At 36.5% G+C, this 124,542-nt stretch overlaps 4 protein-coding genes across 4 annotated transcripts; 3 read left to right on the top strand and 1 right to left on the bottom strand.

The window, feature by feature from the left end:
* Positions 1 to 4,129: 4,129 nt before the first annotated feature.
* LOC120333320 (DNA replication factor Cdt1-like) lies at positions 4,130 to 14,166 on the top strand. The gene is made up of 13 exons (XM_078119186.1): positions 4,130 to 4,423; positions 5,217 to 5,404; positions 5,601 to 5,790; positions 6,256 to 6,473; positions 6,655 to 6,909; positions 9,404 to 9,516; positions 9,881 to 10,029; positions 10,235 to 10,344; positions 10,716 to 10,910; positions 11,418 to 11,588; positions 11,849 to 11,961; positions 12,496 to 12,584; positions 12,889 to 14,166. Exons 1-13 carry the CDS (start codon positions 4,156 to 4,158, stop codon positions 13,050 to 13,052), a joined length of 2,223 nt encoding a protein of 740 aa, XP_077975312.1. The 5' UTR covers positions 4,130 to 4,155; the 3' UTR covers positions 13,053 to 14,166.
* Positions 14,167 to 17,137: 2,971 nt separating this feature from the next.
* On the top strand, positions 17,138 to 22,165 carry LOC120333319 (HBS1-like protein). The gene is made up of 3 exons (XM_039400716.2): positions 17,138 to 18,585; positions 19,066 to 19,286; positions 20,259 to 22,165. Exons 1-3 carry the CDS (start codon positions 17,316 to 17,318, stop codon positions 21,021 to 21,023), a joined length of 2,256 nt encoding a protein of 751 aa, XP_039256650.2. The 5' UTR covers positions 17,138 to 17,315; the 3' UTR covers positions 21,024 to 22,165.
* A 1,895-nt stretch (positions 22,166 to 24,060) lies between these two features.
* LOC120333330 (transmembrane protein 203-like) lies at positions 24,061 to 26,288 on the bottom strand. The gene is made up of 3 exons (XM_039400733.2): positions 26,087 to 26,288; positions 24,897 to 25,085; positions 24,061 to 24,575 (listed from the first exon to the last, which is right to left on the bottom strand). The coding sequence occupies exons 1-3, from the start codon at positions 26,192 to 26,194 to the stop codon at positions 24,462 to 24,464; spliced, it is 411 nt and encodes a 136-aa protein (XP_039256667.1). The 5' UTR covers positions 26,195 to 26,288; the 3' UTR covers positions 24,061 to 24,461.
* Positions 26,289 to 27,318: 1,030 nt separating this feature from the next.
* Positions 27,319 to 112,753, top strand: LOC120333316 (dynein axonemal heavy chain 8-like). Its single transcript, XM_078119155.1, has 95 exons — positions 27,319 to 27,597; positions 29,524 to 29,658; positions 30,789 to 30,876; positions 31,163 to 31,305; positions 31,591 to 31,786; positions 32,392 to 32,555; positions 32,803 to 32,979; positions 33,947 to 34,060; positions 34,740 to 34,847; positions 35,467 to 35,568; positions 36,064 to 36,207; positions 36,613 to 36,752; positions 37,432 to 37,597; positions 37,961 to 38,173; positions 38,815 to 38,937; positions 39,573 to 39,740; positions 40,876 to 41,028; positions 43,240 to 43,409; positions 44,744 to 44,863; positions 45,527 to 45,700; positions 46,383 to 46,562; positions 47,135 to 47,315; positions 47,893 to 48,041; positions 49,200 to 49,368; positions 49,678 to 49,858; positions 50,701 to 50,822; positions 51,554 to 51,729; positions 52,671 to 52,904; positions 53,345 to 53,517; positions 54,057 to 54,233; positions 55,853 to 55,943; positions 56,464 to 56,534; positions 56,715 to 56,797; positions 57,007 to 57,170; positions 58,017 to 58,119; positions 58,647 to 58,751; positions 59,356 to 59,517; positions 60,113 to 60,199; positions 60,863 to 61,000; positions 61,556 to 61,728; positions 62,759 to 62,937; positions 63,405 to 63,592; positions 64,244 to 64,330; positions 64,645 to 64,752; positions 65,135 to 65,269; positions 65,789 to 65,941; positions 66,411 to 66,538; positions 67,580 to 67,707; positions 69,956 to 70,101; positions 70,566 to 70,661; positions 71,398 to 71,538; positions 72,444 to 72,574; positions 73,117 to 73,223; positions 74,169 to 74,311; positions 75,071 to 75,205; positions 76,322 to 76,444; positions 77,354 to 77,567; positions 78,116 to 78,225; positions 78,535 to 78,698; positions 79,144 to 79,339; positions 79,564 to 79,686; positions 80,236 to 80,366; positions 80,891 to 81,044; positions 81,721 to 81,885; positions 82,330 to 82,491; positions 83,799 to 83,863; positions 84,359 to 84,477; positions 84,988 to 85,091; positions 85,963 to 86,139; positions 86,825 to 86,992; positions 87,760 to 87,888; positions 93,718 to 93,860; positions 94,665 to 94,810; positions 95,357 to 95,489; positions 95,807 to 95,913; positions 96,147 to 96,254; positions 97,088 to 97,193; positions 97,751 to 97,844; positions 98,181 to 98,315; positions 98,801 to 98,953; positions 99,434 to 99,608; positions 100,449 to 100,599; positions 101,084 to 101,163; positions 101,411 to 101,571; positions 102,361 to 102,545; positions 103,383 to 103,546; positions 103,947 to 104,158; positions 107,486 to 107,629; positions 107,887 to 108,037; positions 108,981 to 109,132; positions 109,677 to 109,910; positions 110,373 to 110,525; positions 110,891 to 111,080; positions 111,327 to 111,448; positions 112,316 to 112,753. The coding sequence occupies exons 1-95, from the start codon at positions 27,445 to 27,447 to the stop codon at positions 112,601 to 112,603; spliced, it is 13,866 nt and encodes a 4,621-aa protein (XP_077975281.1). The 5' UTR covers positions 27,319 to 27,444; the 3' UTR covers positions 112,604 to 112,753.
* Positions 112,754 to 124,542: the final 11,789 nt, after the last annotated feature.

Raw genomic sequence — 124,542 nt, 5'->3', positions numbered from 1 at the left:
TTAACCGTGTCTGTTTAAAGTGAACGGTAACCGAGATTTTTTTATTTATTTCTTTATTAAAATGATAATTGAGTTTCTCATGCTTTTCTATGGTGTTCGTGTTATTTTAGTATTAGATAGATAAACCTAGAAAATTTACGATTGTGTGAATCCTGAATGTTGATAAATAGCGATTAAATAAATTGGAAATGAAGGCATTTCTAGGCCGTTGTGCCTAATAGAGGGTCAGATGCTAATTATACCTAATTCCTTCAAGTTTTGAAAACAACACCCTGATGGTTATTATAGCTAAAATACTTACTGAGTAGCCTAATGCTCAATTTTCTCTACGGAATTTGCAAATTCAGCACTTCACTCAATAATTTTGATTATGTCATGCCTTAAGGCTTAACTATTACTGCCGAAATGCTTCAAAATTTAACAATCATAATCATTTTCGATGATAATAGACGCAACAATTCGTGAACGAGCCAGTGTGCATTGTAACAACGAAATTCACAATTGATTTTACGTTCTACTCTTGGCTCAACGGCCATGCATGGTCGGGTAAAATGTTTACATATTTGAAACAATACATGGCCAAGGATGGAAGGGATCACTAAAGAGCTAATACAAAGTGCTTCAAAGCAAAGTGACTATAAACCAAGTGGAGACACCGAGTGCAAAGATGCATATCGGACGCCATTTTGTATCCAGGGAATCGGGAAAATGCCGCAGCGTCGGCTTGTTTTAGCTTCATCAGTAGGTCTCGTTCGTCAATTTGTTTGAATATTTTTTACTGTTTTGCATTTTATTCGGGTAATTTCAATATTTTTCTTTTGCTATTTGCCTCGTGGAATCATACTGGTATCGTGCGATTTTGTGAAATTTGTGATAGTTATTTCATCATCCCGTGTGAGTTACGCAACTTTGGAACCTCATATCTCACGAACCTTATATTATATGCAGATAAGTTTTATATTGTTTAAGAGACAATCTAAGAGACTAATTATAATTATGGAGGAGAGATAAAATGTCGCGATTATCATACAAAAACCAACCAAATTGAAAAGCGTGGATTTTTTTGAAAAGCGTTTGAATTAAATAACAAAAACTTCGATTTGTTCTCGTTTTAACCTAATATGACATCGTTCCCTAATCACTTCGTTACGCAATTACGTCGCAACGTTCCGTATGAAAAACACATATCGCTTTCCTTCGCAAGTGTGAAACGTCATTAACCTAATGCATACGTTTGAATCAGGTACTATTTGAACTGGTATTAGGATACATGTTCACACCATGCCGAAAGTTTAAAGCCTGCGTTTTACATTAACTATTCCAGAAGCTGATGAATGAATTTTCGGGATTTCTCGGGATTTTTCTTAATTTAACGAGCTGTTGCAACAGTTGCTCCTAAAATTATAGAATGTAAACGATCTCATGGCTAGCACATTATGCGGCCTAATGAATTTTATCGAAGCATGTACATTATAAGGTACAAAATTTAAACACCAGCTGCGCGACTGGTGTTGCAGCTTTTATCAACCTATTATTGGCAGGATATTTCGATTTTTTTGCCTCGGAAAATGTAAAATATTTACTAGGTGACCAAGCGACGCCATCATGTCTTCTACGTTCTCGTTGATAAAACTTAATTGTAATTTTATCGATATCCAACAGTGAAAAATTAGCCTTGATGTTTCCGGGGAACCCTATAAAGACACGGGGTTCAAATTGTTTGTTTGTTTCTATGGAAAGTGTCAATCCCGATGAATGCCCACAATTGTTACTAACTCTTTTTAGGTCTTACACACATGATAAATATTTGAAAATTGATAGTTTTACCCAATATTTATGCCACCCATCCAAAAAGTATAAACTAAATTTCGCGCAAATATTAATGCTTTTCATAATATATATTCGCCTGTTACTTTTCTGACAGATGAAGTTGTTTGAAATATAATTTCCCATCTTGCCACAATATCGCTTTTAAAATTTTGAAACGTTTTCTCAATTTAAAGTTAAATATTCACGCAAAAGAGGCGACAAATAAAAACGGTATGCTAGTAGACCTGCGGTCTGCGGTTCTGTCAGTTTGTTAGGATAGGATAGGATTTACATATTTATCCCGGGGGAGAGGAAAACCGATAAGACTGCTTATCCATATGGCGAACCACGGTCTCTCGTCCGGTTACCATTCCAAGTAGGGTATGGGATTAGTTTTACTGTATATTGTTTGTTTTCGGAAGCATGGACTTGGTGGTGGAGGAAGCCGTAACCGACCAGCGGTTACGTGAACCACCCAACGACGGCGAGGAGTCCCGAAATCCTCTCGCACATAACCATCCCTGCATGGGATTCGAACCTGCGAACCCACGCAGAGTAATTAGAGGTGCGGTGGCGAGCGTATTCCTAACGCTTAGCCCGTTGAGCCACACCGCCGCGTGCAAGTAGCGATACTTACATCAGGAATTTTATAATAAAATGTGTATCTTTTTGTTTCATATTCTTATTGGGTGTTGATTTATCGAGTGAAGTTGGATGACTTTAACCTTAACTTCGTATATGCTGACCATACCACCGAGCCGAGTTATCCGAGAAACATCTAATATTAATTTTTCGAAAGAATGTTCATTCGTTTTGCCGCTGCGAAAGTTTGATCCGAATTATTCAGCTGTTTAACGATCGCAGGTTTAAATCACTTAGTTGGGAGCATACAGCGATAGAACTCTGGACACAAAATGGCTGGTGTGACGTCACACGAGCGCTTATAACTTTACCAATGCATGTCCTCACTTGGTTTATAGTCACTTTGCTTTAAAGGAAGTAGGACATGACATTTCTTATCTGGTTACAACTTAATGAGTGTTTTCTCATACAAGTAACTCATACCAGCTTTTGAAAAAACTTTTGGCAGATTTTAAAACCATTTATATAACTCGGGTTTTCTAACGACCTAAAATCGCCTTTTTCACAATGAAACGCCGAAAAGTCGTTTTAGCATTTAACTGTAATTAACTCTATGTTCGGTAATGCAAGAAATGGCAAATTACATGTCACCAAGCATGCGGAGTTTAAATCTGGGAAATTTATTGTAAATACCTAATCTGGTTTGACGTTTCTAAATTTACTGAACGGTCGGTACGTTTTTTTGCAAAATATGGAATTGAAACGAAACGTAAAGTGCAAAGATAAGCATATAACATCATAACGCAAAGACAACGACTTTTCAATTTTTTTTTTCTGATAGCAGGCGCCGTTGGGAAATCTCTCACAATTCAAGATTGAGTTGGAGACGCGCGAGTTCGGTGTCCAAACAGAGCGGAGCAGGCACGTGGAACCGGATATCCGAATAGTGAAATAACATTCGAATATTTCATTTTTACTCTGTCTTCTTAGGAGTTTTAATTTTATTGCAGTAATACAAATTAGTGTAGAAATAGCTGTGATGGACTAGCCTGAAATTCTTTATCAGTACTTTTAAAAAACAGATTGTTGCATGCAATGAATCACAATGATGGTTTGAAGCACATACCCCATTTTACAGGCGCCAACTCGCAAAAGCACTCTTAATTAAAATAGCCCCGAAAAATTTTGCTACGGTAAAGTATAGGAAGAATTTTCCGGGGTTCAAAGGTCGGGGAAAGGTCCATACTGAAACAACTCTGTGGGCTACAAATAGAACAAATACAGGTGGGGTCAAAGGTCGAAAAACATAAGCGGGAAATTATTCAAGCATATGAGGTAATTTGCTTTATCGACGCCTTGACGGCAGGCGCTTACTATGCCCCGTTTTATTAGGTTGGCAGACCGTGCGTTACTCGGGTTTACTTTATTATTGTTCGCATTTCTATGTACCGGTACTCTTGGTTATTTTTTATTTCATAATCTCACTAAAAAAGAGACGGTACTTGAATAGACTGATAACAGCTTCAGATAAAATGCAAAAAAAAAATTGTTTTTGCCTTGACATTCTGAAATGACTGTATGCTGGTATGAGGTCTTGCTGTCTTGTGATGGCCTCTTCTCTGCTTTTGTTTAAGCCGAGCTACCTAAACGTGACCAAGAGCTTTTTAGAAGACTGGCAGATGTCAGTCTTTAGGTCATCGCTGTCTGTTTTATTTAATTTACTGAACTTTAACTTACCGAATTTTTAGAATCATATTTATAAAAATGTCACAAGGTGTTGTAACAAATTATTTTTCTAAAAAACGTCGGGGAGGATATATCCAACCATCGAAGCGTTTAAAACTATCAAACGATACTCCAGCTCATGAAAAAGTGCAGACAGATCGTCCAATAATTATTCAACCTGAAAAATTTGTGCAAGAGATTCGACAAACAAGGCGGCTAAGCACTAGAAAAAAATCTACTGCTTCATCCCAGCCTCGTCGTAGCACAAGGAATTCAGTGAAAGAAAAGCCAGTGCTCTCGCTGGATGGTAGGTTGACAACAATCAAATTTTTTGCGGGAAAATAATTATTTGAGTTTCTGAAATAGAACTTCATAAGTTATTTGGTTTTACTTGAATTATTATAATAAATCTTTTAAATTAATTATATTCATCGTATTGAACTCCCGGATTTTGGATAAACTACTGAACATCGTCATTCAAATCACAAAGTCTAGTTTTTGGTAATTATTTCTGTATGTATTCTGTTGAACAAATACACAATATGATATAATCCATTTTCGAATTAATATCGCAAAATGTTTTTGGGCGTTTTAGGTTATTACTAGGCATAAAGTGTTCACACAGATAGTTTCGCTAAATTGTGTTTTTTTTGCTATTGTTGTTGGGAACGTTAGCTTTTATCAGCAATTAATAAATTTAAATTTTATCTAAAATAATTTTTAGTACCTAAAGATGGCTAAAGCTAAGTCACATGGGTTGGATATTTTAGCCCAAATTGTTTGTTTTTGCATAAAATTTAGCTGCTACTTGGCATTCCATCGAGTTGTTTTTTCAGCTAATATAGTGCTCAGCTAAGACTTTGGTTTAATCTGTGTGTCTATATATTCGAGCATTACTCCTATGCAGTATGTTATCTTTCTTCAAATTCATATTTTTATGCACATTGTGTCACACCATGATGTTCTGTCAGACTTGTTTTCATGAAACATGGTGCCAGCTGAGGCCTTGCCGAAACTGTTTTACCTTCATCTATTCATATATTTGAGCATTGCTCTCTTGTTCATTTGGATTTGATTAAAATCTCTTTCAATATAATCAGATTACTTCAATGACATTCCTGACACAGAAGAAACAAATGAGAACTTATCGCTTAGACTTTCACCTACATCATCTGAGAGTGGCAGCTCGATATGCAGTGGGATATCGACACAAAGTTCGTTAAAAGAAATTGTCACTGCGGCTAACGATGATCATGATATGCCAGTGACTCCATCAAAACGACAAAAGGTTGGAGCAGTATTCAGTTGGATATTCAATACCGAGTATTGCTTGTGTGAAAATTACTGCTTATGTCCTATCCCACTCAATAATATCCAATTCAAAATTTTTTTTTAATAATTAATGTAAATTCCACTGTTTGTTTAACTAAAATTTGGTTCAAATTTACTGAAAACTTAAATCTAATTACTGCATATTTTCACAGACGAAAGATAATGGAGAGGAATTAACTCAGAGAGAGAAACGAGGTCGTGCATCACCGAAGAAAGCCGTGTTCGATTTCAAAGTTTTAGACAAATCAAAATTGGAAGAATTAAAGCCAGAGACGGATTTCTCAACCACACGATCAAGACGGAAGAGTGCTCGAAAGAAATTACTTTCTGATGAAGCTGAAGGTTTCCTATTGAACTTTTTTCTCATCTCAGTAATTTTTCTCAATGAATGTGTGGGGCTAATTGGATCTTTAAATACAGCAAAATTTAGTGAAATTAGATATTTTAAGAGTGATGTGAAATATTCTTCTGACTATTCATCACATTGAATAAAACACGCTTTAACTAGGTGGTTCCCAACCTTTTCCATATATATCCCCTTTTTTCAAATTCTCATTATAGTTCACTAAGCATAAATACTCATGTCTGTTTATGCTTATTATTTTACATCATTAGCTAGTGTCAAGCGCAGCCTGGTTTTTGTAGCACAGAATTTTTTTCTTGAAAACCAATAAAATTCCATCCTTAGGAGAAAAAAAAAGTTGAACTGAAATGTTTTAGCGTCTAGAGTTATATGTGGTTGCAAATATTGATAAGTTTCGAATTTCAGTGAGCAGTACTTCAAGTAAGCCTTTTAAACATTTGTAGATTCAGCTCAGCCAACAAAAGGACAGTCAAAACAGTCTGATGGTCCAGAAAAAACACTGGAGAAAAATGGAACGAAATCAAAACCTAAACCGACTGAAAACATTGAAAATGTGAAAAAAACAAGGTCACGGAAAAATGCAACCTCTGAAGTTGCTGAAAAGACAAATTCAATGAAGAAAACAAAGAAATTGGCCGAAAAGCTTCTGGCAAAGAAAAAAGTGAGTTGAAACAAAATTCGATAAAGTTTAATTAGAGAAAAATTATTTCATACTGTAAATAATAAATGGGTTGATATTCCTGGGCTTCGACCCCAAACGTTTTCTAAACCAGATGATGATTTTTTAATTCAATTTGAATTTCCATGAATTTCATACTTTAAATTACATACTTGTTTTGCAGGACACGCCAGATACATTAAAGGAAACACTGAAAAACTCCAGTAATTTGAAAGATTTGCAAGAAACATTACTGAAAATACGGGAACAAAAGAAAAAACAACAAGAAAAAGAAAAGGCGAAAAAAATTCAGAAGAAAAAGGAAAAGGAGCCGCGGAAAGAAGTTGTCATTTCACAAAAGCGTGAATTCGCGTATGAAACATTACACAGCCTTGCTCAAGAAGTTCCCAAAGGATTGCCTTTACCTTTCAAATATAAGGTACGTGTAGCTTATTATTTTTAGCAGTTAACTCTTACACACACTGAAATGTTACTATTTTGGTTCATCAGACAAAGACAAAAAAATGTATAAATAAAATCAATTTAATACTAAATGATAATAAGAACTTGTTTACTTTTCCTCGTTCAGTCTCCCCTGTATAGTGTGTATATGATACATTCTGAGATATTATTTTCGGTACTCCCGTAGTATGTGAAGCAAGATGGTGAACACAGAAACGTAGTAGTCTATGTGTACCAGGTTAGGGTCAGGCCAAAATTTAGTCCTATTTTTCTTACAAGTTTGGGAACTAACTAAGTGACTCCCATAGTATTTGTACCTGAAATCAGGGTTGTCCAAAACGAATCGAATATTCGAATGTATTCGAATATCAAAGTATTCGAATACCTTTTCGGCTGATTTTCGAATAATTCCGAATAGTAGCCACTTTTCGCCGTAAACGTGGTGTTTCGTTTTACGGGAATCTTCAAACGACTTTTTACGCTGTCTCACGTATTGTAATGACGATGAAATAGAATCGGCATTTTGATTGTTTATATCCTGTGCGACCGTACGTCGCATAGTGTTGCGACATATTTGCACGTTTGCGCGGGTGGACATTGCCGACATTCGTCTACGAGGCTTTTAATTTACAAATTCATTTCCATTACGTCAAAAATTCGTCTAATGAGTCGCTTTTCTAGGCGGGGTGGGGGCGTCTAATTGTGAAAGTATGTTTATTTTATTTTTATGTGGCCTGCTTATTAGTCTTCTCAAGCATGATTTGTGTAACCTTATATTTGGGTCTTAGGGTCTGCCAATCATGATATTTAATCGCAGGCCGGTTATCGTTACTTTAAAAGAGAAACACGGCCACCGAGATAAAGGGATTTGTGACCCTTTCGTTTTGCCGATTCAGCAGAACACGACAGGGACAGGAAAACACAGCTGTGAAATTACCCGTGGACATACAGTGTAGTACTTATCACATTTCAAAATTATTTCAACATTCGTGTTAATAGGTTGTCCAAAATGATTGCCGCTTTACAACTTAAATTTACCGCTCAATTGTTAAATATAGTTAAATGATCTGGTTCTAAACATATAAAATTATGAGCGCATATTAGGATAACTGAACAACAGGGACACAATTTTTTCACCCGTCTTATTGGAGGCCTATATGGAAAAACCCCTTTTTTGAGTGCTAAAAATAGACATCGTCCTGTTTGCCATGTGGACTTACGGAAATACGGTATTTATAGCCGTAATTGTTACGTATCCAATAAATTGTCACAAGTTGGAAAAACAAGTCGATTTATTAGAAAATAATTTCTGGCAAATATTTTTGATAACGATAGTTAAAAGTATCGATCCTTTACCAAGATGATTTTTGTTGCGCAAAATAATCCAATCCATGACTGGTAACAGCATTTATTAAAATGTCATGCTGTATTAATTTAATTCTGTTCAACGTAACTCATGGTTGTATCGACAATCTGTGGACATAAAATGTGTGGTGAACTGACCGATTTACCAACATTTGAGTTATGATAATAGAATTAAATTAACACGGTAAGGCATTTCAAATAGAGGTAAACTCGCGATTAATATTAATTTTTGATTCCTATTTTCGTATTTACAAAATACGACGGCGATCTGTGAACTTAGAATGTGTGATAAACTACCCGATTATAAATAGTTTTTGATTCCTATTTATAAAATAATAAAATTATTATTACTCAAACATAGAACGGCGATCTGCGGACTTAAAATGTGTGGTAAAGTTCCCGAATCACAAAAAAAATTTTCACAAGTCAGAAAAATAACTCATACTTTATCCCGCTTATCGGCAAATAGTTTGGATAATGGTTGGTGTTTAATTAAAAGTATGGGCGTTTTACTAGGATGATTTTGTGTTGCGCAAATATTCAAATCCATCACCGATACCACTATTGTCGTATTAATTTATTTTAATTCTGTTAACATGACTCATGGTATATGAAATATATACTGCAATGGTCTGCAAATATGAAATGCCTGGTAATATAGCTGGGTTGTAACTTCTAGATAGCAGTTATTCCATTGCTTATTGTATGGAAATTCCTACATACATTTAGATAAGCTTCAATTAGTGGATTTTATTTTCGAAGTATTCGAAATTTCATATTCGAAAAAAATAATTTCGAATGTATTCGAAATAGTGAACTATTCGGTATTGGCCATCCCTGCGCTGAAATTATGGCCTAACCTCAACCTGGTAGTATACCTGGTATATAGTTCCGGTGTCCACCATCTTGGTTCACATACTACGGGAGTACCTCGTTTTCTGATATAGGTTATTATTAGTCTTAATAGCTTTCTACTTTTATGCTTCGTAGGAATTTTATTAAGGCTTTTTAATTGCTCAAAATAAAACTTGAATGATTTCTGAAATTTGATAATTTAAAATATTGAATAAAAACTTTTTTCAAGCCTTTTCTGCCCATGTTTTTAGATTCTCGCTGAAATGTTCAGATGTGCTGATACAGTAGTGGGGATGTTGTTCAATCGTCAGCAAGTCACTACGTGGGCAACATTGCAGAAGTCAGTCAAGGACATGATTAGAAAGTAAGTCGAGAATTCTTCATAGGGTCAAAAAAACTGATCAAATAGCTTAAACACATGGTTTAGGAACATTTATTCTTAGAGAAAAGCCTAATTATATAGGGGACCGTCTTCTCTTGTCCGGGTTCCAGACCATGTATGCCAGTTATATGTTTTATATGCATAGACCTGCTGGTAGGAGCCGTAAAAGACCAGCTGGTACATGAACCAAATATATAAAACAGCAATAAAGCTTATTATTCCAACATTACATATTGGTGAAGTTAAAGCAGTAAATATGCCATATATCTTTTGTGCATGTCTTTAGATAGTTATCATCTTTTTTTTGATGTCACTTGACTCTAAACATAATTTTTATTTATTTCAGGAATTTTGAGCTGGAAAATCTTAGCCAGATAAAATCAGTGTTCCCATCCGCATATGAGTATCGTCAGGAGAAGGGGATCATGAGCTACAACGACCACATCAAACCGTCTGATTATCAGCTGACCCTTGAACCTATATTAGATGAAAGAGGTTAGCGTGTTTCCATTTTATTTAATATGACACTCATTCGTGGCTTTGGGCCAGCCGAGACCCTGTACAAGCAGTCCTGATATCTAAACTGTGGAGTTACTAAATTGGAACGAAGCAGCCATGAGACAAATTTTCCGTTCTGTGCTTTATAAGATTATTGGAATGAGGAGATGTTTTCAATTTTCCTGACATTTTCTTGTTCTAGAATGTGATCAGTACGGAACTGATTCACGTAAGCTAACCAGTGGGATGATGGTGAAACGACGACATCACTTTCTGGTTCAACTTGTCAACATTGTGAAAGATCATCATAAGGTAAGCAGGGTTTTAACTCCTGTTTGCATTTTGCATCATTTTTAGACATTTGTTTCAAGGTTTTGCTCACTAAAATTCTCTGGACAAGCAGAAACTTTTAATACCTAAGGCCTTGTTTCGACGTTGCGCATCTTATTTTATTATATCCTAGTTTGAGGGGCGGTGGTTTTATCAAAATTTCGAAGATATAGAAATCTTGGAATCATTCGATTTCGATTCAGAGTCGTCTCTAATTTATCATGATGACATTCTAGAATTAGAATGAGTTTCCTATTGACGCACATCGGAGTCATAATGGGTCGTTACTTTTACCTTGGTGCGCTACTTTACAGCTGCCCTATAGTACATCTAATGTTTTTATTTTTGTTCAGAAATTTTTATCAACTCTTGATCCACCGATAGAAGTTGAAAGCGACAAGATATTGCGTTGGCATCCACAATTTCCGCTTGACGGAGTCCCTGATGTGAGCCAATCAGATCTTCCGAAACCACCAGACCATGAAAAGGAAAGGTGCCACAGTGCAAAAGATGTTTTGGAGAAAGCAAGGAATAAATTCACTAAAAAGGTGAAGTTATTATGAGACTATGTAGTAAATCTTTGGCTGTGGAATCTTGAAAATTCACACCTAGCTTCAAATTTCAAACTCAGCGATCAACTAAAATAAAAAAGCAGTCTCGATTTTTGAATCTGAGACTTTGAAATTAGGACTCTACCTCTCACTATACTGTCAGAAAAAACAAGCCAAATTCTGACTGCACAGCGCTTGCGACAAAAGCTCAATTTTCACTGATATCTCATTTAATGTTACAATCGCAGAAAACATGCATGACAGAATAATTAAATTTTGCCAACAACAAAGGATGTGATGAATTAAATAGAAAACACCATTTTAGACAGATTAATATTGGTAGTATATATTTTTGTGCGAAGTCACTTATCTAGCTCTAAATAAGGCCAAGATACCCAAGATTTTACTCTGTATCAGTATTTGCCTTTCGGAGTCAAAATGTGTTAGGTTGACTTTTAGACCACGAAGATCAGAAAAATAAAAATTTAGCATTTATTTTTCCAGGCTGTCGACGCTCTCAAAAAAGTTGCAGAAAAAGCATCTTTAACGCCAGAGAAATCTCGCCACAATGCTGTGATCATAGAAGAAAACAACAATATAACGCCAAAGAAACCTCAAACTCCAGTGAAATCTGCACCCGCTTTGAAAGGAGTCTCATCATCATTGTTAGCAAAGGTTCGTCAGATTTTATTCATCCTTAATTCATTCGCTCGGTGCTCCAGAAGTATGTGTACCAATATGGAGGTAACTAATTTTGTTCGCCTACTTTACATCAAGTTGTGTAAAGGGACTGAAACCTATGAACAGGGGGTATATTCACTTGGCTAATACAAACAGTCCTCGAACTTGTAATAGAACTGAAATAAGGAAAATCGGAATAAACAACAGGGCAGAACCCCACCCACTTTTTTCAACATCAAATTTTCCTATTTTAGATTCGAGCGAAGGAAGCTGAAAAGAAGTTGAAATCTATGGTACGATCGGACAATGATTCCAGAAAGCTTCAACAACTGATCAAGTTGCCTGATGTTGCAAGAGCTCTGAGAATGTATCCTTTGCACAATCAGATATGTGATTTGTACAAATTTGCTCGAAGCAAGGTCCTCAGCAAAGAGATCACTTATATATTGTGAAATCCTCTAGTTGAACTTTAGACACAGCATCCCTGCAGCTGAAATTTCAAATTCAACCAAAGTTCGAATTTTAATATAACGTCAAAATTCATTTAAAGTAAACTAATAAGTAAATAAAAAAGTTGTTCAGTTTCATGGATAATTTTTGGCATATATCTAGGCGTTTTTCACAAACCCTTTATTGGTCAAATTTGATACAATGGACTCCTAATGAGTTGGGCCACACTATGTCAGTGTCATAAGGTAAATATCTATCTCTCCAATCGGAATGCCATCTACTCATTTATAGTATGATAAAATCAATTAGGTGTTATACAAAAACTAGCAATAATCAGTGTGTGCAAGAGCATAGTAGCTTGTTACTTCAAGCTGCCTTGTTTGGGTGGGATACCACAATTTCAGACTAACAAATAATCTGACACTAGGATTCCTTAACCAAACGTTTCCAGGTTATTTGTGACAGAAAAAAAGGCAGCTTTACCATTGGAATACATCGCTGATAAGCTTGTTAAATGTTGCACTGGGATTCTGACACCGGGTAAGGTTTTCTCTGGAGGAGATGAAAGCTGACTACTAAAGATCTTAATCATATGATGAACCATGCTTTTAAATTAATCACCACTAAATTCTAGTAAATTAACAGTTGTTTAATAAGTAAATGAATACCTCGCTGAGTCATTAAGTTTCTTTAACAGACCCATGGGACTCTTGATGTAATATTTTGAGGACCTATGGTGTAGCTAAGTGATCGTGAGTGATTGAAGTGACCCCCATTCTAAGCTAAATATAGCAGCTCTGCTTGTGTGTACAAAACGTGATCTAAAAATTTTCTTTTTTTAAAGCTGTTGTGCAAGAGCATGTCGTATTGTTAATCGAACATCAACCAACATGGATATCTCGAACGACTGTTCGGAACATTTGTTACGTGAGGATGGATAAGGGAAAAGAAATGTCTGATATTATCACTGCTTTACAAAACAAAGTAAAAGAAGCTGAACGAGCTTGATTCCGCAGAATATTTACAATGGTAATATTATGTGAATAATTCTGCCTGATTTTATCAAAAGTGAAGAATTGTGTTGAATGAGACTGGCAGAACTTTAGTAATAATGTGCTTATGTGTTTCATTCTGCCAGTGTTTTTATCAGTTTAATTATGTGGACTGTACGATACTTGTCGGTTGTTTTTATCAATATCATACTATTATGACATTTGGTTTGTGAAAAAATAGATGGGCTATTTAAAGTTTTCTGTGGCTACTTTTGAGTGAGTAGAAGTGACATTGCTACTTCTGAGTGAGTGTCCATAACTCTGCTCATCGATGGCTCTCCATTACTTTTGAGTGAGTGCCATAACTCTGCTTTCTACAAATCATCTCCAAAAATAAATCTTATCTCAATAGAACAATAAGTTTTATTATCCTTCCACCTACAAAAGACTTGTATGAGGCCCATTCCTAGACCAAATAATGATTGATTCGACTGTTGAAATAACTATGACCATCTGTGTGTCATTTATAGGCTAGGATAAATTCAATACTTCTGACATTAGGATATACTATTTGGGTGGTATCTAATTTGGTATGTGGAACCAGGCATACCAATCTTTTTTTTATCGCACTGTAGTAGCATTTATTCTGAGCATACTGCCACTCATAGCGTAGTGTTGGTATTTGTATTACAAAAATCTAGCGAATCTGTCAAAAGCGCAATTTTGCAATAAATGCTCGATCTTTCATACTAAACTGCCAACACACGTCAATATGCCTTTTTGTGCCTACAAGACCTTAATATGCAGTCCTGTTAGTTTTCAATATCCTTTTCTGATCTCACTTCATCCACCATCCTTAAACTTGACGAGTCCAGAAGTTACAGTATTTTTATCATACGAGAGATAACAAAACTGCTCAGGTGCACGTATAGTTTATGGCAGAGCATAGAGACCATTTTTATTAAAAAAACTCACTGGTAATTCATTTAGTCTTTTTGCTGCTGCTATTTGTGGGTTCGTTTGATTATGATTTACTTTCTATTTTCGCCAATTCTTTTATTTCATTTTTTTCGATGTCGTGCTATGTTGTTTTTCAAACCATGGGAATAAAACTGTGAAACAAGGTTAGACTTCTTCTCTGGGTCGTTTCTTGAATCAGTAAAGTTCAGGCTGATATAGTTGCATGTCTGGGGGTAAGGGAATATTGGGTTTACAGCTCACTGTTTGTTGGCTTGAAGGCATGAATACTCGTGGAATATTATTTATGCTAAGTGTTGTAGCTGCTCAATGAGTTTGTAATGGAAGAGAGGGTGGGATTGAAATATTTGGTGTCATGTGGTAAAGATGGTTCCATTACATTTGAACCTATGACAATTGCACCTGCATACTATTTCATCCATGGAAATTTTTTTTGCTTTACGGATATTTGAACCTATACTAACCCTAAATCATAGATTGAACCCGCGGATATACACATGGGTTCAATGGTACGTCACCGTTGAAAATCTATCGCTCAACACCCAAGTATTTCCATAAATAGGATCCTCTAAAATCTCCCTATTTGCTTGTTTTGAGTAAAAGTTCGGGATACACTTCATAAAAAATAGAACAATGTTAAAGCTAATTGTTTTTGCACAAATATTTTTGCCGATTCTATCTTCCCGCAAAACTACATCCTCCCATATTCTCTTATTGAACAGCTACAATCACTGCAATACGTCCGTTCCACTGAGTCCGTTCCCACAAAACTCAATTTTCACACAAAGGTCGATTATATCAGACAAAACTTCCATTCATTTCAGTCAAATAACATTCGCGTAAATGTTCATTCTCTCAAATTGAACCGAGAAAAAGCTCGTCACGTAAAGAGCTTCAATGCGAGTTCATCTTATCAAATCAGTTTTGCGCAAGCAACCGTAGGCGCCAGCAAATGTATTTTCACGCAATGGGTCATTGATATAAATATACAACCTGAAATTAAGATTCTGTTTTATTATGATCCGATCGTATGTTAGTCGTTGGATCCGATCGACCAAAAAGAAATCAAATGAAGAAATTTCATAACTTACTGGCGTCATCTCGCGGTTCCACTAAACCTCAAAGTATTGCAACAGATGGATTTAATCACAACGCCTACGTCATGCCGTCTACGCGTGTTTGACGTTTGTCTGTCTTCTGAGCGTTTTTAAACCGCTATCATTTTTGAGACAAGCGCCGGAAGACATGGTTAAATATAAATTGTATTATTTTCTTTCACGCGGAAGAGCCGAAATGATCGGGTTTATTTTTGCCTACGTTGGAGTTGATTATGAAGATATCAGAATACCCGACAGCGAGTGGCCGAAACGCAAAGATGGAATGCCACTTCAAGAGATGCCAGTTTTGGAAATGGACGGAGAAAGATTGTGCCAATCAACCGCTATATACAGGCACCTTGCTCGCGAGTACTTACTATATGGATCGACTACTAAAGAAGCGTTTTATATTGACATGTATTGTGCATGTTTTGATGAAATTGGACAAAAATATCCTTTCAGAGAGCAAGACAAATCTCGTAAGGAGTTATTAATCAAAGACTTTGAAAAATCTGCGCCGAAATCTCTTCTGAGGGTAGAAAATTTAATGATGAAGTATGGACATGGTAGTAAGTTTATTTTGAATAAAATCAGCCTGGCCGACTTTTATTTGTTGTCATTTGGCGACTTCTTGTTGCCATTATGTAGTGAAATATTTTCTGGAGTGCCAAAAATTGCGGATGTCTATGAAAATATACGAAACCACCCTAATACAGTAATACATGGTTTCGTGGATCAAAAAAAGGCCGGTAACACAACTTTAATTTGATAGTTATTTTTGTTAAACCTTTTTTTTGCTTTTAGTATCTTAAGCATACGGGTATATTCAATATTTTGTATAGTAGACTACAGTAGTCTGGTGGCAAGTTCTGAAGTTTGTTCAAAATAGGGTTCAGTCCCCAAAGATTGTGAAGAATACTAATAGACTTAATCTGAATAGAGGAGTTGGAAGTGACTACACTAAGAGCTATTTATTGAACCCGAGACAGGGATGTCAGTGGCACATTGCTTTTAACTATCAATGTCATCACTGTCCAGCTGTCTGTCAGAGGCGCAGTTCTTACCACTTCATGGCAGCTCCAGCCACGAACGAACCGAGAGAGATTTATTTCCACAAACAATGAAAAAACAATATTAAATAAATCGTGGCAGCTCTTGCCATGTTTTTATAGCGCTACTCAGTATTCAGTAATCAGTATTAACGGTATATTCACAAATTAATGTACCAGATTTTAATTGATCATGTGGAATTATATCTACTTCAGTACTTAAACCCTAACCTTAACCCCAAATCAATCAAATCTGTATCCATAAGAAAAACGTTCCAACTTACCCAATATTTTTCATCATAATAGACAGCCCTGTCTTTACGGCCCACCTGCCGCGGTTACGGCAGCAAGATTTTACCTGCCATTGGTTTTCAATTTGCTGCCGCGGTAACGGCAGCTCGACATTGGTTTGTGGCAGCTAAATAGTCAAGTTGCCATGAGTTTGGCCACAGCGGCCATGGTATGGAAATACCGCCATGGTTTTGCGGCAGCTGCAGATGCCACAGCATACTTATAACTGCACTTGGTCTGTCAGACACAAGTGGAAGTCTTGGGATAAAATTTGAGAATCATATCATAATAATCACTTATTATTGTAGTAATAACTAATGCATATGGCAAACCTTTTGTCTAGTTACCGTACCGGTCCTTGTAGAGTAGTTAGCCAGTTTTTGAAAGTACTGTATGGACTCAATGATGGAGGAAGACGTAACCGACCAACAGTTACTTGAACCACCCTGCGGCGACGAGGAATCCAGTAATCCTTTTGCACATAACTATTTTTGCATGTCATTCGAACCTGCAAACACAAACATCTGTACATGGTAATCAGAGGTGCGGTGGCGAGCTTATTCCTAACCCTTAGCATGATGTGCCACACTGCCAAGCTATTAAATCTCATTCATACGTAGGCAAAAGACCAGTCAGACTGTAATTGAATTTAAAATGGGGTTGGCTGATAATTGATTGTGTTTATGTTTCAGATGTTTCTATAATTAAAATTATATTCTTTATTATTTTTTTTATAAATCAATGAGAAGAATGCGATATTGAAAAATTCCTCTTGTTTCAAGAACTTTACAAACTGAAAGTCTATGTCATGGAAAATAATAAACATTTCTGACAAAAATTAAATATTTTTAAATAAAATTGACCATGGCTCGACATCGGAATATTCGTAACGCAAAAAGTTACGACTACGACTATGATGACGATGATATTTTCGGGCAATCATACGAAGATGATTACGGTGTTTCTCCAGGCACTATGGCGCAATACTCTTACTCAAGATCGAGACGGGATGATTTTTCTACTTTTATGCCATCGGAGTCGACTGTACAAGAAGCAGATGAGGATGCTTTTGATGAAATGGATAGAGGAGGGATGCAGGAATCAATGAATACTGAACAGAAATCACAAACCGGTAATGAGATTCTTATCCAATCTTGTATAGAGATGATGCATGACGTTGTAGGAGAAAGCTATTCAGATCAAGCAATGAAGGAGGCAGCAATTAAAGCTGATTTTGATGTTGAACGCGCCATAAACTTTCTCCTCTCATCTCCAAAGACAGAAAACTGTCCAATTGTAACTCAAAGTAGTGGGTTAGAGTTTTCCATGAATCAGCCCCCTTTGGAACAAAGACAACGCAGAAACCGAAGGAATAATAATGATTCGGATATTTCAGCACCGAGTACGGAAAAACGAAAATCGAATCCTAATATTTTAGCTAATCAAGGTCATGTAACCAAAGTAGTTTCATCAACTACTCCTGGAAAAACTGGTTTTGCCATGAACAACGCTAATCAAAAAGACAAGGGAAGCTATAGAAATACAAACGGAGTTTCGAGTCAGCCAAAAAAATCAAAACCCAACTCAGGAATTACTTCTGTCGATTCAAGTTTTAAAAATTTGCAAATTGAAAATGGTGAAGTTAAAAAAGCAACAATACCAAAACCGTCTATCCCGCTGCAAACACTAATGGTTGAAAAAAGTGAAAGCGCCTCGTTATCACCAAATGTGAAACAAAAATCTGAGGAACCTCAACCTTCTATTGTGGAATATAAGAACACAAAACACGCTGCTGATATTATTGCAAAATACGAAGAGCGCATGAAACTAGCAAAACCTCTTATAAGCATGGTCGTTATTGGTCATGTTGACGCTGGAAAATCAACATTAATGGGACATATTCTATATCAGTCTGGTGAAGTATCTAAACGTGCTATGCATAAGTACGAGCAGGAGTCACGGAAGCTCGGGAAAGCATCGTTTGCTTATGCCTGGGTTTTGGACGAAACCGGGGAGGAAAGGTCTCGTGGTGTAACAATGGATGTTGGTCTCACTCGATTCGAGACAAAAAACCGAGTCATCACACTCATGGATGCTCCCGGTCACAAGGATTTCATACCTAATATGATAACAGGTAAATATTCAGCATTTTTGCTCCTGCACTATGTTGGGAAGGAATGTACAAAATATAGGATGAAATTCTATACCCATCGCCTCACCCAGGTTGTAATAAATTGGGTAGGCCAGGACAAAGCTGAAAGATTCTGGCTCTTAGCAACTCTTTACATATGCTTGCTTGCATAGAGCTTTGCTCAGAGTGAAAGGCTTATAATATGTTGTATAATAAGCGGTAATTCGTATGCCTACTGATTAATTTGAGAGATATAGCAAGCTCTTTCAAGTTCATCATGAGTTCGGATAAAAGTGAAATTTATTAAAAACAAATTTTTTAGTCATATTCATGGCAAGCCCCTCGGCCCCCTGGCTACACCTATGGCCATTCATTTATCGGTGGCAGAGTCTTATTTGTAAAAAACACCTCAAGCAAAAACTATTAATAAGTTAAAAGCATAAGTTTCGTTCATATAAACTAATTATAAAATTTATTTTGTAGGCGCCTCACAGGCAGATGTGGCAGTTCTTGTCATTAATGCAACGACCGGAGAATTTGAAGCTGGTTTTGATCTGGGAGGACAAACCAGAGAACATTCATTGCTGGTTCGATCTCTCGGGATCGCTCAACTTGCCGTCGCCATAAACAAATTGGACACAGTCGGATGGTCACAAAAAAGATTCAATGATATTGTTTCAAAGTTGTCTTCATTTCTGAAACAGGTTGGTTTGGAATTCTATGGTTTTTGCTCTGAATTGAATTCCCATTGAGACTTGAAGATCTCCACAAGAATGGTTATTTGCTATTATTACCAATGCTCGCGTTTCAAGTTCAAGCTGGTCATTTTTTGTCTTTCTGAATCGGCTAGCTTTATTCGGTGGAATGGGGAAACGCTACAACTAGCTTATTAAACTCTTCATTTGGGGTTTACATAAATTTTGACTCTTGACTTAGAAGAAAACCAATTTCGATATCACAAACTTTAGCATATGCGATGCTTGTTTGCTTGGTGAAAAGGCTTAAAAAACTTAATGCTTCTTGAGTTTTAGTCGGTACGTTTTACTTTGATAATACCCAATGAAAGTCTATCATTTTGAGTCTTGAAGGATTCAATTTTTGATTCAATTCAATTTTTGGGCCCAAACTTAAGATAGTTTGAAAATGAATCAGGCCATAATATTAACAAAATCAACGAAAACCTATGTAACTCTTACTCCATAGCCCAGTGGTCGGGAACCCATTGCTCGCGAGCCATATATGGCTCTTTTGGTGACGGCATAATGGCTCCATATTCTAAGGCTAAGCTTACTATTGTTACGAGATTTCAAACTCTTTTATAGCCAAATTTGGCAGAAAATCTGCCAATACGTTTGAGAACGTGTGCCCAGCCGGGTCGTAGTTTGCTGACCCCTGGCCTAAACAAAAAAAGTGTGATCCGTTCAAGGCCCGCAGCGACAACACGCAGAATCAGAATATACATTAAATGTATATTGACATTGTAGGCTATGTGTTGACTTTTGGGTAAAAATTTCAAACCTGGTTAAGTTAAGAAATGCTTGCTATATGGCTCGCACGGAAATGCATTTGAAAATATGTACATTTTATGACTTTCTTGACCAAAAAAGCTCCTGACCCCTGCCATGGCCCTTGCAAATACCAAATAAAAAACTTAAAACTTTTGCTTTTATATTTAGGCAGGATTCAAGGACTCTGATGTTACTTTTGTACCAGTCAGTGGATTACTGGGACAGAATCTGACAAAACTAGGAACAGACGAGAAATTGACATCTTGGTATAAGGGACCTTGTCTCGTTGATGTGATTGACAAATTCAAACCTCCACAAAGACCTGTGGACTACCCTCTACGTTTCTGCGTAACTGACGTAGTACGCGGACAAGGCACTGGCATCAATGTCAGTGGTAAAGTTGAAACTGGAGGGGTAAAGGTCGGATCAAAAGTCGTGGTATTACCAGCTGGTGAACAATCTTTAGTAAAGGGAATAGAATTTCATGACGGCGCCCGTGCCGAAGTCGTACTTGCGGGAGACCACGCCACACTAACATGCCACGGAGTTGACATCATGAAAATACATACAGGGAATGTTTTAAGCGACATTAAAAATCCGATTCCAGTCGTTTCACGATTCCAAGCCCGAATAATAATCTTCAATATTGCGGTCCCGATAACTCGTGGGTTTCCTGTAGAATTACATTACAAAGCTGCATCTGAACCTGCAGTCATCAAACGGTTGTTGAGTGTTTTACATAAAAGCACGGGCGAAGTTGTCGCTAAAAAACCCAAAGTAATTTTGAAAGGACAGAATGTGATGGTACAAATGATGACCCATAGACCTATATGTATTGAGGAATACCATAAAGTTAAAGAAATGGGAAGATTCACGTTAAGGTACGGAGGGTCAACCATAGCTGCTGGTGTAGTTACAGATGTTTTAAAATAAATGCTGCAATTTTGTGTTACTGTACAGATGGGTGAATCAAGTTCATGCAACGAAATCAATTACGTTAACTTCCCCATACCCAACATGGACTGGTAACTGCACAACAGGCCATGCTCGCATTACGAATAAAACAGTCTTGTCTCACTCCAGAGATAAATAAAAAATCTATATAAACAATCCGTGAATAAATTGAAGGTCTTTCTGCGTACCTTCTTATTTTTAGGTGTTTTCACTTAAATCAAGGCTCTTTTCAGTTGGCCGCTAAGTATTTCAAAAGCTAATATCATTGAAGTGCTGGGCAGTGGCGTATCTACGTAAAATGGCGCCCATGGCAAAGTCCAAAAATGTCCAACTTAATAGTTGTTTGACAATTCATAATGACTATTTTTGAATTAAGATACTTGTACGTTATTAATTGGGTGAAAATACGAGTTTCTGTTATTCCCAATTTAAAATTAGTTCATTGAAACTTTTCATGACTAATACTTTTCGCACTTTTTTGCGCCCCTGTTCAAGCGCCGCCCATGGCACGAGCCATGGCTGCCACACCCTAGATACGCCACTGGTGCTGGGATCTTTTCAGTTCAGCCTCGGAAACCCAGTTTTTTACCACCCTGGGCAAGATGTGTGTCTTGGTCATTTGTCTTCTGTAACAGAAGGTATAATAAACGTCCTAACTTTTCATTTATTTCTTTTGAAATTGCTTGGCTGATTATCATGAGCTGCATGCTTTACTGCAAAGTATTTGGTAACTGGATGAAATGTGTGCATCGATTCGGGCCCTTTTCTTTATAATTTTAGCAATAATTCTATTTTCACACTAATTCGGGGTGGTTTTTGCGTGTAACTGTGAGAAGCATTGTGTCTATTAGATACCACTTGTACATAACGGTACTGACTGGTTTTAAATATAGGTTTCCATGTTCAGACAAATCATAGAAAGGGTCCGTAGCCCTGAAGTGTTGCCTGTTATAGTACAATTTGATTGAGATTTCTTAAATAGTCTTGCATTCTTCAAATTGTAAAGTCATATTTCCTGGTTCAATATTTAATTCTTTGCCATCCATAAGCTTACTGTTATATTTATTGTATTTTAACTTAATTTTTTGTTGTAAATAATATAGAAAATGTGGTTCTGGTCACGCTTGTGATATACGGCTGCAATGCCATTTAGAGGGTGTCGATTCTGCAAGTTTCAGTTCGCTGGTTTCAACTTGTACCTATGATTCCTCTTTAGTGGTGTAGTAGTTGGTGTGCTTGCCCAGTAAAGGATGACCAAGTTGAGTAAGCAAAATTATATTCCTGAGTCTTATAAATACTGAACTTTGTTTATCTTCACCCATGACTGGCAAATAAGAAAAGAAAAACAGATTCGAAAGCTAATGGAATCTCCAATGCCTTTTCCCTTTGTGAATACTCCTAATTTGAGTCAGGCGTTGAAATTTCTTGGCTTGGGTGCTTAGATAATATTGGGCTTCTTAACAGCTTTGACCATTATACAATATGTATTTGTGAATGATAAGACTTTGGCAATAAAATTAGTTTATTAGATGGGTTACAATCCGAATAGGCATATAGAATTAAGATCAGATATAATTGCATCAAGAGTAATATTAATCTTGGATTCTCAAAATATCATTTGATTGCGCAAGTGATTTTTCTAATAATAGTTTTATCATACTACCCTTTGAACAACTACATATTTGGAAAAATTCGTCATCAATATTGCAATTTTAGGTTCTCGAAGTGAACACTCATTTATGCTGTAACTTTATATAGAACTCTATTTTATGAGTCTCTGCTATTCCATGACTAGCGATGCTGTATGAACATGTATATTTCAAAAAAATATGGCTTAATGCTCATTCAATGTTTGTGTATGTCCCTGTCAGTGGTGAGGTTACAGGCATGCTGGTTAGTTGGGGGTAAAATTCGATCTTGTGAGTATGTTCGATCACGAATAATGTAGTACCCAGTCCACAGATTTTTCGATACTCCCGTAGTATGTGTACCATGTTAGGATTGGGCCATAATTTTATTATGATTTTCCTTATTTTAGATTTATTACAAGTTCGGTGACTGCGTTAATATACTCTAGATCAGTGCTCTTCAACCGGGTATACATCTGATAAAGGGTATACTAAGGGTGTACAGCCTAAGTCAGGGATTCTAAACTGTAATATAATGAATTATAAAAGATTGAAGCGGAGACAACAATGCAAACGAGACGCACATAAAATATAAAATGGTATTTACGCAAATAACCGACTCAAGCACATTGTTACGTCACAAATTATATAGATAATGCGGGCATGTGTCTGGGTAAAATGGTATTTACGCAAATAACCGACTCAAGCACATTGTTACGTCACAAATTATATAGATAATGCGGGCATGTGTCTGGGTTGATGATTTTGGCTGCCATGCATGTTGCATGATTTACATGGAGCATTATTCCCGTTCACGCTAAGGCAAGGCAGTCAAATCACAACGTTTATAACTAGCCTGTTAGATTGAATGATGATATTGCAATACAATCTGTGCTTGAAATTTAATGTCTACTTAGGAATTGAATGAACATAGGTGTTTGTAAGGTATACAAAGTTCTTGAAAAATTGTAAAAGGTATACCACGATAAAAAAGGTTGAAGAACACTGCTCTAGATATATATAATATCCCCCCCCCCCCCCCACCCCCCCATAGGCTGCAGCCCCTTTACACAACTTGATGTAAAGTAAGCAAACAAAATTAGTTGGTCATCTATATTTGTAAAATTCCTTGCTAAATTTTAAGCATATGACAGCGAACTGACACATCCAATAAACTTTACCAAAGCAGTTTGCAACACAGACATCATATATATAAAACAAAGTTGGATTGGATATTTTTCTTTGCAGCATGTTAATTACGGTAGATTGTAATAAATCCTGTAGTTTTTGTGCATGATAGCCCTTCACCTATTGTAGGTATAGAATAATTTGTATAGCCAATTCATGGGCTGTAGATTGTAAGTTAGTTTATTTTATCCAACCAGTAAAAAACAATCACATACAGTATTCAAAATAGAGGTAATAATACAATTTTACTGTGTTAGGGAAGCCGCGGAGAACCAAATCTGGTTATCGAGCAGCGACACCCAAGGTTTTTAATATCTAGTTAAAAGATCTGATAATTTGATTATAGAAATAGATAATTATCAGAGATTAGATACAAGAGCCATCATATCGCAGAAATGGGGGTTGCCCCACTTAAATTAAATGTGAAGTCCTGAATACAATTTTGTAAATCATTTGGCCAATTGACAGCAGTCAGTGTTATTCGATTATTCCATTTGAAGAAACTGGGCGCCAAACCAAGGCCATATTGAAGCAGAGTATTGTGGCCCCTTTGCCTGAACTGATCGCATTTCGGGTCACAGAATTCTCGTAGTATAGCGTTTCAAGTCACTTTACAAGCTCTTATTATGAGCAGACCCCAAAGAACGAATAAAGGTGACATGACGCCGGCTGCTGATGTCTTTTTTGCACCTTCTAATAGCTGGCAGAGTAGCATCTGTAAATATAAAAAATAATTCAAGCATCTGTAAAAATAATTTTGTATTGTTAAATTTGCTTCACATGGGGTTCCGAAAGGTCATGATCGGAAATAGAGGATTGCTTGTAATCACTTAATAACAAGACCAATCACTCCTCAACCAAACTTTTATTTAGATTTATATTGCTTTGTTCAATTTATTTTGTGGCAAAAACGTTATATAAATCTGAATGTAGATATAATTGGACCCAGAAATCGATTAATCATGACTGTTACTTATTAAAACTGAAAACTTTGAGGAATTCTATCTCACACTCCAATTCCTAAGATGAGACTAACCTTGAATAAGAACAGCAGCACTAAGAGTAACGAAACCCACAAAACTCTTCTAAATGCTTCTTTGTGGTTTCCTTTATGAAAAGTACGAATAAACACAATGGTGCTGAAATATAAAGTCATTCCATCCGCAGCAAACATTGGAATGAAAATCCTCCACCATGATATGTCAGCAAAGCTTTCAAGTTCAACCTATGAAGATGAACATATCTGTAATTATTTTATTATTATTGTTGTAATTATTTTATTATTATTGATATTTCAATGATTGGGTGAAGGGGAAGGGAACTATTTATTACAGGCAAAAAATAATTATTTATCGCGTTTTTTTCCTAAATAACTTCTCAGTGGTTATGTGTGTGTGTGGCTGGTGGGTGCATGTGAGCGTGTGTGAAATAACTTAATAATTTTAGGTGAGTAAACACGTACCACTTCCTCTTGGCAAAACCTTCCATCTTATATTTTGTACGTTATAAACCTTATCTAAGGTTTTGTTTGCTCCCCTGATTTCATAATCATTTTTTATTTATTTAGGATAGGATAGGATAGGATTTACATATTTATCCCGGGGGAGAGGAAAGCCGATAAGACGGCTTATCCATATGGCGAACCACGGCCTCTCGTCCGGTTACCATTCCAAGTCGGGTATGGGATTAGTTTTTACTGTATTGTTTGTTTTCGGAAGCATGGACTTGGTGGTGGAGGAAGCCGTAACCGACCAGCGGTTACGTGAACCACCCAACGACGGCGAGGAGTCCAGCAATCCTCTCGCACATAATCATCCCTGCATGGGATTCGAACCTGCGAACCCACGCAGAGTAATTAGAGGTGCGGTGGCGAGCGTATTCCTAACGCTTAGCCCGTTGAGCCACACCGCCGCCGCCATTTGTTTTTATCTGTCAAATGTATTGTTATGCTGATTATGGAGTCGAAAAAACTTATACCAATAATTATTTAAGAAACGTCAAAAAAAAAATTGCTTGCTATTCAACAAGTCTTCTAAAAACAGATAATTGAAGTTGCAGTATATCTGTTAAATTTATGTTGAATTTTTAGAAGTATAATCGAACATTTACCGGTATCAATATTTTTCGGTTAAATAAACCCTTTTTCGCCTTGGTACTATACAGTAAAAACTGATACCAGTATAATTTTTATCCCAAATTGTTGGAAAAATCATAAGTTAAACATACCTTGCACATGATGAGAATGGTGCAAACCAATAGGCATGATAGCTGGATAAAAATTTCAAAAGAAGAAAATCCGAGCCATTTTATAACATCCTTGTTAGCAAGTAACATTTTCTTCTTTCAATGGAATAGTCGGCGCTGAGCAGACGTCACACTGTCACAAGAAGCGGAGCTAACCGTATTCGCAGAGGCACAGGAAATGGAATAGTGCCGTTTATGCGAAAACCCTCGCTGGTAATTGGCGAGAATAAAATTTCGCGAAAACAGACTTTTGCTAGAAATTATTTATGGAAATTAATCAAATAGTGACGTATATGCACAAAAATCACCGACCAGGGCAGCAAGAATAAATTATTGTAAAAAAGAACTTTTTGTAGCAAAGTTTTCATATAAATAATCTTTTCAGTTTTGTGGGAACGTTTAGTCAGCTTCAGTACGATCAGCTTTGATCGATGAAGATGTTTATTTTATCATTGCCTCAATTTAACTTGTGAAATAAGAAAGTGATAAACAGCATTACCAGGAAGTATTCTTGACAACCCCTACCTAAATGATTCGATTCAGTGGTCAGAATCGTGCTAAAATATGACCAGATTCCAGATCCTTGCGATAATATGAAAGTTTTCTTTCAGATTTTAGGTTATTGTTTTACCATTGCGCGAACCCATTAGCTAATCATTAGAAATCGCGATAATCGTTTGGCACTAACAATCGTTGGTGAAAATCTCGAATTATGCCAGATTTTCAGAAACATTCAAAGCTGAATAAATATTTTTACAAACATAAAACGCTTATGTTGAATTAATGCTTATAAATGCTAATATAAGAGAAGATGCCCCGAGTTGTTTCACCAAATTAGTCGCATTCGTCTGTGTTAAAACCGAGTAGTCAATACTGTATCTGGCAAGTGGGTTACGTTTTATGACGAACACTAAAATTTTGAATTCATTCAAATTACATTGTTTGATAACAATGTAATTGTTGTGACGTAACAAATTTGTTAAATACAGTTGCCAAAAAGGTGTTCCTCCGCTAAATTTAGTTCGAAATAAATTTAAAAATCAAGTACTTCTAATGTAATTTACTTTAAAAAAAATTCAAAATGTATTGAATATAATGAATGGGCATTAAAAGTGGCCTAGAAATATAAATTTAAGAGTTGTATTTTATAAATTGCATTTTCAAATTGCGGAAGAATATACCATGATTCTTCGATTGTCGTCTGCAAATTTCAAAATAAAAACATTCTTGAGAAAATTTTCCGACGCCGCTGGATTTGTTTGTTTCTATCTGTTTTCCCCACCGATTGTTAGAAAAATTCTATTTTTCTGATAGCGGGGAAAAATTTAAACCGCCCAGTCATGGCGGACGGTTTACCGTCAACTTCAGCTGGCGAGAAGCCTCAAACCGTTCCCAAACGGCTTCGAGAAATCAAAGGAGCGGCAGCTTCAAATCGAAGAGCAAGTTTAGCCGGAAATGTGTACAACTACACGGAAACTTTGAAAGAAAAACAGGTTTGTCGTTTTCTAGCCTACTTAATAATAAATTCCATTGGAAACTTGCAATTGAACACCTTTAACTTATGTTGACATTCAATGGCGTAACGTTAAGCTATTTTAGTTTATTAGACTGCTGGTAACGCAGGTAACAACAAGTTCATATATCATATTTAACGTTGTGAGTTTTATTATTGTATCGGCGATCAGGCAAGTCCTCAAAGTGAAGACATGACTAAACTGTAACAGGTGATGGTAACTAGTCTATGTCATTTAAATCAGTGGTTTCCATCCATTCTACCCTGGCGGACGGTAAAATAAAATAATATGTAACTAGTCTACTCGCGGACTGGCAAAAATTGAAATGAGTTGAACAGAAAATAATAACTTATATTTGCATAATGTCGAGCAATCACTATGCTTTTAGAAGTAAAAGGCACACTTCAAAACGTGAGGAAAAACTATCAAATAATGTGCCGACCAAAAATTGAAATGGGTGGAATATAAAATAATAACATATATTTGCGTCATAAAATGCAGTGCTGGGCGCCCATCATGCGTAAAAAGGCACACATCTCACATAAAAAACATGCCCATGCCAAATCATGTACAAACATAAACATCTCCAGTGAGAATTTTGCTTCTGTTTCGTTTCCAATACAGGATTGCAAACGGGGCATCAAAAGAGGGTTTTGTAACACTTAGCTCTGCAGCGGCTCACAGTTGTTTTATTTGCTTCGTTTTAATTAAAGCTAGAAGTAACTGGTTGAAAATTTGAACAACAGTTTGATTGCTCGATAACTTAGCGATGAGTATTCGTTACCAAGATAGCTTAAGAATGAATTGTGACAGTGATTCCTTTATAAATCTGGACTGTGAAGTAGAGGTTTATTCGTGTTCATCATATCAATTCTTACGCCGTTGATCGACTCCCCAAACAGAACGAATTTATACTACAATGATAAAGTCGTTGCTATCTTGCACCAGGCTCAAAATCCTGCCGTGCATCACTCGGAAAAGGTCTCAGCGGCCAGTGCTTTAATTGCGCGTCTAGTGGCCGCCTGCATGACCGCAACAAGTTCATATCTCGCTGAGTGTCAAGGTGAAGCTCTGGAATATTATACTGTTCTTGACAGTTTTCGGGTTCAATGAACAAATAAATATTCATAACCTTTTATTTGTATGGTAATATTAATCAAGAAAAGCATGCAGAACGGAAAAGGCACACATGCTGATTTTCAGGTTTCTAAATCCTGCTAGATTTGACGAAGCGTTTTCGCCATGAATCGTAACTGATAAAGCGAAAAGTGTGATTACTCGGCGCCAAGACGTCGCCAGGCCATTAATACCGAACTTATCAAAGAGCAATATGGTGGCGGATATGAAATTGCGTATTAAACCAACGTAACTTCGTCTTATTGATCAAGAAAAGCATGCATAAAGAAAAAAGCACACATGCTGATTTTCAGGTTTAAGATTCTTGCGAGATTTAACGGAGCGCTTTCGCGATGAATCGAAACCGGGAAAGCGAAAAGTGTGATTACACGTCGCCGGGCCGTACTTATCAAACAGCAATATGACGGCGGAAGAGAAATTGCGTAATAAATCAACGCAACTTCATCTTTTCGGTATCGGTAAATCGATTGAGACGACAGAAAAACAAAACGACGAAATCTCTCGCTGGCCGGCAAAAAAGCTTCGCGGAACGGCGGTTGGGAACCACGGATTTAAATAACGGTCATCTCTTTTCATAAAGTTTGTTCTATTATTAACGAAAAGTTTTATGGAGAAATTGAATTAGCTAACTTGGACTCAAATTTCGGAGAAGAGCCGCAACGTGGCCCATAGAAAAATATAATAACGTAGCCTATCAGGGAACAGTTTTGTAAATAAGTTAAGTTTAAAAAAATAATAAAAATTTAAAGTAATTTTCTCATCACTCAGGCACGTTATCGCGAGGATCGTGATAAGCGTAAAGTTCGTTTGGCAGCCACACACAAATACTTCGTTCACTACGTTGCCGATCATTTGGAATTGGAAAATGCTTATGTGGAAGATTTTGTGTTGGACTCAGCTGAAGTAAGCGTTTATATTAAATATATCTTTGCTTTTATTTATTCCAGAAATAAATATTAATCGCCAATCAACAAACAATCAGAATGTTTAGCGCGTCACGCCCAATGTCAAAAACACCCTTGCCTGTACATCACAAATAAATCGTAATAACTAATATATGACTAATATTTTACATATTGATATATTAGGAATGTTTATTGTTTCTTATTTTAAATATTGTGTTGTGTATAAGAATCAATAAATTCATTTTACCCTTCTATGTCGTTTAGTTTTTTGTGTGTAAGTGTGCCTTTGGTTTTATTCCTGATAATTAACAAAAAGGAAACCGCTGCCGTAAACGATCAAATATTGTTTGGAATTGAACTCAGAGAGAGAAGTACGATCGGCGATATCAGACTTTCATTCGCGTTAGGATCATTAATTAATGTGCTCAAATAGCAAACTCGCGTATCGCATCATTAAAGTTGCGAATTACAGAAAGTAAGCGCGATGTGAATTTCAAAAGTTTGGGAACTCTTGACTATGGGCGGACATGTGTTTATCCAACATCAATTCGCATCTGTTCATGATTTTGGAAAAAAAAATCCTTTCTAATTAGCTCCTTCGCGACAGGTACTTGCTACTTGAGAAGAGGCAGTTATGCGACGTTTCGTCTGGCTATCCCAATAAAAATATGAAAAATTTGAGCCAGCTTAGTTGTTGAGCTCGTTATGATTACTTCATACTTGTGTTACATGCCGGTAATCAAATTCAATGCAAGTTGGTCGTTATTGCAAAGGCATTTTCAATGATGAATTATGATTTTTCGCATCATATTATTTACAATGATAAATATCCAAACATTCAGGACATTCTTTCAAAATTTCATTAATTTTTTAATGCATTCACCCCAAACAAGGCTCTGGACAAGCAGCTATGTTTTCACCAATCTGACATAAACTTTCCCTATTTATTACAACTTGGCTGAGATGGAAAAAAGCCTACCTGACAATAATAGTAGTGAGAGTGCGTTCATTGCTTGATTTTACCGTAAACTCGTTTTAATAAAAAAATTTCATTTATGATAATTACTAGTACTGTAGTAGAAGGTGGTGTTATTTGACTTTTTTCAACTACATTATTATAAATTTCAGCAACTTGACTTTTTGGATGATTTTATCAGAAAAGGTGGGAGAAAAACTCTTATGTTTTATTACCAGGAAGGAGAACCTCCTAAACTGGGTAAGTTGTCGATTTTTGGGCACAAGAATATCGTACATTTTACAGATATTTAGCTATGCTTAAGACACTTGTTTACACATAACATTATGTCATGTTTTGATATATATATATAAGGAAGGCAATACACAAAATTTCGAGAAATGTCCTCTGATTTTGTCTAATATGACCTTTCAGGCATTCAAGTTAAGTTACAACATTTCAATTTTTTGAGAAACCTGCCATAAACCATTTGGTTTAAACCACTACTTTTCATAGTTTTGTTGTTTATTGTTTTTCTTATTGCCAGAATCTGGAAGGACGATGCAGAAAGTTGAAAAACTTCAGAAGATTTTCATCACTGATGGAACCAAGGAAGCTTTAACCGGACAATGCCTTTATTTTATCAAACCAAAGGGAGATGCACAGCTCAGTGTCAGGAATGCAAATGAGGTGATATTGCGAATACAATTAAAATTATATATTTTCATTGTACATTAAAATGAATTCTTGGTTTTGGTATACCATAATTAGGAACAGTTTCATCCAAAATTAATCATCATGATCATGAACAATATTTATATTGGATTCCCGAAATTATAGGTGAAAATTTTACATATTTTTGTCTACTCCTTGGAGTAGGGGCTGTGAATGTTGTTTACTGATCGGATGAAGTCTCGTCACCTCACATATACATCCATATACTTTCCTGAGTTCATCATTGCCTATTTCTTTCAGGAAACAAACTTTGCCGTCCTTGATGTGGAAGGCAATGGTGGACTCCTCCCAGCCATTCGTGAAATAATGTCACTGGTACATCTCCCTGCTATAAAAGCTCTTTCCAACTGGGGTACTTTGGCTGAGACACCACAAGGAAAAAAGACACGAGAAACTTTCTTGCATGATTTAGAAAGCTTTGTCAATTACCTGGACAGTGAGTTACTATGGCTTGTATAGTTAGTTTGGAGTAAGCATCACAGTATTGTGTTGCGAATCTACCCTGTATTCTAGCCTAATCAAAATAAAACTTCAATCAATGGGGTTATTTAGACTTTGCTCCTATGAAGGCTCCAGACAAGCAACAATTGATGCATATGAACCACTAGGTTTGGGAAATTGGCTCGTTTGATATGACTACTACCCTACCCTAATCAAGACTCAAACTCAAAAGTGGCATAAAAAGGCTGGGGCCCAGAATATTTCACCTACATAAGGCTGGGAACATTTTAACATACACATTTACTTTTCTTCATAATAGCTCAAACTAACAGTCTTATAATTGGGAAATACCTTTTTTTATATGAATTTTTAATTCAAACTAGTACAAGCATTCATGAATACATAAGAAGTTGCAGTTTTTGTGAATACTTCAATCCTTGCAGCATTACAAATTTATTGCTCATTGGGTGAAGCGTGTGCATGGCCGCCATTCTCGAGATCTTTAAAACCTGCGATGCTATTGTAGTCGAGGCTAACTGTAAACTGTTTGACATGGAAAATTTATCAGGTAATATTCAAAATTTTCCATACTTTTCTCAGGTGCTCAGATGAATATTGACGGAGCAGTTCGTCTCAGTGAATCAACCACAGTTGACTTGACAAAATATTCATCACCGCAAGAATGCACTGAAGCTGCCAATGATCCTGAGGTCGTAGTTGCACTTGAAGAGTTGGTCTCTGGGTGGTGCAAACAGATCGAACAGGTTAGACTTATATGAGATTGCTCATATAGTACTTTTATGTATTTTTGCCTCGTGTATGCCTTGCATAAAATAAATTATTACATTTTCAACTACATTGTTGTGTTGGCTGAGGGATTGCTGTACTCTAACTAGTCTTCCAATGAATAGCAGCCCCTTTCATATCATTAGGTATCAGGGTCTTGTTCATAGCAAACAGCATGCATAAGTGCCACGTATAACATGTAAATATGAAAAAAATATTTTCCAGGTATTGGCTGAAAGTGAGCAGATGCGCAAAGAAGCAGATGATACTGGCCCATTAGCTGAATTGGAGCATTGGAGATTTCTAATGTCAAAATTCAATTCATTACTTGAACATATCAAAGGAAAACAATGCAAGGCTGCAATAAGTATCCTGCATACCTCAAAGTCAAAAGTACTGAAGGTACCTCATATCACTGAAAAGTCTTTAATTTTACCTTTGATTTCTCAAGCAATAATCAGTTTGTGTGGAATCACAGACAAATCAAGTTTGTGGCATGTGAAACCCACAATATCAAAAATTATCACATACAAAATAGCTTCACCTAAAATGCTCGATGGTGTGGCGCATCGTGCTATGCGTTAGGAATACGCTCGCTACTGCATCTCTGATTACCCTTCGTGGGATCGAAGGTTCGAATCTCATGCGGAGATGATCATGTGCGAGAGGATTGCTGGACTCCTCGCCGCCGTAGGGTGGTTCATGTAATCGCTGGTCGGTTACGGCTTCCTCCACCCTTAAGTCCATGCTTCCGGAAACAAACACCTGGCTAACTAATCCCATACCCGACCTGGACTGGTAACCGGACGAGAAGTCGTGGTTCGCCATATGATTAAGCCGTCTTGTCGGCTTTCCTCTCCCCCGGGATAAATATGTAAATCCTATCCTATGTATTCTGAATTGTAAAATATGAAGTTTTTACCAATAACATCATTCACTACCAAAACCCACTGAAGCAAAATCTTCAAAAAACCTACTAAAACCTAAATTCAAATATTTTCCTATTTAGCAAGTCACTATTTTCAAAGGGTGTAATGAATTAGCTAGGCAATGCCGAACCAGGAACTTTTGCCAAAAAATAGTAGCTCCTTACACAGCAGTGGGAGATTGAATATGGTTTTCTCCAGAGTAAAATAGATCAAAAGTATTATTATGAAGAACCTAATACTTCTTGAATATCAGTGGTTGCTTCTACAGGGCCATGTTTATAGTTAAAGGTGTAATGAAAGAATACATGAAAATTTCTTTTTTCTTCTTTAGATGTGGAGAGAGCTAGATGCTCGAATATCAGTGGTTGCTTCTACAGGGCCATGTTTATAGTTAAAGGTGTAATGAAAGAATACATGAAAATTTCTTTTTTCTTCTTTAGATGTGGAGAGAGCTAGATGCTCAAATCACTGATCATGCAAATGAGGCAAAGGACAATGTGAAGTATCTGTATTCACTGGAAAAAGCATGCACTCCATTATACAATGCCGATCCGGTAAGTCAATTGTATAATACTTGCATTGTAGAATATTTCATGACTGATCTTTATTCTTATATTGCAGTCAAGCCACAATACATGCTGGGCTGTAAAACAACTTTTTTTGTGTCTCCTTGTAGAATATGGGAATCATATTCCTGACGTTATCATTTGCTTCTATTTTGCCAACTTAAAAACTAGGCTGAATCGCACTGTCTGTCACGTCAAAGCATTCTAGACTTGTGAATCGCTCGTGATAATCGTTTTTACAGGCGAAAAATTAGAAAAAAAATTATATAAACCCTGGGGCTATGAGACATCAACGTCCTTACACTAAACTAGACTTCTTACAAACATTCATTTGGGTCCGTAAAAATCAGAATTCAGTCTACCAGTCAATAACAATGGACTTCTGATGAATAACAGATCAGAATATTTGCAAAACTAATTCTAAAAATCATTGCGAACTTGAATTTTGCACTCAATTTTAGACGAGTTTGCTTTAAAGATATTAAATTATATCAATAGGCCTATAAATCTTAGGTGTTTGGAAATTTCCATTCCATACTGAAAACTTCATCCAGGAAATTCTACCCAATGAGCCTTTTACAAATGAAGGTTTGCGTTGAATTTCGCTTGGGTGAAGGCTATCTTCTTGGTGAAATTTTCTAGCATTGATGAGAATTTAATTTTTCAGGTGAATATGATTGAAGTCATCCCTACACTGATCAACATCATCAGTATGATTCACAATATATCGAGATACTATAACACATCGCAGAGAATGACTTCTCTATTCATAAAGGTAATTCCTACTTTCTAGCTCTAACAATAGTTTGCCATTCTGGAATGAATTCTTTATTGCGATATATGTTCTGAATTTTTCTGTTTTAATAAATTGTGTCAAATTTGATTCCATTTATTTGACATTCTTAATTACAGATTCAACTGCGAAAATTAAAAAAAAAATGACCCAAAACTCTATTAGGCCCAACTAATTTACTATACATCTACACACCCGAGGATATCTGAATCAAATCAAATAATCGGATATATTTAAAATTCAATTGATATTTTAATTCTTAATTTTAGGAAACTTTCTCAACATGGAAAACTTTCACTTTGACCTATTGAAGTTTATCAGGCCTAAGTTTTAAGCTCTGCAATTTTAAAAATATAAAACTCAATTAAATGAATGTTTAACTCTCTCATATCTCCAAATTTTAACTAATAAAATAAACATTGAAGTTGACTTATACTATACATTAATACATATTGGCAAATGTTCTTTCTTGACCGCGGTCATGTTAAGAATATATTTAACATCCCATAGTTCAGTTTTGGCCATCTCTGATACGAACCCTTCATATAGTGATTACTTTTAACCAATTCTTTTGTAATACTTACCTGTTATATGACTCCAGGTTACAAACCAAATGGTAGCTGCATGTCGGAACTACATTACACAGAACGGGCAGCTGAGGATTTGGGACCAGGAGGGCTCAGAAGTTAAAAAGAAGATTGCTGTGAGTATTGACTCTGGAGCTTTGTCAGAAATCATTTAGTGAAGGTACCATACACATGGTATCTGTTTATTCCACTGTAAATTGTTTTTTTATCATTGTTATCAATGGCTTCTTGGTCCGAGCTGGTGGAATTTGAGAACACCTAATAGAAAGTTTTTATTGATTTGCTGTTTTTTTTAAGCCCACCTTGAAGTGAAATGAATTGGGTGGTATATGCCCCACCAGAAAGAAAGATTTAAACAAAGTTGTTCAATTAGAGTTCGTAAGTATGGAGCCCTATACAGTGATCTCAATTTAAAATAATATCATCATTAACTCAGCTATGTGGTGCGTTGTACTAAGCGTTGGGAACATGCTCATCGCTGCATCTCTGATAACCCTGAGTGTGTTCGCAGGTTTGAATCCCATGCAGGGATAATTATATCGAGTCATTTAACTACCGAGGTATCGCTGTAACTGAAAATATATATATTCATTGTCATTGTTTCAACACAGGATTGTGTGTTTCTATACAAAGAATACATGAGCAGTTTTCAAAAGATGAAAGAAAAACTTCAGAAAACTCCTGATGAAAATATGGATTTCTCTGAGATGTATATTTTCGGGAAGTTTGACACTTTCTGCAAAAGACTGAATAAGGTTATTTAGCAGCTCAAAAAAACATCATTTACATTCTCTGGCTTATAACCCAAAATATAACTTATGTAATAGTGTTGGATGTTGGTGGTGTTCATTGGTGAACGTTGGTTTTCAATAATAAGGCTTGGTTTCACATTCTATTCTAATACATTTATACCAAGATTTCAAACCTCTGTACCCACATAGGATGATCATGAGTGTTGTAACAAGTTCCAAATACTTTACGAAATAAGCCATTTTCTGGCTGAGCCATGACGGGCTTATGGATTGTCACACGATTTCAACGCCTCTGCTTGGGGCTATTGTGATGATGTATAGACGGATGTTTTGTTTATAGGTCAGCTACACAACTTGAAATGTCCATATGTTTATGTGTTTACTATCACACCTAAACATTTTTCATAGATTACCGAACTATTGAATACGATTGAAGTATTTTCAAAACTTGGAGAGTCAAAGATTGAAGGAATTGAAGGTCTAACTAATAAATTCCAATCTATTGTGACCAATACTAAGAAGAAACCTTATGATATACTGGATCACAGGTAGGATTTGTTGTATGCTACTGGTGGTTAATGTGGCTGTTAAATTATGCTGATATCACTAATTAGGAATCTTGTGTTTGAGTCTCTGTATATTTATTATCCAACATATCTCACTGAGAGCTTAAGTCTTTGGGTAAGGATTGCCGAAATGACAAACTTCTGGCCCAGCCTAACCAGAAGCTGTGTCAGATTAGTTATTTTTTATGTCATGTTGCATTTTAAGCAACCCCATAGACTCATAGTGTGTAATATGGCAGCTTAATATGAAGATATGAAAAATTGTGAAAAGTTTGAGCCTTTTTTCACCTAGCGCCCTTTAAACCAGATCTTAAGTGTTTGAGCGTATACTAAACTGGAAAGTGTCCAGTGACAGTAACTCCAAGCTTGTGGCTGTGTCTAAAATTATGCCTGTGCAGTACTTTGATCAGAGTAATAATAAAAGTGAAAGGACCTCATAAACATCTCACATATATACCAAGGAGTGAGGCTCCAAACCTTATTAACATCCACATATATGCCAAATAGTGGCGATTTCGAATGCAGATTTGAGACTTGCTTTATTATTTTTATAACCACCTGGTCATTCAGAATGTGTTTCCCAGACTTGGGACGGACATAAAAGATATATGTCACATATTAAATATAAAAAATAATTCCATGAATTTCGTTTTGCATTCAGGAAAATTGACTTTGACAATGATTTTGAAAACTTCAAGGATTCGATTTATAATTTGGAATGTCAGCTTCAGATATTCATGGATTCATGTTTCGATCGACCTCAATCATCGGCCCAAGCTCTCTTGCTCTTGAAAAGATTTGAGAAACTTGGAGTTCCTTGCTTGCAGGTTTGTATATTTGCATTGAAGACTGTTTGTTTTTTAAATAACTTTGCTTTTTTATCTGTACAATATTATTTCTTCATTATTTTTGTGTGAAATGAATAATCGTTATAGTTCTGCTGTGTGATGTATACCCCATTCAAAATGAAAAACCTAGTCTGTCAAGCTTGTGCTTGCTTAGAACACAAATGTATAAATGGTTATGAATCTACACACACTAAAATTAGATACCCCAAGATCTTGTGAAATTTATTAATTTTGGATATGATTTGTCAATTATATGTTATTTTGTAAATAAATTTGTTTCATTTTCATATAAATAAGTTTTTGGGTCGCTCTGTATTGAAATATCTATTCTCTTTTGTGCAGGGTGACATTCAGGAAAAATACAGTGTGATATTGAAAAGCTTTGGACAAGAGATTGAAGAGATCAAGAAGATTTACCAGAAGTTGCGAGACGAACCGACCATACCCCGAGATATGCCGCCAATATCCGGGAAAATTATGTGGGCTCGTCAACTGTTCAGGAAGATACAGCAACCTATGGATGTTTTCCAGGAAAATGCTGAACATTTACTCAAGGTTGGTGGACTTCATTGATGATAAACTTTTGAAAAATATCTTGTGTTCAAATTCAAGCGTACTACTGTATTATGCAATTCCAGCTACAGCATCCTTGCAATATACACATACGAATCCACTAGCGCAAAGGCATTGAGAAAGGATTGGGAGTTAGTCTCCTCTACTGTATATTTCAAATTTAAGCTTATAAAATGAGTGTGCCCAATTTATTATTTTATTTTAAATTGGTTGAATTTTGACCTTGAAATAACTTTAAAACATCAGTAGAAATACTATTACTTTTTATTAACTTCTTTATGAATCTGACTTTGTGTTTGTCTGTCTTTGATTTCCTTCACAAATACCATTTCTGGATTGGATATTTATTTTTTTATATTGAAAGAAAAAGATTATTGTTAAACAAAGAACTTCTTTTAATGTCAGTGTTCATGTATCTGATTGCTCTCACAGCATTATTAGGGTAATGCAATAATTAGTGTAATCCAATCTCCAACATTATTAATATTGGCATTCTCATATTTCATTACGCGAGGCATATAAACATACATACATTTTGCTATGGTATAGGAAGTTAATTATTACGCTAGCGTAGCCACATTTTGATGTTTCCTGCATTTACTTGTGTTATGTTCCTGTTGCAGGAAAAGGACGGCAGATTAATTGTGAAGAGTTACAACAGGATGGGAAAAATACTGATGGAATTTGAAGTTTTGTTTCATAGGGCCTGGTGTAGGTCAACTGAGAATATCAAGTATGCTCTGCAGGTGAGGTCCACCATTGGTTCTGAGATAACTGGAAAGTATTAGACTATGATGTCGCGCATTGTTCGAAGCGGTATGAATACTCTCGCGATGGCACTTCTATTTACACTGAGTGGGTTGGCAGGGATAATTAAGTGTGTGAGAATTGCTTTACTCCCTGCCGTCCTACGGTGGTTCACTTACCACTGGTCGGTTACATCTTCTCCCACCATTGAATCAATGCTTTCAAAAACAAATAACTGGTTTACCAATTTCATACCGGACTTGGACTGGTAACCGAACAAGGAGTCCTGGTTTGCCATGTAATCAAGCCATTTTATCGACCTTCCTCTCCCTCTGGATAAATATGTAAATCCTATCCTAATTCTGGATTATCAGAATATAAGCCAAGTATATATTGGCAAAAAGATAGTCAGTGTCATGCTTTTGCGACAGATCAGAAGTGAACAATATTATAATCAATGAAGTCTAAAAAAACACTTATTGCTCTACAGAATAATTTCAGTATTTGCAAAGCATTTCCAGTCACAAATGTGCAATATTAACATAGCCACTTTATATTTGCTCGGGTCATTTTTGCCTATCTTCTCAGTAATCACCTGATAACAATCTTTCCATTTACTATCTTTTATTCACAGGCCACTCTACTTGTCCGACACCCTGAATCCAAGCAGATATTCATCAACTACGATCCACAGATACCAGAGATGGTTCGTGAAGCTCAATGTTTTAGGAAGATGGAAATGGATGTGCCTGAAGTAACCAACAATCTGTTACGAAAGCAGGCTGCATTAAAAAGAACTAAGGTACTTCATGGCTCATGCACCTCATCTGTGTTGAAATCAGGGGTGTACAACCTGCAGCCCACAAACAAAACTTGTGCGGTTTGTGGTGAAGCGCTCTAGTATGTGCAAGTAATTTCTTTGCGTTGCAATGTCTATTTTTGTGCCTGCAACTACTAGAAAGCCTATGTTAAGTAAAGGTGTGGCTCGCGGTTTCGCAGTCATTTGTATTTTGCCCTCCTGTATTAAAGGTTGTACACCCCTGGTTTGAATCATCCTTTTTATAAGGTGTTTTCACACCTCCATTCTGAACAAGGCTTTATACAAACAGCCATAGTCACAGATCTAAGAAAACCAGAGTTTGTTGGTAAAAACTTTGGCTTGTGCATGTAAGCCTTCTGATTCCTCGGTAGTCATTAAATTTAATGCTTTACGAGCTTCTAAGACAGTGGTTCTCAAATTTTTTAGGCTGCCCCCTTTTTGTTAGGTCTCGCACCCCACCTCAAAAATAACTAGCTAACAATAACTAGCTACAAATAACAGATAGTATGGCAGAAGTATGTTTTATTCAAAAAACATTTTGAAAATACGTCGATGGAGTGTAAATATTCAAAATAAAGAAATATAAATATACAAAATAAGGCCGGTAGGATCAAATCTAACAAATATTTTCATTTTTAATTAGCTTCGCGCTCCCTCAAATAATTGCCTACGTCCGCCGTAAAACCACTGTTCTAAGAGATATCTGTTATCGCCATTAGAAGTCTGACTCTTGACCCCAAAAAATTACAGATATTAATTACAACTATACTTTAGTTCACTTAACCACAATACTGAGGTTATGGGAAAATTAGTTTAAACTTTGTTTGTATTTTGCTATTGTTACTATTTTTATATTATTTATTGCTAATATATGTGTCCATAAAGTCTTGAAATTTTTTCAAAATTGCAAAGAGAATATTGTTTGGGCCCTCACAGATCTATTAAATGAAGTACGGTAAAAAAACAACAAATCTGGTTAAGATGTATTGAGAACTGACATCATAACAAAATAGAAATTGTAAAGGGACCTTTGTCATTGCAAGGGACATCCTGTATTGAATGATATTTATGTTTTTTTTTGCGTTTCTAATTCCCTTGCTTCAATTATTTAATTCAGGAACGATTAGAATGCATGCTCAATGATTACGACGGAGCAAAAGAGAAAATCCCAACTATATTCCAACCTTTAATGAAACAACACTTGAAAAAAGTCGATGCTGCAATCAGACAAGGATTAGTCTTCACTACATGGAGTAGTTTGAACCACGATGTGAGTTTACTAAAGTCTAACTCAGGGGTAGGCTTGCACGTAATTGACAAAAATCAATTCCGTAATTACGGCCAAATCGATTACGTAATGACCCCATAATTGCGATATTTTTTTCACACTTTTAAACCTATCATAACAACCAATTTAATCCACTTCTATTCCGAATGGGACATCGACAGTTAGGACAGTTTGGTTTTCATATTTCCGCCAGTACTACACGCCTGCGACAGATGCTAAAGACAAATATCAAGGGGTGAATTCAAATTAATTTTATTCTGATTTTTATCTTTTGTGTTAGCTTTGATTTTCCTTTATCAACTTTATCATCCAATTTTATGTGATCAATTTTATCATTACCAACACTGGTAAGTGGTAATATATTTATGAAACGATAGTTGACCTTTTTAAAATCATATTAACGTATTAATACGAGTTTCGTATTAAATAAAAATTCCGGGTTTCTAATTTATAAATCAACGACGAGCGTATTCTCTCGTTTGATTATACTTGCGATGGCCTCGCGACGAAGACTTGTTATTGTACCGTTTTTTTACATTATCCGACTTTACTACCTAGTTAGCATTTTATAATAATTATTGATGTCGACTTATTTACGATATTCCGATTACCATGCTTCATTTTACATTAAATCATTTCGCGGCCTAAATGTTATAACATTATTTGCGATAAATTTAGATCAAATATTAATTATTTGGCATAATTTAAATACCGTACTTATATGACATGCCTTCTCCGAAAATACAAAGTTATATCGCAAAACAATGCATTTGGTGACATTTATTTTGCACTCACGAAAATATTAATTTACTTTTCTAACTCAAGTCGACACAAGTTTGGTCGAGTGCCGGTGGTATTTGAGTCGACGATAAATCAAAATAAGTTGCCGCATTTGGTAAAGACTTAAAGATATTGTAAAGACATATTTGGCCGAAATAGTGCGAGGCATTGTGAAAACAAGGCCAAGTTCGGACAGATATATAACGATAAAACCGGTAACAGTACATCAAGATTTTGTAATAGAAAATGGCTCTCGCGCAGTATAAACATGGGAAATCCCGTCTTTTTGCTGTTTCTCTGCCGTCTGAATCGCTTTCCCGATGCCGAAAAGACTAAGTTGCGTTGGTTCATTACGCAATTTCTCTTCCGTCGTCATATTGCTGTTTGATAAGCGCGACATTAATTATCACGGCATTTACAAATAGACCATGTTTGGTAAGTTGTCTCTTACATTCTTTAGTCATTTCACCCGAAGAAGTTGAAACCAGGTGTGTTGGCGTCCATCGGTCTCGACACAATTCTATCCCATATCTACGCTTAATATGTACATTTGCCATGCTAGATAAGTTGATAATAGGTTAGTAAATGGCAACGCGTTATGCCTTCTCCATCTGCGTAACAAGAGAGAGAAAAACAGCTGCGAATACCGGAACTCTAACTTCTTCTACTTTTTAAACTTTAATTTTTTACAATCGACGGAATTGACTGCTCTAAAGAGAGCTCGTTTCAATCGCGAAAGCGCTCCACCAATAATTACGAATTTACGTAATTCGTAACTTCGCTTCCGTAACTCGAAATAATTCCGTAATTCCGTAAATCCGTAAATTACGTGCAAGCCTACTCAGGGGTATCAAACTTAATTTACTTAGGGGCCACTAGAGACAAAGTCTGTGTGGGTCTGGGCCGCATCAGGTTTCCACAATAAAAACTTGGTTGGGAAAATTTTGGGGTTTCAAATTATTGCTCTGCGGCCATAATTGGCCCCCGGGCCGTGAGTTTGAGACTACTGCTTTAACTAGTTTGGTTTTATATGTTGCGCAACTTTGAGCTTTTTTTAGAATTTTGTATTTATATGGGACGTCAAATACTAGCCCAGCAGTTCTGGTTGCAGTTTACATCTTCTGGTTTGTGGGTATATGTTGTGAGTTGTGGATGACAAGAACCCCCTGACAACCCCATTTTTATTTTTTCTCACTATTTTATATATATTCCTAGATGAATTTGCAGGATGTAACTGCCCCAATACACCAATTTCACACAAAGTAATACATCTATAGTATTAATTTAGACTTTCGATACGAAACACAATAAATAAAACTAGCACAAATATAAATCTCTCGATTTTGCGGAAATACATGGGATCAAACAAGTCCTGTCCTAATGTGTATTCTAAATCAGACTTTATTTTTTCAGCTTTACTTCCACAACGTAAACAGAGAGCTTTCTCAATTGAACCGAGTCATCAGAGATGTGAATGATTTGAAGGAAGCCAGGATTGATGATATGCTGGAAGATATCGCAACCACTGCCCTCATTGACTTGGAAGATGACAAAACATACACCCTGCAGAACTTCACTCAATTGTATGTATTTATGCTTTGATGACTGTTTGTGATTAGTCAAGATTGTGGTGTTTGAATTTGGCATTTTTTAAGGATATTACCCAGGGGGGACAAGGTTTCTGTCCGCCTAGACTGTGGGCCATGCAAGTGTGACATGTAAAGTTACATTTTATGAACATAATTTCATTTACAAAAGCAAAAGTGGAAAACAGTAACCGTCATAACAAAACTAAATTTAATCCATTCTTAACAAATTCACTAAGCTATTTTTTAGCTATACTTCAAAATTTGGGTGTGGCAATTGTCAAAAAATGTTTGAGATGAGTATCCGTCAATTAAGGTCTGTGTTAGAGTAATTAGAGGTGCGGTGGCGAGCGTGTTCCTAACGCTTAGCCCGTTGAGCCACACCGCCACCGCCGTGCTTTGACCTTAAATTGTTTGTTTAACAAGTGTGCTAACGCAATTGTTTGTTCACTAAGGTAATTGTTTATTTCACCATTGTTTACTGACGGCAACTTTCAGGAATGATGCGTCGGACCACATTACAGAGTGTGGTTGGATACAGTCAGCGGCTCAGACAAAATCTCGTCGCGGGCCGGACCCGGCACGTGGGTCGTATGTTGCCCACCCCTGGATTAGATCTTCTATATCTTATTGACCACTACCACTGATATAGGCAAATAAGTAATTAACTAATCATTGTAATCTAAGTGTAAACAAACAGTAAAAACACAGAATGTGAATCAGTAATGGCTTCATTCGCATTCACTGCCCAAGACCATATAATTTAAATAAACTAAACTAACACCCAATCTGGGCAACAGAAGGCTATCTACCATAATGATCAAGCCATTTTATCAGCTTTACTTTACTCTGAGATAAATATGTGACATTGCAATTTCAAAATTATCTCTCATGTTTGATATGTGATTTAAACGTGTGCGATTCATGAATAATTTAGAATAGTCATTCTTATTCTTATTGCGGCATTCTCACCATATACGGATACAGATTTGTGGACTCAAAAGTTGGTGGAATAGGTAATAATTCTCGCATATTGCTAACTGTATATAGTAACGTATATTGCATATAAGCTGACCCCCTGAAAATGGTCCTAACATGATGAATTTATATAAATCTGCATAAAAGCTGACCCTACAAATTGCAGCATGCCGTGATTGCAGAAGAGAATTAGTGCATTCAAACTCATGCATGTATAAGCCAAATTTTCAGTGAAATCAGAGTTATGTGCGAATCAGCCTACCCCATAGTTTGGCCACTTTTTTGAGTCCTAAACTCGGCTTACATGCAAGAATATACGTTATGTAAATTCCATTTTGATCTGTGTTTTTCAGGGCTCGAGAGCACTGCAGCGAGATGGCAAAGTATTTGGACAGGAAAAGTCAACACATAGAGAATGCTGTGCAGGATCTGATACAGGTTTTTGCAAAACATTCTGGAAGAGCAAATTTTGTGTAAGTTTTTGAAAAGTTTTTTTGTAAAATAATTTTACCTTTGCTATGAGCAAGGTTATTAGTAAGCCTTTTATGATGAAAAAATCTGAATCCCACTCAACTCAATTTATGTTGCTGCCGTAGTATGTGCACCAAGATGGCGGACACCGGATCGAAGTATGTGTACTAGGTTAGGGTTTGGCCCTAATTTTATTCTAATTTTCCTTATTTTAGTTCTATTACGAGTCCGGGGACTAGTCAAATGACTCCGTAGTATTTGTACCTGAAATTATGGCCCAGCCCCAACCTGGTACACATACTACGTTTCGGTGTTTGCCATTTTGGTGCACATACTACATGAGTTCCCATTTTATTGCCGGGTACAACTTCTTCTACCTGCTAAATTTTTAAATAGAGAACTGTAAACTGGTTAGCTATTTTGTAACACTGCCTTAATTAGAAATTGAATGAGAGTTCCATGTTTTCTACATGATTGAGATAACTTATCAAATTTCTCATTTCTCACGCTTTCATCAATCCATGAGCTTTTTTATGGATAAAATGTCATCATGGATCGTTTATTGCTGCACATATCTATGCCAACATCTATATGTGCTGGTACCATAACATAACATGTTGTCTGTTGAGATAAATCTCATCAATAAACATTCATCGTTTCTTCAGCTTTTCCATGGACACGTCAACCTCTGCCCGTTCCAAGTACAAGGACAGTGTTGAATACAACGATGATGATGCTTTCGTCATTGAATGTGAGGAACTCGTGGAATATTTCAAACAAAGGACTGTCGATGCGTTACTGAGATGCACTAAGCAGTCACTGGACAATATCAAACGGAGGTAGGTCGTGTTATATAGGTACATGGGAGTTTTGTTAGATTCAGTAATCAGTATTTTATTTTTCACCATACTGAAAATACACTTTATTCGAACAAAGGAATGAAGAAACGCAAATGAGGCAAGGGAGGTGCAATAAACCAATACTGGTTAACGAGCAGTGGCACCCGTGATTAAGTCATACAGTAAATAATGTGGAAGAGAAGAAAATCAAACATTATATATCTTTAAAAAATTTACATAAAAAAATGTGTTACATACAATTATATGACTCATGGCACCATCAAGATTCTGATTCAGATATTCAATCCTGTTGCAATGAGTCATTGTATAATTAAACAAATAAGTAAAAATATAGGTAGGTTACATTCAGATCAGTGACCAACCAGCCACTCACATACATAAATTTCCCATATGTTAGTGTTGTGATGGTTAGACCATTGGACTTCCAATCCATATGCCCAACATAATTTTTAAGATCAGTTCCAGATTTTTTTTTATTTTACATGCAGAGTCTTTTATCAGGGACCAACAAGTCCCTCACATACATAGAACTTCTGTACGTCGCTGCCGTAATGGTTTGACTGTTGGACTTAGATAGGTTAATAAGATCTTGGTTTCAAACCCTAAGCTATAAATAATTTTAAAAAACAGGTTGAGAATTTACCTATTATTTCACTTTCAGAGTCTTTTATCCAAAATCCTCGTATTCTCGTGGGATGGGAAGCAAAGCAAAGACCGATGAATTCACAGGGAAGGAAGGAATCGCCCCATTACTGAATGCCAACATTGAACTTGCTATACCCAATGTGGAACTAAGACCAAACTTAGAGGAAATACAGGCTGCTTTGAATGACGCCGCAAAGTATGTTTTTGTCGTACACTCATTGTGACAAATAATATTTCTACTTTCAATTCAATTTTTGTTTTAGAAAATTTATTAAAAATACTAGCACATCAGTGATAGATTACATCTCTCCTGTTTCTCAAGCTAATACTGTTTTATTTAATTTTAGATAAGTGTAGAAAACAGTACAACTGTCAAAGTAGTGTTTATCATTATTTATCTGCTGCTTGAGATAATATATATATAGGTTAAAGCGGTATGTAGATAAGATTCATGGGGCTTTTCAGCCTAACTAGACATCTGTAGGCTGTAGCGATCAATGCGAACACAATATATCTGTATTTCCCATGTGAATTTTTATTTATTTGTCTTTATTATTTTAAATTTACTTTAGCATGATCGGGTATAATCCTAATTCAACGTCCATGCTGAATTTTACTTCAAAACAATCGCTTCATATTTAATTTTTCCAGTCAAATTTGCCAATTTTAGTATCAAGAATTGGCACCAAGACACCCAATAATTTGTTCTATATTTCTCAGTTAACTGTTTTTTATTCTTCATTTTCTAAAGTTGAAATTCTCGTTTAGATGTGTTGTTGAAGTCAGCCGAGGTGTCATATGTTGGGGACAGATTCGATTCCAGGAGCGATCCAGTGAGGATTCAGGTAGCGGATCGGCCAACAAAAACAAACGAGACTCAATAAAGAAGCAAGGAAGCATATCTGGACTTATACCTGTGCCCAGTGAGAAACTTCAGAATCATTTCAAGGTAAAGATACAATGCCTGATATTCTCAGGATCACACTTGTCATTTGTGATCTGCCAGTTCATTATGCAATAGCAGTGGTTTCAAATCCTAGGGTTCTACCAGTACAGTCTGGTGTTCCGCAAGTTTACTTTCAAATTCTGAGATTCTGATATTATTATATGCATTTTATTTAAATATAATCAAATATACGCAACATATTTCAGTAGTGTTTTCTGACAGACACTCGAGTGTTTTCCGCGTCAAATTTATCAAAAAATCATTCATTTTTAGTTTCTTTCAATCTACATATTTTTTCCAAAATTTTTTGATGACAAATAACAAATATAGTCATATAATCAATTGTACAATTAGTTGCTTCAGCCTCCAGAATGTTTATTTGGGTCATCATCGCTAAAAAGGTTGGAAACCAGTGTGCTATAGTCAATATCTCAAAAATGTAAACGAATGGCTCGTGGAATTCCTATTTTTTTGTGGAGCCCTTGGTCTCTGTATGTCGCAATTTGAGAATCCATGCATTCAGGCTCTTGTCTATATCTGTGCAATAAGATCATTACACACTTATACAAATGCATCATAGGCTGTGTCAGAGCAGAAGGATGTTGCCAAACTAGTGATGATGCATGGTAGTGCAATGAATAACATGAGAGAACCCATCACTAAGCAGCTGCATCCATTCAATCAATTTCATATGCTGTGGGAAGAGGATAGAGAGACAACTGTACAAGCGTAAGTGTAGAATATAGGGTGTCCATAAAGTCTTAAAATTGAAAAGGGAATTTATCGATACCATATTATATGTTTTAGCCCTTACAGATGTATTAAATGAATTAAAAATACTTGAACAATTACTGAATAAAAAACAGTAAAGTTAGTTAAGATATATTCACAACTGACTTCATAACAGATTGAAATTGTAAAGGGACTTTATTGACACCCTTCAGTGCTCGTTGACTAAAACAGTAATGCTTTTTACCTATCGATCTTAAGATCGGTAAGTATGTAAGGTATTTGTCTGTATGTCTGTTTGTTTGTCTGTTAGATGAACGCGATATTTCTAGAAGGCGAGGTTGAATCTGCTCCAAATTTTGCATGTGCATTCATCATATCTCGGACCAAAAGCCTATTGATTTTGGATGAATTATGTTGTATAATTAGCGAGTTATTGATTAATTAGTGATGGGACACGCGGTGTCACTATAGAGTCATGAATAGAAACCGCAGTTTCGATCGATAAGTTTTTGGTCTCCGACCGATATTCACGTTTCAATTTGATGCTGTATCATTCTGCAATGACTTAAAATTTTTTTGATAAATTTGCAATGGCTCTTGGATGCCCACTTCACAGTATTATGTTGATTAATGCCACTCAATAGCATATCAGGATGTTTACATCAAACTTTATGATGGAATTAAATGGTCAGTCAATTACACTTTATGGTCACGACTGTCTAGAAGCGTTTTCCACCTCATACAATGCACCATGTAACAAGATTTGATCAGTTTTTAATTATTCAGCATGAGAAATTTGAATGAAGGAGAATTTTGTCATTCTGTTAGACTTTTATTGTCTTCTACTTTTCCCCGATTTTTAACATTCTGATTGAACAAGGTTTTTTTCAAACTTACTATCTCAGTAGTGTGCTTTTATTAGTTTTCTAATCTCTAGTCCAAATAATGCACTGTCCAAGCAATCATGCAACTTGCTACTATTTTTGGGAGGATTACTGTCTTTCTGTAAACATTGGATCTGTTTTTAATATTTTAGCATTTGAATAAAGGAGATTCTTTTCTTTCTGTTAGACTTCTATTGTCCAGCCCAAATTCTAAATTTCTTCCATTTGAACATTTGTGCCATACTAAAGTTTTTCAATCTTTCCATCTCAGGTTTATGGCAACGGAACCTCTTCTGACAGAGTTCCGAGCCGAGATCATGAAATATGAGGACGTGAATCAGAGTGTGGAAGCCTTGCCCAACACTCTCAACATTGGACCTGTACAATTGCAGACCGATAATATTAAAACGGCTTTGACTGTGGAAACAAAGGCTTGGAAGGTTTGTGATTTTTATCCTTTGCATAGCAATGGTACCTGAATAGCCATTATATTGAATTCTGTAAGTTCTGATTTTATATATTGATTGTTTGGTTTTGTAATTTATACATTATCCATCCAAAATATTATCTATCCTTACCCATTTAAACATAAACTGTCGGATTAGGATTTTATGCTTGGTGGGAAAAATATGAGTGTTAATAAATGCTACACTAAAATGGGGGGTCAGGTTGGGGACCGCGGGCCGCCTGTTGCACACCACCGGTGTAGCGCCTTGTTCAGCCAAACTCACATATCCCATATTACACAGGTAAGCCTCTGCAAATGTCTCAACATCGAATATCGAACCAAGATGGATGAACTGAGTGAATTCATCAACGAATATTCAAAGAGATTGAACAGAAGCATCAAAGACTTGGACGATGTCAGGGGAGCCATGAATGCATTGGATACCATCAAGGCAGAGTTCACAAGGATTGACTTCAGCTTGGGTAAGATTGGATAAGATCGAATATTTTATATACCGGTATGCCCAAAACAAACCAAGCATTCAAATATACTTGATATTAGCTATATATATATATTATAGTCAATTTGTGATTTCAGTAATTTACCATCTGTTGGTTTGGCATTCTCGACTTCTGGCACTTTATACCAATCAAAGTCACCAATCAAAACACTGTTTATTCTGATACATTTTTCAAGCCTATTGACAACTTATTTGAATGGCGAACCTGATTGGCGAATGTCTCATTTACATAATGGTTCGGGTTGGGTATCGGGCAACTTGATATTATTTGCAATGGAAGAATATATTTGTACAGTACATAGAAAGACATATAACTTATCTTTTCTGCGTCAGTGATATTTGGCTTTACATTGCTTGCCTAAAATAGAATGAGTTAAAGTCTTCAATCCCTGAAACAAGTGCTCTTAATTATTTTTTTTCCACACTTTTTTTTTATCATCATTAAAGCACTCCCATTCTGGAAATAATAAAGTATAATAATATTATTCTGTGTAAATATCAAAACTATTGCATTATTTCCTATTCTTTTGTGTATCTGACACGATAATAACATCATGATTGAAATCAAATTATCATCACACTAGGAAAGAATAGTTAAATTACCGCAATACAGAAGTATTCACAGCGCTTCAGAAAATAACTTTCACAACCTGTATATTGCGATGTATTTTTTTTTACACCCCCTATACTCAGAGAATGTTCTCAAACCCTTAGAGGCGTGTGCATTCCTGGTTTAGAAACCTTATCTTATATCAACTTCATGCTGCCTGGGTACTAACTGTATTATTCCTGTTTATTGACCAGGCCCTGTTGAGGAAGCCTATGCCATCATGCAGAAGTTCAATGTACAGATACAATCAGATGAGATAAACAAAGTGGATACCTTGAGATACAGCTGGGATAAACTTCTCTCACTTGTTAATAAGGTACACTAGCAAATTTGGCTTTAAATCAATGGTTCTTGACCTTTCCGAGCCTGCCGAACCCCTCTGTTATTCTGTAAGCTCCCATCAAATCCCATCACAGCGAATTTATTAGGAGTTTAAACTTGCAAGTTTGTATATCTGCGATGAAATTGATTTATTTTGGCATAGGTAGTGTAATAGAAAAGTTCCATTATATACAACTGTTTCAGATGACCTTTGCCGACCCTCTGGAATAACTCCGAGCCCCCGAGGTTCGATCCAACACATGTTAACCCCACTTCTTTAAATGATATTAATATAAGCCGGGGTGTGGAGCTAGGATTTGACATTTTTGCGAGTAAATTTTTTCAAAGCAAGGTCACACGCACTATCATAGTAATTAAAACATTTATATATTTCTGATGAAACGAATCTGACAAATGAAAAAGCTGTTATCAAATAGTCAAAACTTCTATTAAATTGTAGTCAGAGACCCTTTGTTAGATTGTTCAAAGTTATTTATTTAACAACTAGATCAGACACATCCGCCATGCCGGTCCCACCTTTCAAAAGTAATAAGGAAGTAAAAATTCAAAGAAGCACAATAACACATGTGATATCACAGGTACTTCGGGTGTTGCCATCATTTGAAAAGCATCTCTAGTCCGCTCCTCCTCTGTTGATATTTCCCGATGGGGAATGCTTGTACAATTCGAGAAACTAGAAACATTGTATTTTAAATTCAATCCCAGGTTCAAGATGAGCTCTGTGATGTGCAACCAAAATTCCGAGCCGATCTAATCGCCAAGGTAGAGAAATTCCATGTGGATTCGGATGAATTCCAGCAATCCTATGATGAGAATGGACCAATGAAAGAAGGTCTCACTCCTGTAGAAGCCAGCGATTTACTGCAGGTTTATCAAAGCAGGTAGACTACTTAAATTGTTTGAAATATTCAATAAGTTCATGGCATGGGTCTCGCGATCAGGAATTTTTCTTTCAAGTGAGTCCAATCTACTTCTTTTTGAGGAAAATCATCGATGATTATTTGTTGGTTTATTTTGATCAATTGGTCTGCCGGTTTAGTAATGTCATTTATGATGGGTACGCTTTCCATTCTACTATTAATCACCCAGTGCAAGTCTGCACTTACCTATAGCTCTTTCAATTTAAGGTTCTACTTTCGAATGCGTCCAATTTTCTACTCATACGGCATAGCGACCCAAGGCCTAAATAATTTTGAGCTATTGGTCCACTTGTTGGAGCTTGTGAATCCATTCATCATGAATTGCAATTAGATTACACATGTCATTACACTGTTAATTACGATGTATGGGTTCACTAGTTCAAATCCTATGAGCAATGATTATTTGAAAGAGGATTGCTGAACCCCTCAGTGTCATAGGAAGGTTTATGTGACTGTTTTCCATATGCCTTCTTCCCCCATCCAACCCATTCATTTGAAATGACTAACCTGTAAAGCACCTACTCACGCTACATATTAGGTTAAAACTGCTTTATTTCATAACCTTCTATCTCTTTCCCCTCCTTTGGTCTAATATGAATAATCCTATCCTCTAACCCAGCCATGTCCAATCGAAATATCTTATTCGACCGCGGGGTTGGAACCTCTGCTCTGACCCATTCTACCGCATTTTAGACAATGGGCATTATGTATCACTAATATAATAGCTTCTTGCGGCTTCAATAATTTGTGGCCATTGGTCTGTCTGTTATGGTTAGGGAATTTCTTTTAATATTGAATGCTATAGGAATTGCCATTGTACTATCACTGTGATTAACTAGCACAGGTCTGTCTGAGTCCAAGGCAATAAGCATTATTTATCACTAATATCCATCATTCTTTAGATTCGATGACTTGTGGCGCAAGTTCCAAACCTACAATGCAGGGGAAGAATTATTCGGGTTGCAAGTCACAGAATACCCTCATTTACAACGATCCAAAAAGGAATTGAACCTCCTGCAGAAGTTGTATGGACTATACAATGCTGTGATGAAGTCTATCAATGGATATTACGACATTCTATGGCTGGAAGTTGACATTGATAAGATAAACCAAGAATTGCTCGACTTTCAAAACAGGTGGGTGCAAAATTCTATGGTTAGCTCACCATCCAGTATGTCATTGGTAATTCTACAGTAATCCTGATGAGTGATGAGACCACAATACCTTTAGCATAAGTCTTTCAAGCTTTTTTTGAGTGGCACATAGGGAAATTTTGGAAGCTGGTGTTTGGAACCTGGTCATCTTAATTATTGAAATGGTTTGACTGCCGTATTGATATGACCCTTGAAAAATCATGCAAAATATGATTTACTCAGATTAAATTTGTTTTTGAAAAATTAATTATTTACAAACTCAGGGCTTGTTGATGCCAAAATAAATAGTGCTGATCTTAGCATAAGGTCCTTGCTCGATAATTAATCAGAATGCAGGGTAATCAGAAGGGCTGTGGCGAGTGTATTCCTAACGCATGCTGCACTACACCGCCAAACTGTATCAACCATTTCTATGTTTTCAGATGTCGCAAGCTTCCTAAAGGACTTAAGGAATGGCAAGCCTACAACGAGCTATCCAATAAGATCAATGATTTCAATGAATCTTGCCCCATACTTGAGCTCATGTCTGACAAGGCAATGAAACAAAGACATTGGGACAGGATCACTGCATTGACTGGATATACTTTTGACGTGGGTGAGTAATAATATACATCAAAGTGAGTTTGCTTTTGGATCATAACTTCATACCTTTTAAAAATTCAACTGTTAGTTTACCATTGACAGAAGTTTTGACTTTAGCTGTTGACTTAGGGTTTGAGAAACCAAACTGCTTCGGCTATTTCAGAATTTTAATATAACTGAATTTTCAAATTCCCAATTTACACTCCTGATTCTGACCCCAAAATTTTGCTTCTGAGAAGATTGTTGATATAGCTTTTCACTCCAATATATGGAAAAATGTGGATGGTATGGTAATAGCTTTGCTGAGTTGCCAAACCTTCTGTTTATCTGATTTTCTAGTGCACCCTAAGCATATTCTATGAATAATTATGCTTTTGCATGCTACGATGGAATCATCTGTACAGTCGTTGTATCCAAGGTTCAGACTTGGGAAAAATTTACCATTGTTTTTCGGCTCTTGGGGAGTTTGAAAATACGACTCTGACTTCAGTGAGGACATGCTGAACTCTCATACATTGCCTTTATTTTATTAAAAACCATTTCACTCCCCAGACAATGAAAACTTCCAACTGCGCAACATCATGGCGGCTCCTCTTCTCAAATACAAGGAAGACATAGAAGATATTTGCATCAGTGCAGTCAAGGAAAAAGACATTGAAGCAAAACTCAGTCAAGTCATTGCTGAATGGAACGGAAATAACCTTAGCTTTGCAAACTTCAAAACCAGGGGTAGGTTGATTTTATAGCAACACTTTAGGATTAGTGGATTTGTTTTATTGGAAATTTGTATTTTAGCTGTGTTTCCTTTACACCTCTAAGATATTTTGACGATATTTTGCAAGAATTTTTAGCTATCTTTGGCCTAAGCAGTCAAAACAGTAATTTGGTGTAGTGGACCAATGTCACCCACTTACTAGCCTAGTTTAGATATGAGACTAATTACCGTATTTATTCGCAAATACGCCGAGTTTAAAACTCAAAAAAGAAGTTGCCCAACTAAGGGACCGTCTTATTCTCGCATAACTCAGATAGCACCAAAAAATCTCACAGAATAATACTCCAGCATTATTAATTCTTAACAATAAAACTGTAATTTCAATCATTTTGAACAACCATTCACGGTAACTGAAAGGTTGAAATAACATATGAATATGATGTGATAAATACTGTGCTGTATCTCCATGGGTTAGGCAACAGCTGTGTTTTCCGTTTTTTCATGAATCAGCAAAACGGAAGGGTCATAAATCAATCACTTTATTTCGTGGTAGCCGTTTTCTTTCTGAAGTGCCGTTATCGGGCGTGCTTCATTGCACCGGCCACATTTTTGTTTTTAGGATTAAGACAAATAATAGCTGGTATACAAAGTCAATTAAATAATCGGCAGACACTTTGGCATACATTATAAAATATATCAGCCCATATATGAAGCTCACACAAATCATGTTTGAGAAGACTTGCGAAAAATAACCAAATTTATTGCCATGTCCACTCAGGATATCTCGACTACCTTAATATAAAATAATGATTGTAAAATATTTTCAATCAAAAATGTCCTCATGTTATACGTTTGGTAACTTCAAGTCGGCGCTGATTTAATTCCTTTCATGTTGGCAGTAAATTAGTTGTGCCGCAAAGTGCTGTCTTCCATTCCGATAAAACAGAAAATATAATAATCGAAAATTGTTTTAATCAAAATGTGGACAGCGGCGCTAGAATGTGTGTGCCATATACAAGAAGGTAGCGAATCGCGATATTTGAATATTAAATTTGAATTGAACATCATTGACTGTAACAGATGCGTGCGCCGTGTTACGATTTGTGGAAAAGGCGTATATGCGAATTTTTATAAATTCACTATTTTGAAGCTATTATTAGGGAGTCGGCTTATCCACGTGATAGGCGTATAGTTGAGAAAATACGATAGTCTTTTCAATATGTTCCAACTCATGGGAGTAATGGAGTAAGCCAAAGCTGACTAACAGTGGTGGCAATGGTACCAGCAATCCCCTCGCACATGATTTTTTACGCAATGGGATGTATAACAGGATTTCCTAATTTTTTGAGGTTGAAACCAGTTGTGCATACTATAAAGGCCATGTCTTACCCCCAAAATGTACTTGAATTAACATAATTAAATTAGATATTGACAACTAGACTAGAGCCACCATGCCGCTACCCCCAATCAGAAGTGGAAGCGAAGAAGAAATCAATAAAATGTAACAAAACGTATGTGATATTAGAGTGTTGCCAGTATTTGAAAAATATTTCTGGTCACAAACATAAAAGTCTTGACTTGCAAACTTGCTAGCTCAACAGGCGAATCCTTACTTTTTTATTTGTCTAACCAGGCGAGCTACTCCTGAAAGGTCAGGAGACATCTGAGATTGTCTCATTGCTGGAAGACAGTTTGATGATCCTTGGATCTCTGCTTAGTAACAGGTAGAGTGTCTTAAGCAGTGTTTAGCACCTTAGCTCTCTACATCCTTTGAGAGCTTTGGTCATGAGATATTGAATTTTTTTGAGCTTTTCTCATAGTTAGAATATCTTCTAATCTCTTGTCCTAGTGCAGAGTAAAAGGCTGCTAGATTTAAAAGGGAAAAACCTTTTCACAGTTCAGTGCAACCCCAATGAATCTATTGTTTATCTCGTTGGGTTAAGAGATAACATGTTCAAATTCTATGAGATGACAGTATATATAGTCAGCATGACAGCACAGTAGAGCTACTCTACACAGCTACTAATTTTACATATCGGTAGTATGGTATAGCACACTAATTTGTCAGACTCGAGAATTGTTTGATTTTTCCTGATGTAAGTTGCCTACTTCTCAAACATGGTCAGAGCTTCTGCCAACTTAGTCGTAAAAAGCACTAGTATCTAGTTGATGTTGGCCAGTCTGGCACACTCAGGTTTTTGCTTTCTTTGCTGTAACAAAATTGTTCATTACTTCTTATCCTAGATACAATGCACCTTTCAAACCAACCATACAACAATGGGTTGCAAAGCTGTCTAACACATCGGACATTATTGGTTAGTGTCATTTCATTGAGATAAATTATTCGTATTAGTAAACCACTATGTCAATCAATTTATAATACCGAAATTTACCCATCTGGCTTCGAAGACCAAATTATTCAATGCATATTAAAAATGTACATGAATTTGAGTTTATTTAGATGTTCCAGCTTTTCATTTTCATTTTGCTTCCAGAAAACTGGTTGATCGTTCAGAACTTATGGGTCTACCTTGAAGCCGTGTTTGTTGGAGGAGACATTGCCAAACAGTTGCCGAAGGCATGTGATAAGTATTGCTAAGGCTTCTGTTTTCCATAAGTACACAGAATGCAGACTTTTACTGCTGAATAATCATTCTATATAGCTCTGAACATCAGAGCACGATACCCTGGAAATATCAGGGATTATTAATGCCATTTGAGATGTAACTTTTGATTTCTGTTTTCTTTAATTTTTCTAATAAATTCTGTCCCTCATTTTTATTTCAGGAAGCGAAACGTTTCTCCAACATTGATAAATCCTGGGTGAAGATCATGACCAGAGCACATGAGACACCTAATGTTGTGCAATGCTGTGTGGGGGATGAAACTCTGGGTCAGCTGTTGCCACATTTACTAGAGCAATTGGAACAGTGTCAGAAATCTTTGACTGGGTGAGCATGTAGAGGAGTTTTAGCCCTTGTTCTGAAAAATCATATTGGTTACTATTGTAATTGAGTAGGTTGTTATCCTATACTATAAAGCGGTGATTCTCAACTTATTATATCTTCCAGAGGCTTTTGGCCCTTTGATCAGTTGATTTCAAATCCCATTGTATTCAAACAATTCATGCTGGACAAAGTGAAAACGACCTATGAAAATAACCTTATCAAGCAAAAGATTCGTTTATTTCTATATGCAGGAGCTCCTTTTCTGCTTTTCAAAACTACTTTTATTAAAAGCCAATCCCTGAGTTTTGTAATTGTAACATGTCTGCTCAAGTTTGTGATTTTGAAGCCTCTGCCCTTGCTTTCGCTTTAGCATGTTTGCTGCATAGGATAATTTTTTTAATATTCAGTAATATCATAATGTATGGGGGTGCAGCCTGCGGGCCAAATGGGCCTACAAGTAAAAAGTGAAAAATAAAGGTGCATCCCGCAGTTTCACCAGTTATTTGTATCTTGGCCCTTCTGTATTAAAATTTGCACACCCCCGACATAATGTATGTGTTTTATTTGTGAAAATTGTCAATTTGACTTGCGAGTGTCAGGGATATCCTCTGTTCTTGCTGGTTTCATAACACATTGATATGAAATATTGTCCCATATTTATTTCTAAATGGTCCAGAGTATTGGGTCATGGTTGCAGAATAAGTATGGTTGTATTTGTATAATTTTTGCGTTTCAATCTCAAAAGAGCCAATTCGATCAGTGCTTGTACGGGATACTACGCAGTTCTTAAGGTTTTTGTGCCATGGCATCATGATAGGAATATCAATCCATATCTACCTTGTTTTCCAGATACCTTGAACAGAAACGACTTGTGTTTCCTCGTTTCTTCTTCATATCAGATCCTGCTTTGCTAGAAATCCTTGGACAAGCAAGCGATTCACATTCTATTCAGGTTTGTGTATTTGTCTACATCATACATATCACAGATGTTTATGCATCCATAGAAATGTTCACGATGGAGGCAAAGCCAAACTTTCCCAATATCTGTCTTCATACACTTTGAGATATTGTTTCCAAATATTTTGATATGAAGCTTGGTTAGTTCTAGTGGTGGGATTAAGCCAGTTCGCACCGGTTCTATAGAACCGTCTTACGGGATTTTATGAGATCAGAAAACTGTCAGTGTTCTGTTTGTAACTTTTTTGAAGGAAACCGGCTGACGAAAAATTGGAACCCCACCACTGGTCAGTTCCTGTGACATTGGTTCGCAATGCCTGGGTCATAATAGGAATTTGATAAATTGTCACACTCTATCCAGCACAATTGTTTGTGTGATGCTCGTTTCAGATTTTTTTTATGTACAATAGATATAAAAATCTAGTCTACCTTCAATATACTGAGAGTTTCAGTACCATCAATATATATATATATTTAAGTGAGGTAACCCTTGGTTACCAAGTGCCATACACTTGTTTGCAGGCTCATCTTCTTGGAGTATTTGAGAATGTAAACAAAGTTGACTTTCATGAAAAGGATTATGACAGGATAATGACTGTCGTATCAAAGGAGGGAGAAACAATTATGGTATGGTGATTCAATAATTCACAGATCTTGTTTTGTTATGACCTCAAAAATCATTAGGAAAACTTCTTCCTGCAGCTTAGTCTAAATTTGTGCCAAAAACTATGAGATTTGTTTGTACTGTTGTCCGGCAGATCGGTCCCATTTGGGTCTGTTTGTCCACTTCTTACGCATGGGTTGTGAGGTTTTAATCAAAACCCATTGGAGATTTTGGAGAATCTGAATAAAATCAGGAAGATAGCTATACTTGATTACCAAGTCCGAAGTAAATCTAGTTTGTGCAGTTTGCATCGATTGGAAACAAACTCTCACATCTGTGCTGCTTGTCCTATATTGGTCATAATCAAACCTTAGTTACAGCTTGGGAAGCCAGTGTTTGCTAAATGCAATGTAGATAGAGACCGAGACCATCACCCCACCAATAGTGTAATAAATGCATACAGCTTCCAAATTATTGCAACTTCTAACCCAGGAGTAGTTGCTTGCACAGAGCCTTGTTCGGACGTTGTATAAATATGTCATATAAAAAGCGGTAATAAAATCTGCACATATCTACTGATGGCCATGTGTTAGCTTTAATCCACTTTTTTTTTTAAATTTGTTACAGCTTGAGAAGCCAGTGGTTGCTAAAGGCAATGTAGAGATCTGGTTGGGTGATTTACTTAATCAACAACAAGGATCATTGCATGGAGTTATAAGAGATGCTTCCATACAGATAGTGGATCCTTCTTTCCAACTTCATCCTTTCTTGGATTCTGCTCCTGCTCAGGTATGTGTATTGCACTGTTGAGGTTGTCTAGAAATAGCATGACTTTGGATTATTATTGGAGAATATGTTCAAAGCGAGGTCAGGCCAGCATACTCCTGTGAAAGTAAAGGAGACAGATTTCTGAATGACCATTCAATGAAGGGACAACACTCGGAAGTAGAGAAGACTGAGCTCTGAGAAATCGACCATTGAAGGGGCAAGAGCTACTCAGTTGTGAAGGAGACTGATCTCTGAGCATAGTTACGAGCAGTCACAGATGTGCCGAGAGCTAGTAAAACAAAATTTTGTTTCACAATTCATAGCCATTAAGTTCCCGGCCTCTGATGCAGAGATGCAACTTCTGATTAAAAATAAATTTGTAGAATATTCAATCACATTTCAGTTATGTTTATCACAATTCTGTTAATTTTCGCGGCGCATCTAGCAACTCGTCACTGCGCACCTTTCGGGAACAGCTGATACAGGGGAATAGTTTTGGAAAAGTATTGTAGTGCTACAAGAGATGTTGCAATCCCTTCATATGGTTCTGGCTTGAAGGAGGCTTTCTGAATTCATTTTTCATATTAGCAAGTTTTTGTGATTTGGTTAATTGCAGGTTGGGTTGCTCGGATTACAAATGATTTGGACGAAAGATGCTGAAGAAGCTCTTTCCAATGCAAGACATGACAAGAAAATTATGCCGGTGAGAATTTTTATATGATATGTAACTAAACATATTTTTATGGCTACCTTTCTAAATAAGGCTTTTTTGTCAATTTTTTTTTATCCAAGTTGAGTGAGCCAACAACAATCATGTCACACCATGTTCCTCAACTAAATCCAGTTTTTCAGTTAATTAATAATTAACGATCTTTCCTTCAGTTGTGAGAGTTGGGAACATGCTTGTCACTGATTACCCTGTTGGACGAGCTCGAATCTATAGGGATTCAATATGAAAGAGGGATCTTTGCAGGGTATTTCACGTAGATACTAGTCAAATGCGTTTTCCTCCAACATCAAGTCCATGCATTTGAAACTGATGACTGGTTAACTAACCCCATACCCAAGATGTAGTGGTAACCGCCCTAGAGGACATGGTATTAAGCCATGCTATCACCTTCCTATGTGAATTAAGGTTTTTGTACTGTTGTAAGCCGTTCACATACCTGCTGTTCAGCATCGGTTTCTTTCACTATCAAGTCCATGCATCTGAAACAAATAAACTATTTCCATACCTGACATGGACTTGCAACCTGACAAGAGACTGTGGTTCATCATATTATTAATAGCCAACACTAGTATTGCTTCTGTCTCCAACAGAATAAATATGAAAATACCATGCTAATTTGTCAGCTTTCAATCACAGGTGACCAATCAACGTTTCCTGGAAATCTTGAACTCACTCATTCAAGTCACCACCAAGGAACTCACAAAATTTGAGAGAATCAAATACGAGACGCTGATTACTATCCATGTACATCAGAGGGATATCTTCGATGACTTGGTAAGCATAATATGGGTTACAGAGACTGGTTATGTTCAGTAGTGAGATACAAAATCTGAGACTGGCTTTTTTTTTAAGTGCTAGAACCTAACATAGGATTACATAAAAACAATTTGAACTCCTTGTTTACTAGTAGATGTCTCTGCATAAACTACATCAACATGACACGCTTTACACAAATATAACACAGAATTACCGAAACGCCAAACATAATGTTGGTTATCAGCTGTACACATTACCCATTTCCTGCTAATTGTTATAAACTCACTGATTGTATCATATCTAAAGTATTGTGGTTTAATTAGTGAACGTGAGTAAAAATGCCGGGAATAAATTCACCCTGGGATATAGACCTGCCTTGGGTTCGAAAGCAAGAAGTACACATATTTCTCTGCTACACAGATAGGCTACCTTCATTTCAGCATATGATCAATTGCAGCTTCGAACACAGCATCAAGTGATAATTCGGAGAATAAAGATTTAGATTCCCTGCACAAGGCTATCATGCTTAAATAAATCCAATTCTCACTCAACAGATATTATTTCTTTTTCCAGGTCCGCATGCACATCAAGACTCCTCTTGATTTTGAATGGCTGAAACAATCTCGATTCTACTTCAACGCAGACACTGATAAATGTATTGTCAGCATCACTGATGTGGATTTCATCTACCAGAATGAGTTCTTGGGCTGCACTGACAGGCTGGTCATCACACCACTGACTGACAGGTAAGGGATTGCATTATGGGATTCGAATTTGTACTGTTCATCACCAAACGGATTAATGAAAACAGATTTAACCCAGACTTCTATACTCAAAGTACAATTGCTCGAAGCTCACAAGATAAGCCTTTATTACCTCAATCAACACTGAGTGGCCTGTTACGGTGTGACAAGTTACAGTGCACAAAATGAACAGACACTACGGAATTCATTTTAAGTTCTTGAGGGAAAATATGGTCAATCTTACCTTGGATATCGAAATCCATACTGCATATGGGAGACATCTGGATAGCCCTCGTCAGTAGCAGGGTTTTAGTTTTGAACTATATGACAGGCTAATTATCACAATGATTAGCCCGTCAAGCTATTTAGTGTGGCCCTCAGATTTTCCCCCATCAAGCATAAAATCTTTTGTCTAAAAAGTCAATCACATAGGTAGCAATATATAAAAAATTTTGCTTCTGTCGCTGCAATAAATCTTTCGTCGCTTTGCCCAGTTTCCTTATTCCTAGCAGGGTAAGCGATAGCCATCTCCTCTAGCCTTTGTCGCGGCGCTCTGGTTATTGCTAATTTTTTAATTTGTAGTGTGCATGGAAAAACAAAATTTATTGTGTGGCCTAGCGAGATGTCTGAGGTTGGTTATATGGCCCACAGACAAAAAAGGTGTTAAGGTTCTGAGTTTTTAGGGAAATTTATTGTCTATGCCACTGTGGAAACTAAAAATTCATACTGAACATAGAAAGCTATTCATTTTGCCCATTAGAGTTCATTTGTCGAGCAGTGAGGTTTTTTTGGCTATTTGATTGATTTTCATTGCTCTTAATCAAAGTTTGGAATCAATATAACTATATTCCATGTTTGGCACCTAACTTTGGAATTAGTATTTGGCTATAAAGGATCTTTATCAAACTAAACAAACTGTGTGAACATTGATACGGGACTACGGGTCCCAAAGGTTGGGAATCATTGAACATACAAGGCTTGTGCCTGGGTTCTCTAATCTATATCAACAACTCACTTCATCTACTTAATCTAGATGCTACATCACACTTTCTCAAGCTCTGGGTATGAGCATGGGTGGAGCACCCGCTGGTCCGGCTGGGACTGGTAAAACGGAGACAACCAAAGATATGGGAAAAGCACTTGGGAAGTATGTTGTTGTGTTTAACTGCTCTGATCAGATGGATTTCAGAGGCCTTGGAAGGATTTATAAAGGTTTGTTTTTTATAAGTATGATCTATATTGATGATTGGCATCTTATATAAGGTTTGACCATGTATTCAAAAAAATTTTTTTTTTAATAACGTTGACATCAAGTGTTTTATGCTTGCCGATGTCTCTGATATCATGATAGGATTCTGATATTAATCTAAAAGTTTGATATGCAATCTTATAATTTGGAATTTTTATATCATACTTTTGGCTCCCACTGTGAAACTGCATTTGAAATGATGTTTCATGTTAGTATTAATATCAAAATACCTCAATGGATATCGAGACAAAGATGCAGCTCAGCTTGGAGAGGAAAAATGAAGTTTCAAGCCAGAACCATTGTGATTTTAAACCAGCTCCTCGGCTCTGGTTGTAAATTAAATCGTTACGAATGCCAGTAGATCTTGTTTAATTCTGCACTCTAACTTCTAGGCTATCACATCCACTTATTGCTAATCCTACCTTATCAGGACTTGCACAGTCTGGTTCATGGGGATGCTTTGATGAATTCAATCGTATCGACCTACCTGTGCTATCTGTAGCTGCTCAGCAGATCTACATTGTACTTATGGCTAAGAAGGAGAGGAAACCTCACTTCATATTCACTGATGGAGACAATGTCAGTCTCAACCCTGAGTTTGGACTGTTTATTACTATGGTAAGTGAGTTTATTATAGATATTTTATATGGCAGTAATGGTGTGTTAGTTGGTTATATTGTCAGTCTTTTATATACTAGCATATTTACTGCATGCTTACATTCCATTAGCTGAATATTTAAATGCTTCCAATTTCTCTTAAACCTCTATATTTTTTTTAAACTGTGACACAACGTCTCTTGGTAATTCCATTTATCAAATTACTGCGAACTGCCAGAGCCATATTTTTTCATTTTTTTATTCAATCGGACCGATCATGAGAAACCAATTCTGAGCTGGTTTTTATGTGATGTGAAATAAAGACAATATCAGAGAAGGGTGTCAAATGTCCATACACACACCATTCTATGATAGAGCTCTTGAATTATTTTGCACATGAACATCCCATAGATCTCTTTTGGTACTCCTGAAGTATGCGCACCAAGATGTCGCATAACCTGAACCCTAACCTGGTACACAACCTGAGTTCAGGTTGTGCGCCATCTTGGTTCGCATACTTCAGGAGGTCCCTTCTTTTCCATTTGAATGAATGAATCTTTATTTTCATAAAGCTTTCCAGGACATTTATCATTAGTTTGTTTCAAATTAAAATCTTTATGCTATAACGATTCATACTCTATACAAACTGCATTTCATTTTTTTCATTTCCAGAACCCTGGTTACGCTGGTCGTCAAGAATTGCCTGAAAATTTGAAGGTTCAGTTCAGATCGGTGGCCATGATGGTTCCAGACAGACAGGTAAGAGAATCAATGTTGTAAATGTAGGATATGTTTCACTTGTCTACTACAAAACTACAAAAACTTCAACCACAAAACAAAAAAAAACTGGACATACAGTGTGTATTATGAGAGAGAAAAGTTGGTAAGACGGCTACTTCATTATGAGAATCATGTGCATTCAATTGAGTCAGCTGAGCATTACAAAATGAACTCTAGTTCCTTGTCTAAAACTGAATTTGTTTTTAATGCATTTTATTTATTGATGAATGGCTAAGTCACGAATAAGATGAGGCGGCAAGATGTTTTATCAGCCATTAACATTGTCTTTATAGATCATCATGAGAGTAAAGCTTGCCAGTTGTGGTTTCCAGGAAAACATAATCCTGGCTCAGAAGTTTTATACTCTATACAAGCTATGTGAGGAACAGTTGACCAAACAGGTGAGCGGTTTCTCTGAACTTCTATTGGGGATGCCCATCTTTTAGTAATAAATATAGTGGACTATTTTAGAGGAATCAAAATATTCCTTTTGTTTCAGATACATGGTAGCTTATGTGAAACTCAATTACTGTAATTATTTGTAATACTGTATGTGCGAATGCTATTTCTTAGGACCCAAATAATATTAGTCTCTTTGAACTTTAGTAGCTTTTTATGTAGCTCAGGTATCATTTGTCCAGATCCTTCCTTTCTTCAAAATATTTTGAAAAGATTCCAGACATGTTTTATTTAGTATACGGGGATTTGCCAAAATCTGCGTCAATAGTGTATGTTTGTTTTTTTCTGTGTTTTGTTACTGCAATTTCCTTATCACTCTGTTAGGTCCACTATGATTTTGGATTACGTAACATTCTCTCCGTGCTTCGTACTCTCGGAGCAACAAAGCGAGCTCGACCAGAAGAAGGAGAGCCCACTATTGTGATGAGAGTCTTAAGAGACATGAACCTTTCTAAGCTGGTGAGTGAATTGCCAACAAAAGTTGTAAAATTAGTGATGTGCTGTTTGGACATACTGCGGGAAACGGTTTTATTATCATTGGCTCAATGACAAACAGTTTGTGAAAGTCATCAGCAGCACACATGCATTCACATTACTAATTTACCTGCCTGAGTTGGGATATACATATTTATTGTGAGTGAGCCTCTCATCCAGTTACCAGTGCATTTCTGGTATGAGGTTAGTTTGCCAGTTATTCGTTTCAGATCCATGGACTTGAAGAAGCTATAACCGGTATCACCACATAAAACTTTGAGAGAAAACGAAATGCGAAAAATTGCATAGAACCCAAAGATATTTACAAAACAAATGATTAAACTCTTTGGCATTCGTGTCCAATAAACTTTTAATTATGACTTTCAACAAGCTTTAATTAATAGAGATGTAGGAGTAATGACTCCCACACTTCAAGCCAATGAAAAAGCGAAATTGCTCATGAATCACTTTTCATAATCAGTTAACAATTACTTTTTAATCTAGGTTGACGAAGACGAGCCTTTGTTTCTGAGTTTGATCAGTGATTTGTTTCCTGGAATAACATTGGACACAGTGTCGTATGTGGAACTACAGGCAGCTATTGAACTTCATGTACAGGATATGGGAATCGTCAACCATCCTCCATGGAATTTAAAGGTAAAATAGGGAAGATTGACAGATCATCTGTGGCCACATGGAAAAATTGTGCGACTCACAAAATAATTTTCAGTCCAGTTTAATATGCTATGTACGAGTAATTCCAGTTCTTTTGTGCTGGAAAGGCTATACCTGAGTCCACTTTACTATCTATGCCTATGACATTACAATGCTCCGACAGCTAGCTTGTGTGAAGCAAACAACAACATGTTATATTATTAATATCAATAACCAAAATTTTTGTGCTCACAACTGCTAGAAATCCTATGTTTAATGAAGGTGCGGCTTGCGGTTTCACCCATTTATTTGTGTCTGGTCCTTCTGTATAAAAGGTTGCCCATTTCTTCTCTAACCCACGAGTGTTTAAAATGTTTTGTCAATGGGCTATATTATATCCAGCATCAGACAACTGGCATCCTGCTCTAACAGTTCAAACTCTCTGATAGTATTATTTGATATTGTTCTCAAGGTTGTCCAGCTGTTTGAGACACAACGAGTCCGTCATGGAATGATGACACTGGGACCAAGTGGGGCAGGAAAGACTATTTGCATCAATATGATCATGAGAGCCATGACTGAGTGCGGCGAACCACACAAGTAAGTGGTTTGTTATGATTTCAGATCTTTGCTTAAGACAAAGCTTTTTTGTACAAGCATACTTAAGGGTTAAACAATTGAGTGTATGAAATCAGGATGAAGTTCATATTCTCTAGGCGCTAAGTGTTATTATTACGCTCGTCATCGAATCCCATCCAGAGATAGTTATGTGCAAGAGGATTGATGGACCCCTGGCCGTCACCGTGTGGTTGACGCAAGTTCTGGTTGGTCAAAACTTTTTCAACTATGAAACACATGCTTCTGAAAAAAATAACTGGCTAATTAATGCTATACCCAACATGGACTAGTAATTGACGAGAGGCCGTAGTTCGCCATATGATTAAGCCGTCTTATTGACTTTCCTCTCCTTGGGATAAATATGTAAATCTTATCCTATCCCAGTAGTGTTTGTCTGTATATTCAGGATACACAGGCAAAGTACTAGGTTCTGTTATATGCAGTAAAAGTTCCTTAGTTTTGCTTTGGATGCTTTGATTCTGAACAAACCTATCTGATTTGAACTAATTTGACTTTTTTAATTTGAAATTGCAGCAAGCCATGTTAGACAATTCTACAATATTTTTGCAGTGAATGGATGAACTCGGTTTCTATAAATATAGAGATTTGACAAATTAATAGCTTGATGAAAATTCATCACATTTTGGTAGCGATAAAAGTGCAGTAGCCTGGTTGAAATGTTCTTTCTAATTTTTATTTATGTGTTATAACCCTCGGATCTGGTGTTGGGTCTGTGTTATTATTGGCTCAACATTTTGACCAATCATCATAAGCATTGAATACCAGCTTTCCTGGTGCGTTTCGAAGACTTGCATGTTTTTCCATGATTGCTAGGTTTTATGAAACTGCTTTTTAGTAATGACAACCCAATTACTCAAGTCTGTGCATCTGGAGCAATTGAATGGTCAACATCTATTCCTTTATCTAATCTGGACTGGTAATCAAATGAGAGGCCGTGGTCCACCTTAAGCCAACTTATCCTCTCCTTACGTTGGTGATAAATATTGCTGCTTCTCTAACCAGGGAAGTTCGTATGAATCCTAAAGCCATCACAGCCCCTCAGATGTTTGGCCGACTGGATGTGGCAACTAATGATTGGACAGATGGAATATTCAGTACTTTGTGGAGAAGGACTCACAAGACCAAGAAAGGTACATTTGCGCATAGAAATACATACATTTGATGAAGAAATATGCCTACACCAAATCAACCTGAGTCCATGGATTCGCATATGGCAGTGGATTTATTAAGGGTAATCTAGACCAGGGTGGTCCAAACCCAGGTCTGGGGTCCACATGTGGCCCGCCACTTCATTATCTCTGGCCCGCGTTACATTTGCGAGAGGGTGACAAAAAATTACATTTGGTGTTGTTTCGTCATCAAAATAACCAGAAAAATCTTTTGACATATTGTTACATCACTAATGTCATTGCATCGACTGGTGTTATGGCTAGCTGAGGCAACTAGAGAAATTGAAAAATGTGCTTGGCTAGTCTAGATCAGGGCTCCGCAACCTTTTTAAATTTGCGGCACACTTATAAAACTTGCCAAATTTGACGGCACACCACAACAAACGAAAAATACAAAGTGTAACTTTGTTTTATGTTCATATAACGATGAGAGATTTTTGGTTGTTTTAATGAGCACAATCGCTCTATATTAGGATCCTTACGTGACGCACAATCAATTTTGCAACACGATAACTAGCTTCTATGCTTTTTCGGAGACGGTAAAAGACGACTTCACAAAGCACTCTTGCTCCTTATTTTGACTTAACAACCGCTGGAAATAATTTATATTCTTGCGCGCATGAACGGCATGTTTCGTATTTAAGTGGCGCATAAGTTTACTCGGAAACATTGCCTCATTTGAAAGTTGCTCTCAACAAATAACCCAGACTGGTTTTGGAGCATCTTCGTTACCACAGCAGGAAAATTCATATTTGACGTAATCTTCCCTGTATTTCCTTTTGACAAGTTTTTTTTTCATAATGTTGCTTCTGCTAGGTACAATATGTTGCTCTTTATTAGTTGTTCTTTTAAAAAATTTATCCATTTTGCTAAACTCTGATTATGCAAACTCACACTTTATTTATATTCGATTACTACATGTGCTATGTTTTGGCCGCGACAATAGGCTTTGCAATATACTTGCTTGACATAAAGGCCCACTCCTTGTTACGTCACAAATGCACAGCGGTGGTGTCAGGATTTTGAATTGGTGTCGCTCAAGCTAACGTAAAAGCAGGTTAACTTTACGTTAGTAGAGTAGACTAATAGACTAACGAAAAATTAGCAAAAGATAAAAAATAATTTGTAAAAAGAAGAGAAAAGTTGCAATTCCTGTGCGGCACACCTGGCATCATCTCGCGGCACAGCGGTACGCCATGGCACACCGGTTGCGGAGCACTGGTCTAGATTGTTAACTGGCCCTCTATCTTTTTGGTCGGGAATATATATTAACAAAATAGTCTAAAATATAAAAAACTAAAAATCGAATGAGGAATCTATTAGCCTAATGTGATTTTGCCTGATAAATAAACATTAATGTTATGGCCGAAAGTATAATTCCTGCCGTGTGTTTTTTGCAACCAGCCTAAACAGTATTACAAAAAATGCTGCCTATATGTCAGACAATTTAGTAACTACTAATTACCCTTCTGTATCTCAAATTTTAAAACGGCATTTTCTCTTTATGGCACTTTCTTCGTTGTGAAGAGTTTAAAACCTTACACTACATATAGGATATAGTAAGATTTTTGCACGTTTTAGTTAGATTTTTGGTGGTTATTCCATGTTTTATCTTGATAAATGACAAATAATGATAATGTGTTTAAAGAATAAGAGTGTTTGTTTTGTATTGCAATGTTTACCTATTCTTGGCATTATTGTGGCCCGCGAAAAATGCAAAAATAATTTTGTGACCCGCGAAGCGACAACCTTGGACCACCCTGATTTAGACGTTCACTGTTTTAACAATTTCTTTTGATTCTCGTACTTTTGACTAGACTGCGAAAATCTGGACATGCAATGTCCGCATCTAGTCAATGAAATTGACCAACATAAGTATAGAGAGGAATGTGTCATAAAAAGTTAAGCAGCCCTGCAGTATAGCAGGGCTTCTCAAGCTGGGGGTCTCAACCTCGCAGAGGGGTGTGCGACAAGTTTTAGGGACCGCAAAGAGTATAAGGATTTCACACAAAGTCCTACTATTATTATCTATTGTACTTTTTTAGGTTCTTGATTCAAAACACCAATTATCAATTAATAAAACTAGTGCAAAACCTAAATCTCACAATACATAGCATCGGAGAAGCCCTTGCATAACAATGTCGACTTAACATAGGTTGCGGAAAATTTCAATACATCATGATTATCTTGAATCCTCTCATTTCTACAGGTGATCATGTGTGGCTGATACTTGATGGGCCTGTTGATGCAATCTGGATTGAGAACCTCAACTCAGTACTGGACGATAACAAGACATTGACACTGGCTAACGGTGACAGGATTCCAATGGCTCCTAACTGCAAGATTCTCTTTGAGGTGAGTGAAATTTTTTGTGGCCCTCTTTTCATTCTTGTACAAGACCCTGTACATTAGCCACTGATATTATTGGACATGAAATGGATCATTTTATTATGTTGTTGTTGATCTTATTGGTATTTTTCTTCTTATCGATATGAAAACAAATTAAATTACCTACTGATTGCTTTGAAATTTTCAGTAGTTAAAGATTGTGTTTCTTGCTAGAAAGCTAAATTTTCTGTGGTATTTGATATCTCATCTAAAATGCCCTGTATAATTTAAAATAAAAGTTAAACTGTAGTGTCTGTTCATTTTGTGCACAATAACACGTCACTCACTGGCTTGAATGCTTTAAGAGATGCGATTTTATCATATAACCTGCGAGCTTGTGTACTTCAGTCTAAGAGTTATGGGTTAAATCTGTTTTAATCAATCTATTTGGGGAATCAAACAGTACACAAACTTACCTAATGTCACTACAGGTCCACAACATTGACAATGCATCACCTGCCACAGTATCAAGGAACGGTATGGTCTACATGAGCAGTTCAGCTTTGGATTGGAGCCCTATACTGGATGTATGTAACAACTTTCATTTTTTTATTATGGGGTTTTCCCCTCCCTAAGTTTTTCACTGTTGTTGTAAACTAGGTGCTTGTCTGGTGATATATAAGCTGGTTTTTATTCTGATGCAGTCCCATGCTAACCTGATTAGCACGTCATCAGTATAGTCTGTCACTTTCATTCCCTGACACTAAAATTTTGATTCCAAATAAGTCATAATTCACTGTAAATATGTCTTGTTTGGCTTTTATTCATGAAACATTTTTCAGTTTATTCACCTACTGTCACTATCTGAATTATTAGTTCTTTCTCGATCCAACTTGATACTCATCTAATTACCATTGTCTACCAAATAACCCCTATTTCTATACACCCACGTTTTTCAAACTGTGTGAGGCAGAGAATCTTTGTGTGAGAGATTCTCAGGTGTGTTGCCAGATCTTTTCAGAATTTTAGAAAATGGGTAGATGTGTGCAACGGGTAAGCTTATGAGGCTCCATCACGCACTATCCACTAGGATTTGATAATATTACACTCTTGCATTTGCCTTGTCGATGTTGAACAGGTGATTGTCCTGTTATAATTATATTGAATTGTAATGTTACTATGTATTTGTAAACAAGACATCCACTGTCCACCATGTTGACTTGCGTGCTTAGTTACACTAACAGGAAAGCAAGTTTAGACGGGCTTAGACTATCTGCTTACACATCCTTGCATATCCCTTCTATATTTTTCTTGTTCTCACAGGGTTGGTTGTTGAAACGTCCGGCTGCTGAAGCAGATATCCTGCGAGAACTTTTCCATTCAGTGTTTGCCGATGTCTACACCTACTCAATGCAAAATTTATGGCCTAAGATGGAACTGCTGGAATGTAACTACATAACCCAGGTAGAAATGTTCTAGCATTAAGCATTTTTGAAGTTTTTTTTTACAACTCTCTACTTTGAGAAATTTGGGAATACACTTCTGGTTAGACGTCAGTATGAAAGCACCAGTGGTTTCTAACCTTTTTATGGCTCGTGGCCCCTCCTGGTGGTTTTCAGCACTCCTGGCCCCTGTTTATCATTCCAGTGGTATTTATAGTGTCATTTTGATTGGTAGATTTCAAATCCCATTATGTTCAAACAATTCATGCTCATCGAAACACCCTGTGAAATAACCTTATCAAGCAAAGAAATTAGGAAGAACTGGGAGTTAACCCGTAAAGAGAAATGTAAATTATCATTGTATCATTGTACGTTTGTTTCCCATTTTTAATTGAAGTCTTTCTTTCAGCATACATTTATATAATAGCTCCTAGGATGTTAGTTGTTGTATGTAACTCTTCTTCCAGTGCTGTTTCTCATCTTGGTTGCTGTAGCATATCTGCCCTGGTACTTATTTGTATATAGCTCCCAACATGATGTTATTTGTTGTGTGTTACTCTTCCATCAGTACTCTTTTTATCTATCGGGCGCCTTTTAGATCAATCTTTCATTAAAAAACAGCATACAACTGTTGGATGTGTCAGTGGTTTTTGAAACTTTACATCAGAACGATTTCCACTTCCAATCGATGTTTCCTCGAGCATCCTTGTTTATTTCTGTAACAACGATCAATCAGCAAAAAGTAAACCAATAGTAAAGTATAGAGAGAATTTTTCTTGGGTCAAGATTCGTGGAAACACCCATTGAGAACTCATGACTTTAAATATAACTTGTATAAATAAATGTGTCCTTCCAATTTGATAAACTATGGCCTTGCCATTAGTCAAATTTTTTCTGATCTTAATAACTATCTCTGATTTTCAACAGGCTCTGAATGTCTTGGAAGGGATGATTCCCAGCAAAGATGAAGCCGGTATATTGCCCAAAGATCATTTGGAAAAGATATTCATATTTGCGTTGATGTGGAGTGTTGGAGCTACATTGGAGTTGGGAGACAGGTAGGGAGTACTAGTTGTACAATGATATTCCATAAACTAAAAACAATTTGTGACACAGGGTTGAAATATCTGCCTCAAACAAACTGAGCTTTGTCAGCATTGAAGTTCTTGAATTTTGTATGTGGGGAGCCTTAATTTATATATCTAGAGTTGGGCTGTAGAGGTATATATGTGTACATTTTGCTGAATTGCTATTTCTTCCATTTTTATAATATTGTATCGAGTATTCTCTTGAGCTCTACGAGATCCCATATTTTTCAACGAACTATTTTACTATTTTTGCATATATTGCAACACAGCATGTCCGACTATTCTACAATATTTTCAACTCATCGTTGCTCAGCTATGCTAATATCAGTGTGAATTGTGGGGGGGAGTTAATTTGCAATTATAATTTGAGATATTTGAATGAACATATTACTGTGTATAACCTGCCAAAGTTAGTCATTGGACGTTCATGTCTCTATATCTGAGTATTGCTGTCCTGTTTTTATGATATTCCAGAATTGGGAATCATTGATTTATTCGATTTCTTGTTTCAGAGCCAAGATGGAGGAGTTTCTCACCGGGCATTCCAGTCAGCTCGCATTACCATCGATAGAATCAGGAAGTGGACACACAATATTTGAATTTGTACCAGACAGCAAAGGTTAGAATATTTTGAGGCATCTGCACTCAGACCAAATTATGCTCGGCAGTGTGGCACATTGTGCTAAGCGCAAGGAATAGGTGCACCACTAATTATCTTGCGTGTGTTTGCAGATTCGAATCCCATACGAGATGGTTATGTAAGAGAGAATTGCTGCTGGATTCCTTGCCATGGTTTACGTAATTACTGGTCGGCTATACCTTCCTTCACCATCAAGTCCATGCTTCAAAAACAAATACCTGTCTGACTAATCCCATACCCGACATGGACTGGTTACAGGACAAGATCCCATGTTTTGCTTTAAGATTATGCGCATTCCCCCCAAAGATGAATATGTAAATCCTATCCTATGAATAGTATGATTAGGGTGCAATGCAGTGAGCAGTTGAAGAAAGTACAGCCTGCAAGATTTTTATTGAGTAAATGAGCTTCGATCATGCCATGTTAATTTCCATGCATTAAATATTCAGTGTTCTGTTCTCAATCATGATCTATCGCAACCACAATTTATTCCTTATAGTACAGTAGAAATTGTGTCTGTTTCACTTTAATAATTGTAATGAATTGCAGTGAGAGCAGTATCACATATGCAAAGTAGCATGAGCTGAGCGGAGAGCAATGCAAGACATAGTCTTGATGTTATTATTGCATTTGCATCCATGGACTATTATTAGTAAAACTTGGTTTTATCGTCGGTTGCCAATCTGAACCCGAAACTGTATTGCATCTTTTACCCTGACTCATTTATAATAATGTATTTTGGTATTTCGCTGAGATGGAGGTACAAGGTTCTTAATAGTTGTCTTGTCCACCTTGCCGTTCTGATATGTCTGAGCCAATCAGCGCACCTCAACTGTACTTAAAGATGGTTGAACTGCGGAAGTTGCCCATATAATTAGGTATTATCGACTTCCTCTCCTTATGATTCTGTTTCATATATTTTAGGCAACTGGGAACATTGGACGGGGCGAGTGCAAGAATACGACTACCCTAATGATTCAGTGCCGGAGTATTCATCAATCCTTGTACCTAATGTTGATAATATAAGAACCAAGTTCCTGATTGATGTCATTGCTAAACAACATAAGGTAAGGTGTTTTAATGAAAGTTTTAGTTTTAGATTCGGAAGTAGATTACCGAAATGAGGTTGCCACGCTTTTGATTATGTGTTGTTCGCTCTAGTTCAAAAATTGCAAATTCCTCTCTCTTATATTCTCGCTTAGTGGTGGGATCACACTTGATACCCTGCATTAGTTAGAACCCTTTGGAAGATAATTATGTGCAAAAAGATTGCTGAACTCCTTTGCAAGAGGGCTCAAATATATACCGGTTGGTCACTGCTTCCTATGCCACCAAGTTCACACATCTGATCTGATAAATATCCCTTAATTGAATCTTCCACGATTTATTGCATATTTCATTCATCTGGGACAATTGACAAGCCATGGTCTGAATTACGAATAAGCCAGAAATTCAGCTTCCCTTTTTTCAAGATAAAGCTCGGTGGTTTGGCGCATTGTGCGAAGCGCTAGGTGAAGGTTCGCCACTGTACCTCTGATTACCCTGCGTGGGTTCACAGGTTTGAATCGAATGTGGTGATAATTATGTGCAAGAGGATTGCTGAACTCCTGGTCGCCTAGGGGTGGTTCATATAACCGCTGGTCGGTTACGGCTTCCCCCACCACCAAGTCCATGCTTCTGAAAACAATTAACCAACTAATCCCATACCCGACATGGACTGGTAACCAGACGAGAGGCCGTGGTTCTTTGCATGGTTAACCTATCGGATTTCCTCTTTCCCTGGATAAATATGAAAATCCTACCCTTATGATTCTCAATGTTTTCAGGCTGTTCTACTGATTGGTGAGCAAGGTACAGGCAAGACAGTACTGATCCAAGGTTATACAGCACAGTACGACCCTGAAGTACATATGGCAAAGTCATTCAACTTCAGTTCAGCAACTGAACCTAATATGTTCCAGGTACTGGAATCTAATAGTTAATTTATTGTCAAGATTTTAGTGATTGTATGTTAATTTTCTCTCTATTGTCTAATGCTATGGAATGAGGATGTGTACAATGAGTCATATAAAAGTTTCGGGGCTCCCGAAGTATGCGAACCAAGATGGCGGACATCGGAAAGTAATATGTGTACTAGGTTAGGGTTAGGCCATAATTTTAGGTATAAATACTACGGGAGGCACTTGGCTAGTCTTCGAACTGATAATAGGACTAAAATAAGGAAAATTGGAAAAAAATTATCGCCTAACCCTAACCTGTTACCCATGTTACGTTCCGATGTCCGCCATCTTGGTTCGCATACTTCGGAAGCACCAAAGTTTCTGTGAATTGAAAATATGCATGGGGTATAATATATTGGGCCATGTAGAACATTGATATATTATGAAATGGGTTCCATGTGAGGCTCAATTAAGTGAAAACTTGTCATGTTTTCCACTTACATTCTATGTTACAATGAATGCCTTGGGACACTTTCTCATGCTTAAACAACATTTGAAGTTTCGACTTTCTACATGTAAGCCCAGCCACATATAAGTAGAGCTAAATCGTTACAGGCGCTAGGCTTCCTGTGATGGTAAGCATATTGTAGTTTTATGGATCGTTCTGCACATCCCCACAGTAAAACCCTCTGTGTCATCAACAGAGGAGGAGCGAAATATGTTTGAAGAAGGGGGGACTTACATTTCTAATTACCAAGCTAGACCGCAACAGCCGGGGTCTGGCTGGAGGACAGAACATGGGTTTTTGGGAGTCTAAGAGTGTTTCAAACGACGAAAAATTGGATATACGATGAAGTAAAATGTGTTTTTTCATATATCAAAGCACCCTGGGTACATCCCTGACCATTAAGCACTGGTACTTGGGGAACTACTATCACCTTCCATGTCCATTATATTTCGCACCGTGCTGTACGTGTTTGTGTATGCTTACACCTCATTTAAGGGTAACTGGATTTCTGTCTGGTGTATTGCCATTTTATGTACCAGGACAGAGTTCAAAATCAGTTCTATTCAATTATCAGATAGATAAAGAATATATAAGTAGATAAATATAAAACTGACTTGATTGCTTTTCAGAGAACGATTGAAAGTTATGTTGATAAGAGGATGGGAAGCACATTTGGACCTCCAGCTGGAAGAAAGATGACTGTGTTTGTGGATGACATCAACATGCCGGTTATCAATGAATGGGGAGATCAGGTTAGTTGGGACATATATCGATTGTGGGAATGGTTTGGTTGGTGATGAGCTCTCTGAAGGACATATGCTGTCTTTACTGTTTTGATCAATTGGGCACAAAATGTTGGCTATAATTTACAAGAATTTTTCTGGGTCATTTTTGCTTTGGTTATGAACTTACTTTTATAAGACATGACATTGCTGTTATTGAGAAATCTGTTTTTATCGATCGGGTACTAATATTTTGGGGTGTTTATAGTATTTTCTGGATAATTCATGCCTTATGAATTTTCCAAGTAATTTTAGAGCTTACTTCCATCAAACGTGGGCTGCAACCTATCTTTTTGGCTACAGTTGCATCACGTTGAGATTCATGTTGCTTTTGGATACAACTCTTTTTTGATGATGAATTTTTCAAAGACTATACAATGTCTTTTATCCAGAACATTCTCTCAATCAATTGAGTAAACGCATGCAGCTATTATCCTGTGTGGGTGATAATTCTAACCTGTGTTGATCACATAGTTATGTCTAATTTTTTGACTTCTATACCAATGTTTTTCAAACATGTTTTATCACTACCAAAATTTTTCGCGACCCTCAGGAACTAAAATAAAAATAAAGTAAGATTTAGTAATGCATATAATATTAAATAAAATTGACAATATTCCTAATGAGTCCAATGTACGTGCATATTCTCGCACAAAACATCGAATCTTGGCTTTATTTCGGTGATGTTGGGTCTCAGTACTGGTTCCAAATTTGATTTTGTTTTAACATACGTTAGTGTCGAAAAATATTTTACCCCGACCCCCATTGAGCCTTTTCGCAACCCACCAGGGGATCAGGACCCCTAGTCCTAGACAACCACAGATTAATTACAACAATTCATATAATTGCACAATATTCAGTTCTCGCTCTTTTCCTCAGATCACAAACGAGATTGTTCGTCAGATGATGGAGATGCGGGGCATGTATTCCCTCGAGAAGCCGGGAGATTTCACCAACATTGTGGACATGCAGTTTATTGCAGCCATGATCCATCCAGGAGGAGGCAGAAACGACATACCACAGCGGTTGAAGAGACAGTTCAGTGTTTTCAACTGTACTCTGCCTTCTAATGCTTCTATTGATAAGATATTTGGTAAGCAATTTACTGTTGCTATTGAAATTTAGATTTTTTCAATTAGTTAGTGTGGGTATGTAACAGTAATGCACCGGATTTATATTCCCGCTAAAGTGTGATGTGGATTACTTCTGCAGTTGAACTTTATTGCTATTACAGTCTGTATGTACATTCCAAACAGAACACATTCCAGGTAGAAACACAGACAGTTAACAACACTTGTTTAGCACTATATCAGACAGTCAAGGACTTATTTTGAAAGTTCAGATAGCAGGTCTTTGGGTACTCCGTACCAGCTTAGGGTTAGGCCATAATTTTATTCTGATTTTCATTACGTCGTTTTATTATAAGTTTGAGGGCCTCTCGGTGTTAGCCAAGTGAATACCCCCTGCCCATAGATTTCAGTCGCATTACACAACTTGATGTGAAGTAGGCGAACAAAATTAGTTACCTCCATATTGGTACACACACTTCTGGAGTGCCGAACTTTGTGTAGGTCTCTTGAATGTGATTAGTCATACAACTTTCATATCCATATATTTAACCATTGATCTCTTTTTTTTTAGGTATTATCGGAAATGGCTACTTCTGTCCTGAGCGTGGTTTCACTGAAGAAGTATTGAAGATCATACCATTGCTTGTGCCTGCTACCAGGATACTATGGCAGTGGACAAAGGTCAGTTCGATAGTGATTTAATACCAGTTCTCTTAATATCAAGCGAATAGTTAGTTAAGCACTCATGGGCCCCCTTGTGTATCATTCCACTGGTATTTTTAGCATAGTTTATAGTGGTATTTACTTCGATTGATAGATTTTTTTGTATAGTAAAAAGCGAAATCAGTTTTGCTCAATGTGCCCTTCAAGGGGCCCCCCCTCTCAAGGGCCCCGAGCCCAAGCAGGCACATGGGAAAATTAGTTAATTACAAACTAGTCAAACTTTGGCAGCGTTTTAATCCCAGAACTAAATCAAATATATATCAACAGATTAAAATGCTTCCAACACCGGCAAAGTTCCATTACATTTTCAACCTTCGAGATTTATCAAGGATCTGGCAAGGAATGCTGACTGTGAAGTGTGAGGAGTGTGTTACTGAGATGGATGCCATCTATCTCTTCATGCATGAGTGTATGAGAGTCATTGCTGACAGGTATGCTGCATTTGTTAATATGGGTTAGAAAATGCTTTGTGTAAATCTTGCTGATCGATATTACAGGTAGAGTGGGATCTCTCATTGGTTACAAGTCTGTGTTGTACAAAATATTATTCTTTAAAGGGTTCCCCTGTTAAAATTGACTTATTAATGTGTTAAAGTCTATAAAAAAGCCACTAGTATTGCCTACTCATGATAGGATATAATAAGGCACACAATAACATTAGTCATAATAAGCTATTATTGTATTTTGAATTATGAGAAATCTTGGCATGAATATATGCTAATAAGTAAAAGATCGCTTACTTACTCATTACACAACAATATCTCAAAATGTTCGCCTTATCTGTGTTGACTCCCAGCCCTTTTCATTGTTCAGCTGTACCTAACTGAATTTCACAACTGTTGACATTGGTAAAGAATCTGAACTTTAATTTTTTAGGTTTACCAACCAGGAAGACAAAGATTGGTTTGAGGCCTCATTGCAACGAGTTGTGAAAGAATCAGTCGATGCAGACTTGGCTGAACAAATGACAGGAACAGAACCATACTTTGTGGATTTCCTACGCGATCCCCCAGAACCTACAGGAGAGGAGGCTGAGGATGCTGATCTTGATGCTCCCAAGATATATGAAGCAGTGAGTAGTTGAGAGGATAAATCATTTGCATGTCTGGCTGTTTTCTATGTGGGGATTTGTTTAAAGATTTAGACTTGGCTTTAAAATGTTGTTTTAGGCTTAACTTTGCTGTTGTTGGTAGATTTGCATGAAGACTGCTGTTTTGTAAGGAGCTAAGAGGGCATATTGGAGTGGGGTTGAATGGTTGAAAGGATAAATTAAGTATTCCTCATGGAATTTTACAGATTCCTTCACTGCCGGAGTTGTCAGAAAAGCTGGAAAGTTACATGGAACAATATAACGAGACAGTGCGTGGTGCCAGTATGGATCTTGTGTTCTTCAAAGATGCAATGACTCATCTAGTCAAAGTTAGTGATCTCACAACGAAATCTTTTCCTGCAGCCTTATTCTGATTCTCTAGCCTACTATGACTAATACATATATTCTTGACTGATATGGTTTTTCTGTTGTTCCTTTGAAATTTTTTCAAATTCTACCCTAAAACGGACAGAATTATTTCACACTTTTTCGATAAATATTTTGTTAAATAGAAATGTGTGAGGGGGCACTAGTGTTGATTTTTTTTCCATATTTGCAATCACCAGTTTCACAGATGCATAGGTTTATTGAACCTTTAGAAAATATTTGAAATATATCACAAGTAACATTGAGGACTGGAAACTGTTTTTACAGAAATCCCTCATGTGTGATATTCTACTATGGGTCAGGTCCAAGCATCTGAAACAAATAATTAGCTAACAAATCACATACCCGACATGGACTGGAAACCAGACTAGAGGCCGTGGTTTGCCATATGATTAAGCCGTCTTATCTAGTTTTCTCTCCCCAGGATTAATAGGTAAATCCTGTCCTATTTCCCGTTATCATATTCAAAAGCAGCGACAATTTTCTTCCAGATATCTCGTATCATCAGAACACCTCGCGGAAGTGCATTGCTAGTGGGAGTCGGTGGATCCGGGAAACAGAGTTTGACTAAGCTGTCTTCCTTCATTGCTGGATATACAAACTTTCAAATTACTTTGACCAGGTGAGGGGTGGACGTTTGAATTTAGAATGCCATTACATAAGAACTTATTTTGAGCAAATTTAACCCTGTGGGAGATGAATTTCATTATAAAACTGCCGCCAGTCAATTACAGATCCATCTTCCGTCCAATTTCATTAGCTATTCCCGCACCATGTCTTGACTAACAAATAGATGGGCTGTCGTCTTTTAGATCTCCGCTCTACGGTATTCTCAGTTTCGGTAACTAACTCAATATATCATGCTGCTGATATAGATTCGCAAGTTTTTATGGATGGCAACCTGTTGCTTGAGTGCGGGCCTCAACTATCAGCGGAGATCCTGGGCGCCTAACGACTTGTTTTTATTTGATTAGCTTTCTTAATTTCTAGAAAAATAAAATCCTGCACCATTAAATTATTATTAATTGGCTGCTATCATTGTTTGACAAAAACTTGTATCTTGTTTGGGAGAACTTATTAAACTTCTGTTTTCCACTATACTTTTTGCTTCAATATACTAAATGACAACTTTGAACGGTTCTACAGAACATACAATGCCACCAATCTCATGGATGATCTGAAGGTTCTCTACAGAATGGCTGGTGCTGATGGAAAGGGAGTTACTTTTATATTCACTGACAACGATATCAAGGAGGAAGGCTTCTTGGAGTATTTAAACAATATATTATCATCTGGAGAGGTGAGCATGAGACTGAGTGTTTATTCCTACTCTGTGTGTTTTAGAATATATGGAAGAATCGAATAGTTGAAATACCTCGCATATTGTTTTTTTATGGATTGTTTATTGGGAATTGTAGCATTGAATAAAAATTAAGCGGCAATTTTGAGTTTTTTTTGCATTCGAACTAGGGACATCTCAACTAACACAATATGTCCATCATTTCAAAGCTTATGTTAATCCAGATAGTTATGCTTTAGTGCAACTTAACCTAACTTGCAACCTGATGCAACTCTACTGGTTGTATACTGTTGTATTTGTTAGAATCAGTGATTGAATTTAGGGTGTTTGCACAGAATAATTTGTGGAATGACGTAACAACCAGCGATTTTGCTTTAGAGAACCGCAGAATTATATTTGATGCTTTGAAAGTTATGGATTAGATTTATGTAAAGCGTGTCATGTTAATATAGCTTGCACATTGACATACATTAGTAAATCTGACATACTGTTATGAGCTTAGCATGGTTTTCTGAAATGAGAGAACATGTTGTTAGTACGCTCGATACATAGAGAACCTGTTTGTGAAATTTTGAATCCCAAATACTGATTTGAATCACTTCAACCATGCTTATATTACGACAAAGACTGACTAGAACAGTGTATTATTAAAAGCACCCACATTTTTACTGTTTAGGTGTCTGGTCTGTTTGCTCGAGATGAAATTGACGAGATCACCCAGGGTTTGATTTCTGTCATGAAGAGAGAATTCCCAAGGCGTCCTCCCACCCAGGAGAATCTGTATGATTATTTCATCACTCGTGCCAGGAATAACCTGCATATCGTCTTGTGTTTCTCTCCAGTGAGTTGATTTTGTGTTTTCATCAGAAATTTACAGCTTATGACCTAAAAATCGACTATTCTCAGAAGAAACAGTGTAATGCTAATACCGGTCTTATTATTAATATAATGATTATTATGTTCATTTCTATTAATATTATACTCGTTTGCTTGATTAGTTGTGTGAATCTTTATGAATATACATTCGAGTCTAGGGGCTACTTTTCTATCCTTGTTTATTCATCACTAGACACGATAGTTAATACCGCTACACAATTTAATACACCCTAAGTAGTTTTATGGGTCTCCACCATTTTCATGGTAGTTTTAAGATTTTTCAGATGGTTAAAATCACTGGTTGAGGTACAAAATTGTGAAGTGCTACTTATGTAACATCTGCTCCGCTTATCAACATAAATTAATAGTGCTGCATTCATCCTAATTTCTTTATATTTCCTTTCCACAGATTGGAGAGAAATTTCGCAACCGTGCTCTCAAGTTTCCAGGACTGTTCAGCGGTTGCACTATGGATTGGTTCACTAGGTGGCCTCGTGATGCTCTCGTAGCTGTCTCCAATCATTTCTTGTCCAAGGTCGACATTGTTTGTAAACCAGAGGTCAAGAAACAGGTGAGGAAGGGTTTGGTCTGCTAGAATGCAGGTTTGATGAACTGATAAATAGAAAATTGCGCTTTACTATGGTTTCAGGTTAATCATATCAGGCTCAAATCTCACATATGTCTGAGGCTGTAACTTATCTTGAGCACTTGTTTTTCTATAAAAGCTTAAAAATTGCCGATTTCAATTTTTAGTAAATTTTATTGTTACTTATCGATCTTAAGATCGGTAAGTATATTGATAGGTATTTGTATGTATGTCTGTCTGTCTGTGTGTGTGTGTGTCTGTTAGATGCACGCGATATCTCACGAAAGCGAGATTGAATCTGCTCCAGATTTTGCATGTGCATTCATCTTATCTCGGACCAGATTCCTATTGATTTTGGGCGAATTATGTCGTATAATTAGCGAGTTATCAATCAATTATTGATTAAGTGATCTAGATTTTTGTAAAGCGGGAGAATTTTGAGACCCGCCGAGTGTGTGTGTGCGATGCGCAGTGCGCAAGTTACACGAGCGGGTGAATCGAAACTGCAGTTTCTGTTTTGGGGGATCCCCTAACTATCGATCGATAAGTATTCGGTTTCCAACCGATATTCTCGTTTATTACTTATCGTTTTTAATCGGTAAGTATGTTGATAGGTATTTGTCTGTATGTATGTCTGTTAGATGAACGCGATATCTCACGAAAGCGAGATTGAATCTGCTCCAGATTTTGCATGTGCATTCATCTTATCTCGGACCAGAAGCCTATTGATTTTGGATGAATTATGTCGTATAATTAGCGAGTTATTAATTAATTAGTGATGGGACACAAGGTGTCACTATGGAGTAAGAGCGCTGTTTTGGGGGATACCCTAACTTTCGATCGATAATTCTTCGGTCTCTGACCGATATTCTCGTTTTCCATATTTGGTTTTGAACTGATGCTCAATAGTAAGTGTGTATGTGGCAAGTATCTGAGCACAGAAACTTTTATTTTACTTTGCTCTTACTTTACATTTATTTTGCTTAAGGGAACCCACACCATAATTTCAAAAACTTACTGACTGCAAACAAGCGCAGCTTTTTCACTTTGCTGGAATAAATGTCATATAAAAATGATTAATTCATAATAATCATTTAATTTGTGACCATAAAAGCCGTTTACCGAGTATATCATTGTTAAATTTTACAAAAAGGTTGGGAATTTAATATTCAAAAACAGACATTCTTTTATGACCGAGTATTTGATTTGGCCTTCAAGAAGTCATAGGAAATGTAAGAGGCCTGATTGCTGGTTCAACGGGATGCTTTAACAATGTATTTATTATGTTTCAGTTGATTGAAACAATGGGTGTGTTCCATGACAAAGTTGCAGAAACCTGCGTGGATTATTTTGATAGGTGAGTAAAGCAGCATTACTCAAACCATGATATGCTGATGGGAATTGCATTAATTTTTGATCGAATATCTTACTTTTGTCTATCAGACGAGAACCTTTTCATATACATTTTTCATGGTGAATCTTAGATCATCTGTTCCTTTAATACTCTATGTATGAAAGCATTCCTATAGGCAGGGGAAACAGTTCCGAAGAAGATAAAAAAGCTTCCATTGCTCTCTGAATTAAACTGAATGTCACTGAAGCCAATGCCTATATTCTTTCGATTTCTGAGTTTGCTTTAGCATCTGCAGTTGTGATTCAAGTTAAAAAGCTTTATATTCAGGCATCATGCTTTCAACTTATAATGAAAGTGCAATAAAATATGCAAGCTCTGTGAAGGTCTGAGCATATTCAAAGCATAATTACTACATATCAGCAGCTGCTTTTTAAGGCCCTTGTCATATATAAACCTCATCAATAGTTGAACCAACATTCTAATTGTTTTCTAACACAGGTATCGTCGCACAACTCATGTCACTCCTAAATCATATCTATCTTTCTTGGATGGTTACAAAGGAATATACATAGAAAACCACAGCCATCTGGCAAACCTGGCCCAGAGAATGAATACAGGTATGGATTGGTTTGCTAGCTGGTATAGTTGTTGTCAGGAATGTTAGACCAGGGACATTTTGTCAGTGGGCCATATTGCCAACTTCAGACAATTGGATGGGCCACAAAAATAAATTTAACGAGAAAGGTAATAACAGAGAATGCTGCTATCATTCAACCTTACAGTAATAACTTCATCGGGTAAAATGACAATAGATTTAATGCTATGAAGAAAGCAAAAAACTTTATGTGCTTTTATCCATGTCTCAGTGTTGACAAGGACCACACTAAACGACTTGGCAGGCCGGGTGTGTCCCGTGGTCCGCTTGTTGCACACCCCTGTTTTGAGATATGGCAAAATATCTCTTGCCGATCCGATATGGAAGGGGGATTCCAGCTACATGGACTTGGATAGTCTTGGAAGCAGTGACAAACCAACTGTTGCAAAATGCTTTGTGACAGTGTCAAGTACAGCAATACCCCACACATCTTACAAACTTATCATCTCTATATATGTGATTTTTACTTCAGGTCTCGACAAGCTGAAGGAAGCCGGTGAATCTGTGGCAGAATTATCAAAGGAACTTGTTGTGAAAGAAAAAGATCTTGCAATTGCTTCTGCCAAAGCTGATAAGGTTTGGTTTAGTTTCCCGTCCTTTTAAAGTGTCTTCCTAAGAAGTTTTGCACATGTTTATTATTACATTGGGTGATCTTACACTGATAAAGCTAAGCCTGTATCCAGCTTCCAGCACAGTTCAATTGTGCTTATTGGACATGGAGAGTCACATTGATCGTTTTGTTATAGTGTTGTTGTTGTTCTCAGTGTTATTTTTCTTCTTGTTGTTGAGAAAAAATTGATTTTCTCATTAACTACTGAATATGGCTAGGCATTTCGAATTGAATAGCAAATTATCCGAACATGTTCAGAGCGAATCGCCGCCATCTTTTTTCCGCCAATGGCCGAGGTAAATTTTTCATAATTTTTATTGATGCCATATTTTTTCAATGCTATTCTAACATGTAGTGACATTACTCTTTTCTGTAGTGAGTTATATATATAAAAACGTGTTTCTTATTGTGTGTGAGCGCTCAACAATCCGTTTGAGTGATGCATTCTATGTTTTCAGTACTTTATGTGTCTGGAGGACTCATATCTCCCAAGTATTAGATTCGATTCTGAAATCATCAGGTATTCGAAAATGCCCAGTCCTACTACTGAACCAATCGCTTTGAAATTTTTCATGAAAGATTGTTTTTTTTGCTAGAAGGCGACTACTTTATATTTATTTCCAAAATCTCTGTTGGATTTGTTCTCTGTGTGCAATGACGTCATCGAAATTTGCGCACCTTGTTGTGGTTCCACTTTCATGTTAGTCGTGAAGTCTGCTGTAGTCAACTGTGGCAGATTACATGCCCGTGTTACTTCATTTTGGCCTTTCGTGTCCATATATTTGAGCATTACTCTCTATATCAGCATTCCATGCAAACATTGTTTGTTTTACACAGGTCCTTGCTGAAGTGACAGTATCAGCACAGGCAGCAGAGAAAGTCAAGAATGCAGTGTTGATTGTAAAAGAGAAGGCTCAGTCCATTGTAGATAGTATTGAGAAGGAAAAAGTCATCGCAGAAGCAAAGTTGGAAGCGGCTAAGCCTGCATTGAAGGAAGCTGAGGATGCTTTGAATGTGCGTTGATGGGATAATGTTATGAGAGACAAAACCTACTCGACTGTTTATATACTCAATACTGTATGCCAGGGCTACTCAATTATTTTTACTGAAGATCTCAACGAGACTTTTCACAGAAATTATATCTTGACATCCCTAAATGCTCCCTTCCTCGGCCGGCTAATGATTATTTGTCAGGTGCAAATGTGAGCAAATAATAAAATAACTTTCGGAACTACAAAAGTTATTCAATAAAAGGAAAACTTCACATATCCAAATGGACAACGAACAAAAATAAAAAATTAGGTGTGGTTCAAATTGAAAACTCGAATAGTCTGGAATCAACCCTCATTCTTTTCATCTCTACAGTTTGGAAGCTGACAAATTATAGTACTTTGTCCACAGTTCATATACAAAAATATAGCCAGTGATAAACGCCAAAAGGCATTTTAAACACCCATCCTTGCAATGATTAGTATTTCAAACGTTACAGTGGTCACGTAACCGCTGATCGATTACTTCCTCCACCATCAAAGTCCATGCTTTCCAAAATAACTAACTAATCCCATACCTGACATGGAATGGTGAATGGATGAGAAGTCGTGGTTCACTATATGAATAAGCCGGCTTATCGGCATTCCTCGAGATTCCCCGGGATACATATGTAAATCCCATCAAACTATCTGAACCTCTCTCATTTCAGACTATCAAAGCAGCAGACATTGCTACAGTCCGTAAGCTTGCCAAGCCTCCCCATCTCATTATGAGGATTATGGATTGTGCGTTACTTCTCTTCCAACGTAAGATCGGTGCTTGTGAAATGGATCCTGACAAACCATCATTAAAGCCATCATGGGCTGATGCTCTCAAAGTAAGTCGTGATCAGCTGAATACTTTTATACACATTATTTATTATGCGGACCCTGTTAAATTTTTGAGGCAGATAAGCATACACACATAATATCATTTTTGAACTACATGGTAATGCTCACACAGAGCTGTAGGACTAATCTCAGCAGAGCCAGTGGTATTTTACATTGTGCTTTAGCACTAAGTATATTTGTAAGGCTCAGGCGAAGCATATGTACAACATATGCACACAAGTTTGTGGTGGCTATTGCATCTTGTGCAACATTATAAGAGAGAGAGAGATTTTTTTATAAACCAAAATAAAGCAACAGTCATCGTAAAAACAAAGTCAAAGTCAGCTTTAGTGATATAACCACTGAACACACCACACTGACTCTCTTGCACATATTCATTGCTTACTGTGCTTTTTATGAATAAAGATAATATTTTCATATTCATCCCAAGAGAGAGGAGGAAAGCCAATGAAACAATTCAATCATATGGTGAACCACAGCCTTTTGTCCGTTACCAGTCCATGTCAGGTATAGGATTAGTTGGCCAGTTATTTGTTTCAGATGCATGGAATTGATGATTGAGTAAACCATAACGGACCCACAGTTATGTGAACCACCCTACGGCTGAGAGGAGTCAAGCATTCTTTTCACACATAATTATCTCCTCCAGAACTTATGAACCGATGAAGTTGTAATCAGAGGTGCAATTCCTAATGCTTAGCAATCTTGTTCATGTTGACTGTTTGTATTTACCTACTGATACGCATTCCTATAGCTCATGGCTCAGAGTGGTTTCCTCGGATCTTTGCAAAACTTTGACAAGGACACCATCAATGAAGAGACAGTGGAATTGCTGTCAGTTTACTTCAGAAGCGAAGATTATACCTTGGAAACTGCCAAAAAGGTTTGAGTTTTCATCCATATATAGTGAAGCTTTTTTGATATTGTCATCTTGGAGTTTTTGGTGTAATATTTCAGAATTCTCTTCCGCCTAGCTGTTTCCCTGGCAGTGCTGTTTTGAAACGTTTCCAGCCTCACACTAATCAATATTATCTCATTGCGTAGTTGTGTGCCTAGATCAGCGTTTCCCAACCTTTTTTGGTCGCGGACTATTTTCTTACCGGCGAAAACCTTTGCGGGCTCAAGGTGCGTTTATTGCAACCGTACTGTGTGTAAAGAAGCAATAAAACCAAACACAACAGAAATTTAACGAATTTCAAAATCCGAAATTCGCCGCAATTACGCGTTCGTTAAAAGAGCCAACTTTTTTAGTGTACAATGGACTTTTCTGTCGCACAATATTCAATCCATGACAACGACGATAATTTAAAATGTCTTTCTATTTTAATTTAATTGTGTTCATTATGGTAACTCGCGGTTGCGTCGACTTACGACAAGATGAAAGCATTACTTTTTTAAAATTCCACTGCCATCTGCGAACATAATAATGAGAGAATATATTGCCTGATTATATTCAGCTTTGATACATATTTTTTGCGATCTTGGGAATTTGTTATCGCTGTTAGAAAAAATCATACTATCTGCTATAAATTTCCAGAATGTACAACTTAATTTAGTATTTATTAAAAATATATTTAAAGTACGGTATATATATTAGTAAATCGAAAATACATATTCATCGCCTTGAAATTCTCGCGAACAACTTCTGAAGTAATCGTCGCGTATACGTCACTCGTTGAAAGAGCCGACTTTTCAATGATTTTTTCTGTTGCATAAAATATTCAATCCATCCACATGTGTGATTCTTTTAATCTGCGGTTGTGTTGACGAAATAAGAGCAATACTACTCAGAAAATACCATGACAATCCGTGGACGCAAAAATGCATGGTAAAGTGCCCGATTATATGATTCGTATTTTTGTGAATTCGACATTACTACTGCGCGTACCCACTGTGCGACATTACTAATGTGGAAGCAGTAAAGCAGAGAATCCTAAAGGTAAATGCCCTGGTACGTATACTACGGTAGCATCCTGAATTTTTGCGATTTGCAATGTCTAAAAAAGCGTTTTTAATCGGACGCGGACTGATTTTCAATTAAGAAAATTTGGGTTGCCCCCATTTACACCTACCAGAAAATTAATTTATTTCTCGTTGTTCAAACTCGCGAGAAACATTTATTACTAGGGTTACTATATTTTTTTGACTTCAAAGTGGGACGCCTCCAAAGACACGACCCCTTAGCTGTGATCCTGTAACTTTACAGTTTCCGATTTTACTACATAGGCCTACATTTGAAGCCATCCCGGCTGTCTTTATTGACCATATTGCCATCGAGAGTTCATGCGCATATTCTCTGTCTAAATATCGGGTTCAGTTCGAAAAATAGAAAGGAATATACGCTAACGATAGAAATGATCCGAATTTTGATTTTTGATTACAGAAAAAGGAATAAATGTAGTAATAATGTAGATAACACCCTCAAAAAAACGTTGTTCAATGTTACGTGAACGTCCAAACAGGACCAATTAGAATCGATTTTACATGTGATACGTTCGCTAACAATGTTAGCGGGAAATAACAAAAAAACAGAATAACGCATTCACCTTCAGTAAGTAGGCTAGCGTTGCGCTACACAGCAACGAGAACATGTTCGTGTATTATGCTGAATGGCTGAACGCCAAAGCGGGACTTTTGGCTGACTTGGCGGGACAATATGCTAAAAAGCGGGACTGTCCCGCCTAAAGCGGGACGTATGGTAAGCCTGTCTATTACGAATCTATCGAAGCGTGTACAGACTCTTGTTTTCGTCGGAAATCCACAAGTGAGTTGTGAAATCGACTCGCAAGTGACCTGTCGCAAGTGACCTGTCGCGTCAGGTGTTACCAAATTTTGGATTAGTAAATGTGCTATTCTAATAGTCGAATATTCGAATATATGCCCAGCCCTACTCAGTAACCAGTAATTATTGACGCGAAGTAATTATTGATGTGAATAAACTGACTTTTTATGGGTTTTTGTAAATTCTAATGCAAATCCTAACTTGGCTGATAGTTAATTACCGTATATTTTCGCACATACGCCGAGTTTAAAACACAAAAAAAAAGTTGCCAAACTAAGGGGGTGGCTTATACTCGCGTAACTCAGATTGCATAAAAAAATCGACTCATTCGCGCATGACTTTGATCACGCAACGAGATTGACATTTAGCTAACTTGCCGGTAATTCCAAAAGCTTCAAACCGCACTAAGTTCTCACGATAAAGAACGCACACACACAATCGCTTGTGCCGGTGTGATTGTCTCATCATACAGCTGATGGCTTGTACAGTCTGTGATTGGTTGTTAAACACGTGACGCTTGTACAGTCTGATTGGCGTCGATTTACGGCCAGCGTTTCGTGGTGAAACGTTATCATTTGGTGCACTATCGCGGTACAACGCAAGTAACGGCGCCCTCATTTTGATCACCTTTACGATATGTTATCCTTTTCAGTTGCGCTGATGAAGACTCTTATCTCCGTTATAATTGAAATATTTACCGTTACATATGCATGACATCGCTTACAATATTTAAAATTAAATGATAAATAAAATTATTCAAATCGCATTACGGAGCAACATCGAAATAATGGAGCTTGTAAATATGTCACAAAACGACATTCATTCTACGACGTTTGAATATCCTTTTAATAGCAACTTCCGAATCAGCGATTTATAAGAATGTGTTAATACAACATTCGATTTAAAAGAAATTGTTTTATGCTGATCCCTTCTGTTTTATCCCTTCATTAATACAAATCACCGCGCATTGAAAAGCAATATAGACGTTATTAACATAAATTTACAAGTAAGAATCAGGTAGAATAATACTCACAGTCACAGCATTAATTCTTAACAATAAAACTGTAATTTCAATTATTTTGAACAACCATTTAACTGAAAAGTTGAAATAACATATGAATATGGTGTGATAAATATTGCTGTACGTCCATGGGTTAGGCAACAGCTGTGTTTTCCGTTTTTTTCCTGAATCAGCAAAACGGAAGGGTCATAAATCAATTACGTTATCTCGTGGTAGCGTTTTCTTTCTGAAGTGCCGATATCGGGCAGGAAGTGCTTCCCACGTTTTTGTTTTTAAAGGATTAACACAAATAACAGCTGGTATACAAAGTCAATTAAATAATCGGCAGACACTTTGGCATACATTATAAAATATATCAGCCCATATAATATAAATATGAAATAAGGATTGTAAAATATTTTCAATCAAAAATGTTCTCATGTCATACATTCGGTACTTCAAGTCGGTGCTGATTTAATTCCTTTTATGTTGACAGTAATCCGCAAAGTGCTGTCTTCCATTACGATTTGTAGAAACGGCGTATATGCGAATTTTTATAAATTCACTATTTTGAAGCTGGTATTAGGGAGTCGGCTTATTCGCGAGATAGGCGTAATTTCGAGAAAATACGGTAAGTTTCGCAAAAACGTTTGCGGCTCGCAGTGAATTTCTGTCTCGTTGCGGACTCATTTAAACGCTCTGCGGACTCACTTGAGACCGCGGACTCGGGTTGGGAAACACTGGCCTAGATCTTACACTTGGCCTCCATGCTTTGGTTTATTTGGCATCAAGATAATTATGTTGGAGAAGTCAAAAATTTCAGATAGATTTATATTGGGAACTCGACCACTGTCCCAATCCAACCCTTTTGAGTATTCGATTCATACTATATCTTATTCTATATTGTGTAGCATTGACTTCGTCAACTTAAGATATATAAAGGTTTCTCTTTTAATGACTTATTTATACTTTTAGGAGGTATTTTATCTCTCTTCAAAGTGAGAGGCAGTATAATATACTTGGATGCTGCGGAATATATTTTCTAAATAGACCAGATCTCGATAATTTTGAAGTTCTGTATACAGGTCTTTGGTAGTTGCCGTGCACTTGTATTCACAGTGTTAGGCAAATAATCTTTTATACCAATGCTTTCCAAACTTCTCTTTCAATGTATTAGTTTTGCGACCCCGTTAAGTTGGCATTGTTATGCAAGCGTGTCGCTTCTCTGATCCTATTCTCTCAAAATTGTGATATTTATGTTTGCACTAGATTTAACAATTCCGTTTCGAATCAGAAATCTAAAAAAATGTTCAATAGATATATTACTTTGTGTGAAATCAGTGTACTCTTTGCAACCCTAAAATTCGTGATCTCTCTTTTGCGGGGTCACGACCCCCATTTTGGGAAGCTAGTCCTATACAGCATAGGTTCTCAAAGTGCTCCGTACGGAGCCCCAGGGCTCCGCGAGAGAAACCCAGGGGCTCTGCGAGCTATTCAATAACTTTTTAAAATACTGACTTGGCTGATTTTGTAACTGTTCAAAGAAGCAATAACAGCTTTGATAAAATCTGACAACCATATAGCCCCTGGAATATGGCAAAGAGGCGGAATTAAAAAATGACATTATTTATAAGCAGGAGCGCAGCCAGGGATGGGGTTCAAAATTGGAATTGGAAATTTCCGCGCAACATTCTTCGCGATTTAAAAAAACGGAAAACAAGATTTCTGTTGCGTAAAGCCGTAAAATATGCAATCCATGACCGATGCGCGCATTTAAAGTGTCTTGTCGTTATAATTTAATTGTGCTCATCGTTACTCAAGTTTGATTCGAGATTACTAAAATGAAAGAATACTATTCTAAAATAACATAAAATGCGTGATGAACTGCCAACTATAAATAAAATGGAGTTGTATTTTTGCGATCTTGGGATTTGTCAAACTTGATTTGTTCTTTCTCACTCAAGATTATTTTAAGCAAGATATCGCCGTTTAAAAAATCACAAGGTCTGGGCAAAATACGAACGATTGAAATTTATTTTATTGCATGCGGCTCCGTCGGTAGTTTCAGAATAAATAAAGGTACATCGCGCGCACAATTGACTGTGTTTCGATTTCGCAGTTACGATGAATAACCAAAGAAAACCTAACATAACACCAACTGTGATTTACAATGTCTATAAAGTGTTCTTAATCTGACGTGAATCTGCTGAAACCAAACTTATAGCGTGATCCTCCATTTTAAGTTTTAGTTTCAATATTTTAGAATGCTGCTTTTCAAGCAAGACATTTGAGTTGCAGATTTGCCTCTTTAATAATTATTATTTTTAGCATTTCGTCACCGATGACTATAATATGGTAACATGTTTTTTACATTGAACTCATAATTGCCCACGAGAACAAAAAAGAAATTATCGTCGTCATTGTGGAACAAAACATGTATATGCCGAATGAAATTTTTGATTAAGGAGAATAAACACCGGTGTAAAGATGTTTAAGGTTTAAAAACACGCCATGCTGACGAAAACGATCGGCGATTGTAACAAAATGTTATCGCGCACGTTATTAGCGGCCTTTTAGGTCTTCCAAAAATGTCAAAAGATTCGACCCCTAATTTATTACTATGTTTGTCAAGTGTGAAATTTACAGCTTTAGTATATATAATTTATCCTAGAAAATTTAGATTTATTTACGACTTGTATTAACCCTATTAAAAAGGTTTAGCATTTAAATTAAGTGAAGTACTTTTAACTTGCTCAGGAATATTAATCTCAATGTTACAATTTTAACATTTATTTTGGGGCTCCGTGAATAATAGTCAACCTTTTCAAGGGCTCCGCAACACCAAAAGTTTGAGAACCCCTGCTATACAGTATATTTTTCATGCACGTTCTTCCTTGCATGCTTGCTTATCCAATTAATCTTTCTCCTAGGTCTGCGGCAATGTTGCCGGACTTCTATCATGGACTAAAGCTATGGTTTCCTTCTATGGAATCAACAAGGAAGTCTTGCCTTTGAAAGCGAACCTGGCAAAGTCTGAGATCAAACTTGGGATTGCTATGAGAGATTTATCTGTGTGAGTCACTTAAACCAGTGTTCATCAAACTTTTCTCATCGTGACCCACTCGGCACAGCCAAATTTGCGACCCTCAGAAACTGAAATAAAAATGAAGTACAATTTAATAATAGATATATTGAAATATAGATATATGGAAAATTGACAATACTATTAATGTGCCCTGCATATTCCCACACAAAAAATCGAATCTTGGCTCTATTTAATTCATGGTGGATCTCAGTACTGGTTCCAAATCTTTCAATCAATATCTTGTTTTAACGTAAGTCAATGTTGAAAAAGATTTTACTGGGCCCCCAATAGATTCCTTTCGGGTGTGACGTCTCGTCTATTTACTGTGTCAGTGTACCAACCAGACACAAAAAACTACGGATAGGATTTCTATTATTTATTGGAAAGCATGGACTTGATGATGGAGGAAGTCGTAATCGACCAGCGGTTACGTGAACTACCCTGCAGCTGTGAGGAGTCCAGCAATCCTCTCGCACATAGAGATGGGATGTATCCGAACGCTTAGCACGGTACGCCACATCGCCGAGCCTATGTCAAAAGTTTTTTTAAGAAGTTATGTGTTTTTGATTGTTTTGACCTAAACTGCTTCAAGTCTCAATCGTATTTCAATAACACTTGGACAATTTACCACCATAATTCTTCATACTTTCCAGTAGCTTTTGGATTTTCTGTGCATCGTCTCAACTTTTCCCAGAGATGAGTTACATTTACTTCTGAGCGAGTGCACACAAATTTTATTATAAAAATGTTTCATGTCTTTTAATCCTTTACCAAATTTATATTTCCCCACAGCGCACAATCCCAGCTTGATGAAAAGCAGAAGGAACTGGATGAAGTCCAGGCCAAGTTCGATGCAGCAATGAAAGAGAAGCAGGAACTGTTGGATGACGCTGAGTCTTGCAGGAGAAGAATGATAGCAGCTACCCAGCTTATTGAAGGTTTGTCTGACTTGACTTTAGAAGGATGATACAAGGTTTTATATTTATTTTTAGGGTTTGAAAGTCGTCAAATTTCAGATCTACAGAACCTGCATTAAATTGTAATGAGTCGCCACCAAACTTCGCATAACATTAAGTACTGGCACAATGATTAGAAACCGCAAAATCCAGCAATGTAGTATTGCTGTTTATTCATATAGTATGGATTCGTGCCGATGTGCTAATCACTCAAAAATTGCCTCATCCTTATATTATTATAACTAGGTATGGAGCAATTTAAGAGCATTTCAATGTCAATCAATCGGATGTCCGTGAGTGCAACCGCTTAGAGCCATCTTTGTGTGTATTCACCAATGGCTAAATAATGGGATTTTGAGCATTTCTATTTTGGCTTCAAGCGAGGCAATTCATCTGCAACAGCTTAGGTGTGAAAAGCTAATGGGGCTGCAGAGTTAGGCTGAGAAGTCTACGTGGTGATGCTGATTCCCTTGTTAGTAAACCTCTACACAAGGCTTTAAAAAAATTAAATTTCTTTGCTTTCTCCAGGTCTTGGGGGAGAGAAAGTACGTTGGACAGAGCAGAGTAAGATGTTCGAAGCCCAAATCTTGGAGCTTGTGGGTAACGTTTTGCTGGCAACTGGATTCTTGTCTTATTGTGGACCTTTCAATCAGGAATTCAGGTTTGTTGGAAGTTTATTGAATCTGGGTTGTCTTGTGTTAAAGCTTGTGTTTTGTTTGCTAATTTGTCTCCTCTGTGACTTATAAATCTTATGGCTTATAAATCGTGGCTAATTTAATAGGTCCATAAAAACTATGAAGGAACGGTAGCTTGAAATTTGTTTTTTTAGCGATTTTCTGACAACAGTTTTTCATGAGAGTTTTACTCAATTTTCCCAGAAAGGCTAATTGGATTAAGGGCCACCCTGGCTTTGGCTATCATTATTCTAATTAACAAAGTACAAGTTTCATCCCAATCTCTTTATTCTTAATCATTCAGGAATCTCCTTTTGAAAGAGACATGGGAGAATGAACTCATCGCTCGTAGGATTCCGTTTGCATCTGATCTGAACTTGATTGCTATGCTCATTGATGCTCCTACTATAGGTCGGTGTTATGTATTGCCCATGTACCATGTTAGGATGGGATGATATTTTAAATATTTATCTCTAGGGCGACAAGAAAGATGCGTTGATTTATTTATAATCTGTAACTCTTTTCATATGTTTCATGAGAATGAATCTGTACTTGGCTGTTATTCAATCCTAAGTTAATATATATCAAACAAAACCAGGCCTCAAAGTAGCAAAAAACTGACACATGATTCTGTTTTTATTCAGGTGAATGGGCATTGCAAGGATTACCAAGCGATGACTTATCAGTACAAAACGGAATTATTGTGACCAAAGCTACCAGGTATCCTCTACTGATCGATCCACAGGGACAAGGTAAGCCCCACTGGCTTTATATGTTCATTTATAGACAAGCAATTTTTCACACCCCTTTATACCAGTTTGCTTGAAGCAAAATCATTTGATCAAACAATTGTGTAGAGCGGCGTTTTTTAAACTGTGTTCCGTGGAATATTTCTGTTTTGCGAGCTTCTTCAATTAAATTGGTATTAATTTTGTCTCCTAACTGTCGACAAACAGGCGGACAGGTCTTGCTATTTAAACAGACTGACAGGCCTCATGCTAATCTGGAAAGCATGGCGTTTTTTGTCAACCATTCAATATTATTAACCGTCAGCCTAATTTTTTAATTGTCAAGTTTACAGTGAACTTTTCAATTTTACCATATGCTAAATTTCTCAATGAATTGTGACTCAAAACTGGAAACCTTTAAAGATGTCTTGATAAGCCAGTTGTGCAAGTTGATGCACAAAGTAAATCCATTACACAATTTTTTATTATAAATTTTACCGTCTAATTTCTTGGTGTTCCTCGAAGCGAGATAAAAGGTGTAGGTGTTCCTAGGGAAAATGCTTGAGAAAGGCTGGTATAGAGTAATGCTAGTAAAGTTGCATGCGCCCCGCTGTCATGCTAAGACCATACAAGTTTGCTAAGGCAGGGTCCCTAGCCTCGTAGTAAAAAGCAGGAAGGGTACTGGTTGAAAAGTTACAACACACAACTGACCATTCAAATATATTTATATTATCGTGGCTATTCTCAATCTTTTGGGGGGTATATGGCTATGAGGCAAGGCTGTTGTTACCCAGTCTGTACAGTTGCTTTTGTTTGTTTCCCATTGGCATAAAGTTCCCATCTCTTTTATGTTTTAGGCAAGACATGGATCAAGAACAGAGAGAAAGATGCGCAACTGATCATCACAGCTCTCAATCATAAATATTTCAGGACTCACTTGGAAGATGCTTTATCTCAGGGAAGGTTGGTCTATGCATGACATTATCGCTTCAAACACAAATGGCAAAGCTTGTCTAAATTTTTCAGCAGTTTCAGTCGCCTTCTATTCAATGTCCGTTGCTAACATAATAATATCACGACTGTATTCTCGATGGTATTGACTTGAACTTCATAAATCTCACCTCAATCCCTAACACTTATGAGTGAATACGCCTTGCTTTGAGCAAAATCTCTTGGAAAAACAAAGGCATCTCAGACCACTGATTCCCAATTGCTGGCTTAGTATAATCTGTCATCTATATCCAATCACACCCAGCAGCTCGGTTACTATCATAAAAAGCTTAGATATTACAAAGATCATAACATCACAAGCAATGGGTCCAGTAGGTAAAGAGAATGGTGATTTTTTCGTAATATGGGAAGAACAATATGAACATGGACAATTTATCAAAACCATCGTGTCCAAAAATCTGTAAATTCTTCGATCACAGACGTTCTACCCCCAAGTTAACCCTTAGAAAATGCCTTCATTCATATCTGCCTCCAAGGTTCAGGAATCAAATTACACTTTTTTTCCGTAGGCCTCTTCTAATTGAAAACATCAATGAGGAATTAGACCCTGCACTTGATAATGTATTGGAGAAGAATTTTATCAAAGCTGGAAGTACATACAAGGTATATATCACCTTTTCATATGTTACTTACTCACATAGTTCAACTTACATATATTACCGACCGTACATTGTTTATATATGTATATATTATTACTTATATATTTTAGCTATTTGTTGCTCGTAAATGCTTGGCAGTAATACTTTTGTGAGTACAGAATAAGAAAAGCAGGATTCTAGCATATAATGGATACTTGGTGAACTGTATAAAAATTGCGAGCTACAAAGTAAGAAGTCTGAGTTAACAATAATAAATTTTTTTGAATAAATTGAAAAGACTTTTGTCAAATATTTTTAACTTTGACTTCACAAACTAAATATTTTCTCACGTCCATTACAGGTGAAAGTAGGTGACAAGGAAGTAGATGTTATGAATGGATTCAAGCTGTACGTCACGACCAAACTCCCCAACCCATCCTACACTCCTGAAGTCAGTGCAAAGACATCCATCATTGACTTCACTGTCACAATGCAGGTATGATTACTTCTTTTTCTGAAGCCTCCACTTGAAACAATGCAATCAGCTTCTGGCCCTTACTGGAATGTGTCAGGATCTATCTGTTTCAGATATAGCTTTTATGTTTTATTGTCTGCGATAATCTAGAGAAGGGGAAAGCTGACAGGACAACTTAGTTATTTGGTGCATTATGACCTCTTGTATGGTTACAATTCCTGGTCGAGTGAAAAGTGAATCATGCTTCTGACTATTCTGCATTTATGGATGTTGGCAATAGGGTTCAGGGAGACAAGTTTGAAACACAACGCAGCGTTTCTTATGGGACCTTTTTCACCCCCTCTCTAGATGAGCTTCTAGATAATAAGTTTCTGTTGTGTAAGAAAAATAATCAAACTATCGTTGCCCAAAACTATTGGTAAGCTAGATGAGAACCCAAATATTTCATTATCTAACGTAACTTTTGTCTCATTTGCCGTTAGTAAGTTTTTTTCATTTCCACTCAGGGTCTTGAGGACCAGCTTCTAGGTCGAGTCATCCTGACAGAGAAGCAAGAATTGGAAGCAGAGAAAGTGAAGCTGATGGAGGAAGTCACGCATTATAAGAGGAAGATGAAGGAATTGGAAGATAATCTGTTGTATAAGTTGACTAGCACAAAGGTTAGTTGGGTTATCATAGCTGACAAAATTGTTATTTACTTTGAACAAGGCCCAGTACGATAACCACTGATCTGTGAGGAGGCAATGAATTGGAAAGTTGGAGTTGGAGGGATTTATTCAGCTTCAAAATGAAATTCACGGATGCGATCTTCATAAACATCTGGCTGGTTTAGGTCCACATTAGTACCACTCTGATTTCTCTACAGCCAAAAACCTCCGAAGCGTAACTGAATAGTAGAATAGTATCATTCAAACAAGTTGCTGTTTCTGCTGCATTGTTCCATGGGTTAGAACAGCAAGATGAAGTCAAATCATGCTTAAGTAGAAATAGAATCGCACTCAAATATTCACTGGCACTTTCTGGATTGAATAGTTTAATTGACCCACACTTTTTCCACACTCGGAGGAAGCAACTCTAAGTCGATCAAATAATTAACTGCTAAGCACGATTCTTCTAAATTGTCATTTTACCTTTGCCAGGGATCTCTTGTTGATGACGAATCACTAATCACAATGCTTGGCACCACCAAGGAGATGGCGGCTGAAGTCAGTGAGAAGTTGGCGATTGCAGCAGATACTGAACAGAAGATCAATATAGCAAGAGAGGAATTCAGGCCTGTGGCTGTTAGAGGATCGATTTTGTATTTCTTGATAGGTAGGTTGGGTATTCATATGAATATTATTGATTGGGCATTCAATAAGCATAGTTTGAAGATAGGTGTTGTGTTCTCATTTGTAGGGTTTAAGACAAATGGCGAATGGTTGAGATTTAAAAAAAAATTAATTAAATTTATTGAAAATATATATAGGTGCTCTATATGCTGGTATCTAATCATTTCCTGAAGAAAAATTAGTATTTCAATAAAAAGTTCGGGAATCAAAAATGTATGCTTTCTCAAAACAGCTTTTCCGAAACCTCAGGCTAATGTTTAGATGTGGTGTTTAGTGATTGTATCTGGTTTAATCGCATGTAATTTAATAGATTTTCGGAGTGTTGTTCAATCCCTAGCCATCGTACCTAATTTTCTTCATGAGCTTACCTCTGTTAAGATGTTCTTAGTTGATTTCCTACATTAGTTGTATGATTCATCTGGTTGTTAATGAATTTTTTACACCGCCTATTCATTTTCTTTTAGGACTTGTGTCCCTGGGAGGGGGATGGCGAGTTGAAATTTTTGTTGGCCTTGGCTGACATTGGATCAGTTTTCGGTGTTTTAATCGATGTTAAAATCTTTAAAATATTGCTGGCTGCTTATTATTCATCATTATTTAGATGCCTATACCAGAGTGGTCCGAGGTTGTTGGCTCCGGGGGCCACAAAATAATTTTTGCATTGTTTGTGGGACTCAATAGGGCCAAGAATAGATAAACAGTACAATACAAAACATACACTTTTATTGTGCAAACACATTAATTAATATGCGGCCCACAGGCCTTGGTTTGGACCACCCTGGTTTATACAGTTACCTTTCAAGTTGTGCCATCTCTATTACAGTGGAAATGTCAATGGTGAACCTGATGTACCAGACAGCATTGTCACAATTTCTTGGAATATTTGACGAATCAATGGCCAAGTCAGATAAGTCACCAATTCCTGCCAAACGAATCCACAATATCATTGAATATCTCTCCTATGCTGTGTTTAAGTAAGTAAATATGCTATTTAGTAATTGTATGTGCATTTGTTTGAGATGCAGTTTGGAACATTTATTAACTATGTATGTGTAAAATGAAAGGTTTTGGTAACAGAATCTTCTTGACTCAGTATATTAGGAATAGCCATGTTTATAGCTTGGAGTCAGTAATAGAGTTAGTTCCAGATTGGAAAGTTTGGGAGTGTTTCAGTTTGCACAAATCATTGTATGTTTGCAAAAGCTTAAAGAAGTCTGGTTGGCCTGAATAGCTAGCTACATACTGGGAAGTTTGTTTCAAATTTGCAAAGACAATCTATTATTATGAATGTGTTGTAATTTATTTCTGAAAATATGGAAAACAGAATTTATTTAAAATTGGATAATTTCCAGCAGGAAACCTGCGCAAATGATTGCATATTTGCCGTGATAGCATAAAGAAGTTAACAACTTATTATATAAGCTAAGCCTGACCAAAGTCTCATCAAACCTCATTCAGATACACCTGCAGAGGATTGTACGAAACCCACAAGCTACTCTTCATTTTATTGATGTCACTCAAGATCGATCTTAGAAAAGGTGAGCTTTACAATATTTTGTACTTTCAATACAGTCAAGAAGACACTTTTTCAGTTGTTTTCTGATTAGATGCTCAGAGTGAATTCCCCCTAAAGAACGTCTAGCATCTTGAGTACTTAATTGGGCAAGAATTTTCATGTCTTACCTGAGCTATTATTAATCTGACAAAATGCTGAGATTTTTTTATAGTTATTACATCTAATTTCTTCTCAACCAAAATACACATAGAAGTTTATGTGATTCTCAGGCAACATTCGTCACAATGAATTCCAGAGTTTTATCAAGGGAGGGGCAGCTTTAGATTTGAAAGCAGTTCAGCCTAAGCCAAGCAAATGGATTCTGGATATCACTTGGCTGAATCTTGTTCAGCTGCAGAAATTGCCAGAGTTCAGAGAGATCTTGAACCAGGTACAGATTGGTGAAGCTACAGTTTCTAGAATTCATTGGCTTTTAAAACAACGAATATGGGGTTGATATATAAAAATTTCTTTAGGAATTAAAGTTGGAATCCCAGACTTTGAGCGAGGCTTTTTTTACTGAAACTAGAGTACTGTACTTTACAAATGTCAGAGCTTTTGTTGTTGTGTTATTCTAGGATTCGGGTCAGATCTTACCTCTAAATGGAGGAACTGAATAGGGGATTTCCAATAATATGTTTTTGGCAGGTATCATCGTCTTGACAAGTTTTATAATAAATATAAATTTCCATAACCAAACAGGTTTACTCAATGAAACCCTCCAAAAAGATATTATCCAAATTTTGCTTTGTAGGAAGGTGATCATCTGGTAATTTTTGGTATAAATTTACCCAGGGTTCAAAACCTAATAGGTCGAGCAGTGTTTCCAGACTTTCTCTTGGGTCACTTGTTTCTTCAACAAAAAGATAAAAGTTACAGATTCTAGAGAATATATTATTTTGTATTAAATATTGAATTGTTGCTTAATAAAATTGTATACGTACATGAAGTTTCGTATTAGTAATTTAATTTTGTGGACATAGTGTAGTTGAGCATAGTGTAGATGACACTACATGCAGTTTAGCATTTGAGTATATTCTTGGGCCGTGAGATTTTAAAATTTTTCTTTTTAATTTGAGTTGCTTGAATAAAGGTTGGAAGCCACCATTTTGTATTTTTTTATTTGTTATGTTTTCGGCCTTCAAATTATAACTCACTTATCCATGGATGTTCATTACAGATATGCCGCAATGAGAAACAATGGAAAAACTGGTTTGATTCTGAAGCACCAGAGGAGGAATTGATTCCTGATGGTTATTCTTCATCCCTGGATACTTTCAGGAAACTCATGCTCATAAGATGTTGGTGCCCAGATCGTATCATGCCTCAAGCTAGGAAGTATATTGGTGATGCCATGGGGAAAAGGTGAGACTTGTGTGTGTTTTCATTTGAACTTTGCTGAAGGTTCACTTAAAACATTGACACTTTGGGTTTGGTAATATGTATGCCATTCTATCATCCACTGAATGTTGAAAAATATACTTTGATTGGGGATTTGATGAAAATGTCGCATTCAGACATAATTATTAAGCACTATAGGTTGTTTCTGAATGAACCATAATATCTTTAATAAAAAATTTGATCTAATTTTAAATACTAACAAAACTACGGTACATATGTTCAGTTGCAGAAGTGGTATCTGTTCTCAACATTTTATCAAAAGCACATTGGAATAGCCAATGTTTTTCAATAGATATCTTTTGTTTATTTTTCTAAGTGCACACCTGTCATCACACACTCGTTGCAAGCATAAGTCTGCTAAACGGATGATATCATGTAATTTAGCTATCTTATAGCTTTTTCCTCGTATGAATAAATAGTAAAATATTGTTTTCCTAGTTTGTACTATTTATATCAGCATTATATGATACATAAGATAGAATATGTAGGTCATTTTGTAACACATTATTCTACCAATAGGCGTTATGATAGACATACTCCTGTACATACCAAGTTGAATGAGCTTCAACCCTCTGATATTATATCATTCAGGTATGCAGACCCAGACCAATTGCCCTCCTGGATTGGGTTTTAAGAGGTCCAATAATGAAAACCTAGCGTGGACTCTCAAAAACCCCAGTATTTTCTGAGATTAATGCTATTAACACATACAGAATTTTTGTTTGATTAAGATTTTTCATTCTGAGATTTTCTGAGATGTGTCGTTTTTAAATTGGAGAGGGGATTTACCGTTTTTTTTAGGTATGCAGACCCAGTGCTTCTCAACCTTGAAGAGATGCATTTGGAAAGCACCATCAGAGTCCCTATGGTTTGTCTGCTTTCGCAAGGCTCTGATCCTACAAACCAGATATCAGATCTTTCTAAGAAGAAAAATATTGAAGTCAGAGCTATCTCTATGGGACAAGGTCAGTACTTGAAGTTGATGTTTACCCTGAGAGAGAAGAAAGTTGATGAGACGCCTATATTATTGGATAATTATTTCATATTCATCTCAAGCCAAATCATGCTCATATTTCATAGGAATTGTAGTTAGAGTGTTGGACTTGACTATGTTTGCACCAAATGTTATTGAAGATCTCACATTCAAACCCTATGCCCATCTCACCTTTTGTCTACTAATCTGAGTAGACGATGCAGAACTTTCAAGAAACATTCAATCATTTAATTTTATTCATGTGGAATGCTTACTCAACTACTCCTCTATTGCCTTAGGACAGTAACTGGCTGTCTCTGCAATATTATTGAGCCTTAATTAATGCTCTAATCGGATCTATACATTGAGTTTAATTCATTGCATTCATTCAGGCCAAGAAGTCCATGCACGGCGTCTAGTTAGCACCTTGATGCAGACTGGTGGATGGGCTTTGCTACAGAACTGCCATCTTGGATTGGATTTTATGGATGAGTTGTTGGAGACTGTGCAGACATCTGAGAATGTCCATGCTGCATTCAGGGTTTGGATCACAGCTGAGGAACACCCTAAGTTCCCTATCACTTTGCTTCAGTCTAGCATTAAGGTAGCTTATTTTTGTATAAAGTATGTTAGAATTGAAGATTTATTCAAAATTGGGCGAAATCCGCTTTGTGATGACACAGAATGAATGTTGTGTTCATTCTTCTGTGTAAAAGTTGATGAAAAGTTATAAATGGATTTGAATTTCGTTGTCTGCTATTCCAATCCGTTTGCCCATATCAAACCACTTAGTGCTTCAGTTTGGGTCAGCAACAATACTGAGTATCACATGTGTGCCATCTCATAACCATCTAATAAGTATAAAATCACACAACATCATTTATGATCACATATCATCAGACAGCATCACTCTTCATTACATAACATCAAACAGCATCACTCATCATGACATAACATCAAACAGCATCACATAACATCAAACAGCATTGCATAATAATAAATAGCGTCACATATCAAACAACATCACTCATCATTGCATAACATCAAACAGCATTGCATAATTGTAAATAGCGTCACATATCATCAAACAGCATCACTCATATTAGTTAAACGATATGGACCTTTCCCCGAGCATCGACTTCCTTGTTTACTTCGTGACATTCGCCAATCAGCAAGATGCAAAAAGTGATGTAACAATGCCCCCTTTTCGCATCCGCTCAGACACTTTTCTCACTCAGACAGATTTTCAAGCGTGATTGTAAACATTACCTCGTTTTCGCGTTTTTGAACTCTATTCGTTAGTTTTCAGTTGTGTTTTGGGAACTTAAATAAAAATCAGATAATTCAATGATCACTCTGTCTTTCTAGGAGTTTTAATTTAATTGCAGTAATAAAAATTAGTGTAGAAATAGCTGTGATAGACTAGCCTGAAATTCTTTACCTGTACTTTTAAAAAACAGATTGTTGTATGCGATGAATCATAATGATGGTTTGAAACACATACCCCATTTTACAGACGCCAACTCGCAAAAGCACTCTTAAAATAGCCTTGACAATTTTGCAATGGTAAAGTATGGGGGAGAATTTTCCGAGGGTCAAAGGTCGGGGAAAGGTCCATAAAAGAGACAGGATACATGTTTATTAAGACCTTTTTGGCCTAAGACACAGATGTGCGATATGCACCCTAACAAGTATAACTGCAGTTTAGGACTGCTGCGTTATAGTAGGTAAACAAATACCACTCTTGTACAATACACAGGACAAAGAGGTACGTCACCACGACGAAATGTACAATAGTCAGTTTATGGCACGTTCATGTCTCAGGTTCTGATGTGAAGGGATCGGAATAGGTTTTAAATCGCATTTTTGTGAGTTTACAATAGACTGTACGAAATACGTAAAAATTTGTTCCAGACATGACCTTCCCAAAAACCAACATTGGGTGGGACCACGACAAGGATTAGGTTCTAAGAAGGTAAACAATAAACGACATATGTAGAAATTCTTTGTTTACACTCGAGTAGTTAATCTTAAATTGTATGCAACCAAAGAAATGGGAACAATAGAGTCTGGCATAAAAAAGCAGGTCAGTTTCGTAGGCGCTATTGTGTGGAATTTATTGTCACCACGTCTCAGCATGATAAATTTGAATTTGTATAAGATGATCTTTTCATTAGCGACGATCCAACGAAGTAACTGTACAAAGCTAATAAACCATAAAAATATGCAGGAACTAGAGACAATAGATCAGTGGGTTGCCCGAGACTTGTTTCCTGAGCAATGGGAGTTGGTTGCATCCACGATGACATAGTTCAGTGGTTCTTAAACTTTTTCGAGCGCGACCCAAATCTGAGTTTTATGAATACTCGCGACCCAATCCTAAAAAACGCAAAATGTGTTTTTAATGTTAGTACAGTTTGACTCAAATACAGACAACTATTTATTAGAAACAGTCCATTGACTCAGTGAGATTGATGAAACTGAAATTTCCTTTTTCATTATATCTTCAATACACAGCTCTATTTTACTTAACGCAATACGCAAGTTGTCACGGGTATCGAAGCGATTGCGAGCTTAGTTTTGATAACCGTCAGTGCCAAATATCCTCGCTCGCACAAGTGCCTTGTCGCGAATTGTAGCAGAAAAGGCGTCCGCTGTCCGTCGCAAACACGACATCCTAGCTGGCCTTCGGCATCTCTCGCAATATAGGCCTACAACTTTTTACTTGTCACATGTGCACGCACTGCTTCGTTCGCGGTAAATGGTGCCTCGAGATGAAGTCACATTTTCTCTAGATATTGAATAATCTAATGTCGAGAAGCGAGATTTTTCATTGCGTCGTCTATTACAATTTTCATTACCAAAAAGACACCCATTTTTGGTTATTTTAATCCACTAAGACGACATTCCATGCGGTCAACACAACGACAAGCGACGTGCATGGTTACCGATACCATAAAATTAATACACGTGACTGGCATATCAGAATTGTGATGTAACAATGAGCTCAAGACAGTTCTCTCCGTGAATGAAATTTTTTATTTCATTATTTTTAAATACCAGAGTTTAGAAGCTAAATTGAAACATTGGGAAAGCTGAAAATTCGTCCTTCTCCTCTTAGATTGCCCTTGCATTGACGACCTTGTCGCGACCCATACTTTAAGAACCACTGACATAGTTAGTCAAACGGAGATATTTTTCATCTGCCAGTCTTTTCTCAACTTTTGTTCACCAATCATCGAAGAGCCCTTTGTAAATAGCGTCACATATCATCAGACAGCATCACTCACCATCACATATCATCAAACACCATCGCTCATCATGACATAACATCAAACAGCATTGCGTAATAGTAAATAGCGTCACATATCATCAAACACCATCACTCATCATGACATAACATCAAACAGCATTGCGTAATAGTGAATAGCATCACTCATCATGACATAACATCAAACAGCATCGCATAATAGTAAATAGCGCCACATAACATCAAGCAAAATCACTCATCATGAAATAACATAACATCAAACAGCATTGCGTAATAGTAAATAGCGTCACATATCATCAGACAGCATCACTCATGACATAACATCAAACAGCATCGCATGATAGTAAATAGCGTCACTTAACATCAAACAGCATTGCATAATTGTAAATAGCGTCACATATCATCAAACAGCATCACTCATCATGACATATCATCAAACAGCATCACTTATCTTCACATGACATACAATAGCATCATTAGCGTCTCATAACATCACACTGCATCGTGTATCACCACATTACAACAAATAACATCACATGGCACTAATAGTATCACACAAACTGCATCATTTATCGTCATATAACATTACATAGCACCGATCTTGCATTATGTTCACATGTGCAATTAATTGTTAACCACGCTTTTCAACTTTTTTCACAGTTTACAAATGAACCACCCCAAGGAGTGAAGGCTGGCCTGATGCGAACATTTGCAAGCATATCACAAGATCAACTTGATGTGAACAATCTTCCACAATGGAAACCTCTGCTTTATGCCATTGCTTTCCTGCATACATCTGTACAGGTCAGTATTTTACCCATTAGGACCTTTTAAAACTAAACTGTCGGGTTAGAATTTTATGTTTGATGAGGAAATGCTGTTGGTCCCCCTGGTCGCCTGTTGTACACCTATTTTATTAATTACAATATCATTCCCATTGAATTCCAGTCAATTCTGGGTAATCAACTTCTCAAGTACCATCACCAAACGAATAGCAGTTGTTTATATAATTACAATTCGGTGATAAATATCGGGGGAAATAAAGTTTTTTTGCTTTTCAGGAACGTCGCAAGTTTGGTCCTCTGGGTTGGAACATTCCATATGAGTTCAACACATCTGATCATTTTGCCACAGTGCAATTCCTGCAGAATCATTTGGATGATCTTGATCCAAAACGTGGAATACAGTGGAACACCGTTCGATACATGATTGGTTGGTAACTTTTATGCCTCTTTTTCTCTTTTTTTTGTTGGAGTAAGTGTTTGGGGCAGAGACCACATCGCACCTCTCGAATATTGAACTGTTAACAAACAAGCGCTAATGTTCTTCTTTACAACTTATTGTGGCCTTTGGGACAGTTGGGTTCATAGTGCATCTGCAAATCTTGGTTAATAAATTGGCTAAATCTTAACAAAACAGTGCCATCAGGAGTGAAGCCTGTAGTTCGTTTATATAACTTGGCCTTCATATAGTTAAAGATTTAGATTTTGAAGGTTTGCCGGACAGGATGGAATGAAGGAGGTAGACTGTGCATCATTGGCCTATTCAAGATAGCTTTCGAAACGCCATTGGGTGCTTTTCTGAAGCGTTGTATAAATTGGAACCCAATAAAAACTTGAAACAGTTATATGAATGCAAAACTACCAGACTGATAATTGCCTTAGCCTTGCAATATACGTTATTCATAGGCCCAGTTTACTCTATCATACTACACATACTGTTATGTTAATTAATCATTTTAGCTTTCCAAATATTAGTGGCAACTTTTCTCTCTGTATGAACTGAAACCCAATTAAAAATCATCTGAAGCCCTGTAGCAAATCAACAAACTGACAATTGCATCAGCCTTGCAATAAAAGTTAACCAAATGCAAATTCGACATGTTGCTTCCTAAACATCAGGCTGCGCTGCCTTAAAGCCTCGATAAAGTGGTATTTCAAATATATGTGCCCAAAGCTATTTATTTAACACACACTTTCTCGCATCAAATTACTTCCATGTGTATCAGTTAGTACTTGTTTAAAGCCTTAGATTGAGTGAATTTTTTCATGCAAGGTAAATCGGTAGATATTTATATTTGCCTTGCAATAATATCATACTTAGTTTTTGATCATTATATTTTCATAGCAGTTAATTATCACACACTTTCTCCTAGGTGAGGTCCAATATGGCGGACGTGTCACTGATGATTATGACAAACGACTCCTAAATACATTTGCACAAGTTTGGTTCCATGAACAAATGTTTGGAGACAAATTTTGTTTTTATACCGGATATATCATTCCACCATTCAAGACTGTTAAAGAGGTTTGATTTGTTTGCTGACTATATATGATTAAAGTATTGTTCATGCTATCTTGAGAAACAATTGGGGCATTGTATACCATCTGTATCACAGCTATATGGGACTATAGCTCTTTGAGATTAACTCAAGAGCTTGTTTCTTGCTATCCAGTTTTTTGTCGATGTCCGCAATGGTTTGGATTCGTATCATGGTTATATTTGTTAAGTTAAATTCTCAAATTTTAGTCAAACTTTTAACTGAGACAGTTTCAGATTTTTCAGTACAAACGTTTTCTATAATATATCACACCCAGAGTTTGAACTGCCTGTCCCGTCGCTCATAGATTCTCTAATATAATATAGTGTCTGTTTACCTTCTTAACCTATAAAAATAAACACACCATTGGCCTATCCAAATTGTTGACATTGGTTCAAAGATCTGACTGATGCTGCCTATCATGACTTGAAGGCGCTGATTTATACTGGCATTTGGCTTCCTTATATAAAAATACAATACCACTTGCTATACAATGATTCTTGTTCACTTTATTGCTTACCTTGCACAAAGGTTTTGGATGCGATTGAGGAGCTTCCTCTCACTGATACTCCTATGGTGTTTGGTCTTCACATGAATGCAGACATCACATACCAAACCAACACTGCAACCAGTATATTGGACACCATACTCAGCGTTCAACCGAAAGATTCTGGAGGAGGTTCAGGGGAAACGAGAGAGTCTGTTGTCTTTAGACAAGCTCATGATATGCTGATGAAATTACCACCGGATTACGTCGCCCATGAGGTGAGTGTGTGTGGAATGAATAATTTGTAACAGGGGTTTTGAATGGCCAGGTATGACCAAAATTAATTATTCAAATACATGCTAAATTTATTGTATTTGGTATTATATATTTCTAATTGGGAAAATCAAAATCTTTTTTGTCCAAATATCTATCATTTTAAAGTTAATGGGTAGACTGGGAAGCGCTTGATATGATGTCAACTAAAAAATAGAGAATCAATCTGGACGGTGTTTCATTTTATGGAAATAAATTTATGCAAATCTTTTAGATGCCATTTAGAATATTTTCATATTCCAAAAAAAAATTTGCAGAGAGCTTTCAATAAATAGAAAGACAGCTGGTACAGATCATCATATATATTTTTGAACCATTCTATCACTTTCCTAATTTTGTGGCTGAATTTTGGATTACTAGTCGGATAAGCTCATAGCACATTTCAAAATGATTTTCTTTGTTTTCAGGTTCGTGCAAGACTAGTGAAGATGGGGGTTCTGAATTCCCTGAATATCTTCCTTCGTCAAGAGATTGACCGAATGCAGAAGGTCATAACGCTGGTGCGAACCACACTCACTGATTTGAAACTTGCCATTGAAGGAACTATCATTATGAGCGAGGTAAGAGAGTTGATATCTATCTGGCAGTTTAGGTTTCAAATATTTTGAGTGCGTTTACACTTGTGGTCTAGTGATTAAATCATTGGAATCATGTTGGAGTCTCGTCCAGGTTGGTAATTGGGTAGGCAATGCTTTAACCAAGAAGATGTGTGGGCTTAAAACGCTTAGTCGTAGTCACAAGCCATAAACTCGCTGACAGCATCAAATTTTTCCTTATTGAATTCCAGTTTGATAGAGTTGATGCAAGATTTGATTAAATTCAAGTCAACGCTGTTAAGAAATCAACTAGGAAGAATGAAACTGGACATTTTCAAATAAAGACTTTTGGCATGATTTGATTTCAATAATTCCAATTTGTTACTTAGAACCTTCGTGATGCTTTGGACAACATGTTCGATGCAAAAGTACCAACACAATGGCGTAAAGTTTCTTGGGAATCGTCCACCATTGGGTTCTGGTTCACAGAGTTACTTGAGAGAAACACTCAACTCTCCAAATGGATTTTTGAGGGAAGACCAATATGTTTCTGGATGACAGGATTCTTTAACCCACAAGGTTTGCTAATCATTTTCATTTTTGATGTCGATTGTTAAGTATGGTAAACTTTAGCCTCGAAAGTCTTCCAAGTAGGTGACACATTCACAGCTCTTGCGAGCTAGCTACAAAATGTATCAGATCTCAGGGGGAATTGGGAAGTAAAAATGCCCTCAATGCAGACGTGAATTTCTGCTACAGTATTCTTGCCTTATACATAGACGACCTTTAACGCAAAGACATAAGGAGTTACTTGTTTTCTTGTAGGTTTTCTTACAGCCATGAGACAGGAAGTTACGAGAATGCACAAAGGTTGGGCGTTGGATTCTGTTACATTGCATAATGACATGTTGAAGAGCTTCAAAGAAGATGTCACCAGCCCACCACAGGTTTATAGTATATGGTTGAACTAATCGTTCTCGTATTGATAAGGTTGTCTTAGCAGCCAGAGAGTTGACGGTATGTGCTAAAAGTTGGAGGCACTTTTGCACCGATGTATCGTCGGTTAGGCTCTGCAGCTTAGAGGTTCCGATCCTATATGACATCGTGATAAGATCGCAGGTGGGTCAGCGACCCACCTCAGTTTATAGTATATGGTTGAACCATTCTAGTATTATTAAGGTTGTCTTATTAGACAGGGAGCTCAGCGCTGTGTGCTAAAAGGCACTCTTGCAGTGATGTATCGTTGGTTAGGTTTTGAGGTTCTGATATTATATGACAACTTGATAAGATCATTTTCTCATGAGGTTGTTCGCTTATCTGCAGATCGATGTGTTTAGCTGTTTCCATATTTGTCTGTCTGAAAAGTATCGTCATTTGGAACATATGTCTGTCATGTTAAACCTGTTTTGTCATTTTGTTTTTGTCATCTTGTCATTTTAACCTGTATTGTCATTTTAAACATATGGTTGTCATGTTAAACCTGTTTTGGTCTGATAGTATTTTTTATCACGTTGATTTTGTTGTTTGTGTGCTTGATGATTTCGTAATCAGTAATTATTGCCGGCATAAGCAGATAAGATTGAACAATGTAGTTAGGATTAGGATTGGATTTACATTTATACCGTGAGGAGGAAAACGATAAGACAGTTTAATCGTATGGCAAACAACAGCCTCTCGTCTGGTCCATGTCAAGTATAGGATTAGTTAGCCAGTTATTTTATTTTGACCAGAGATTACGTGAATTAGTTTTATTGGTTTAAAATAACGTTTTTGCTGCTCCGTCACTTAAATGTAAACCTATTGTTTGATTATAGGAAGGAGTCTATATTCATGGATTGTTCTTAGACGGCGCCGCATGGGATCGTCGTAACTGTCGTTTGATGGAATCTCAACCCAAAGTACTTTTCGTGCCTCTGCCGGTTGTTCATATGTTTGCTGTCAATTCCACTGCACCAAAGGATCCGGCATTGTATCCATGCCCCGTGTATAAGAAGCCATGCCGCACTGATCTGACATACATTACTGCCGTCTATCTGAAGACACAACAAAAACCAACACATTGGATCATGCGTGGCGTGGCATTGCTTTGTGACATCAAGTAAACGCCATCTGACTTTTAGACTTACTGATTTGTTAGTTTTAGTAATGTATTTTAGTTAAAATATGTTAGAGTTTTGTCGTTATTAAGATAACAGCCTTTCCCATTGAAATGATTTGTTGAGGTTAATAAAAATGTTCCAAGTTTGTTTGAAGATGTTTGTTTTTGGATGAAAAAAAAATATTTGTAGCGGATTTATAACAGCAATCCCAACATGGCATTCAATATATTAGTCTAGTCTAGATAATCTCTTTTACACAAATACTATGGAAATATTTTTTGTTTTTGAGTCCATAAATACGCAGAAAATCACTTTTCATAATAACGGCAAAGTTCAGCAGTGCAGTTTCACTAATAAGTGTGCTCGCCAAGTCTGTAACACAAGTTGTGCCATATAACTATTCATTCTCTAATGATATCTGTGTCATGGAGCAAGGATCTGTTCTTAGTCTATTATTCTTTTTTGTTTACACAATTGATAATATACCTGAATGCAATCCTACGAATCGAACATGTTTGTTGACAACATCGAATTTATTCTTTACAGAGAAAACCTTGTTGATATATTCGCGGTGGTAAATCAAGGACTGGCCACGTTAACAGCTTGATGTTGATTACCACATTACGTCTTAAAGCCAACAAGACTAAATTTGGGTTATTTCATCCGAACAAACATATAAGTGTGATTTGAAAAAAAACATTGTTGCTTAATAGCAGTGACGTTATTATATACATATTCAGATTTAACGTGATCCAAAAGTCAAACACATACTGAGCCTCAAAAGATCTCGGAAAAAATATTTATAATTGAGTGAAGTTTCTGATTTACCATTTCTTTGAGGCGTTTGTAAAACTATAAATATGATTTTCACCACATCTCCAGCTTGGACAAACTGAACATAAAACAAATGTTGCCAGTTATGTCGCGCTGTGCAATGAACAGCAAGAATACAATGATCTATCTCAGCATGTGTTAATTTGAGCCATTGGTCAAAATATTAAGTTCTTCGGCGATTAAAATATATCATATGTTCTCAGAATATAAGGTGCAAAAGTATGAACAAAAAGCAAGTTGACGCAGTTTGCACTACACATCAATTTTCACGCCTCAACTTTTCATTGCATTTTAATGAGTTTCGAAGCCTCTGTAGTACTGATAAACATGAAAATATTTTTGTTACAAATAGTTCATTTGGCGAACTTTTTGTGACTGCTTACTGCAGAATGATACTGTTATCCCACAACGGGTCATGTCTAGTTCAGTGGTTCTCAAACTTTTCAAGTCTTGCCCCCTTTTTAAAATTTGTTGAAAGAGTGATGCTGTAGGCCTAGTTCAATGCAAAAACAGCACAGTGAAAAAAAATTGTTACGTAAAAACAAGCTTGGTAAATAGATTGAATGTTCCATAGCAGTCTATGCACAAGTCATGGATTGGGGTATCGGGTTATTTTGTCGTTTTTGATTAGTTCAGTTTAAAATCATTGTATCCGTTCCAACATCAATATCGAATTTCCACGAACGACCGCCATTCCAACAGGTGCAGTGGTCCCATCTTTTTTGCGCTCCGTTCCAACATCCACAACCAGTTTCATAAAACGATCGAAACCTCGCCCCTTTTTCTGTGGTACCCTAAGCATGTGCTTGTATATGTTGTTCATACAGCACTCTCGGAAAAAAAATTAAAACAGCAAGCGTGGTGAAGTTATTCACAAAGCTGGCTTTCTGATTGTTGCGTCACAAATAATATGTTAGTCACACGCTAACAGTATTTCAACGCATGAAATATCATGATGTTCAGGAGGTTTCCCAGTGTATTTGGGATTTCCCGAGGAAGGCAACAAACTCCAAATAATGGCGGATCCAAGTCTCATCAAAATTATTTGATGACACACAAATACAATTTTGCTACTTTGGCAAATTGGGATCACCTACCTTGATCCTGGGCTCATGTATTAACTTTAATATTTTATTCTAGTACAGTAGCGCTACACTTCCAAATCACCTAGCTTCGGCCGCAGGGATTCCCAAAGCTTTTGGGTCGGCTGACTGCTGTTTGTAAATTTTATTTTTGACGGATTGTATTATATAATCATAGCTGAAATTATAATTGCCTTTTCTGTCAGCAATGGATATTTGTCCGCTACGCTCAACCAAAAAGATATTTTAATATCGAAATTAATCAATACAGATCAATCAACAATGCGAAATTCTGGTGAAAATGTCAGTTTTAATTGAAAACTTGATATTTCATATGGAAGTTAGTATTTATATGGTGTGACATAAGTCTTTGTAATTTATATATAACTGATGCGTTTGGATGGAAAGATCCAAATATGTTTGTATATAGAAGCGATTCCACCTTCAAGTCAATATCCAATTCCTGAGAGGTTCCTTCAGCTTGTACGGTTCATTTTCATAATAAGAAAGTTCCATCGAGTAAATTAAATACTTCAAGATGCTTATTTTAAAATAAGTTTATGGCTTTTCTCTTTCTATGAGTAATATACTCTGATTCTATGAAGCTTGGTTTTCATAACTATTCCAATGTTTAAAAATGTGAATTCACAGAGATGGCCTGCCTAGTGGCTTTGGGGTTGGAATTAAGTATGTTCAAGGCCGCAAGCTTACACATCACCAAGGGTGTAGATAAATAGGATATAATAGTGCCTCACGTATTAGTCACTGCTTGTGGTATGTCTTTTTGAAAAGCAGTTATATTTTTCATTAGGCTCTAGACTAGAATATGCAAAGGTTCCTACTGATCAGGGTTGGGATTACTCAATATCGGACTTGTCATTTGTCAGTTTAGTAAAAATACTCGACATGATTGTTATTGAAGGCTTATTATTCCGAGTTATTCTATCAGATCATGTCTCAGTGGTTGCTTATGTAGTGCCTTGTTCAGAGGAAATGTGTGATTTATTTGAAGAAAGTGATATAGAAGTATGTATGAACTAATATTTAATGTGTAACTCTGTCCCACTTACAAAGCATATTCTCTATGTAAGTCTGTTGACTGTTTTTAATTATTAACTCAACATTATTGCTGTTATTAAGGTTCTTGTGCATATTAAAAATTATTAACTAATATATAAACTAATAATCTGGCCATAATGGAAGGAAAAATTGACCAATTACAATAAAAACTGGAATTGATGGAAACTCGCATCACTAACAACTTGAAAATCGAGATTAAAGCGATCGTAGAGGAAAGTATAAGGGACTTGTTCGAAGACTCCATAAGCGAACATGATAAGAAAATATCTACCCAGATCAACAAATCGGTAATGAACAACACCCAACAAATGGCTGATAAATTGGAAGCAATGTTTCATCAGTGCGACCAACTGGTCGACAAGTTTTCTAAAGTAAACCAAGATATAGAGTGTTTGCGCCTGAATACTTCCAAACTTGACACTGACCTCTGTACTGTTCAAGCCAGCCAAAACTTCATCAGTGCAGAGTTTGAGATCCAGAAAGACTATATTTCAAAACTGGACCAGGTGATTAGGGATCTGTTTGCTAAAAATGATAAACTGTTAGAAATGTATACCACCCTACAGCAACGTTTCGACCACAATTTTGAAGACCTGGCTCAGTACGTGAGGCGGGAAAACCTTGAATTTCATAGGATTCCATAGGGGAAAATACTGATAATATCATTGTTAAAATTGGCAAAGCACTAGGAATCGAAGTTGAAAGACTGGATATCTCAGTATCTCACCGTCTTCCTAGAAGAGACGGCACCAAAATCGGACCGATCATAGTTCGTTTTACGAATAGGGATAAAAGGAACCAATTCATTGCTAAAAAGTTTGAAGCTTCTAGAATCAAAGACTTTGGGATTGCAGGTTTGTCCACTCTTTACATTAATGAGAACCTCACTAATTTTCGCAATATTCTTTTATATAATTCACGATTAGTCAAGAAATCTAAGATGTATGAGAGGCTTTGGACTACCAATGGCAACATATACATGAAAAAATCCAAAGAAAGTCCTAGGATTCCCATAACCAAGCTCTCGGATTTAGAAAAACTATCCTAGATTGACTATTTATAAATCTGAATTTCTATATTAGATAAGTAAAATGGCTGCTCAGCCTTTTTGCTTTAATTGTTCTAATATTCATCCTACAAGTGAAAATAGTCTTTGCCAAAATTGTTTAAAATCTCTTTTTCCATTTCATACTTGCCCTTATTTAATAGACAGAAAACTAGAACCCCTTGACACTTCTGAATTCAATTTTGAAAATGTTAGTCCATGCCTGTCAATTGAGACTGCTGACGGTGTACGTAACATCCTAGGTTGTACCAGTTTATCTAATAATAAGTTCACTTTGGCTCATTTCAATATTCGGTCTATACAAAAGCATATTGACGAGTTGTCAAACATTATACATGATCTAAATTCTTGTTCGGCAACATGTGCTCTTTATTTATTTATATATTTGATAACTACCGTAATATTTCATTTATAGTGTCCCAAATCATGTTCCATTCTTTATTTTCTATATCATAAAGTTAATGTGCCAATCTTGTATTGCATTCATGATATTTCCTTGTTGACATGAGCTCTTTATTTGATTTTTTCTTACACTCTATTACTATTATTTAATGTTCATATTCAAAGTATTCGAAATCAAGTTATAAATGTTACATTTCTCATTTTCCATTTTATAGAGTTTTGCCAACCTTATATTTACCTTTAAGTTACTTCCTCGCCAACATGTGCTCTTTATCTCTATATTTGATAACTACTATTAATATCACATTGGAAGTGTCCCAAATCATATTACAAAATGTTACATTCTTTTTTTTCTATATTATAAATTTAATATGCCAAGCTTTTATGCATTCATGATATTTCCTTGTTGACATGAGCTCTTCATTTGATTTATTTTTTGATTGCTATTATTAAATTCTCTCATGTAAAAGAGTCCCTAATTGTGTAATAAAATGTTCCATTCAATTTTTCTATCTTATGAAGTTAATAGCTCTTTTTCATCAACCTTTGACCTACCAACGATATCTCAATACTTCTCTATTGAGATCCCTGGCCAATCTATGATAAATTAATCCATTTACTACCAATTAGTGTAAAAATCTGGATAAATGGCCTTGATTAATGAATTGTTCTATTTCTATGTACAAACACTAATATTTGATGTTTATTTTTAAAGTGTTCTGAATCATTTCACATAGTGTTATGAAATATTGCATCTTATTTATTCCTACATTAAGTCAACTGTTTTGTTTTTGCATTAACTTTCTTGATATTTTAATATCGATTGTTTGTTTATACAAATTTTATATTGTATGGCATTTTGAAATGCATTTTTTTGCTGTTTAAACCAAATTTTAATTTGTTTTGATGACACAACCCATGCTTCTGATTACATTGCACTAGTGTGTGTAGAATAGAACTCTACCCATATTTGCTTGTTCAAAATCCCACTTGATATGTTTAACTTAAATTCATTCAATAAAACAAGTTACCCAAATAAGGGGTAGCTTGTCTGACCTGCTTTCCCACTTTTTTTCGTTTCGATCATTTTATATTTTGCAATATAATTTCAATTTGTGCAAAATTCCATTATTTAAAAGAATGCTTCCATAATTGAAAATATTAAATTCATGTAAATATTGTACATAGTATAAATCGTGAGAGACATTGATATATTGACACGAACCAGTTATTTTTATGCTTATTCAATATAATTGGGTGGCAACTGACTCTGATGACCCCCAAAGGTCGTATCGTTGCCCCCCAGTCATATACCGAAAACTATTTTTTTGATATTTGCTTATGTGTGCATAAATTGTTTTTTTGGTTTGACAAAATGAAATAAACTCTCTCTCTCTCTCTCTGGTTCCAAGTAATAAGGCTCTCAGCGATATTGTGTAAATATATTTATGGACTTTGATCTCAGACAATATTTATTGTTGTATCATGCATGAAGACTATTCAATTATCTCTGATTTAAACTCGATTTATTCTGGACCAAATGAATCTTCATAGGATGTAGTAGTTTGACGTCACAGAATTCTTTACGATCTACATCGAATATTGAAATCTGTTATAACAGCGCGTAGCCATGTAGCATGTTATTATAGTATCGCAACTAGATTATATTCTATTGTGATCTACTAAACTTTGCAAAAGTGCTTGGTATTATCTAATGCTCTGTGTTATGAGCTAAAGATAGATCTAGAACCGCATTATGTTTCATTAGCAGTTTTGCATAATCAAAAATCGTGAAGTATAAGTTAGTAACGAAACTTGGTATATTTATCCTGCATTTTAGCATTTAGACAAGAAATTATTACGAAAAAGGATTGCTCTCATGCGGATAATTTGATTATTATTTGTAAGAAGAAATGGATTAAAAAAATAGTGTTTTTCACACAGCTGATGTTCGCTGAAATTCATTTTTATTAAATTGTTGCTAGATTATTTATTAGGTTAAGTTGAAACGTCAAACTGAAAAATGGGTTCTCTTGATGCATACAATTTGATTCACTGTGGAAAAATAATGATGGCACTTAAACGAGGAAGTACATAGAATTAAACTGGAATTCGCTTATCAGTTAATATTGCATTCATTCAGACTGAGCATATACAGGGTCTGGTGTAACCTAATGGCACCCTTGCTATGGATTGGAACTATGTTATTATGAATTACTGAATTCTCCTTTAAGGTCCAAACCAGAGAATTTGAACTTTTGAGAAATCCTCAACCAATTCTTGCACACTCATTCTGGAATTGCTAAAAATAGTATTATGCGAATACCAAATCATTGAATCCAGGGTGTCCATGAAGTCCCTTCACAATTTCAATTTTGTTATGAAGTCAGTTCTCAATATAAATTAACCTGATCTTTTGATGTTTTTAATCGGTCATTGTTCAAGTATTTTTACTTCATTTAATATATCTTTGAGGGCCAAAACAATATATGGTATTCAGGTCTCCGTGGACACCCTATAAATATATATATATTGTTATATTCAATATTTTCATGTACCACGATCCAGCATTCTTGCACTTTCTTGAAACAGTTGTAGCGTACCGGCAGTCTATGAAATAATTTTCCAAGTTCAGAATATCTTCCAATATGGTCTGACGTCAAATTTCTTCTCAATATTCACTTCAATTGATGATATTTTATTTATTAACTATCAATCTTAAAACCCTCTTCCAGCGGCTCAACTCATATGAGAGAATATTCATATTTAATTTTGTGATCGGTAAACTACTGTTAATATCGCTCTTAGCTCTTTGTTGACTTTATGCCCTGATATGAGAGAAGCGATAGAACCTTCCAGCCGTGACGCAAAGTGCGAATCGTATAAATACAGTGGATTTCAAAATCGCCTGTCAGACGTCTAAAAATGTCGACTCAGCTCAGACAGGAAATACTCCTTTATAATGACTTATTGTTGGTTTAGCATGTATTCTCAGTCATATATACTATCCCTGGCGCTGTGTTGTTTTGGTAAATAGGATTTCAACTGCTCCATAGTTGGCAAAAGTATGGAGATTTTTTGTATGTAAAAAAACGTAAAAGTAATAGCAATTTTAACGCGTGAATGCGCGTATGGGATTGTTTACGTCGTTCTACGCGCATTTCCGTCAAAAAAAATTAATTATTTTGCATTGGGGGTGGTCTGTGCAGTAATAATAAGAGCTGTGACGTCATCAAATCGGTAATTTTAGCGTTGAACTTAAATAACCTGTAAAAACAATTGTGAATTTCAGAGTAATAACCATTTACGCTATAATAGTCGTTTCGGTACTGTTGTGTTAGGAAAAACTTGACGAAAACGTTGAAGAAAAAATTAATTAATTAGGAATAAATTATTAACCCTCTACTGTACACAGATTTTCTCGAGGTCCAATTTTTGTTTAGAAATTTTCAAGATTTTTTTTGCATAAAATTTTGCATTTTTTTGGAGGAGTGTGTTTTAAAGATATATTGCTGAATAGAACTCTAGCACACGCTTTTAAAAAGCCATGAGTGAAGCTTTAGGGCTTAATGGTTGACAAAAAAAATAATTTTAAAAATACCCATGTCTAATAAAATGGGTCCACAGCTGGAAGAGAGTTCATAATTTGCACTGGACCAACGCAAAATCAAAATTTCGGTAAGATAATCGTATTTGTCGATCTTTTCCAGCCTCGGGGAAAAATTGTATTCTACCCGTAAAAAGAGGACTAACACTGTAACTTGTTGCAATAAATAATTGTGGCGATATCGAAATTTTTCAAAATTATGATAAGATAATCAAATTTTTCGATTTTTTTTCCGATCCTGGGAGGTAAAATACGAATTTGCCAATAAATAGAGAACTAATATAAGAACTTATTCTTGTAATAATATTTAATTCCAATTTCAGACAGAGAGAAAGTAAAGAGCATAGTGACTTTACAATTATGGTTGATGGTAAAGAAATACCAGCACATAAGAATGTTCTGTCAGCAGGATCAGATTATTTCCGTGCAATGTTGTCTCATGAAGTGAGTTTTGAATCATAATTTATCAAGTAATAAAAGATATTCACTTGTAAAACTAATAATTAAACGAAATGCCTTTCCAGTCCCATTGTAAAAAATATGGTTAACTACATAAATGAACCAAGAAGATTATCAAGAGAATAGATTAATCTATTGTCTTATATTTCAGAACGTTGATAGCAGCACTGGCAATGAAACAAGTATAATACTCAAGTGTGAAAACTTGCATCAATTACATTTACACTGGTAATTTTCCCAATCCTGATCGTGAGGAGCGTGAACAACTAATGTTTACCGCTCATATGCTCCAGTCAATGAACAATAATTTCAGTCAATAATTTCATTCCGCCGTTATTCATTGCAGGAATAATTTCAGGAATACAATAGAACAGTGGTTCCCAACCTGGATGTCGCGACCCCCAGGGGGGTCGCGGCGGGTTTCTAGGGGGTCGCGAAGGTCTTGCCAAACAGTAGAAAATTATACAAAACTTTAGGTTGAATATTGTCAATAGAACGCGAAGTCTGGAATGGACTCTCGTCTGCCTCTGAGAAATTTCAACTAGCTGTCGTGAGACCCCGGAATGTCGCATCTTGCTTGAAAACCAAGCGAGCGGCGCGAGATGTTTATGGCATGTTAACCCTTGTGACGTCACATGAACTCGTTTGTATCCGCGCGCCGCAAGCCCGCAATGCGGAAAACACGCGGGCTTCGAAGCAATGCCGTGGAGCGCCAGTATTTTGATACCAAGGAGTTTCCTGCAGGGTAGGCTTGTAGTCTATGTTGTTTCATCGTGAAGATTATCATGCATCCTGCTGTAACGTTATAATTCCGTTATTTTATTTACCATGGGGAAGAGGCGACAATAGGAAAATGAAGATATGAAATATGGAAGCGGATTTTTCGCTCTTCTTCATATAAAAACAAAGGCACGAAATCGAATGAAAGTCGAGGATGATATGAGATTAGCTTTCTCCAAAACTAAACCACGAATGACGCAGTTGGCTACACAGTTTCTTGCCAGTTGTCACATTCAGTAAAACTGCAGGTTGATGAAAAATTAAATTACACAATATTCACTTTGCCAAGTGCAGTCAAGTATTTTATGCCGTCTGAAATTGCCTCAAAACCATGGCGGGACTTCCAAATCATGGCCGCTATGGCCAAACCCATAGTGACTGACTTTTTAGCTGCCACAAACCAATGGCAAACCAAATGGAAAACTAAAGGCTGGTAAAATTCTGCTGCTTAACCACGACATGTCGGCTGTAATGTCAGGGCTGCCCCTGATGGTGATAAATATTGGTTAAGTTGGAACATTTTTCTTATAGATACAGTTTTGTTGGATTTGGGGTTAGGTTTCGGGTTTAAGTATATATAATTCCGCATGATAAACTAAAATCTGGTACACGACTTTGTGAATATATCGGTAATAGCGTCATAACCACGACAAGAGCTGCCATCGGTTCGTTAGTGGCAGGAGCTGCCATGAAGCGGTAAGAACTGTGTCGCTTATTTTATTGATAAGTATAGAAAGTGAGGCAGGGGGTCGCGAGATATGTGTAAACCACCGAAAGGGGAATGAAGAATATGGTCCCGCTGTAAACTCCTGGAAAGTTGTTGAAACAATGGATGGAAAAAGCATTGAGGATTGGGCTTCCATTGCTTTGAATGTTCTTTTATAAACAATGACTGAATATCCTAAATGCAAAAGCTTCTACTTGAGCCCTTCTACACTGCTATGATTGACAATCACTTCAATGATTGAAAACTTTTATTGATTTACTTATCCTACGTGTTTGTTCAAAACAGCAAATTTTCAATCTATTAATATTTTTTCTTTCTCGGTGGGATTTCACATTGTAAAAATATTTTATCCAGCAAAACTCATACTATCCAAGTCATTATTAGAACTTGAGATTATCCATATTTGAGCCTCCATATATCTAAGAATGTGTATTATTTTGATTGGTTTACTAAATACAACTGCTTTAGTAATTACAAATGCTTTTGCTTTTTATATCGGAGGTTCGATCAAAGCAGCAGGTTTTCAATTTATTATGTTTTTTTCTTAATCGGTGTGATTTTATATTGTAAATATCATTTTATATAGTCACAACGGAAACAATTCAAGTCATATTAAAACTTGAGATTAATTGGATTCCGTTGCTGAGATTACATATGTCTAGAATAAATTGTTTGTGTTAGCTTAGTAATTAATTACTAAATAAAATATCCAGTCTCAGTTTTTTCTTCATTATTAATATGTAATTTTCGATGATATGTAAAGAGAAAAATACAAAACTAAAAATTGAAATAAGCTCGTGAGTGTATTTCCAGCGATATTATTTGTCAGATTCAGACTTTATTGCGACATATTTTTTATGGGAACTCTCTTACATATAAGTCATTGCTCGATAACCAGTGCAGTCTCCATTGGTCATGAATTACCCTTTCTGCACTGTACATGTAAAATATATATTATTGTACTAGAGTATTCAAATAAATGTATATTTGCACCACAGTGGCAGCCTTTTAAACCTTCTGCAGATACCACATCCATTGATAAAAAAGCTCGGTACCTCGCTTTGATCAGAATTATGAATAATTATCTCCCTATTGAAAGCCTCGAAAGCGAAGTGAAAAGGTCCAATCAATTCTGCGTAAACACAAAATTATAGATTATTTCACTTGCTTTTTTGGAAAGTCTGGTAAACAACTACGCCCCATCACAGCTAGTATTCTAATAAAGAATGGTTCACTCCGGTTCCGACAATTTATCCCACCGCAAGACATCCGTCAAAATCTTTAGGTGAGTCCATGTTCCCAGAACTAAAATACTATCGCCAACACAGAAGTTGGTATTAAAATTTGGAAACCTTATTAAAATGTCTGTTGAGTATCCCGCCGTGTTGCAAAAATGCAATTTGCATTTTGTTGCTGTAATCATTTTTTTCAAAGAAAAGTATCCAAGTTGTTCGGCATATATTTACTTCTGAGATTCCTTGTGTGAAGTGTAGCCAGCTGTTTCAAACTTTGTCATTCGATAGTTAATTCCATCGCAAACAACCTGATTTCTGAGTCTAGATTTAGTGTAATGTGTGTATTGAAAACGCAGCATCAAAATCAACTGAAAGTCGAAGAATTGCGTCTATGCTTGATTAATACTACGCTACGATTTTAGAAACTCGATGAAGCCAAGAAAGCTCTTTTTTTCGTGCAATTTCTAGTGAAATAAATGTTAAGTAAAATAATTGTCTTATAGTTTGGATTTTTATGTCCACAAAAATACTGCGAGTATAGTTAAACAACCCGTCGGGCGATTTCACTATTTTTTAAAATTTAGGTCATCCTATGATAAACGAATAAGACATTTTTCTCTCCCCCGAGATAAATACGAACAATTGTATTTTTCAGTTACCTCTTTTCGAC

The sequence above is a fragment of the Styela clava genome, chromosome 13 (genome assembly GCF_964204865.1).
Source record: "Styela clava chromosome 13, kaStyClav1.hap1.2, whole genome shotgun sequence".
Lineage (NCBI taxonomy): Eukaryota > Metazoa > Chordata > Ascidiacea > Stolidobranchia > Styelidae > Styela > Styela clava.
This window is presented reverse-complemented; position numbering and strand designations above follow the sequence as displayed.

Bases quoted from the DNA above. Each gene is read 5' to 3' on its own strand.
- LOC120333320 (XM_078119186.1), top strand. From the start codon at position 4,156: ATGTCACAAGGTGTTGTAACAAATTATTTTTCTAAAAAACGTCGGGGA. The intron at 9,517-9,880 runs GTAAGTCGAGAA...TATTTATTTCAG, and splicing joins GTCAAGGACATGATTAGAAA to GAATTTTGAGCTGGAAAATC. The intron at 12,585-12,888 runs GTAAGGTTTTCT...CTTTTTTTAAAG, and splicing joins CACTGGGATTCTGACACCGG to CTGTTGTGCAAGAGCATGTC.
- LOC120333330 (XM_039400733.2), bottom strand. From the start codon at position 26,194: ATGTTACTTGCTAACAAGGATGTTATAAAATGGCTCGGATTTTCTTCT. The intron at 25,086-26,086 runs GTATGTTTAACT...TCATCTTCATAG, and splicing joins CCATTCTCATCATGTGCAAG to GTTGAACTTGAAAGCTTTGC. The intron at 24,576-24,896 runs GTTAGTCTCATC...TTATATTTACAG, and splicing joins TGCTGCTGTTCTTATTCAAG to ATGCTACTCTGCCAGCTATT.
- LOC120333316 (XM_078119155.1), top strand. From the start codon at position 27,445: ATGGCGGACGGTTTACCGTCAACTTCAGCTGGCGAGAAGCCTCAAACC. The intron at 57,171-58,016 runs GTGAGCATGTAG...CTTGTTTTCCAG, and splicing joins TGTCAGAAATCTTTGACTGG to ATACCTTGAACAGAAACGAC. The intron at 67,708-69,955 runs GTACATTTGCGC...TCATTTCTACAG, and splicing joins GACTCACAAGACCAAGAAAG to GTGATCATGTGTGGCTGATA.
- LOC120333319 (XM_039400716.2), top strand. From the start codon at position 17,316: ATGGCTCGACATCGGAATATTCGTAACGCAAAAAGTTACGACTACGAC. The intron at 18,586-19,065 runs GTAAATATTCAG...TTTATTTTGTAG, and splicing joins CATACCTAATATGATAACAG to GCGCCTCACAGGCAGATGTG. The intron at 19,287-20,258 runs GTTGGTTTGGAA...TTTTATATTTAG, and splicing joins TGTCTTCATTTCTGAAACAG to GCAGGATTCAAGGACTCTGA.